Below are 144,179 nucleotides of genomic sequence, written 5' to 3'. Positions count from 1 at the left end.
TGGGCACAACTTTCCTGAAGAATGAAATTAGCAAAGATGAAAAACAAATGGAGAGAAAGTGGCAGGTGCTTTTGGGTCATCATTCTGGGCTTTGAGGCCATGGTTCTGAAGCTATTTTTTCTAGTTCTACAGCTACCCTAGGATTGTTTCAAGCTATGTAAACAAATTACTATTTTTTTTTCCCGTCTTAGCTTAGTCCAAGTTTAGACTTTGTCATATGAAGCAAAACGCCTCATCAAGTCTTACAAGGCCTGATACTATTGGGCTTCAGCCAATCTCTGCATTTTCATATCCCTTATGTTTTTAAATTCCTGGAACATACTTCAGCCATTTTGTTGCCCCAGAAAAGTCCAGCTCTACCTTCAATCAACCCTTTGCTGTTTTCTTTTCTGAGATGCTTCTCTGAGCTTCCAATGTGGATCAACCTTTGTCTGTCCACACTATGGCATCCCCGTCTCTAATACTAATCATGACTTATCTGCTTCCTTCTCTCTGTCCAACCCTAAACGTCAAAGTCCTTGAAGACAAGAAAGTCACCTGGATCATGGTTGCATCCCCAGCACTCAGTGTGATGTACAGCATTTGATGGGAGGTCAATGAATGGTGGGCTGAGTAGTTCCCATATACAGGAAAGAACATGTGTGGGAGAAAAAACAGGAGAGAACTGAACATTGATAGGACACCTGCTGTGTGTCTGGAATAACAGTAGATACTCAGCAATGAGCAGTTTCTTTTCTTTTCTCCTGTCATGTGCATCAGTTTATTAAACACAATACCATGTCGTAATAGGGATTAGTCCCTCCATTTTTTAAACAACAAAAAAGGGATACTCAAAGAAATGAAGTTCTTTGTCTGGGTGGGGTAGCTAGTGGGTTTAAGCGCATATCTGTGAACTCATATATGTAAAGCTCTATTGTCCAAGCTTTTTAGAAACCATGTAAGGAACAACAGATAAAAAAGGCTCAGGTCTTGTTTCCTAGGAGCTCAAAGTTTGCTGGAAGAAGCAAGCTTGGCAATATAAATTGGGTAGTGTAATATGAGATGACAGGAGGGACCTGAACCAATGACGTGTGAACCCAGTGATATAGGGACTCCGAGAGGCTTTCTATCTCAGCCTTGTATCTGTTCTGTGGCCCTGGTGGGAAACATATTTTAGGCTATTGTCGAGAACTGCCTAACAGATAGAAATCCCTCAAGCTGGAAGGGATACTCTGAACATGAAGAGTTACCCCTTCAAGACTAGACTGAACTTCATTCAGTCTAAAACAGCAACCTCTCCACCACTTCACACTTGGTGGAGAGGTCACTGAGAGAATGTAAGAGCTCTCTCAACCTTAATATTGGTGATAAATTAACTGTGGCTTGTTTGAGGCATTTCCTGGCTATTGGGCAAAAAAAAGAAAAGGCAGTGCCCAGGGCTCAGTGGGTAGGGCGCTGGACAAATTTACCCAGGCTGGTGGATTTGAACCCGGGCCAGATCAACAATGACAACTGCAACAACAAAAAATAGCCTGGCATTGTGGTGGGCACCTGTAGTCCCAGCTACTTGGGAGGCTGGGGCAAGAGAATTGCTGAAGCCCAGGACTTGGAGGTTGCTGTAAACTATCATGCCATGGCACTCTAACCCAGACAACAGCTTGAGACTCTATCTCAAAAACAACAACAACGACAGAAAAGAGAAGAAAAGAAAGAAAAAGAAAGGAAAAGGAAGAAAAATCAGGTTCAAGATATGGGCCAAAAGGTTCAAGAACCTTGGTTATGATCAACTCCAGGAAGCCCAAGAGGCCTTGATTCTATGTCCTGGAGGATTTGGCCACTGTGTGAGCCAGCCTTGAGCTGGCTGCTAGGGGTGGTCTTGTGGGAGAAGGCACTGGCCCTCAGCATGAAAAGCCTTCTGAGGAGAGACAAGCTGGAACATGGGGGTGGTGGCACGTTAATATGCTCTGCAGCCCTGTGCCAGGAACACCCATTTGCTGCTAATGGCACGGTGCTTAAGCCCCACTTAACTGCCCCGGAACTAATCTAGGATGTCTTGCTATTAGTGTGTGTGTGTGTTGAAGAGCATTACTGGCAGGAACGGGGAGAAATGGGGTGGCAAAGAGCCCCGTTGGAGTGGAGAAGAGGGTACTTACCTACAGAAAACAAAGCCCATCTGCTGAGCAAAGAGCAGCTTTCCAAAAATCTCATAGCATAAGGTTGAAATATCACCTAACCCCAGTGAGAATGGCCCACATACAAGGTCTCAAAACAGCAGATGCTGGTGTGGGTGCAGAGAGAAGGGAGCACTCCTACACTGTTGGTGGGACTGCAAACTAGTACAGCCTCTATGGAAAGAAGCATGGAGAGTCCTCATAGAACTGAAAGTAGGCCTACCATTTGGTCCTGCAATCCCATTACTAGGTATCTAACTCAAAGCAAAAAAGTCATTTTACCATAAGGACATATACACTTGAATGTTTACAGCAGCACAATTTGTAATCACAAACATGTGGGAACAACCCAAGTGCTCATCAACCCATGAATGCATTAATAAGCTGTGGTGTATGTATACCATGAGACACTACCTATCCAATAAAAAAGAGGGAGACTCTGTATCTTTCATATTTACCTGGAAGGATTTGGAGAGCATTCTCCTAAGTAAAGGTATCATAAGAATGGAAAAGCAAGCATCCCATATACTCAATACTAAGTTGAAACTAGTAGATAAACAACGACAGGCTCACATGAGAGAAAAACATGATTTAATTCAAAAAGAGGGAAGACAGAAAGGGGGTTTGGTAAGTTCCCACCTAATGGGTATAATATATGGGAACATGGCACACCTCCTGGCCAAAAAACTCAGCTACAACTTAGACTTTGCCTAACAAATGCAAACAATGAAACCGAATTATGTGTACCTTCATATTAATCAAAAAAATTTTTTTTGAGCTGAGAAGAAAAAGGGTGAGGTCTAGCTCCATTGCAAGATGCTTCCTGTGCTTCATCCTGTTTAATCCTCTATCTGTCTTAGCCATCATTATCTTTATTTTACAGGTGAGGAAACTGCAGCTTCAAGGGGCTAGGAAACGCACTCAAAGAGAGCAGCAAGAGGTAAGATCCGGTGAAATCATTCAAGAACATTTGGGCCAATTCAGGATTTTTGGATTTCCTGTTCAATGCAAGGAGGCACTGTTGATAAGTTATGAGCAGTGGGTTGGCAGAATGTGGCAATGAATCTGAGTGAGGGGAAAAAAATAGAGAGACCACTTAAAGAGCTATTTAGCATTCTACAGAGAAGGCAGGGGAGTGACTTGGGTTAGCATAATGGCAGCATAGTATTTTGAGGGTAGGCTGCTTGGGGAGGGACCCTCCAAGCAGAAGAGTACTCTGGAGTCATTTGTTGGGCAAATAAAATTGTGGACACAGGCACTTAGAAGGGTCAGCTTTTGATGGTTGGGTGAGAACTGTGGGTATATCTGGGACTCCTCCCCAACCCGAGTCTCCTGAGCAGATAGCACCCAGTCTTCATAATGCCTCTGCTTGGGAGATGCCTCTCTGCAAGGAACTTATAAAGAGCCTAAACTTTAAGGGTGGAAATTGGCTACAGCTGAATGTCAGATCACTTTTCTATAGCCCTTCAGACCCTAAGCCCTTTCTAGAGCAGGAAGAACAAGTTCAGAAGAGGCAGGGTGGTTTGGGAGAGCAGTGGGAGAAACTTAGCATTGATTGAGCTCTTGAGCCAGGCTACCTAACTGAGCTGGTCACTCACATACAGCTTCTCATGTAATCCACCCGTCCTGGGGTTTCGTGAGCCAGGAAGGTGAGATTCAGTGATTGTGAGACCTTGCCCGTGTCCAAATCTCAGGTAGTCACCAACCACTACATACACCAGAGGCTGAGGGCTCTGACGTGCCAACATGTGTGGGCTCCTGGAGAGGAGGTCTTTGGGGATCCCTGAGGACATTTTAACCTGAACCAACCTTCCATCGCTCCTGCACAAGGCCCAGGATTAGGTGACATTTACTGATGGAGACCCAGTGGTAAGTCAGAGCATCGACATGACATCAGGGTACATTAATACGGACAGAATAACTCTGGAGACTTATTAGTGGGGGACATAGAAAGGGGAAAAGAAGTAATTATACCAAGAGTTCTCTTGATTTCACGATTTCTTTCTTTTCTTTTTTTAAACATAGACTTGATTTTTATTATTTGCAGTGTCCACGTGCTACACAGTCACCATGAATAATAAGAGTTAATTAATAGTGAGAGGTTGTGCACACTGAGTATTAGTGAAAAACAGAACCTGGCTGCTAGGGAACATGTATTAGCTCCCTGTAAGCCTCCGGTCACATTATCACCAGCCAATCAGCACATAACTCTGTTTTATGTCTGTTTCTGTTTAAAGACATCTTATCTGATTTATATGGTTGATTCATTAATATTGAATTCACGGCAGTAGCACTGTAACTTGTGCCTGAGTGAGGCTCATTTCATGCATGTGCAGTAGACCCTCTGTAGGCGACCACCTCCCTACACTGACCACCCCCTAAGCTGACCTGATTGTCATGGACCAGACATGCACCACAGGTCCATATCCGTACAGTAGTCCATTTTCAGTACAGTACATACAGTCATTCCTTATGGTGACCACCTCCGTGTGCTGACCAACTGGTTACAGTACCTTGGGGGGTCACCTTACAGACATTCTACTCTATTTCTTTCTTTCTTTCTTTTTTTTTTTTTTTATTAAATCATAGCTGTGTACATCGATATGATCATGGGGCATCATTCACTAGCTTCACAGACCGTTTGACACACTTTCATCACACTGGTTAACATAGCCTTCCTGGCATGAGTTACTGTGCCAAGACACTTACATTCCACATTTACCAAGTTTCACATATACCCTTGTAAGATGCACCCTTCTACTCTATTTCTTCCAGAAACCACCTGGCTCTCTGGCCCTCAGGAACGTGGGACAGCCCTTCAGCAAGACACTTGAGAGCTCTTTTAAACAGTGATTTCAGAATTCCTTGGCAACAGCATTTGCTGATGCTTGAGGTCTTCCATGGGCCAAGGACAGCACTGAGGTTTCACTGGCCTTCAGACAGGTGTTGGAGGAAGATGCTCAGAGCAGGTGGGCATTGGCATAGGGAGCTGGCCTGCAGGGAGCAGAGCTCTCACCATCTCCTGTGCCGCTTGCAACCCCCCTTCCAGAACTACAGGTAATAAGGTAGAGCTGATGTTAATGGTTTATGACACGAATTCATTTTGAGAACTATATGCTTCACCCATCGCTTTTATTTTTCAATTTGGATCTGTTGGGTATTAATAGCTTTGGGGCCGTGTTTTCCATTTCAATCTTGCTTTTTCTCATTTCCAAGTAGATTCCTTCTTTCAATTTACACAAACATTAAGCCTCCATTTCCTGCACCCCCACACTCCCCCTGCCTCCTCCTCTCTGCTGACCTGTGATAAAACCTTTCTTTAATGTGTGACTTTTCCTCACGCCCAGGCTACCTGTGTATCCCCACTGGCCCAGGCTACCTGTGTATCCCCCCTGGCCACCCTTTCTTGGTCACAGTCTGTCCTTGACTTTATGGCACTTTGGGCTAAAAGGAAGAGCTAACTTAAACCACCAGAGGCTTAAGGCACACAGGTCTTTACTGTCTCCCATGATAAAATGTCCAGGGATGGACAGCTCTGGGGCTGGTTGACTTGGGGGCAACTACAATTTCAACAAGGATACAGATGCTTCCTGTCTTTCTGTCCTGCCATTCTCAAGGTATAGGTCCTTTTTTCCTCCCAGCATGTCCCTTGCTCATCATAAGAAATATGGACAGCTTCAGGCATCCTGTCCTCATAGCCAAGTCCACAGGAGGTGAGGGGACTTTGTTTCTTTTCATGGCCAGGATATAATACTTCCCTAGCTTTCCATCCATGCCATGGATTACAACTGGACCACACGCCTAAACTAATCACTGGACATACAACCTACATTGGTCTGGACAAGTCACAATTCATTTCCTAGGCACCATCTTGTCTGAGCACCTTGTTGGCCGATACCAGTACAAAATCTAACAGAACTCTGCTATCGGCAGCCCCAGAAGTGGCTGCACATGACTGCTTCTTCTCTTCTATGTGGCTTTGCTCATGTCGTGTGCTTTCCTGCCCCAGCTTCTTCTTCCATTGCTCCTTGATCTCAAACTTAGATAACACCTGGATGACCTAGTCAGACTCTACGATGCAGCACAGCTACCATCTTCTTCAGATCGTCCTGGCTTAGTGGCGTCTCACCTACAATCTCATGGTGCCCCAGGCTTATGTTGAATGTTGCATTTGCAATGCCATCTTTGTAATAATTTGTGTATCGCATTCATGGCCCCAAGGAAGGGGAAGCTGAGAGATGTCCTCACCTTACTCCTGCCACAAAATATGTCTCCCTTAATATCAGGTATCAGCAACTTAGAAATACTTGTAGTCCCCTAAATAAGTTATCGTCTTTTATGCCTCAGAGCCCTACAATTTTCTACCACCTGTACACCCTCACCTGGGCTTCCAGTCTGCTGCTCAACCACTGTCATGGCAGCCTCCTTCCATTTTTTCAAAGGAACTATCTTTAAGACGACCAGGTTTTTCCTAGAAATCCCTCCCAAATTGGGAAACCCTTTTCTTCATGCTCCTATTGTACTTTGAGGGTACTTGCATTAACTAAGGAAATTTTTTTTCTATTTTTTGGGAGTTTTTATCACAAATACATCTTGAATTTTCCCAAATGCCTTTATGCATTGATTGATATGATCACGTAACTTTTCCTCATTACCCTTTTAATAAGATGAACTACATCAATTAATTTTTAATATTAAACCAGCCTTGTATCTCTGTAGTAAACCTCACTTGGTCATAGTATATATAATTCTTTTTATGTTTTGCTAAATTCTGTTACTATTTTGTAAATGATTTTTGCATTTGTATTCAAGAGGCACATTGGTTTGTAATTTTTTTTTTTGTTTCTTTTTTTTCCACTGTCTTTCTTTTGTTGGCGACAGGGTAATATTAACTTCATAGAATGAATTGAGAAGTATTCTCTCCTTTTATATTTTCTGCAAGATTGTGTATATTGGTTTTAATTCTTTATTACCTATCTGGTAGAATTTTTCAGTGAAACCAATTGAAACTGGAGAGTTCTTTTTCGGGGGCATGGGGTTAATTACTCAGTTTCTTTAATAGTTATAGAAGTATTAGATCAGCTGATCCATTTCCTATTGGATGAGTTATGTTAACCAATACTTTTCAAGAAACTGAAATTGTTTAAGTTCATCTAAGTTTTCAAATTTACGTATGTAGAAAGATTCATCGTATTCACTTTATTATTCTTTTGATGTCTACACACCCTGTACTGATATCATCCGTGTCTTCATGACATTAGCAGTTTGTGTTTTCTCTTTTTTCTTTGTCAATCTTGTTAAAGGCTTGTCATTTATTTTTATTTTTTTTTATTAAATCATAGCTGTGTACAATAATGCAACCATGAGGTACAATGGGAGGGTAATTAGTGGGTCCACACCTGCAGTGTGTGTATCTTAGAAGGGTACAGGTGAAATTTCCTAAATGTAGAATATAAAAGTCTGAACACAATAATTAAGAAAATGCCATGAAGGCTATGTTAATCAGTTCGATGACTAAGGAAAATTTAAAAGTCCTTGTATATATTGGTTTTCCCGTCTGATAAAAGGGATGATATCTTTGTCAGTTTTGGCTGATATAACAGAATACCATAGACTGGGCGGCTTAAACAACAAATAATTATTTCTCATAGTTCTGGAGAAGGCTGTCTTCTCTGTTTCTAGATGGTTACTTTCTTGCTATGTCCTTACATGGCAGGGGTGAGGGGCAGAGAAAGAGAGAGAGAGGGAGTGACAGGGCAGCAGTTACAGGGCAGCAGTTCCATCCATCATGGGGCTCCACCCCGTGACCTCATCTGTACCCAATTACCTACCAAAGTTCCCACCCACAAATGGCATTACATTGGCGATTAAGGCTTCAACACATGAATTTGTGTGGGGAAGGGGACACAGACATTCAGTCCAAAACAAATGATAAACTCCTTTTTTCTGGTTTTGAGGAGTGAATGAGTTAAGCATGTTTATAACTCTTAGAACAGCACTTACGCAAACGAAGCGCTCAATGCATGCTGGTGGCTGGCTGCAGCACGCACCCCGCTGTACCAAGCATATCTGGTGTCTGCTCTTTCTTCCTCAATGTGCTATGGGAATCCTACAAGGAAAGACCAGATCTTGCCCATCACTGACTCCCCAGCCCCCAGTAGGAGATGGGGCACAAAGATGATACTCAGTTCACTGGGGTCTGAGCGAGTGAACCTGAAAGTTTTCTTCCCAGAGAAAAGGCACCAGTCACTTGCCACGTCTCTGGAAAGAGCATGAGGAGAACCACAGTGGGAGGCATGAAAATTGGACAGTTGGAAGCCATCCCAGAACCTTCCACTCCTCTTCCCCCAAATCACAAAAAGCAACACAGACCAGTGAGACTCTTTGGTAAGGTCGTCTCTCTCCTTGTTTCAGGTGGATAAAAAAATGAGGAGAAGAGATACCTGTAAATCACTGGATCCAGCCAGATTCTAATCTTGCTTCCTCCATAGACTCCAGGAATGGTTTAGGGTGAGCTCCTGAAACACAGGAGGATGAGTTGAGGGGTACCTCAGTTCTCAGCATCTCAGATATTTTAAACAAATAAATAAATGAGACATGCTGTGATTCTAAGGGCTTCATGATCTCCTTAGGACCAAAAGAAGTGAGATGGTACTCATAAAAAGTTGTAATTTATCTCCAGAAGGACAGGATTGACCCTAGACATGAGCCAAGTGGGGAGAGAGAGCTCGGGATCCAGACGTCTCAGAGTTTAGGCTTTACCCTGTCACTGGAGAACCACAAGTCCTTTAGCTATTGCAGCTCTCTACACTTCAATGTTCTCATCTTTAAAATGGGGAGAAAGACCCTTCCCATAGTGTAGTTATAACAGCCACATGTAGACCTGACACACAGCAGCCCCTGCCAACCCCTCTGTTATGGTTATTAATGAAGGGGTAATTAGAGATGGAACTTGAAGGATGGCTACTGATCAACTAGGCACAGACAGGTGACAAGGGAGACATCTGGAAGGCTAGGAAATAATGGTACGATGGTGCCATCAGTCTCATTTGATTCTCAGAACAACTCCGTGAAGCAAGTGCTATGATTTGTCTCCTTTTACACATGACCGCAAGGCTCAGAGAAGTTAAGTAACTTGCCCAATGTCTCCCAGCTAGTACGTGGCTGAGACCGAAATCTATGCAGTTCTGTCCCAGAGCTCATGTTCTTCACTCCTCTGTTCCTCTACCTCCCTAAGAGTCTGGGAAAAGCCTTAAATGCCAGGATAACATCTCCAAACAATTCCTGGTGTGACTTGGTAGCCTTTGAAGGAAGCAGGCATCATGCAAGACTAGAGCCAGAGTGCAGGAAGGGCGGCTCAGCCCTCCCTGCTCACTCTCCACTCCGACAGCCTCCGCAATGCCCAGGCCGCCTGGTGGCTGAGTCACAGCTCCCATGATCCTGGCTGGCAAATTGGAGACACCCTTAATTGGATACTGAAAAAACTCCGCCAGCCGCACAATGGGCTCCAACTGAAGAGTTATAGCTGTTTACTGTAACACACAGACAGTCCCATTAACAAGAATGATGGGAGGCTGCTCCCTGGCATTATTCTTAGCAAAAGACTTGACAAATATGCTTTGTAAATGAAGGCGCTCCAACAGAGAAAACATATAACACTCTCTCTCCCCGCCCCCACTCAGGCCCTCCCCTTTCTGGGAAGACTTTGCATGTTGAATCCTTTATACATTATTCAAGGCTCTATATTCTAAGGGCGTTCATCAATAGTGGTGCCTATGGCAGGGAGAAGCTTGTATCAACTGACAAATGTGGACAAAGGAGGCTGCTTAACCCAGGAACAGTGGGTCAGAGAATAAACAGGGAAATTGATTATGCCCACCATATTTCTGCTCTAACAGGGGTGTAAATGAACACCATACGTCATAGCTTATCACATACGCTAGGAGGGGACTGTGAATGGCACAGCGCGGCCTACTTAAGGAATGCTGATGGATCATTCATAGACTGCTTTTGTTCCAGGCTGGGGTTTGTCTTGTCTGCGAAGAGTCTGAAGCATCTTCAGGGTGACAGCCATAGGAAGTGTGGCATTAGCATCTTCAGCTCCAAGTATTGGCGGTGGGCTGAGTGGAGTCACAGGAATGTACCAGGCTCCCACAGATCCCTGTAGCAATGTAGGTTGGGTGACTCCTAAGAGGAAAGAGGGCATCGGGCTTTGGCATCAGTCATATTAGAATCTGTCCTTTCCTATATTAGCTTGTGGACAAGATAGTGACCTGAATCTCTAGTACCTCACCTGGGAAGCGGGAGAGTAATTGTACCTGCCTGATAGGATTGGCATCGGGACTGATGGGACTGATTGAGACAGGGTGGCATCTGGCGAGTGGGCACTCAACAAACACTAACTAATAAAATGTCCTGTGAATTAGAGAGTTTACTGGAGCTAATTAAGCAAACTGCCATCTTGGGGAAGTTCTGGGTGGCAGAAATGGAATGTTTAGAACATCTATTTTTTTTTTTCCTTTTTTGAGACCAAATCTTACTCTGTTGTACAAGCCAAAGTGCAATGGCATCAGTCTAGCTCACAGCAACCTTAAACTCCTGGGCTCAACAGATCCTCCTGCCTCAGCCTCCTGAGTAGCTGGGACTACAGGCACCAGCCACAACAGCCTGGTTAATTTTTCTGTCCTTTATAGAGATAGGATCTTGCTCTTGCTCAGGATGGCCTTGAATTCCTGGCCTGAAAGAGATCCTCCCATCTCAGCCTCCCAGAGTACTGGGATTACAGACATGAGTCACAGTGCCCAGCTTAGAGCACGTGTTTCTGAAAGTCCTAGTTCTGGATGCTGGTTAGTTATGAGACTTTGGCTGAGACTTATCTCCCCTGTCTGTCAAATGGAGAAATTAGTAAATAATGTCTATCAAGCACAGAATAGAGTGTTTGCACCAAAAAAGGTCCACTGGAGAGTGCTGGTCCTTGATATTTTTTGAATGTGGTGGGGTCTTTTTTTTTTTTTTTTCAGAGACAGAGTTTCACTTTATTGCCCTCGCCGTGGTGTAACAGAGCTCACGCCAACTCCTGGGTTTAGGTGATTCTCTTGCCTCAACCTCCCGAGTAGCTGGGACTATAAGGCTACGGCCACAACGCCCAGCTATTTTTTTTGTTGCTGTTTGGCTGGGGCCGGGTTTGAACCTGCCACCTTCGGTATGTGGGGCCAGTGCCCTACTCACTGAGCCACAGGCGCCGCTCAAATGCAGGGTTGGGGAAAAGCCCTCCAAGTTGCCCTCAGCTCTCAGAGTCCATGATCCCATGAGAAAGAATACTATTAATTCTGTTGGGAATTATGCTAACTCTTCAGATTGCTCAGAGATGGGTCTAGTCTTCCTCCAAAGTGAGAGGAGATGGAGGAGGTAGTGCTAAATTAAAATGAAAATATGCCGAGTACCTCCTGTGGGTGAGGCTCCTTTGAACATCTCATATAAAACTGTCAACAGTCCCATCCATTGTATTATCATCCCCATCTTGTGGACTGCCACAAACAGCAAAAGCTCTTGAGCAGAAAACCTGGTAGAAGTAATTCTGTATCCCCAGCAGAAGTCACCAAGGAGGGCCCATGTCCCTCACTCCCAGCCCTCTTGAAGAGGCATCCCCAAGTCTCTTCATGGGAACTGTTTTTTCTTCTTGTGTCAGCCAGTTCTCTTATCACAGCTGGACAGGTTTATTCAGCTGCCACTGAGGCATCGAATATGGCAGTAAAACTTCCCCAGTTTCTGTGAGGAAAACTGGCCTTTGGCTATTCCAGTGGGCTCACATCTATTGAGAACTTCAGTAGCTGGGAAAGGGTGCAACAGTGTCCAAGGAGGACAGAGTTAAGGTGCGGGAGACACTTGTGGGCTGAGGGTGAGACGGGCTGCAGACCATGGAAGACCAGCTGATTTTTTGCCTCCAAACTCTTTATAGGGCGAGGTGCATCACAGTGGAGAGGATCACCTACACGTCCACTCTTTACTCCGTTATTGCAGGGTAACGTGAGATGGAATCCTTCATGTAAACAAATGCAAATCTCATGCATTCCTTTATTTACTTATTTATTTTTTAATTAACAAGTAAAAATTGTATATATTTACGGTGTGCGCCATGACAGTACGATGTGGAATGGCTGAATCCAGCAGTTTAACATACACATCATGCATAACCTCGCACACTTACCTTTTTTTTTTTTTTGTGGTGAGAACATTAAAAATATATTCTTTTAGCAATTTTCAAGGATGCAATATATTGTTATTAACCGTGGTCTCGGCGGTGCACACTACATCTCTTGAACCTGCTCTTCCTGTCTGACTCAATTTTTTTGTGTCCTTCGATCAATATCTTCTGGATTCCCAGTCGACTCCCCACCCACCTCTGTATCTGGTGATCACCATTTTACTCTCTGTTTCTTTGGGTTTTGTTTTTTAGATTTACGTGTAAGTGAGGTCATGAAGTGTTTGTCTGTCTGTGCCTGGCTTGTTTTATTTAACATAATCATCTCCATGTTCAGCTGAGTTGCTGTGAATGACAGAATTTCCTCTATTAAAGGCTGGGTGGTGTTCCCTTGTTTATATAGGCTACATTTCCTTTACTCTTTCATGCACTGATAGACGCTTTGGTTCTTTTCATGTGTGAATGATACAGCAGTGACGATGGGAGTGCAGATGTCCCTTTAACATACTGATTTCACACCCTTTGAATATGAGAGGTCGGACAATGAAGTTCTTGAACTCATCCTAGAAAAGTGCTGCCTTCCTCACTGCTGAACATCACTATGGTCCCCAGATGGCCAAGGGTTATGCTTTGAAGGTGACCACAGTGATATTCAGCAATGAGGTACATAGCACTCTTTCTAGGATGAATTCAAGAATTTAATTATCTGAACTTGTATACCCAGAAATGGGATTGCTGGATACTCTGGTGGTTCTGTCTTTAGTTTTCTGAGGAACCCCCATACTGTTTCCCATTATAGCTTTACTAATTCACATTCCCATCAACAGTGTGTGATCCTCCCAACACTTACCTTTCTTCTTTATGATCACAAAGCCACTCTAACAGATATCTCACATGTTCCTTTCATGCTTTTCACTGCCAGGGGATGCTCTGAACCTCCCAGGTTCACACAGTTAATAAGCAGCAGACATGGGCACCCTCTGTTTCTCGAAGACTGTAAGCCTTTGCTTTTGCTGTTCTTTATGTTTGCAGCAATGCTGTCTGGTGAAAATATAACGTGCCCACCAATGTGTGAAATGTAGGCAATCTGAAATTTTATAGTAGCTGTATTTTTAAAAAACGAATTTTAGCCATATATTTTATTTCACCCAATTATCCAGGATAATGTCATCTCAACCGTTGGGCCAGTAATCAACATTCCTGATGAGATGTTTTGCATTCTTTTCTTCGTACTAGGTCTTAAAATCCAGTGTGGATTCTACAGCGACAGCAACTTCAATTTGGATTGACCATATTTCAAATGCTTAGTGGCCACACATGAATTGTGGTGATAGTATAGGTATCAAGGGTGACCCCTTAGCTCAAAAGTCACCCTCTCAGAAAGCCATCCCTGATCCTTCTAACCAGAGCTGCACCCAGCTCTCCAGCTCTCCTTGTCTGCGTCACATCACATATCATCATGCACAAATCACTACCTGCTTCTCCTGTTGTTGCTGTTTATTTTTATTTTAGTGTCTGTCTTTCTCAACAGAATGCCGGTTCCCAAAGGTGCTTCCTGCTATGACTTTGGCATGTAGAACTGACCCGGGACATGGAAGGAATTCAGAAAATCTAACTAGGTGGTGAACAGGTGAACAGATGGGCATCTGGATAGAGGGATGTCTGGACCCAACGCTGATAATAAGGCCGATGTCAGAGACATGTGGGGAGCAGAAGTCTCGCAGCCACCGCCCCTCTGAGGACCCACCCTGCCTCTCCCACAGCACCTCTGCACTGCAGGAGTCGGTGGTGTGCCTTCCTTCGTGGGTACTTAAAAAAGAAAGCAAGACCTAGGGTCTGTGTTCATCTATTCCTCATCTGTGCTAATTTGCATTTTGGTTCTTATGTCATTTGTAAGGTGGCCAAGCCCTGACACAGTATTGCAGTCTGGGAAGCGGGGCTGTTAATCAGTGTCTGCCTGATGCAGCCATTGAATGATTCTAGGTTGCCAGTGAACCACAATCCCCCCGATTCATTAAATCTGACATGTACAGCCGTTCACCACACACATGAACTTGCTACAGTATTCCAGCAGGTGGGATACTCCCCAATGGAATTTTGGAGCCCCTCTGTCCATGACAGGTTGGATACATTTCTGTAGGTAAATGGCGACCTTTGCTAGCCACGGCTCAGAGATCACTGAGCTAAGTCCTGTTGGTGTTACAAGGAGCCTGATGTATTGATCTGCATATAATGTGAATGCTCCTTGGGGGCTCCCTCTGGCCTACAGACTGTACGGCCATTGTCTGTCTCCTACATTGGACTGAACTCCATGTGGGATGAAAACATGTCTTGTTCATCTTTGTAGTCCCATTCCTTAGCCCAAGAAAGAATAAATGAACCATGTGAGTCTACAAATCAATTTTTTTTCTTTTTCTTTTGAGGCAGAGTCTCATATTGTCACCCTCAGTAGAGTCCCGCAGCATCACAGCTCACAGCAACCTCCAACTCTCCAACTCCTGGGCTTAGGCAATTCTCTTGCCTCAGCCTCCCAAGTAGCTGGGACTACAGGCGCCTGCCACAACACCCAGCTATATTTTGTTGCAGTTGTCACTGCTGTTTGAGCTGGCCGGGTCTGGGTTTGAACTTACCACACTCGGTGTATGGGACCGGCACTCAACCCACTGAGCCACAGGTGCCACCCTACAAATCAATTCTTCACTCAAAGTTTCTTACTGAGCATCTGCAAGGTGCTGAACTATATTCTAAACACCTGACAAGTGAGTGAACAAAACGGACAAAGAGCCACTCCTGGAGCTTACCTGCTGGCAGAGAGTTGAATTAATTTTTTGAACTTTTCCCCCTCTTTTCCAAAGAATGCCAAGAACATATTACTGTTCCTGTTATTGTTACTGACACCACCACAACTGTGTCAAGAATCTTGGGGCTAAACCCTTTCTCTGCCAGTTACCCTCTGGTGTGTTTTCCTATGCGTAAAGGAGATAAGAGTCTCTACTTCAAAGGGCAGTTGGTGGGACTAAAGGAGGCAGAGCTCGTACCTGGAGGGTGGAGTGTCCATCCTGGACATCACAGAGAGTCCTATGTTCAGTAGGGAAGGGACGGAACCAAAAGAACCATGGGCTGGCCCAGCTGGGATATTTTCAAAGACCAGAACCTCGGGATGGGTCTTGAAAGGGGCCAGGCAAGCCTGTGAGATGCTGTAGGCAACAGCCATAGAACTGGTGTTAAGTAGTCAAAACTTGGATGGCCTGGGGATGCAGATTGCCAAGAAACAGGCAGCAGCCCTGTGAGCCCCCCGAGAGACCCCCGTGAGTCCCAGGAAGAGCTGCCATCACCATCTCCTCGGGACAGCTACCAGATTTTGATGGAGAAAGGATGATTGTGGATTTCTAGAATTCTAGTGGGACTGAGAGGGCTGCCCAGAATGACAGGAAGAGCAAGGGTCTCCGAGTGAGAATGCAGTGTGGCTCAGAGACTTTTGGGACATTCTGGATCCTTCCGAGCTTGTGCACTGGGTCGGATGATCCATGCTCAGTTCCTGGCTTTGCCACTGATGGCCAAAGTGACTTTGGAAAGTCACTTCACCTCTAAGGCTGCATAATATTCCATGGTGTACATATACCACAATTTATTAATCCATTCGTGGATCGATGGGCACTCGGGCTTTATCCATGACTTAGCAATTATGAATTGGGCTGCAATAAACATTCTGGTACAAATATCTTTGTTATGATGTGATTTTTGGTCTTCTGGGTATATGCCTAGTAGAGGAATTATAAGATTGAATGGCAGATCTATTTTTAGATCTCTAAATGTTCTCCAAACATCTTTCCAAAAGGAATGTATTAATTTACATTCCCACCAGCAGTATAGAAGTGTTCCCTTTTCTCCACGTCCACGCCAACATCTCTGGTCTTGGGATTTTGTGATATAGGCTAATCTTACTGGAGTTAGATGATACCTCAAAGTAGTTTTGATTTGCATTTCTCTGATGATTAAAGATGATGAGCATTTTTTCATATGTCTGTAGGCCGTGTGCCTGTCTTCTTCAGAGAAGTTTGGAATATTATGCAGCCTTAAAGAAAGATGGAGAATTTACCTCTTTCATGTTTATATGGATGGAGCTGGAACATATTCTTCTTAGAAAAGTATCTCAAGAATGGAAGAAAAAGTATCCAATGTACTCAGCCCTACTATGAAACTAATTTATGGCTTTCACATGAAAGCTATAACCCAGTTACAATCTAAGAATAGGGGGAAGGGGGAAAAGGAGGGGAGGGAGGGGGGAGGTGGACAGAGGGAGGGAGATTGGTGGGATTACACCTGTGGTGCATCTTACAAGGGTATATGTGAAACTTAGTAAATGTGGAATATAAATGTCTTAGCATAATAACTAAGAAAATGCCAGGAAGGGTATGTTAACCAGTGTGATGAAAATGTGTCAAACGGTCTATAAAACCAGTGTATGGTGCCCCATGATCACATTAATGTACACAGCTATGATTTAATAAAAATAAATAAATAAAAAAGAAAGTCACTTCATCTCAATCAGCCTCAGTTTCTTCGTCTGTAAAATGGATATGCTATTAGCACCCAGGGTGTTTTTGCGAGGTTAGCATGGAATAACTTGTCTTAGGACAGTGCATGGTACATAAAGACTCTGCAGACATCTCCTTTACCCAGTTTTACCTCCCTTTTTTATATTCCCATCCCTCCAGGGTCCTCTAACTTTATACAGATACCATACCTTGGATTCACACTAGGGCTTCCACATCATTCAAGATTTTTTCAGGGAGGTATGAATACAGATGAATAAATCTTTATCTCGCTAATACTCATAACTACTTCCACAAAAGCTGTTTTATTGGGCTACAAGGTCCCTCTTCCCCCCTCAGGCATAAAAAAGGACAAAGGAGATGAAAGAAAAATCAGGGGGAAAAACTGAAAAACTGGATCCACTTTCTCAAATAAACTTAAGTGTGTGTGAGCCAAGGTTTTTAGGAAGGAGTTTCAACCAAAAAGAATGAAATGATGAATTTTTTTTTTTAATTAAGAGAAAACAGTAAAGTGAGCCTGGCACCTTAAAATAAAATGGGATGATAAACTCTTTGCTGGCAAAGTTGCAATTTCTCTGTTGGATTCTGGATCTGGCTTTTATTATTAACATTGGGGCTGAAAGCTGGCATTTTGACAGGAACATGGAGCGTTTGTCACTATCTGGGAAAGAGATAGATGTTGAATGACATTTTGGAAGAAATGTATACATTTTGGGTCTAAGTGTTCTTTCTCCTTACCAGGAAAATTCCACTAGCAAATAACTGATTAGTTATCTTGAGTTTCTAATTCTCATGGCTATTTAAATGAAAGCAGAATTACATTTTTTTTTTTCTTTAACCTTTGGGGAAAATAGAAAGAAGTCTCCTCCACAGGCTGTACCCTCTCCAGATAAGGGCATTATTGGCTTGAAAAACCCACTTGTGCCTTCTTTGTCCCTGGAGGTGAAGTGATTGGGGAAGCCCAGAATAAGTCCCTTGCAGAATTGCTGAAGTCCACCATTAGGGAAAATATTGTTCCTGCCTCTGAGCCCCACTTATTAAATGCAAGTAACTCAAGGGAGGAACGTGAAAAAGATGCAGAAGGCTCTCTTCTTCTTCTTCACCTTTTCCATGGACGATCCGGTTTCTCTCTCCTTCTGGCCTCCACTCACCAGCTGTGTGACCCAGGGCTAGTCACTTTCCACCACTGGGTTCTTCAATGAGAACAGGTGTCAAGGAGTAGATGTTCCCTCCTTTGCTGTGAGGATGAAGTGTGACGCAATGCTGGGAAATCTCTAGAATGCTCCCCAGCTATATGCTGCTTTAATCACAAAGCTGAGTTTGTGACCCTGAAGGGACAAACACCAGCGGAAGGAGGTCAGCCTGGGGATGCAGGTTGACCGGTGCAAGCTTCTGGCAAGCTGAGGAGTGGCTGTACGCCTGCTAGGTTTGGGTGTAGTTTTCTTCCTTGGATTTTACCTTCCCAATAGTTTAGACACTGTCCTCCTTGTCTAAATTGCTGAATAGTTATAAAAGGCGACTGGGCTTTCATAAACAGAAGGTCAGGGTCTGCCTGGAGGAGTCAGAGTCCAGGCTTGTAGCAGCTAACTTCAGAGGGCATTCGTGTTATGGCCACTTCTGGCCCTTTGTATGTGACTTCTCTCTCCCCGCCCTGGACTTATTTCCCTTTAGCCATGGTTTTCTATAGCTCCCAGTTGGCCCCTGAAGCAGCTGAAACTTGGGGAGTGTTATTTTACTCAGCAAGACTAGCATGTCCAGGGGAAAAAAAATCAAATGATAGACTCTTCTCCAAGGGGAGAGTTTGGACCCAGGTCCACATCCATACCGGAGACCACTTCTCCTCAATGTACAGCAGCAGAGCTTTAGATGTTCTAGTGACGCTATTTTCTGAATTGACTATCCATGGCAAAATCCCCTCAATGTTTTTTGTAAGCATTTCCAAATTTCTGGGGCTAATTTTCATAATTTTGCATTCTGTGTATAAAGATCCTGACAGTGCTGAATTTTATTTGAGCCCTGTGTTCCCTTGAAAATGGTGATTAGAAAAATAAGTACCCCCACCCTTCTGTTTTCCAGAGAAACAGCTAACCACAAAGGACCACTTTGCTCTTGCACACCAAGACAAGACCACCTCCACTTTTCCTCAATGACTCTGACAAGACTGTCTCTATCCCTTTTCACAATTCCTGTAAGACTTGTGAATGGCTTCTTTTTACCTGCTTCTGTGAAACCCCAGACCCCCTTCCTTCCCACTGAGACATTCTCATTAACGAAGTGTTCTCCCTATTGCAATAGACTGAATAGAATCATCTCCTTAATTATCTGGTGCATTTTGTCCTTGACGAGCCCAAGCTGAATAATTTTTTTCAGACTACAGAGAAATTCTGGTCCTCATGAAGGCTGTAAAGGACTAAATGCAAGAAGGGTACAGGGAATCAGCAGGAATGTCCTAAAAAATTAGCTAGACCTAGACAAAGAAAGGAACAAAAGGAGAATTTGTATGCAAATGAATGGATGTTCAAAGCATTCCTGCTTTAAGGCAAGCATCACATTTTCGGTAAAGAGGAGAGGAAGGATGTGGGGTAATATAAGATGTCCTTGTCGGCCCACAGGTTTTTCTCTATTTTATAATAATCTTTTTTTTGTTTTTCTTTTTTTTTTTATTAAATCATAACTGTATACATTGATATGATCATGGGGCATCATACACTCGCTTCATAGACCATTTGACACATTTTTATCACAGTGGTTAACATAGCCTTTCCGGCGTTATCTCAGTTACTGTGCCAAAACAATTTTATAATAATCTTAAATTCTATAACATGTCAACCTTTTGGGGACCCTTGATGCTAAAATGGACACATACAAAGGCTAGGACAAGAGCATCAGATTGGGAATTGGGGATGTCTCTAAATTTTTTAACTTTCCGAAGAATGCCCTTGAGTGTTAGAGTTTTCCAAGATTCTGAAACCCAGAAGGTCTGGGAGTTTCATCTGTCACTCTGACTGCTGCTGCCAACCAGTGACTGTGGGAAGGTACAGGAGTCTAGCGCCTTTGTCTCAGGGCCCAAGAAGTTGGGCATCATTTGGGGTCTAGAGATGATCAGGCTGAATCTGAACGTTCACCCCTCAACTTCCCCTTGGTTGGCCTCTTTCCCCTCCCTGTTGTCATTTCTCCAGCCCCCCACTGGCTTCTCCTGGCCCCTTCCTTAGTGAATAACTTGCACCTGAATCTTCAGTTCAGGGTTTGCTTCAGAGAAAACAGACCTATTGATCTTTCCTGATGAAGGTAGGGAGGGAGGAAGAGAGGAAGGGAGGGAAGCAGGGTGGGAGGGAGGAAAGAAGGAAGGAAGGGATGGAGGGAGGGAGGAAGGGAGGGAAGGAAAGTAAAGGAGGGAGGAAGGGCAGAAGGGCGTGAGGGGCAAAAGCTTTATTTGTAGAAACCACACTGAGGATAATGGAGGAGTCCTTGATCGGTGATGGATAGCCCTGCATTTGAAATCCAGCTCTGCCACTTCCTAGCTGTTTAATCTTGGATGTGTTTCTTGTGTGACTTGAGTCTCAACTTTTTCCTCAGTAAAGACTGTCACTGACTCAAGGCTGTTGCAGTAATTAAGCAAGGTAACACTCTTGGGTGGAGTCTGCACTCTGCCGGGCCAGCTCATTCACACATACCGTGATTTCACAAGTGAAGTCCATAAGAAAACCTGTCTTTCTCAGTATGAGTTGATCCCTACATATCCCCCCTTGTTCTGAAAAGAATTGTTTACCTACCTCATCCTCCTTCCCCAACTCTTGGCTGTGGGTCTAGGTGGCATATATTGAAGTAAAAAAAAAAAATAGTGTGGCCTTAGTCCAGTAGATACCAAATTCTCAGGGGTGCAGAAATCACGTGGGGACTTTGTTTAAAATGTAGATTCCCAGTTTCTCCCATTCTGGTTCAGTGGATGTGGGATTGTTCTAGGCATCAAAGGTGCTGCTATTTTAATGAGCTGTGTAAGCCTGAGGATGGTGATCCACAGACCTTAATTTTGGAGGCATCACCTAGGTCCAGAGATTAACAGTCTTGCTTTCTTTGCCTTTGTGCATTATGGTCCCTGCCAGGTCCCTCCAGCCCAGGCTGGACACATAGTGCCCTTCCCCAGACACCTGCTGCACTGCTGAGCACTCCACTCCAACGGCCTCCTGGTCTACCTTGCCCCACGGGGCTGACACTGAGGGGCACACATTGCTGAATTCATTCACCGGCATCCAGGAGCACCTGTCCATTTAGAGCAAAACAAATGTGCTGATGTTGCCATGAAATCCTGAGATGACACCAGCGATCAATCACCCTCCCGGCCCTGGAAGGCAACAGATCCATTACAGCCATTTAGGACCAAGATTGACAAGGAGCCAAGGCCCTGCCCCATCTGCAGCTCCGAGTGAGGCAGAGTTCAGCCGCTGACCTTGCCCGAGGGTTTTGCCTCTGCTGGTCAGCGTCCTCATGTTTCAGTCAATGCATTGGCTCCTGATATTATTCAGGGTTGACTGCAGCTTGGCCTAGAGTGTCCCCCTAGCCTGTCCAGCAGCTCCTCCTTTACCCCCCTCCCCCAGCACCTCAAGTTCCTGAATTTTCCTGAACACAGCCTCCTTCCCCATCTATGTCATCCTGGAAGACATAGGATGGATATGGGAGGGAATGCAATTATGGCCGTAAGACTCCTGTTCTCCTGCTAGCAGCTTTACCTCTTAAAAACACTGAAATCCAGCCCAGAAAACTTGTTCTGTAAAGGATCAGATAGTAACTATTTTAGGCTTTGCAGTCCAGATGGTCTCTGTGGCAATGAGTCTATAGCATTGAACAGTCACAGACAACAGGTAAACAAAAAGTAGGTGTGGCCATGTCCTCATAAACTTTATTTACAAACCCAACGGGTGGACCATGTATGGTCCACTGCAACACACCTGCTCTACTCCATCTTTGTCCATGTGTGTACTCAACAAATATTTACCGAGTATCTCTGTGTGACAGGTGGTGTGCTGTGCACAAGGGGCACAGCAAGGGGACAAGACAGATACAATCCCTTCCCTCACAGAGCTTGCAGTTTAATAGTGCAAAACAGGTAATAGACGACACACAATGGCTTGACAGTTAAGTCCATGAACTCATCCTAGAAAAAGTGCTACATGCCTCATTGCTGACTGTCACTACAATCACCTTCAAAGTACTCCCCTTAGGAAGCTATGCACAGATGCCAGTGCCTTGTTCACAATTCAAAGAAATTTTGGAACTGTTTTTCTGGAACGGCCATCAGAGCTGTCATTGTACAAGGTCTGACAATTAAGTTCTTGAACTTGCCACTGTGTGTTTATGTTGGCAACGATGAACAAACACCTCAGTGAGGTGTCATAACCTTGGTATATCAGCGTTTTGTAGCTATATTCATGTTGATGTGTGGAGGTGTCTTGCTGATTGGTGCTCATTATTGTTGTTGTGTGTTTTTGTGTGCTGTGCAATAACAGCTCTGGTGCTCATTCCAGAAAAATAAAGTTCCAAAATTTTTTTGAAGGGTAAACTAGGCACTGGCATTTATGCAGTGATGAGGTACATAGCACCTTTTCTATAATGAGTTTGTGAACTTAACTGTCAGACATCATATAAAGCAATGAAATGCTCCCTTGCCATTGTCAGCAGGGCTCTGAAGGAGGAAGGCCCAGCACAGTGGGTGTGAATAATAGTGGAATGGGGGCTCAGTGAGCGAAGGTAGAGAGGTGGGGGAAGAGGACGGTCAGTTACCAGGTAGAGGGAGCAACTGGGGGACAGTCCCCAGTGGAAAGGAACTTGGCAGAGCAAGACTCAGGATTGCTGTCACGCAGAGAAGGAGGAAGAGAGAGATGTCAGATCTGGAGCTTGGTGCTTGTAGGTATTTTATACTTCCTCCCAGGAGCAATGGAAAGTCGCCAAAGTTTTAAAGCAAGAGAGGGACGCAAGCACTGAGGTTTCAGAACAATTTCTCTGGCTACAGACTGGAGAATAGACAATACATGGGGGGTGGGGGTGGGCAATAATAAATCCAGGAAGACGAGCTAGAAGGTTCCTGCAGAACTTTGTCAGTCTGGGTACCAGGCAGACTCTCACTCTGCCTCTCTTTTTCTTGCCAGCCTCACCCATGAAGTCAGGGATCTGCCTAAATGCCCATGGGTGAGGGTGAGGTCACCATGTGGAGGCCAAGGCTGCCCACTCATTGTGGGTCCATGTCAACAGTCATGTTTCTGCTGGAGCACAGGATTCCCCCCGGGAAAGGTGGGTGCCATGTCTGAGACCTGCCCTTGGGGTCAGTTTGTATAGAGCCATTTAACAATAGGGTAGAGATATCTGCATACCGTCACCCTTGCCTCTTGCTGCCATGAGGCTCTGCCTTTCAAAGCCCCCTGGACCTTCTGAAACTTTCCTTAAAGCCGATTCAAGCAATGATCATTTTGCTGGTAGATTTTGAAGATGCTATAATGTTGCAGCGCGTCTGCATATTCTAAAGCATTCTACACCTCCACTCGGAATGCACCGATATGTTGATCATTAAGCAGGACAGATCTCGCTGAAGGGAGTAGCGATTGCACTTTCCAAATGCCATTTTCATTTGCTATTTGGCAGGAACACTGCGGTCACAGTCTTCCTGCTTCTATCAACCACAAGGGCTGGGACAAAGTCAACTTACCTTTCTGTAGGGAAGCCTTCATTACAGACTGTCAGCAGCGGAGCCCATCTACAGAATCATGCAGCAGCCTCTGAGGTAGCCTACCAGGGGTTGCACCTTCGTGGAGGTCCCCTGTGTTATACCAAGGTGTGAACGGTTGCACACAGCAGAAGGGATGCTGCGTCATGTCTGAGCTCTGGTCACATAAGACTACAGCTACCACCTTGGTCCCCCTCCTTTCTTGGATCACTCACTCAGGGAGAAACCGGCTTCTGTGTTGTAAGCAGCTTTCTGGGGAGGCCAAATGGCAGGGAACTGGAGCCTCTTGCTGATGCCCATGAAAGTGAGCTTTGACCTGGTTCCCAATCTCGGACAAGCTTTTAGACAGTTGTAACCCCACTCGACAGCTTACAGGTAAATGCATGAGAAAGCCCAAGACGAGGCTGCATCTTGATTCCTGAACCTCAGAAACTGTGAATGGCATGTTGGTTGGATTCATTCCTAAGTATTGGGGTAACTTGTCACGCAGCAATAGATAACAGGTACAGGACAGGAAAGCATTTGTCCTTCAAACAGTTTAATCGTGCATAAATTTCCATAGCAGTGTAACAAGAAAGGTTCATTATTTGGAAGGTGGAGACTGAGACAGGATGTGGCTGAGAGTTGGAAGGCCTTATTTTGGCCACTAAGAAGTTTTGTGGCTTAGGGCATGTCACGTTCCCTTTCTGGACCTTTTCCTTTGCTATAAAAGCAAGACATTAGACTAGAGAAATGTACAGACACAGGGTCCCTTCCCTGGTGCTCGGTGTTTGGAGATGGATATGGACACACACTGTTAAAATGTGAAACCCAGAGGGTAATAAATGGGTGTGGAACTCTAGGTCAGGTGCTGAATCACGGAGGAATTACCAGTTTATCCTCACGCCAGCCGATATACGTAGGTGCTTCTGCCATCACCATTTACTAGACGCGGAAATTCAGCCTCAAAGCTTAATACTGTTCAGGGATACCCTCTTAGTTTTCTGTTGCTCTATATCACGTTGCCACACACTTAGCAGCTTAAAACAACTCATATTTATTATCTCTCAGTTTCTGTGGATAAGGAGGCTAGGAAGATCTTGGCTGGGTCCTTTGCACAGGGCTTTACGATGCTGCAATCAAAGCATTATCCAGGCTTCATTCTTAGCTGTCACTCAGGGGCCACTTCTAAACTCCTTCAGGTTGTTGGGGAAATCTAGCTATTAGCTAATTGTAGAGCCCTCAGTTCCTAAACCCTTTTCACCAGCAGTTCACAATATGGTTCTCTGATTCTTTAAGGCCAGCAAAAGAGCACCCTCTCTCTCTAGAAAAGTTTCCATCCCTCTTCTAAGACCTTTCATCTGCTTAGGTCAGGTCTGCCAAGATAATATCTCTTTTGATTAATTCAAACCAAGGTCAAGTGCAATCGCTCAAGCCTATAATTTTAGCACTTTGGGAGGACGATTCAGGAGGATTGCTTGAGGCCAGGAGTTCAAGACCAGACAGAACACGTTAGTAAGAACCCCATCTCTATCAAAAAGAACAATAGAAAAATTAGCCAGCATGGTGGCACATGCCTGTAGTCCCAACTACTCAAGAGGCTGAGGCAGAAGGATTGTTTGAACCCAGGAGTTAGAAGTTTCAGTGAGCTATAATTTTGTCACTGCACTCCAGGCTGGGTGACAGAGAAAGATCCTCAAAACAAACAAACAGAAAATCTTGGGTAGATTTGATGGTTCACACCTGTAATCCTGAAGTGTGTGAGCTACACCTTGGGAGGCTGGAGCAGGAGCATCACTGAAGCCAGGAGTTTGAGACCAACCTGGACAACAACAAGACCCCCATCTCTACAAATAATAAATTAATCAATAAATACAACTAACAACTAACTTAGCCCTTAATTACATGTTGAAAATCCCTTCAGAGTTGTTATGTAAGGCAGCCTGATTGTGGAAGTGACATCCTGTCATGTTCACAGGTGCTGTCCCATGGTCCAGACAGTGTGTAGATTCAGCATTGTGTTTGTTGGGAGGATGGGGTTGGGATTCATCTTGGAATTCTGTCTGCCACAGACATACCATAGGAAATGGTGAACCTGGAATTCAAATTCAAGTCTGTTTGGCTCCAGGGTGGATGTTTGAAACCAGGAACCATAAACCCTCTCCTGAGAGCCCCGGGGGTGGGGGGGGAGATCAAGCTTTCATCTCTCTGTTGCTTAGCGCTTAGTAATGGCTCCAATATCAATCACTGCACCAGTCAAGATGCTTCTGATTGCCAGTGGCAGGAATCTACCTGGAACTTACTTAAGAAAACAAGAGAATTGGACCCAACTGGGAAATCTGGGGCTGGAAATTGGGGTTCCAGCAATATTCTTGGGCCGCTGTTTCTCACCTCTGTGTTCTGTGGCTTTATTTTTAGGCCTTTCCCCATATGGCGACAACAAAGGCCGCTGGAAGTGAAAAACTTACCTCCTCATGGCCCAAAATCTGAAAGGAAAGGAAAAACTGCCTCTCCCTATTATTCATCTATTAAAATTTAAGGAAGACTCTAATTGGCCCAAGTCATATTTCTTCCAGATCCAAACTCTATCTGGATTTGATTGGTCAGTCCGGGTCACAGGACCAACCTGTAGCTGGGAGGGGCAGAGAAGGACCCCATGATTAACATCTTCCCCAGGCAACATGGAATATCCAAAATGTGGTTCCTGAAAGAAGAGTTGGACACTGTTACCAGAAGGAGGAAGTGGTGCTGGACTGATAAAAACATTGGCTAATGAATGATTAGGATGATGAGTGTTTTTTCATGTGTTTCTTGGCCATTTCTCTGTCATCTTCAGAGAAGTTTCTGTTCAAGTCTCTTGCCCGCTTATAAATGGGGTTGTTTGCTCTTGCTGATTAATTTGAGTTCTCTGTAGATTCTAGTTATCAGCCCTTTGTCAGATTCGTAGCATACAAGTATTTTCTCCCACCCAAAGGCTGTCTGTTTGCTTTAGTTGTGGTACTTTTAGCTGTGCAGAAGCTTTTTAACTTGATCAAGTCCCGTTTATTTATTTTTGGTGTCCTGCAATTGCCAGGAGGGTCTTCCTAATAAAAGCTTTTCTCAGGTCAATATTGTCAAGCATTTTCTCTATACCCTCTTCTGGAATTTTTATTTTTGTGTGTCTTAAATTTAAATCTTTTTAAAGATTTAATGGTGAGAGACCATTTTTGCCAATGGTGAGGAAATGCAAATCAAAACCACTATGAGATATCAACTAACTCCAGTTAAGACTAGCTCACATCCCAAAGCCCCACATCTGCAGATGCTGGTGCGGGTGTGGACAGAAGGGAACACTTCTATACTGCTGGTGGGATTGCAAACTAATACAACCTCTGTGGAAAGAATTACAGAGCATGCTTAAAGAACTAAAAGTCAACCTTCCATTTGATCCTGCAATTCCATTACTAGTTATCTACCCAGAAGAACAAAAGTCATTTTACCACAAAGACGTTTGTACTAGAATGTTTATTGCAGCTCAATTCACAATTGCCAATCAACCCACGAATGGATTAACCAACTGTGGTATGTGTATACCATGGAATACTATTTAGCCACAAGAAAAAATGGAGAGTTTACATCTGTATTTACCTGAATTGAGTTAAAACACATTCTTCTTAGAAAAGTATCTCAAGAATGGGAAGAAATATTCAATGCACTCAATACTAATATGAAACCAATATATAAACAACTACATGCCCACACCAATTATAAAACACAAATATAGTCTAGCAAGGGGGAGGGGAGAGGAGGGAGCCGAGAGAGGCGGAAGGAGGGAGGGCAATTGGCAGGATCTCACCTAATGTGCACAATGTGAGGGTATTCAGCAAACCCCCTGGGTGAGGGGCTCGACTACAGTTTGAAGTTTACCTTAGCATCAAAAACAATGTAACCTAAAATTTTTTTATTTGGAATAAAAAGCACATCAGCTATATGCAAAGTCTAAAGAGAAAGTTGTTGAAACCTCTGCACTGGGCAAGATGGTTGTGTAAATGCTGTTGAATGTATGTGGAGACTTAGCCTTCCCTTGTGAAGAAATGAGAAAGTTCATCCAAATTCCTCTTTCTGTCTTTCAGTTCTCAAGCATCCAAATTACCGTGATGCAGAAGGGCTAGAGTCATCACGTTGAATGAACAAATGATGGTCTTCCCAGAGCTAATTATTTCTAAAACTTAGGAGGGGAGTGCATCGCTGAGATTTAGATTCGTTCACCTTATCCTAGCCCAGGGAACTCTCTCCACAGTATTCCAGATTTTAAATGAGCTTAACTTCAGGCGAGCTGCATTAGCATACATTCTTCCTGTTACCGTGGCTTCACCCCAAGGAGCTAATACAACTTAATGGTATGGTTTGGAAAAGGTAGAAGATATCCTTAGGATGGGACTAACCTTTATTTTATGAGCATTTCAATATAGCCATGAAGGAATCCGTCCTGGAGGGCTGGTGGCAGGTCAGGTACTAAATCCTCCCCTCACTGGAGGAGACATCCCTCTGGAAAGTTTCTGCCCCAAATTTCTGGAAAGCATTTCATTTCCGGCTGTTTGCTTAGGTGTCTCTCTGTATGCATATGTCTCTATTCCCAATTTGTGCAAATCTCTGGAATATTTTATCACTTTACTCTCCCAAGCTTTTAACCTCATTTCAGCTGCTTTTAAGACCTTGCATTTTGGAGCCTCTCTAAAGAAATGACTTGGGATCCTCTGAAATCTCGTCTAAAAATGATCCATAGATGTGACAAGTCAGAGATCTTTCCATCTTTTGCTGCCATAGGGAGAGGAAGTGCAGCCATGGCCAGCTTTCTATGAAATTTAATTTTCCAAGGTGGTGACTCCATCTTGCAGCTGTGCACAGAGAAAATATGCTGTGTGAAGTGCAGAGGTGCCATGAGGGCTTCCCTCTCCCTGTTAATCATCCAGAGCTCACTGCCCTTCCTCATTTCCAGCTGTGCACATTCTCCAAACCAACCTCACCTTCCCCACCCCAAAACAATAGGAAATTGAGCACAAGTGAAAAAAAAAAGTTAAATATGCAATTAAAATGGGAAGATGCCGAAGAACAAACCACCTAGACTGCCTCCTGCTGGCAGGTTTATCCAGGCGTATGATAGAGTAACAAATGCTTTTCCATATTCCCTAACACAGGGGTGGGTAGCTGTTCAGTTGCTTCCTAAGGATCTTTACCTCCTGGTATTCATGTACTCTTCTCCCCTTGAGTGTGGACGTGACCTAGTGGACTCACTTTGAACTAGTGGAATATTGGTTCTGAAGAGATGGGCAGTTACTTATAAGAGTAGGTTGCAAGGAGATGGTGGCTTCCATCCTGTGCACCTGTTCTCAGCTTCTCACTTGTCCACAGTGATGGAGGCAGCTGCCTGGTTGTAAACTGTCCTAGGGAGAGGCCTGAGTGGCTATAAACTGAAGGCAGGCTCTGACTGACAGCTGGTGGGACTTTCCTGGCTTCAGTCCAAATATTCTTTAATTGAATCCTGGCAATCACCATTTTAGGGAGCTTGGAAGTGGATCTGCCCTTCATTGAACTTTCAGATGAGACCACAGCCCAGGCCTCACTGAAGACTTGTTGAGAGGTCTTGAAGCTGAGACACTCAGCTAAACTGCACTCAGAAACAAAAACAACACATATTAGTTGTTTCAAACCACTACATTTTGGAGTAATCTGTCATGCATAAATAGATAGCAGCTATCTATCTATCTATCTATCCATCTATCTTCCCATAACCTACCAATCTATCCCTTTGCCAGGTACAGATACTTTCCACCTTATAGAACTTCCCACCTTATAGTAACTTACTCAGTATCACACAGCAGAAAAACTATTATAGCTGAGACTCTATTATTTGTCTGACATTCTATTCTGTATCTCCATTCTGTGCCTTTGTTAAATCTTCATTTCGTTCCTCTGAAATAGGCATTTTTAGCCTCCATTTAAAGTTAAGAAAACTGGAGATAAGAGAGGTTCAGGAAACTTCCTAAGGCCATGCAATTAGTGAATAGAGAAGCTAGGATTCACTGTATTTATTTAATTTGGGTGGAGGGAAAGGTGCTATCTCAATCTTAATTTTTTTTTGTCTTTTTCATAAAGACACTGTCTCGTTAACCATTTCTTTTCTGCTCTCTCTCCACTTCACACTGTGAGTCAGAATTGGGAAGTATATAAATCTCTCATTTTAGAAAATGCCAAGTGTTTTCTAAATGTCTTCTAATGTCTTAAATCCCAAATAACACCCTCTCCTCTAATAAAAAGTGAGACTAGCAGTTAAGCATGTGGTAGGTATTATGGTTATCCCCAATATATAGATGAGAAAACTGAGGCTCAGAAGTTATGTTGCTTTATAACATACAGTTAGTAAACAGCAGAGTCAGAAGTCAAGCTGGGCTTCAGAACCACCAGGCTGTTCTGTCTCTTTCCTCCCTCCCCTTCCCTCTCCTGAGCACCCCATGCCAGGTGTGCAAAGGTGGGTGCCACTCTAGAGAGGTTTCTCTGTGAGGAGCTTCACTATTTACCCCATTCCCTTGGTATGGGTAGGAATTGGACCTATGTCAGACATTTTTACTCAGGCAAGGACTAGGAGGCATACCATTTATGAGCATCCCTGTGAGGCATAATCACCTGATAGACTATGCTCCCTATGAAGATCATTATTCTACAAAGATGAACTTGCAAGAGGAATCCCAGGCTAACATCTCCCAGAAGGAAGCAAAATAACTTCAAACCCACAAGGTTTTTGCAGGCCAACTCAGAACCAATTACAGTTGACTAGACATGTGTGAACATGGCATCTGCAATGAATGTATTTCCAAATCGCAAAACACCTTGGGTCTGTTGCCTGCTATGTACATGGGGTGACATGAGGGGTGGACTGTGGGTTCTACTGTCTGGCAGAGGGAAACCAGCAAAGACATACATTCACAATTGAATACAACACATTTAAAAATGTGTATAAGCCAGAGCAATAAAGATAGGTGTGCAGAGAACAGGCCCCTCTCTCAAACTCACTGTACTTCTTGTCTTCCCCAGTGAGGCAACTGGAACACTATCTACTTCATTGCTGTAAACAGGAGCCAAAGATATTCTTGTTTAAATGTTTATTCACCCAGAAGCTTGGATTGTTTTCCATTTTTTTTTTTCTTTTCTTCCTAATTTTAGTTGGGATATCCCTAGATGGGATGCAATTAGGGCCAAGGCTTAACAGGTGATAACCTGTATCACAGGTATAATGATTTTCTGACGAAAGCATGGTAGTAACAAAGGCTAAGTCTCCTCTACTGATTTGATAGTGCCAACTTCTAGAAAGAACCCTAACAAAAAGAGACAATTCTAAAACATGTGTGTCCAACCTGTGGCCTTCAGGCCACATGCAGAGCATTTGAGGACTGTTTTGCTTATCTGTGGCCTCAGATATTGTGACAAGTACACATGGACCTTTTCTTCTGCTCATCAGCTTTTGTGAGAATTTGCATATTTACCATGTGGCCCAAGACCACTCCTATATTTCCAATGTGTGGCAGAAAAGAAAAAAAGGTTGTTTTAAAATACATCCATATTTTCCTGGCTTTATGATTTTATTTATTTATTTATTTCATGTATTTATTTATCCCACCTCACGGCTCTTTAGCAAAGACTCTGTATATATCTGCTGTCTTGGAACAAGTCATTCAAAGGCCTGGGGCAGAGGAACAGATATCAGCGTTATACCCCCCATAGTAAGGGGAGGCTGGAGGTTCTGCAGAGGGACAGAGTAGGGACACCTGAGCAGGCTGAGATGTTAATAAAACACCTCCGGGGGTTGAGGCGGTGATGGTGAGTCAAGTCTGAAAGAGATGTTTATGATTTCATAGAGAGCAGGAAGGGTGTCTGAGGAAGATGGGGCAGTGTTTTCAGAGGCTCAGGTGGGACAAGAGGATGCCACCTGATGGTTTAAAACAGTGGCTTTCCACGATCAGGTCTCACCTTGCAGAAAAACCATTGTGTTGTTTATTTAGGAACTGGCTTGAGGGGAGGCTGGACAGGGAAGAGAGGCTTCCATATTGCAGGGGTGAGATGATGCCAGCAAGTATAGAAACCGTGGGGGTGGGGAAGGTGGGGAGGTGCGAGACAGGTATTCTGATACAATCAACAAAACTGACATCACCCTGAGGTCAGAGGCTGTGGTTATCTGGTCGATCACTGCATTCCTTTTCTGCATCCAAGAAAAGTTCAACACCTGTAAAGTAAATCAATGAATGACTACGCGTTGAGGCCGTGAGCGGCTAGATCTTTAGACTGAAGGTGGAGATGTCAAGCTGCCATAGTTCAGTGACACAAGGAATTAATATGACTTTAAAAAACCTGCCCCTCTTATAATTCATATTTATTAAATAACTTGCTCATTTGTGATTTTACTTATTAGTTAGCCTTCAGGGCTGGGGTGTGGAAAGTTTTATTTATCCTTACACAGGAATATATGGACATCTCTTTTCTTACCCCAAGCCCTGTAGAGTCTGGTCTTTGGGAGACTGGGCATCTTTGAGTCTCACGGGTGAATGCTTTAACCTAAACAGTCAAAGCTCTGTCTAATGGGCTGGTTAGGCTGTCCATCCATTGTAACCTATCTCTGTCATTTCTGTGATAAATTCATATGGGACCAAGAATAGATACCCTTTGCAACTCTGAAGCAAAGAGCACATCAACCCAAGGAAGAACCACATTTGGGGAATCTATGAAAGATGGAGTTAAGAAATGACGGTGGTCAGAGGAGAGGGGCAGGCGCTGGAGAGGGTTCTGATTTATCTCAGCTCTATCTACCTGGGGCTATTTTGCCATCCCGACCCCAGGGACAATTGGAAATGTCAAGAGACACTTTTGCTTATCACAGCTGGGGAGGTGATGCTCCCCAGCTTCTAGCTCTTGTGTGTAGAGTCCAAGAATGCTGCTAAACAGCCTGAAACCTTTAGGGTAGCCCCCCACAACACAGGATTTCTGGCCCCCAATGTCAATGGTGCCAAGGTTGAGAAACCCAGATCTAGCAGACATCTGAGAAAGAGGGGACAGTGGATTCCAGCCCAACTCTGACATTTACTCACTGCGGAAGGGTAGCTACGTCTCTGAGCTTTGGTAGACCTTGGGGTTCTCACCTGTCATCTGGGAAAACTGAAACTAGAGGACTTCCAATTCTCTTCCTGTTCTAAAATGTTATGAATCTGTGATTGCCCTAAAGGTCTTCTCATCTTCTTTCGGAAATCTGTTTTCAGTCTTGCTAATAGATTGTTTTTGGGGAGAGCTCGCACCAGGTGTCTTCCTCATAGATAGCTTGACCCTCAAAATTATTTTGAGAAGTTTTCCATCCTGCAGGAGAACATTGAGTGCAGAGGTTATTGGTCCTTTTTTTGGAGAAGGCATTGTTTCACTTTTTTTTTTCTTCTAAAATTCAATAGCCTGAACTCAACCTCACCACCCAGGAGAAAATGAGAAAAAGAGACTAGAAGCCAGAATTAAAGTCTGAGAATCAAGTTTCAAGCACCTAAGTTCAGTTCCAGTTTTTATGTAAAATTGAGAATTAAAGATTTGTTCTGTCTACCACCTCCACTAAGTGACTATTAAGATTGTGAGTGCTATGTCCTAGGCATGGGCTGTTTCTATACAGGAAGCATTTTGTATAGTGCAAAATAGCGTATAAACATAGGAATCATTATGAACAGTTCTGAACGAGATATGCAAGGTGGATGAGGAAATGCCAGACGATGAGCAAATTAGTTAAAGTGCAATTTACAAAGTCTTCTCTTGTTCTCCCGGGTCACTTCACACTAGGATGTATGATCATTAAATATGACCCTCAGAGGCACTCTGTCTAATGTAGAGTAAATTACTCAATTTTAAGACAAGATTTTAAACAAGGGCCAAACTGTTTTATCTACTTGAATTTGGGTCACTAATTACACCTGCTGATCTTCAAGTAATGAATCTAACAACGACCTCATAAATCGCGCAATGACAACGGGTATCCTTTCCGTCCTTTTTCTTCATAAAATGAGACTGATGCCTCTTTCAATTAATGGTGGCAATTATGTGTCCAACAAAGAGATGAGACAGAGAGGGGAAGCAGTGAGGTGCTGTGAGGAAGGCTGGAATTAGAGTCTCAGTTGTCCTGGTGCTGGGGGTCCCTCAGCCTACCTCCTCCCTCTCTGATTCTGTTTTCTCACTTGAAAAAAGTATGATGCTCTATCAGATGATTTTTCTCAAGTCCTTTTTAACTTCCAAATTTCAGGACTCTAAGTAAAATTCATTTGTGACATTGGCAAAAAGATACTATGAAGATGGCCAAATCCTTCATTTCTCCCAAGGCAGGTTATCATTTTATTTTTGTAGAGATAGGGTCTTGCTGTGTTGCCCAGGTTGGTCTCAAACTCCTGGTCTGCCAATGTGCTGGGATTACAGGTGTGGGCTCCCATGTCCAGCCAGATTTTTTTTTTTATCTGTCCTGAAGTAAGGTAGTATATTTGAATTGCATGTAATTTGTGACTGTAATACATAGTAAAACAAGTTTAAATAATAGAGTGGGAAATTCAGAAGCAAGAAGAAAGATTGTGTGAATGGTAATCTTAACAGGCATTATGGCTTTGGATACCTTCCCCCAAATGTTGTGTGAGTTTTACTTGCTGAGTCATCGAAGGCAAGCCAGAGCTTTTTATTATATATCTATTTACATTCCTTTTTAGTTTTTTTTTTTTTTTTTTGTGATTTTTTTTTTTTTGGCCAGGGCTGGGTTTGAACCCGCCACCTCTGGCATATGGGACCGGTGCCCTACTCCTTGAGCCACAGGCACCGCCCTACATTCCTTTTTAGAAAGAAGATTGACCATAAAACAGAATGTGGAAACTTTTCAATGGTTCATCCCAGCCCAAGGATCATTAAATTAGCTCATATTATAGACTAAGTTGTATTTGAGAAGCAGACTCGGTTTGATATCTATGTGTTTTTATTTTCTCCAAAACCTTGACTCTTTGACATCAACATGTATTCCTCCCCTCCACCTTCTCTAGAGTTGTGCTTGTAGACTCAGGAGCTTACATTTCCATGATTTATGAATATAGTTCTTTTCATGTTTAATCCCCAGCATTGCAAGTGGAATTCCTGAACCAACCAAGGTACCATTGCACATTTGGTCACAGAAGAAGCTCAGAACTATCCTGGAGAAAAGGAAGGAGAAATTCCAGCTTTAGAATTTTCTGCACCATTATAAGCCTCTTTTGAAGATTTCTTTACCCCCATTTGGAAATTCCTTTTCAATTTCATGAAAACAAATTTACTGGCTGCTGATGAGGAAATAGACTCGCTCACAGATATTTTCTAGTCTGAAAATCTGGATCAAAAAAAAAAATTCTGAAGCTGGATATTTTTAGTTAGTAAAAATATTTCAAATTGTTACATTAGGTTATACTGGTGATTTATTGAAAGATAATCAGGAACGTTAATGGTCCAACATAATGATACGTCTCTTGATGGATTAGTTTAAATAGGGTCCATGGAGAAAGAAGAAAATAATGCAGGTAAACAGCTACATTTAATGACTCTTTTACCAACCTCACAGTTTCTCCCTGCCTCTCCCCTCCCCTTGCCTTCCTTCCCCTCCCTCCCCTCATCTCATCTTTAAGAGCATATGAAAGACATTTGGGTAAAAGATGATGGCAGTGTGGACTGGGGAGGGGGCAGCAGAGTTGCAGAGAAGTGGATGCATTTGAGCAATTTGAAGATGAAACCTGGAACACTTGGTGATGGAGGAGGTTTGGGGAGGGTGGTGTAAGAAACAGGTGTGCCAGGATCAAACTGCTACTGCCCCCCCCAGAGACTCAAGGTGCGCTCTTGATGCCAGGTGCCTGGACCAGGGAGGAATCTCGGGACCCCACCCCTCCCGCAGAGGGACCCTGCAGCATAGGGCTGCCTTGACAACTACCTTCAAGTGCTCCCCTCTTGAAATGAGGGGTTGTCTCACTTGCAGAGGTCCGACAACTAGTTCTCAAAGAGAGAGGGAGAAGACGAGGCTGAAGGCAGAAGGGGAAGGAAGGGAGGAGACACAGCAGTCCATTTGGACTGCCCTCCCCACCACGCATGCACATGCAGGAGTCATCGCAGAGGAAAACGTGCTTAAAACCTTTCCATAATTTCTTTGCTTGGCTGGTTTTGTTGTTGTTTTTTGAGATAGAATGTCGCTCTGTTGTCCCAGGCTAGAGTGCCCATGGATCAGCCTAACTCACAGCAACCTCAAGCTCCTGGGCTCAGGCCATCCTCCTGCCTCAGCCTCCTGAGTAGCTGGGACTACAGGTGCCCACCACAAAGCTCAGTTAATTTTTCTATTTTTAGTAGAGATGGGGTCTCGCTCTTGAACTCCTGAGCTCAAGGGATCCTCCGCCTCAGCCTCCTCCCAGAGTGCTAGGATTACAGGCAGGAGCCCCTGGGTCTGACCCCTTTTACTGAATTTTTGTAGAGTTTTCCTGGAGCCTATAAGATCTTGAGTTGAAAACTCAGAATTTGGTAGGTCTTTTGATAATATCCCAAGAGCAGTTTGATTCAGTGTGGATGTATGCAACGTCTGGTATGTCTTAGACGTTGGGGTTACATAGATGAACGGGGCACAAGACAACTGCCCGGTAGGAGTTCATAATCCAGTAGTGTGGACAGATATGAAAATGATACTTTATACTGGAGCATAACGCTTATTCATAAACAAACCGATAAGGTACTGAGGGGCTGAGTGGTGAGAGTGACCGATTCTGCCAATGGGGAAACCAAGAAGGACTTCATAGAGCAGCTGACATCTGAATGGGTGTCAGAGTTTGAATAAAGGTTTTTGTGTCAGTTAGAAGGTATGGTCTCTTTCCAAAAAATTTTGTTAAAAAAAATTGACCCTTTGACTCTGAAATGTATTTAGGAATTTTCCTCCATGAAATAAAGGTAAACAAGTGTGCAAACAGTCATCCAAAGATGTTCTTTGTAGAGTTGTTTAGAATGAGAGCTAAGAAACCAAGTACCCGTGAATAGGAGGCAGGAATGTATGTAAATTGTAACACATACAAAAATTAAATACCTACATTAAAATGAAATAAATCTCTAATTATTTCATCACTGTGATGAAAGGGGATCTCTGATCAATTTGGGGCTGAAAACAGAAGCAAGTCAGCAGTAATAGCCAGCTAACAGAAGAGCAGGAGTGGTGTGCTACCATGTATTAATATGTAACATTTTAGGCATTTCTTTAATGCTTTATGGTATTAAAGAGGATATCTGGGAAATAGTGACTGTCTCTGAGCAGTGTTGCTGGTCTGCTAAGGGCTCCAGAATCCCTGAAGGCAGCGGGGAAACACCTCGTCCATATGTGGGAAATTTAAGATGAAAGGATGGCAAACAGTTTGCAAAAAATGGATATAATCAAAACCAATTAACTGATTTTAGTTGTTCTTCAAGCCTGGAGCTGCCCGGGATTTCAGCTTGACAAAACACAACCTTGACTGTCTCAGCACTTAATCCCAGATGAAGTCCTTCAAAGTGGAAAATTTCACTGTGATTTATTTTTTTCCAGATGTAAATATATAGCAATAATGCAGTTATAAAACTGGCATTGTATTAAGCCATAAATTATATTTGACACATAATAATGTTGAATTACTATGGAAGTCCGTCAACATGCAGCGGAGTTGCCAGCACACAGGCCGCTGCTGACTGCACCAGTCCCATGGCTTGCTCTGCAATGAATAAAAGTTGTGGGGATCTTTGCTGTCGGGGCCAAAATGGAATGAACTCTAGCTGAGGAGAGATCTATCAGAGTCAAGCTGGGATGGAGAGCCAAGAGCCCTGCGGTTCATTGCTTTGCTTAGTCACTCAGCAGTTCTTTATAGAAGACCTACTTTGTGCAGTGCTAAGCTATGGTGGTGGATAAGAGAGACGTGGGTTTAAAAATTAAATGTGCAACCCATTTAATTAGTGTGAATTGAGGTAGAGTCTTAGAGGCCAGCCTCGGGGGACTGGGGGAATTTAACTAGAGTGGATAGAAATAGATATCAAGTCCTGAGACCCCCATCTTCAGGGCTGCAGATGCGTCTGGGTAAAGAACCCAAATTAACCAGGAGGTTCAAGGAGTCAGGGTAAGACTAGTTAAAAGACACTTTCAGACTAAGGACTGTAAACCAGTACATACCAGCAGAGGAGTTCATGACTCCACATTTTTTTTTTTTTAATTACTGATTCATTCTTGTCAATGTCAATGCCTTCCTTGGAGGAAGTACTCAATAAATAATTGTTGAAAGAAGGAATGAAGTAAAAATGCAATAACACGAGAATATTACGAGTATTATGCACTCTAAGTCACAGTGGGGGGGGTTTAATCTGCATGGGGAGGTCATCTGGACAAGTTCTCCAGAATCCTCTCACTAAGCCTCCCTGGGGGAAGGGTGATGGAACTTTGGAGCTGACATCTGGATTTCCTAGAGTGCTAAATTACTATCACTCTTAAAAAGAGAACCAAAGGCCTCCAGAATCCTGGGCTGAGTGAGGTGAAGGGATGAGATGGAACCTTGGGACAAGTCTAAGACCATTGGAGGTCAGTGGAGAGGTAGAGGGCAGGTTTTTGAGGGTTTTTGCTTTCTGGGGAAAACAATCCATGTTTCTTCTGAGAAAGAAAATTGTGACATAGAAGAATCCAGGCTGCCGTTTGGAGGAGAAAACAAATACAAATAATTTCTCCCTGGTCTTCTCTTTAGAAGCAGAGCACCGAAGTAGCATCTAAGGAACACAATCCCTCGAGCCCCTAACGTGTGAGAGGCAGTGCAGAGGCCCAGGTGGGTGTGGAAGCCTCGCCTTGGGCATCAGCACAGCACAGGGCGCTCGGGAAACAGCAGTGGGGAAGGCCGGGCCTGCCCTAGCGTCAGTGTGGTCTCACAGCATCACGCTGTACTCAACATGTTCTGGAACTGGAGGGGGAGGGTCCCTAGGTCAATATGTAGTGTGGTGTCTGAGGCTGGCAGGAGTCATGTTCAGGAAAAGCTGCCAAAGAAAGTGGTGGCTAGGGCTTGGCGCTCATAGCACAGTGGTTAGGACCACCGGCCACATGCACTGAGGCTGATGGGTTCAAATCCAGCCTGGGCCAGCTACACAACAATGACAACTACAACAAAAAAATAGCTGGGCATTGGGGCAGGCGCCTGCAGTCCCAGCTACTTGGGAGGCTGAGGCAAGACAATTGCTTAAGCCTAAGAGTTGGAGGTTGCTGTGAGCTGTGATACCACAGCATTCTAACGAGGGCAACATAATAAGACTCTGTCTCAAAAAAAAAAAAAAAATGGTGGCTAGGAATGAAAGAATTGCAGGTGCCAGCTGAAGAGGGGAAAGTAAGTTTAGGTAGGAAATTTAGACTTTTGAAAAAAGGGAAAGATGTTCATAGCAGCATTATTTGTAATTGGAAGCAACCCAAGTGTCCACGGACAATGAATGAATAAACAGAACATGGTCTCTCCATACCATAGAATATAACTCAACCTTAAAAAAGACAGAAATTCTGGCACATGCCATAACATGGGTGAGCCTCACGGACATTATGCTACGTGAAAGAAGCAAGACTCAAAATGCAAATCCTGTATGACCCCACTTCTGTGGGGTACTGAGAGCAGCCAGATTCCTGGAGACAGAAAGCAGAGCCATGGTTGCCAGGGCCTGGGGAAAGCCAGGAGGGGGAGTGAGTGTTTTCTAGATTCAGAGTTTCAATTTCACAAGAAGGGAAGAGTTAGGGTTCTGAAGATGGGTTGCACTGCAACACAAATGTATTGAAAATCACTGAACTGTGTGCTTAAAGGTGGTTAAGATGGTAAATTTTATGTTATGTGTATTTTAACACAGTGAGAAACTGGAAAAAATATGGAAAGAAAGAGGGGGAGTGAGTGAGAATCAGTACGGTTTGTGGGAGGGCTGACAAACAAGTGGTGCTTGCTGAGATTAAAATGGGAAGTGGAAAGAGAGAGGAGGTGAGGCGAGAACAGAGGCCGGCTCGTTCCACCTGCAAATGTTCCTTTGGGCCACGCACTGGTCTAGGAACTGGAGATAGCGCGCAGCTTCTAAGCCCGAGAGGCTGACCCTGTGGGTTTTCTCATGGAGGCGATAGGGAGCCATGGAAGCAGGAAAGCAGCAAGATTATATTTGCATTTTAGAGTTGTTCCTCTGGCTGCTGGATACAAATGGCTTGGGTGGGAGGCTTGGATGAGGGAGTCACAGTCACAAGTCGCCAAAAAGAGACACGGTGAGGGCTGGAAATAGGAGCAAGGTCCCCACACAGCCCTGTTTGCCCCTCTCCCCAGGCGGATGTGGCTCTGGGACTTGGCCGCCCTGGTGACTGTGGGTGGAGGCACAGACCCCCATCCTTCGGTTCTGCAGGAGCAGTAATCAGGTGCTGTGGAAAGGGGAAAACATTTATCTGCTCCATCTCCTCGGCAGAGCTTTCGTGCAGCGAAAATTGTGAAGTCGATAAGTGGGAGGTGTGATTGATTTCATCTGGTCCTCTCCAAACCGAGGGTGGCCAAGGCAGCTGGGCAGACAGCAAGCTGGCTGAGGGAGATGAGAAAACCAACCCCAATTTGGGAGGCAGACCGTTCCTAATTGAACTGTTGAGGGAATTTTGATAAATGACCCCGCCAAAGCAGTGAAATTAATAAATCATGCTTGAGGCTGAAAGACTGTTTCCTGAGGGACAGCAACCGTGCTCAAATTCCATTGATGCTGGTGGTTTGGAAGGCCTGGGCAGGGGGGCGGGAAACTCAGTCTCTCTGGGCTGTCCAGGAGGGCCAGAGGAGCCAAAACCCCAGTTAGCCAGGCCACCGTTCAGTTCTTTTCAAAAGCGGAAGAAAGTCATTATTCTGTGAGGGAGAAGGAAGGACCAAGATGTTGCCTAAAATGGAAAGTTCAAGGTACTTCCTTTTCAGACTTAGCGATGGGTGAGTGGATTCTGATAGGGAAGACAGCAGCCTGCATCGTTGCTCAAATCAAAGAGGGCCAGGTCGAGCTACTGTCTGCAACCATCTATCTTTCTTTTAAGGATAAGCACCCCAAGAACCACTGTCTTTTGCAATTTCCTCCCCCAGGGTTCTTAGGCTGTGGCTTGGCACACCTTGTCCTGCCAAGTCAAAGGCCTTTGCAAAGAAAAATTCAGGTCCAACTTGGCACAGTCATCTTTCACAGCACTCAGGGGCCATTCCCAGCTTCACACTTTCAGCATCTGTCTTTTTGTAAAGAATAGAATGAGGTCTCTGGGAAAAAGAAATGGAGTGCAATCCTCGTAAGGATGGCGTCACTGTTCCCTTTTGGCAAATGAGGAAACTGAGGCTAAGAGAGGTTAGTTAACGGTGTCCCAGTGGAGGGGGATGATAACTTCTGGCACATCAGTATCCATGCAGGGTTTGGAAGGCAAAGCCTTCTGTATACCTCTCACCAACCACTCTGGAGGTAGGACCATCTCTTTCACAAACCTGTAGGAATGTCTTTGCCCATTGCATTTTGGGAAAACAATCAAAACTCCAGGGCAAAGCAAACTCTGAAAGGAGTTTTTGACTTAACAAAAACTAATGAGCACTGTGTTTACATAGAAAAAATTTCCTGGATGACTATGGCTTGGAGGCAAAAAGGACCTGAGAGTTGGAAGAACTTCCCTCCTTGTAAGGGAAGAATTTCCGTTCATGCAAGTTGAGTGGGAGATGAACACAGGGTGTTTGCAAATGAGGTGACAGAGTGTCTGCTTAGTGTCATGAGCAGAAAGGATGAGTGTGCCTCCCACATCTCCCATAATTTACACGAGTGACTAGCATGGGGTGCTGGTCCTGTGCCAGCTGCTCATGTTAGCCACGGAAGAAGCTTTGATTTGTGCAGGATGGGTGTAGAGTAGGCTAGTTTGTGGGTTTTCAGGGTTGCCCATGGGAGAAACAGACAGAACCATGAAGAACTAAAGTCAGAAATTGAGGGAAAATTCTAGATTATGACACTGGGAAATCCATCCACAAATCCCTGAGGGGGCAGAGGGACTCCAATGGAGGCTAGAATGTTGGAATTATAGAAATCATTAGTGTCGACACTATTTTGAAGCGTGTTAGGCAGGGTGTGATGGTTAATTTGCATGTCAACTTGACCCCCTATGAGATACCCAGAAAGCTGGTAAAACATTATTTCCGGCTGTGTCTGTGTCAGTGGAGTGAATTAAGATCATCCACACCAATGTGAGTGGACATAATATATCCAACCTACCAAGACCCCCAAAAGAACAAAGGCCTGGAGGGAGGGTGAATTTACTCTCTCTCTTCATCACCCCACCTCTCCTGCTCATGGCCATGGGGCCTCTGGAAGCTAGCTTGATTGCACCGTCGGCTTCTCCAGTTTGCAGAGACTCATCAGTCTCCTGAGCCAATCCCTGTAGTAAATATCCTCTTACATATATCTGATTGGTTCTGTTTCTCTGGAGAACTCTGACTAACATAGCAAATTATGTATAATGAGGGATCTGACCCAGTCTGGTGCTGGAGCTCAGAGAACGTACTTTTGAAGACGTGAACTTCAGCTGAAATGCAGTGAAATGAGTTGGGTGAAGGGGAACAGGGTTTGGGGAGAGGTGATACAAGCAGAAAAGACCCAAGATAACTCCGGACATGGAGTGGGAGGAGAAGCCGTCCGTTCTAGAAAGTGAACACAAGCACAGAAACTCAGAGCTCGCCTTTCAGCCCACGCTCAACTCTCCCCAGTCTACAAATCAGGTTATAGTTAAGGGCAGATATGTTTGTGCTCATGACAGGGGAGGATGTCTGCCTTCAATTAGCTCCTCCACACGTAGGGAAAATAGGTAGATAATTTAGTGTAATTGTGTGGGCTAAAGCCAAGGTGCTTTTAGAGATGTGTGCATGTGTGTATAATAACAAGTCTATGAATATGTATGCATGATTTACACTTTCCAAATTGTCTGTAGCATTGGAAAGGAACAAATATAGCTGCAGATGAACAGCATTTATATTGTCATATTTAAGAACTAGTGCACATTTTGGTTTATAATTTCTGTTGCTTGGGTAGGAATTTTCAATTCTCAAATGGGCACTGGGATAAAACCATAATTCGCTGGTTACATCCATATAACAGTTCACAAAACATTATATTATAAGAGGATCTTTCCAGTCCTCTGAGGTAGGTAGTTCATTAATGCATGCGTGCATTCACTTAGTCGTTCAATAAGTATTCTTTAAGTACCTACCACAGTTCTTTTTTTTTCTTTTAATTTTCAGATTATTACGAGGGTACATATGATTAGTTTACATAGTTTGCTTTTGTAAGGTTAAAGTCTGAGTTTTAGTGTTAGGCCTAGTGGGCCTAGGTTAGAGCAGAAAAGTGTCAGGCCTAGATTATAATGGAAAAATACCAGTTAACTCCTGGCATATTTCCAGACTGCAAGTTTTCAAAAAAAGAAATGAAATAAGTCTAGTTCACCCCCAAGATAAAGGAGAAAGTACTAATTGATTTCTTGCTTCTAGTTCACTCCCAGTTTCTTGCTTGGGTAACTCCCTGGGAAATGAATTGGGAGGCACCAACTGTCCCTGGACTGACCTTTAAACAATATTAGGTGGGAAAAGTAGTGAAACTAAGATGTACAGGGGGGAAATATTAAAACAAAGATGTATGACGTATGACTAGCTAACTGCAAAATGCTGCTTCTGTACCATGCTTGCTTGCTACCCTACCCGGATGTACCTGGACAGCCTGGGAACCAACCAGGATACAGATCAAGCTTTAAAAACCTGACCCCCTTAAGCACTCGGGGCTGCTCTCAGAAACCTCTCGTTAGGACACTGAGGCAGTTGCTGGCCGGCTCCTATATAAAGAGACTCCCTTGCAAATTTGGCTTGTCTGGTTGTGTGGTCTCTGGAGAACTCCTAGGAAGTATACAACTACAACTATACCCAAGCAATATGCCCAGTTTTTAAGTTCTGGGATTGGGATGTATTTAATAGAAAGGCCCTTGTCCTTGTGGTGCTAAAAATCCAGGTGAGGGGAGGCTAGACGATTAAAACAAACAAGTAAATAAGGTAACCAGCAACAAGCGATGAAGTGGATGGTGTCAGATGATTGTCGGTGAGTGGGAGGTGGCTGGTTGTGAGAAGGGCAGGGAGGCCTGTCTCTGAGGAGGTGACATTTGAGCTGATCCTTGAAGGATAAGGAGGGGCAGCCATGGGGAGCTAAAAAGAGCTGGATTGTTCCAGACACAGAAGGGAAATCCCCAAGAGGTGGAGCGGCTTACCCAAGGTCACACAGCTGAGTGACGGGTCTGCTGGAGATTCCACAGTGAGTCTTTGATTCGAGCTAAGGGGCTCTTCCCAGTGCTCACTTCCCCATGCTGTCCGGACAAATTCTGTGCAGGATCGTAGGATGCTCTAATGCTTATTCCACCTTTCATTGTTTAAATTTCAGTAGTTGCTGCTTCTTGTAGTGCTACTGAGAGTTAAAACACATGACGTCTCTTGAACGTAGAGTTATGGGAAGTTGTGGAATTGGCATGTTGGAAAGGGGATAGCTGCTTTCTCCCAGAGGGGTTTACCACCTCCCAAAAGTCCTCTGCAGAGAATCCTGGCAGCATGAAAATCCTTTTCCTGTCTTTTCTTTTCTTTCTTTTTCTTTTTCTTTACTTTTCTTTTTGAGACAGAGTCTCACTATGTCACCCTCGGTAGAGTGCTGTGGCATCACAGCTCATAGCAACCTCAAACTCTTGGGCTTAAGTGATTCTCTTGCCTCGGCCTCCCAAGTGGCTGGGACTATAGGCACCCGCCACAATGCCTGGCTATTTCTTTTGTTGCAGTTGTCATTGTTGTTTAGCAGGCCTGAGCTGGGTTTGAACTTGCCAGCCTCTGTGTATGTGGCTGGCACCATAACCAGTGTGCTATAGGCACCGACCTGAAAATCCTTTTCCATTCTCAGAAAGTTTGCTTTTATCCTTCTTTCTGTTACCTCCCATCTAACTTTTTCTAGAACTTTTCTGACTTAAGAATCTCATGCAACAAAACCAGAATTCTGGAGTATTTGCTGAGAGACGACTTGCTATAAAGGTGATTTCTCACACTTTACATCACTGGTCAGAAAACTCTCTGTAAAGGAGTAAATTTAAAATATTTTCCTTCCTGCATGCCATTTGGTCTCTGTAGCAACCACTTGACCCTGACATGATAATGGGAAAACAGCTGTCCACAGTCTATGAATGAATGGGAGTACCTGTGTTCTAATAAAACTTTATTGACGAAACAGGTAGCAGGATGGTGGAGTTCAGGATGTAGTTGTTGACCATCACCCTTTGTAATACAACAATCCCACAGGACAGAAACGGATGAGGACACTAAGTCATTAGGGGCTTAAAACATGAGCAGAAGAACTGATCAGCAGTCTGTGATGTAAAGAACGGTGAATTAGGAACCAGAAGACCAGCCTCTGGAACCTGCTCTGCCATTAATTTATCACATGGCTTTGAATATGTCTTCTCACCTCTCTGGCTCAATTTTTGCCAGCAGCACCAGGAGAATGGATTGATTAGGTGGATTCTACTGACGGTAGTTAGCAACGCTTTACTGCATCCTTGAAATTTGTGGATCTTAAGTGTTCTCACTACACCCATTCTCCAAAATGGTAACCGTCAGAAATCATAAATGGGCTAATTCACTTTGTTGTGGTGATTATTTCACAATGTATGTGTCTATCAAATCATCAGACAGTACACCTTAAATATATAGCATTTTAAATCACCAAATATATACACCTGAAAAAAAAGAAAAAGAAATCTGTCTCTAAGGATGGCATCTTTTAGCCCATTTCAAACTGAAGGCTTTGGTGTTTTAGAAACATTTCCCTGAGTTCGTCTATTACTATTTCAGTGTTGTGTTAGTTCTAGGAAACATACCACGTGGATACGGTGTGCACAGATACTGCTGTGATTAGCAAATTGCAAAGTCATTTATACATTTGTGGAATTTGTAGTAGCTTTCTGGGACTGTGCATTTTCTCAGCTGACAGACAGTGAGAGTGCAAGGGTCCATCCCGTCTTTAGTGTGAAAGGCGGTACCCCCACTGCATGCGTGGGGCGGAGGGATACTGCGCTCGGAGTAGGGAATGCCTGGGTTGGAAACCCAGCTCTGTTGGAGGGTGGGTGGGGGGGTGGATACTGCACTCAGAGTAGGGCACACCTGGGTTGGAAACCCAGCTCTGTTGGGGGGTGGGGGGGGTGGATACTGCACTCAGAGTAGGGCACACCTGGGTTGGAAACCCAGCTCTGTTGGGGGGTGGGGGGGTGGATACTGCACTCAGAGTAGGGCACACCTGGGTTGGAAACCCAGCTCTGTTGGGGGGGGTGGATACTGCACTCAGAGTAGGGCACACCTGGGTTGGAAACCCAGCTCTGTTGGGGGGTGGGGGGGGTGGATACTGGGGGGGGTGGAGTAGGGAACGCCTGGGTTGGAAAACCAGCCCCTGTCAACCCTGTGGCCTGTGGTCAAGTTATCTACCCCTCTTCCCGTCTCCACTTTTCATCAGGGAAATGCGATTAAAGGCTAATAGCTCCTAATGCTATTCTGAGCATTCAGTGAAAGAACAGAGGCAAAGCCATCAGTGCGGTACCTGCCATGTAGAAAGCACGTATTATTGTTCGCTATTATTTTTGAGATGATGATGACGATTAATATTAATAGTTATAGCAGCATCAACAGTAGCAGGAATAGTAATAAAAACTGGCAATATCAAGAGCTACTCAAAGTAATGAGAGTGGTAAAGTGTCAGCCGTGATTTTCCTGACAACTGATGACTTGAAAGACATGCCACCAACTGACTGTAGCTTATCTGAAGACGCTTTTTCTTGAACACCTGCACACAGAGCCCTGTGTTCATAGGTTTTTCCCTCACAGTTCTTACTCATTATTTGAAATCCATGATTTTGGGAAGGAAAGTTGAGTGTAATTTACCTGTGAAGTACAGTTTTACTGGGTAAAAGCCACAACACGGAGCTTAGAGGGTGATCCCAAGCATGGCTTGTTGACTTCCTGAGGGTACAGAGAAAATAAATCATGAATGATGGAGATCCGTGAGTAGCAGAGGGGCATCCATCCTCCCTAGTGATTCAGAAGGTCTGCGTGTGGACGCTGGATTCAGAAGGACTCCCTGGAAGAGTAAAGGAGTAGATTCTGACCTTGGAAGATGCTCCTCATTAAGATTGCTTTTTTGTCTCTATAGAATGAAGTTCTTAGGACTTTATTATATATTTTAAATAAATAAAATGTCTAAATGAGTGGGGGTTGGAGTGAGCTGTATCTACACCCCCACAGAGCAGATGAGGAAGCTTTAAGGAGGCATTGAATTACAGGAATGGTAATTGTCAAAATCAAGGTTTGACTCACTCCAAAGCTCTCAACCTTTCCAGCATTCCTGTATTTCCTTCTTTTTTTTTTTTTAAAAAAAATTATTTTACTGCCCCAAGAACACTTAACCTGAGATCTGCCCTCTTAACCAATTTTCAAATATTTGTTGTTAAGTATTAAAAATGTTGACTGGAGGTGGAAAGTTGTCTAGCACATTTCCAGAGCTTTTACATGTTGATGGGCTGAAACTTGGTGCTTGTTAATTAGTTATCCCCCTATTTTGTCCTCCCCACCCCCAGCCCCTGCTCACTCCCTGTGTACTCTCGATTCTACAAGTTTTACTATTTTAGATGCCTCACGTAGGTGGTGTCATACAGCATTGGTCTTTCTGTCACTGGCTCGTTTCACTTAGTGATAATGTCCTCAAGCATCATCCACATTGTCACACGGATGTGACAATTGAAAGGCCGCACAATGTTGTGTTGTGTGTGACACGCATGCCTTACATTTTCTTTACCCATTCACTTGTTGATGGGCATCAGGTTGATCCTTCATCTCAGCTATTGTGTCCATCACAATGAACACAGGAGTGCAGATAGCTCTTCAAGATCTCGATTTCGCTTCTTTTGGATAAATACCCTGATGTGGGATTGCTGGGTCATATTGAAGTTCCATTTGTAGTTTTTTGAGGAGGCTCAATACCAGTGAGTTTTCAACCAGTGTGCTATGAGAGGATCTCAGGCGTGCCTCAAAAATTTTTAAAGATCATTAATTAAATTATTTTTGAAAGAAGTTAAAAGCACAGAAAGTATATATTTTTTTTACTCTTTTTTTTTTTTTTTGGCCGGGGATGGGTTTGAACCCGCCACCTCTGGCATATGGGACCGGCGCCCTACTCCTCGAGCCACAAGCACTGCCCTTTTTACTCTTTTTTTAAAAGTGTGCTGCAGAATTGTACTATAGGCTCAAGTGTGCTGTGAGATTAAAAAAGGTTAAAATACACGGCTCTGGACAATTTTCCATAGCAGCTGCAACATTTTGAATTCCTGCCAACAGGTGCACATGTTTTAATATGTCTACATCTTCACCAACCTTTGCTGTCTCTTGTTGTTTTGAAAATAGTCATCCTGATAGGAGATAGCTCATTGTGGTTTTTATTTTCATTTCCCTGATGATTGGTGATTTTGAACATTTTATGTGCTTGCTGAACATTTGTATGTTTTCTTGGGAGAAATGTCTATTCAAGTCCTTAGCCCATGTTTAAACTCAGTTATTAACTTTTCCACAACTGGCTTGTAGGAGTTCTTTAAATAGGATCAACAGATATGTAGTCTGGGGTGGCTCCTATAGCTCTGTGGGTAGGGCGCCAGCCACATGCACCAGGGCTGGTGGGTTCGAACCCAGCCAGGGCCTGCTAAAACAAAAAAATAGCTGGGCACTGTGGCAGGTGCCTATAGTCCCAACTACTTGGGCGGCTGAGGCAAGGGAATCGCTTAAGCCCAAGAGTTTGAACTTGCTGTGAACTGTGATACCACAGTACTCTACCAAGGGCCACAAACTGAGACTCTGTCTCAATAAAAACAAACAGACAAACAACAACAACAACAAAAAACCCAGATACGTAGTCTGCAAGTATTTTCTATAATTTTATAGGTTCCTCTTTTGCTCTGTTGATTCTGTATTTCTCAACATTTGCTTCGGTGAGCACCTGAGCTAAATCTCCTGGATTTCTAGTGAAAATGTAAATTATCACATCCTACTTTGGCTTTACTAAGAATGCCTACCATCAATCTACACTCTTAACGAACTCACAGGAGATTCTTGTACACATTCATGTCTGAGAATTACTGAGTGACACTTTCTTATCTGTAGAGATGTCTTCTACTCAGCATTCCAACCTTGTCCTCAAGCATCCAGAAACAGAAAGAATTTCTTAGGTTTACAGTTATGATGATTTTTCCTGCAATACTAGAAAAATGGAAAACAGGACAGCTTTTATTTTTTTCTACCCCAGAGGGTTGTTAATAATGTAATATTAGTGACTCTATTACGTAGCATGGGTGAAAATACTCCAAATATTTATATCTATGGGGCTATAGGGACACACTTATAAATCAATGAAAATATTATAACTTGGAAGTAAATTAAAAAAATTAGGGAGTTCTTTAGGATTGGCTTGAAGCAAAATTGTCGTATCAGTTGGATATCAAATTTTAGGGTTTACAAAGTTAAATGATTTCCTTAAAATACTATGCTTATCATTCAAATGAGTTGTTAGTAGGAGTCAGGGATGCCTTCTTTATCTATATATATTTTTTATGGTCAGATAAATAAGGTTTTTCTCCTGATAAGTCAAGATGGCTCAAGTGGCTAAGACACCAGCCACATACATTTGAGCTGGCGGGTTCGAATCCAGCCCAGGCCCACCAAACAACAATGACGGCTGGAACCAAAAATCATAGCCGGGCGTTGTGAGGGGTGCCTGTAGTCCCAGCTACTTGGGAGGCTGAGGCAGGAGAATTGCTTGAGTCCAGGAGTTGGAGATTGCTGTGAGCTGTGATACCACAGCACTCTACCCACGGTGACAGCTTGAGGCTCTGTCTCAAAAAAAAAAGAAAAGAAAAGTAGATTGGAATAATAGAATTGCAGCTGGTTAGAGGCTGATGGAGCCAAGGAATCAAGTCTGAGAGTTGGTGGAGATTTAGAAACAAGAAACAGTCAGCTGAACACCATTTAATGAGTCTCGAATAACACCATGAAATCTGTCACTTCAGTAGACAAGAGTGGGATCCCAACTAAGAGGGACTTTGAAATTTATTCAAAGATCCTCCTTCAGCTCTGCCTCTCCTCTGCCCTTCTTTGAGGGGTCCTATCTGCCTCTCTCAGTTTTTCCCGTATGTTTTCCTCGGTCCCTCAGTACCTGGTATGGGATGAATGTGTACTGCAAAATTTGTGTGCTGAAGTCCTAATGCTCAGTAGGTCTGAATGTAACTGAATTGCAGGTGGGGATTTTAGAGATGGGGATTTAATTTAATTAATTAATTTAATTTTCATTAATTTAATTGAATTTAATTTAAATGAAGTCACTGTGGGTGCTCATCCAATGTGACGGATGACCGCGAGAGAAGAGGATGTTTGGACACAGATGGTGGAGACGGTGGGGAAGCAGGCTGTCTACAAGCCAAGCGGAGGGGCCTCAGAGGAACACCCCCACAGATATCTACCCTCTACAGCTATGAAAAGACAAATTTCGGTTGTGGTGCTGTTTTACTGTACTTTGCAAACTAATTGAGTATTTCTGTGAATCTTTCCTCCGGATCTCTACCGTTCTTTGCTTCCGTCTATATCTCTGTTTTCCTTTCTCTGTCCCTTTCTCTCTCTGTATGTTTATCACACACTTTCCTTCTCTGTGTATCACTCTCCTATCCTCTTGCTTCCTTGGGTACAATACGCCAGGGGTCCTCAAACTGCGGCCCGCGGGCCACATGCCACGGTATTATTGTATTTGTTCCCGGTTTGTTTTTTTCCTTCAAAATAAGATATGTGCAGTGTGCATAGGAATTGGGGCATAGTTTTTTTTAAACTATAGTCCAGCCCTCCAACGGTCTGAGGGACAGTGAACTGGCCCCCTGTTTAAAAAGTTTGAGGACCTCTGCAAAATGCTAACCCATGCAAAATATTTAGAAGAGTGCTTGTAATTTCTGTCGCATAAAAATTACTCAGAAAAACTCATCTCTCTCTGATCTTTCTCTCTTTTTATTCTTTCTTTCTTCAGTATTTCCCCTCCATTCTCTTTCACTCACTCCCTAACTGGATGTAAAATAAAACTGGAATTTATTTTTCAGGATTTATTGTCTTTACTGAATAAAGTTTTATGGCCCCCAATTCTAATTTTAAAGCAACTCACTTGGCTGTTTTACATTCTTCAAAGGGGGGAGGAGGAGACGCTAAGTTGAATTGCCTTTTGCAAGTGACTCCTGTTAGCTTTTGTTTGTCTGTTTCTTTTGGGTAAAAATTCTTAGATCAGTTGACCTTAAACTATATGAGGTCTAGAATCACAGAGGGGGCTGGTTAAAAATGTACATCTTTCTTCTCCAACTCTAAGTTTTGAATCATTCCATATGTGTTGGGACTGGGAATTATATACTTCAAATTTTTTTTTCAGGTAATTCTGATGCAGAGAATTCTCCTAACATGTTCTGAGAATCACAGTCTGGGTAGAAAATAAAAGAGGACTTTCCCTCTGAGCCCTGCCTAACCTTTGAATGTTCCAAACAAAAAAATAAAATAAAGCCAAGCTTCATTTCTAGAAGAAGTGTTAAAATACTCCTTCTGAGCATCAGGTTGTGGGTCTACCCCCCACTCCCCCCATCAATTTTTTTTTTTCCTCTGAAGCTTCTAATGGGCTGAGCAGGAAGCTGACATTCATTTCTGAACAATTTAGATAAGCGAGAAGGAAAAGCAGGGCTTGAAAAATGAACAGTCATAGATTTACTTCTTTGGCACCTGTTTTGATTATTGAATTAAGAAAGTTCTGGCAGCTACAACTGGCTCTGCCAGATGTTGAAGAGCACATATCAGGGAGAACGTAAAGGGTTGTCAGAAGGCGTAAGGATCATTCATTTAAAGAATAAACTGTCCGGATCATGCTCTGTTTAGGCTGTCAGAGCTGATGGCGAGCGTAATGAAACCTTGAGAACAAAGGGGCAAGGAGACATTGATAAAGCCCAAACACATCGTGAGATATAAAAATCTGCAGATTTTTGAGTCAACACCCCTGAGTGTCAGTTTATCAGCTTGTAGAAACCACCGACACGTTGAGAGTAGCCCATTTTTTCCGCAGTTTGGTGCAGATTCATCCATTGCTTTCACAGATTGCAGAGAAAAATGTTCTTGGGAGACTTATCTGTCAGCATCAGGACAAAAGGAAGGCCACCACCCAGACAGAGCAAGTGGGGAGAAACCGCACCTTGTGCATAATGGGACTACTCAGCATTGATCTAGAATGACTGGACATCTGCAAAGCCTGAGCATGCGTGAAAACACACGTGTGAATACACATATGCATGAACCATGCGCAATACAGATGCATAAAGATAGATACCACGTGTGCACACATTCCTCCATCACACACTTGCACACACAGCTGCATTTACAAACAATACCAGATACAGCATTTACAAATTTTTTTCAGGTTACTATGAGGGTACAGACAATTAGGTTACATTACAATTAGGTCTTCACTGGTCAGGAGAAGTCCAAGTTGTAGTTAAGTCCTTTCCCCTGGGGTTGTACTGTATACTCTTACACTTTGTCCATTAGGTAAGAGCTGACCAATCCCCCTTCCTTCTTCCCTTCCCTCTTTCCTCCTTCCCCTCCCCACCACTTGAATTTAACTGTGTTTCTCATGTGGGCATGTAGTTGTTTATCTACTGGTTTCATATTAGCATTGAGTACATTGGATATTTGCTTTTTCATTCTTGTGATACTTTACTAAGGAGAATGTGCTTCAGCTCCACGCAGGTTAATACAAAAGATGTAAAGTTTCCATCTTTTTCTATGGCTGAATAGTATTCCATGGTGTACATATACCACAGCTTATTAAGGCATTCATGGGTTGAAGAGCACTTGGGTTGATCGCACATCTTGGTGATTGTGAATTGAACATGATAAACATTGTAGTGCAAATGTCCTAATGGTAGAATACTTTTTTTTTTTTTTCCCTTCTGGCTAGATATCTAGTAATAGGATTGCAGGATCAAATGAAAGGCCTATTTTGAGTTATTTGAGGAGTCTCCATACGTCTTTCCAAAGAGGCTGTATTTGTTTGAAGTTCCACCAACAGATACAGCATTGATCAAACACTTGCCCAGCCCAGGCCCAGCCTGCCAGCAAGATGTGAAAGTCTGGAAGGCCTGAACAGGGTCTAGTTAATGGGCATATCTTTTCCTGGAATTCTGAGGGATTATTACACACACACACACAAGCCTCACTAATACAGAGTTTGCTTCAACACCCATTTCTTGGTTTTATCTTTCAGGACAAGTAGGGGCTTGTTTCCACTGCGTCAGCTATAACCTGCACAGGTGGAGACCAGGAGACCTGTTTGGGGAACTTAGTGAGCGCTTAGCAAGGCTGAGGGAATAAAATTCCCCACGAACATCTTAACGTCATCACAATGATGAGTCTTTGTGTTCACGGAGGACAGTTGGTGGTTTATCCAAGATCATGCCAGACTCTGGAATAAGTTCAATCATCTTCCTAAAGCATTAGTAATTGTATATGGAATTGAATAACTTAAAACATCATTTTATATCTAATCAAACTGTTTAATCAGCTGTTTACATTAGGAAATGGAATGTGAAATTTACATGCATTTTTTAAGGGGAAAAGAATGGTGACTGGAATATTTGACAGGGCCTGGTGCTTAGTTTTATTTAAGAAGTGGGTCTTTGACAACAATTTAAATTTTATGCTGTGAATATTTGTATATCTTTCAGGGCTATTTTGATCACTAACAACTTTAAAACAGTGCTTTCATCTTTATTTCAAATTTGTTTCTGTGTATTTATTTATAGGGGTCTATCATTATTGCTTTCTTTTTCATGAATGTAGGGCCAGGTCCCTTTTCTTCTCCTCATAGTTAATTTAGTAATCTATCCCTCTATTTTTGAGCCACAGTCCAAATACTTGTCTAGTTTATTGGTCCTTTTAAAGAATCAACCTGTTTTTTTTAATCTTTGATCAAAAATGTTCTTTGTTTTCTACTTTACTAATTTCTGATTTTTTAATTTTTTTTAAATTAATTAATTATTTTTTTTTACTTTTTAAATTTTTTTTGCAGTTTCTGGCCGGAGCTGGGTTTGAACTCGCCACCTCTGGCACACGGGGCCGGCGCCCTACTCTTTTGAGCCACAGGCGCTGCCCAATTTCTGATTTTTTTAAATTGTAGTTTTACATTTCTTTAGAGATTCCTCCTTTTGGGCCTTTTTCTAGCTTCCTAAATTGGAAATTCATCATCTATTTTCAATCTTCTTTGTCATCTAAATAAATTTATTTAAGATTACATTTTTTTTCTTTTAATGTTTGGTTTGATTCTGTTTCATAGTTTTTTTTAATATGGGGTTTATATTTCTTTAATCCAATCATAAGTCAAGATGATCTTTTTTCCAAAAAAACTAAGTACATGGACTTCTTTTATTTTGCCTTGTTTTGGACTCTTGGTTTTCTTTTTTCTTTTGTTATTCTGGATAGTAATAATTTGTACTTTCTCTATTCTTGATGAGCCTTGCTAGGGGCTTATCAATACTTATTCATTTTTTTTTTAAGATTAATTTGGGGTTTTGTTGATTTTGTTTGTAAATGGTTTCGATTGTATTACTGCTTATTTATTTTTTTCCTTTTTTCCCCTTCATTTCTCCTGCTTATTTTGCATTTTATTTCTTTTTCTTGCTCTGGCTTCTTTATGTAGACGTGTGAACCATTGATTTTCTGACTTCTTCTAACGTGCTGAAAGTAATCCTGCAATGACCTGACCTGTGGTTCCCTCGGGAAGTGACCCTCACTGACTCCTGCCCTCAGGCCCCTTTCTCTGGAGACATAGGTGAGAGCCTGTCTTTGGGCTGCTGGCCTTGGCTTGGCAGCCTTAACCTGTTTTGCCTCTCGTCAGAGAGCCTCTGGCTGCCCATCATGAGCATTTGTTTTGTGTTACCATATTTAGTTTTTACAAGCTCACATGACAAGCATATTATCACCATTATTTATTTTAGGTTTAAAAAAGGAACAGTGATACTACGTTATTTGGTTAAGACCCAGGGCATAGCTGAGATTCAAATTCAGCTGTTTGACTCCTAAGTCCAGTGTAAATCGCTGCACACCTCTGCTTCCCCCTTTAATAGAGATCATTTACTGCCCTCTGCTAGGTGCTACACCACGCTATGTGAATTATAGGCATCATATCATTTAGTCTACACTGTTGTCTGTGAGGTAGCTGCTATTTATAACCATTCAAAAATAAGACAGTGAGATCAAGAAGTTGTTTTTTCCATGCCACATGTAATAAACCTAGGTCTTGATGTTAGGTGTTCTCTTTAAAATTCCAAATCTCCTTCTCTTGACCATTGCTGAAATGTTTATACTTTCCACACAAAGCACACATCTTTGATGTTGAGGACTTGTGAATTCATTGAGCAACTCATCTTTTCACAGATCCTCTTTAAAGGCAGAAAGAGATGGACTTTTACATTACATGGAATTGAGAGCTTGCATTTTACATAAATTCAAATTATTTCATTTCAACGTGACCCCCGTTGGTCTAGGTCTAGGAGTCTTACAAAGTCCCCATCTCTTTTATTACATACATATAGAACATGTTCATGTACCTCAGAAAGCTTAAGTAACTCACCTCTTTTTACCAGCTGATAAGTGACAAAGCTGGGATTTGAACCCTTATCCACCTGACTTCCATATGAAACAAGAAAGAAAACCAAACAATCAAAAAATACTATGGGGCTTATATTCCCCTCTCGTAGGAGACCAGAAAAAGGGGGGCATCTCTGAGACAAAGTAATCAGTTTCCAATTTTCTGAAAGTACTGACCACACATTCTCAGGAGAGACAGGAGAGGTGACAAGGGTGGTTGAACATCAGATTAGGTTCCTAAAGGAGTTTGTGCAATCATTGTGTCAGAGCAAATCAGATCTGGGAGAAAGGGGAAGCCATCTAGTTCAGAATCTTCTTTTCACAAGTGAAGAACCTGAGGCATTAAATAGAAGTTCTTCCCTCTGTCCCTGGGGCATGTGACGCGGGGGCAAATAATAATCATAGTCCCTCCTTAAATCCATGTGGACTGTCTTAGATGCATACGTGCTATTTCATTTTGGTTCTCACAAGAACTACATGGGATGAGTAGAGGAGGGCAGGTGTTTTTCCTCCTAGTTTATGGTGGAGGCACCAAGACCCTGGAAATGAAACTCAAGTTCATGTCCTGACTCAACAGAGGTGTCTGGACTTGAACTCAGGACATCTAAATCCGCTTTCACAGAGACTTTAGAACAGCACACAATCTGTTAAATGGAGGCAGAGAAGGGAGAGAATTGCTTTAGGAAGATGTCTGGAAACTTGATCAAGAGCAAACCAGGCGCGTTCAACCCCAACCCACACTGTTCCAGGCTTGTTTTCCACTTGAGAAAAAGCAGGCAAGACCACAGAACATCCTCACAGCTGTTTATATCTTCCAGTAACTTTTTCTAACCTTTTTCCCATCTGTTTTTGCAGTGGGAAAAGTCATTTTCTCCATGTGATGGGTCTTCATTCCCCTTCTTCCTACCTCCTTGCTACTGTACTTTAAGATACTCTACTAAATTACAGTGATTCATTATTCCTATTAAAACAAACAATATCTTCGAATTACCCAGCAAACGAAACAATTCTGAACAGTAAATTCAAACAGTAAAACATGGACACATCTTGGGTAAATGTTATTTTCCCGAACAAGAAAAGCTTTCGGCAAAGTGCTTAACTTGAATATACAACAAAAGGCAATTTAATTTAGTAATACAGCTGGGTGAAAAATGGAGACCTCGGGTTTAATAAGAAGGGGGGAAAGACACGCATATATCATCCAAAAGGATAATTATGAGAAACTATTTTGTATGATCCAGCTAAATCAAAGCTTCTAATGCTTTCTTACCGCTGTCAAAATCGGGAGATTTAAGGCCTTAAAAATGGGAATTTTGCAGACTTCACTGCCAGGAAAAAATGATTTGTCTCTTGATAAATTACTATTGGGCTTTATACTTGGGGGAAAAAAATACACTTGCATTGAAATAAATGCCAAGGAATGGCTAGAGAATTTATATTATTCGTTCATATCTGTCGCAGGATTGGTGGGAAGGCAGCAGTTCCATTTAAAACGTACCCTGGCTTGCCAACCACGGGCCCCAGAGGAAGATGAAACCCCCTGATGCGGGGGCGTGGGGGGTGGGCACCGACCCCCAAGAGGCTGAACAAATCTGGCAGTGTGCCGCTTTTCTTATTTTTCTCCCCTGGGAGACAAACTTTTTATCCTCTCTAGATTTTACAATTCAAGAACCCCTAAATGTCAACATTTGTCTTTTACTGACGCTGAATATTTCCACAGGTTTTTGTATATATCCTAGACAAATCTGCCTTCCAACACAGAAAGAAATTAGCAAAAGGAAAAGAAAAGCTTTGGCAACCACAGAGCCACTAACTGTGCACTGGAACAGGCCTGGCAATGGCTGTTCAAACAGAGACCTCACTGTTTTAACGGAGGCTTTGCCCAGTAGGCAAATGGTAATAGCTTTGGAGACAACTTTGGTCAAGAGGTGGGGACCCAGCAGCTTCACTTTTTTTTTCTTTTTTTGGATTTGGTAGAGTTGCTCAACCTTCTTTTGCCGGCCTGCCTGCCTGCCTGCCTGCCTTCCTTCCCTCCCTCCACCCCCCTCCTTCCTTCCTTCCTCCCCTCCCCTCCCCTCCCCTCCCCTTCCCTCCCTCCCTCTTTCTCCTTCCTTCCTTCCTCCCCTCCCCTCCCCTTCCTTCCTTCCTTCCTTTCTGGATTCATTAGGTTACACTGATTGCATTTGTTACGTAGTAAGTCTGTCTTATAATTGTGCCCCCCCCCAGAGGTATGCCATACACCGTGATCCCCTCCCCTCTCCCCACTTGCTCAGTCCCCTATCCATCCCTTGTATTAGCTCATCTACTGCCTTCATATTAGCATAGAGTACATTGGATTCTTGTTTCTCCATTCTTGTGATGTTTTACTAAGAAGAATATGTTTGTTCTACCTCCATCCAGGTTAATATGAAAAATGTAAAGTCTTCGTCTTTTTTAATGATTGAACAGCATTCCATGGTATACATATACCAGAAGAAAAAAAATCATTTTATCATAAGGACATTTGCACTAGACCAGTGGTTCACAACCTTCCTAATGCCGCGATGTATTTTCATTGTTATAAAGGGGTCGCAGCTCACAGGTTGAGAACCACTGCACTAGACTATTTATTGCAGCTCAATTTACAGTAGTGAAATCGTGAAAACAACCTAATGCCCACCAACCCAGGAATGTAGCTTCACTTTTTAAAACCTGTGTAACCCTTGGCAAAATCCTGTGTAACAACTCTGGGCCTCACTTTTCTCACCTGTAAAGTGGTTCTCTTTGGATGAGCAACTTTTACTTTTTGCAAGTATTTCCATGAAATACTTTATTTCAGGCATACTTGTATATACAATTGCATGATACAGCACACACACAAGAAAAATCACTCCAGTGAAAGTGGACTGTATTTCCTTTTTCACCTTTTCCTACCTTCTGAGGACCCCTAAGTCTCTCTATAGAACTCCAGGGCTTCAGGGAACATGCTTTGAAAATTACTGACCTGGGCGGTCATGTTCTAAGGATACTTTTGGTTTGAGCACCTTATGGTTCTGTGGCTGATCTGCTCCTGAAACAATTAACTGAGGCTGTGAAAATATTCTGACAGCCTTGCCTGGTGCTCTTTTCTTCTACGAGGGCAGTGTGTGGATCTTCATGGCAATGCCAGGTTCTAAGATATAATTGCTGAAGCTCACAGAAGGGTACATCCCTTGCTGGCTGAGACAAAAACAAAACAAAACAAAAAAAAAAACAACAAAATGGAGTCCTCAGAGTAGTTTCAAAAATCTAATGAGAATTATTATCCAACTATTTACCTTCAGATATTTGGAATGAAAAACTTGCAGGACTTGCTAAAAGCCTATTGATTAATGTTTATCAATTCCATATTCTGTTAAGTCCTAGAGCAGGCTCCTTTCCGGATGAAATAATGCAAAACCAACATCTGACTCTTCCAATGGCTGGGTGTGACTGGTACAGACTCATCTGCTACATAAATAAATGAATGGTTTGGGGGAAGGAAGGTTCTGGCTAATTAATTTTTTTCATCTTTCCTGGTGCTAAAAATAGAAGGGCACCTTTATTTTGAGTTGAAAATCTTTCTAAAACGCCTCGATCAATTTTCCAACTGAATAATACCCATCCTGAAGCACTTCCATCTTAAATATTTGTGCAATTTACAAAGTACTTCACATTAACAAAGCACTTAAGAGTTTATAAGCACAGTTTACAATAGATTTTATAGTTTAGAAGATACGGTACCCTGTTCAAGGCACTTAACAGTTTGCAAAGCCTTTTATGATTTGCACATTCCAAAGTGTATAAAGTCACTTTATCATTTTAAAAGTATTCAACATTTCATAAAACCCTCTTACCACTACAAAGCACTTTGTAGCTTACTGAATGCCTTGCAATTTGTAAGGTGATTCCTAGCCCATAATCATGTTAAGAGTTAGCAGACTGGAGTGATATAATTGTATCTTTCTTTGATGGCTGTAAGAAACCACTGGGCATGTGAGTCGTGACTGTGAACTTGCTTTTACTGAGCACAGACTAAGTGTCCTATAGATGCTCATTGGTACCAGACTGATTAAAAATATTATCTCTCTAAAGTGATCTAGAGTTTGCTCTTCCTCACTGGTTCTCCATGGGGGGGATATTTTATCCTCCAGAGACATTTCACAATATATGGAAAAATTAAAATAATTTTTGTTTTAGAATCCTCATAATCCGACGAGACATCTGGTGGGTGCAGGCCAGGGATGAGATTAAACACTCACCAGGGCATCTTATAACCCCCATGATAAATAAATAAATATCATGCCAAGACTGAGAAAGCTTGGTTTGAGGTCAAGCCATTCTCATGATTTCATGCTTGTTATCTGTTGCATTAGGAGGATGCTTTGAGCAGTAAGGAACAGGAAGGGACCTCAAACCGACTTGCATAGCCTTCATTTATCATCTCACCTTACTGGAAGTCAGGCTACAGGGCTGGTTGACGAAGACGCTGACCCATGCCGTGGAGGGCTGTGATTCTCTCTTACTCCACTCCCATGGCTGGTTCACAGGCACAAGCTGGCTGTCAGCAGCCACCAGGCAACCTGCCCTGTTCATATCCAAAGGCAGAAATGCTGGTTTTTCTTTCCATGAATCCCAGAAAGAGACCTTGTGTGTGAATAAACACCACCCACATTATAAGGTGACTGGCTTAATTGAAGGATGATGTACATAAAATACCAAGAACAGAGTCTTTTCTATGCACACACAGCTGATGTTCATTAAATGTTCTCCTCCTTCCTCCATCCTTTTTGCAGAGCTAACTTTTGGCTGATGACTGGGGTTTCTGAAAGAACAAAAACATCATAAAATCACCTGTTGGTCCCCCAGGAAACAGCTCCTGTGAAACCAGCTGAGTAGTTTTATGCATAGAAATTCACATTGTTTCCCAGCTTAGAATTCTGAACTGTAAATCCTTCCCCAACACATTACACATACGCGTACACACACACACACTACCTCTTGCAAATGAAAAGTCATATATATATTTCTTGCCAAAGCATTTCTGACATGTAGCTCCAGCTCTTAGAGCCTTAGGCAAGCTTTGCATCTACCACAGTGATGTATAACTGGCCTGGAAAGCTGCAAAGCCCAGATTCAATGACTAATCAACAGCTCTTCAGATATTCTGTGCCTGAAAAACCTCATCAGCAGGAGGTACCTTATTTAGGGATGAATGGCTGAGTCCAGTAGCCTACATTAAAGGCAAAGAAAATAATTTTTATTTCAGAATCCTCATAATCTAACCAGATGCTCTGGGTTTTTTTATTTAATTAGTTCTGGGTTTTCTTTGCTGAGTTGTAGGAGTTAGTCATCAGGCCATCTCTGTAATACTTCTTTGATGTGGAATATGGGATACTTATCTTCAAAGACCTTTAATGGTTCCCACTTAACATGTAGGACAAACTCAACCCCTTTAGCCTGACTTCTGCAGTATGGCCCCAAACATTCCTCTTTCCCATCGCCCATCTGATTACTATTTCCCTGCAAGTGCCCCTGCTCCATTTAGACTGCTCTCTCAGCTATATTTCAAATAAGTATTGATGTGCTTCTGAATCGCAGAACCTGGAATATAGCAGGGAGTGAAAAATGACAGACTTGGATCCTGATTATGATCCTACCACACATAGGACATACAAACCTGGGGATGAAATGCTTACTTAGTGAGACTCAGTTTACTTCTCTGGAAAATAATAATAATGTCAACTTGTGTAATAGATGTCAGGGTTAAGTAAAATGATTTTTCTTTTTCTTTCTTTCTTTCTTTTTTTTTTGAGACAGAGTTTCACTTTGTCGCCTTCGATAGAGTGCTGTGGTATCACAGCTCACAGCAACCTCAAACTCTTGGGCACAAGCGATTCTCTTGCTTCAGCCTCTCAAGTAGCTAGGACTACAGGCACCTGCCACAGTGCTCAGGTATTTTTACAGAGGAGGTCTCGCTCTGGCTCAGGCTGGTCTTGAACCTGTGAGCTCAGGCAATGCACCCGCCTCAGTCTCCCAGAGTGAGATACCATACCTGGCCCCAAAGATGATTTTTCAACATACTTTGCTCAGTGCCTGCCGTGTAGAAGGAGTTTAATAAAGTCCTTATTTTTCCTGCCTGCGCCTGGTTCCTTTTCTTCTGCATTTATATTTCTGCATTATTTTAAGGACAGTGCACTTTATTTCTGCTGTCAATCCCTCAAAGTCTTCAGTATATCCTACCCTATGTCTTCCTAGCCAATTGCATTTTTCTTTCCTTGTGTATCTGGGCCTTACCTTATGCTTTTTTTTAGAATTAATTGTGTAGTATTTATTACCCTAGGAAGATCAGGAATTGCCGATGAGTAGAGACATGGTCTGCCTTGCTCCCCTCTGTACTCCTTACATCTAGAACAGTTTCTCAACAGAGTAAGTGGGAGAGAAATATGAAATCAATGACGATTGAGCCGATCATGAAGATGAACTGAATATCCATGGTGCCCCACACTGTGCTTGCTTTTATATGCAAGAAAAAACTAGAAACAGAATAGCTCAGGCACTATGATGATCAGCTTAGGGAGATAAAGTAGCACAAGGAAGTCACACATCTAGCAAGAGCAGAGTCCGGATTTGAACTTTGTCATGTGACTCCAAGCCCCACCTCTTAACCATTTGAGTGACACCTGCGCTTCAAAGATGGCAGGCGGTGGAAGGTGATAGTGGATTCAGGGTTGGGGTAATTTAAGTATTGTATAACCCTGCTTTAAATCAGCGTGAGTCACTCAGACAGGACTCAAACAATGTGAATCTCTTTCTCTCTTTCAACAGCTTTCCCAGTCATGATGTCCTTTGATCGTCACATGAGACTTTGCTCCATTGATGAAAAAATGGGACGCTGAAGGGGTAAGTGATTTGCTCAAGGTCATTCTCTCTTTCAACAGCTTTCCCAGTCATGATGTCCTTTGATCTTCACATGAGACTTTGCTCCATTGATGAAAAAATGGGACGCTGAAGGGGTAAGTGATTTGCTCAAGGTCACTCAAGGAGTCACTGATGTGGAGACACACAGTGGAGATGCTTAGAACAATCAGTGGAGTAATCACGTCAGGTCGCTGCAGTCAGCAAAGCTCCCCCCAACCTCCCCCCAACCTCCTGCTATTTTGGAAGGAAGACAGTGTTGGTTCGATCCTTGGAGATAACTAAAAAATGAGCCTGGCATTATGGAAAAATCTGTGGACCTGGACCTGGGAGGCCTGGATTTTGGAGCAGCCACTGTGTGTGGATCTGAGCTTGTGGCTGATAGTCTCACAGCTTCTGCTTTTCTACCTGAACAGTGAGGTTAGAGCTGACATTTCCTTTCTCTCCCTTCCTCTCTTCTTCCCTCCCTCCCTCCCTGCCTTCCTTTCTTCCTTCTCTCTCTCTTTCTTTTTCTCTTTCTTTCTGACAGACTCTCACTTGCTCACACTGGGTAGAGTGCCGTGGCATCACAGCTCATAGCAATCTCAAACTCAAGCAATCCTCTTGCCTCAGCCTCCCTAGTAGCTGGGACTACAGGCACTCACCACTACCCCTGGTTAATTTTTCTACTTTTAGTACAAACATGATCTCACTCTTGTTCAGGCTGGTCTTGAACTCTTGAGCTCAACCAATCCACCTGTTTTGGCCTCCCAGAGCACTAGGATGACAGGCATGAGCCACTGCACCTGGCCTAGATGGGACATTTTCTAAAAACCTCAGAGTTTGTTGAGTGAGGGATGTACTCACAACAAATATGTGCTGAGGGTCTACTAAGTTCCTGTTTTTCGTACCATTATATTCCTTGTGCCTAGAATACGCTCTGGTACAGTCAGTGCTAAATAATTATTAGGTAAATGAATGACTGTGAACAGATGTGATGAGACAAAATAGAGAGTGACACGTGGCCCCTGCCCTTTAGTTGGTGGAGACAGATGAATCACTAATAACGATCCTGCACTTTGCTGAATATTTTAATGGAAATAAATGCAGAAGGCTTTGGAGCTCAATAGAGGTGCAATTCTCCCAGGTTTAGGACTGGATGGGAATTTAAGGAGACCTTCGTGAAGGAGGTAACATCGCAGCATTGAGGGCTGATTGTTTCAGACCTAAGGAAAGGTTATGGGAACCACATGGGGGTTTGTCGGCCCCCAGGGGGGTTAAACTTGGGAAGGGCTAGAGGAGGGTGTTGTGCCATGTCGATGGCCCATGGGGAATCATGGAAGGATTATAAATAGGGAGGCGTTTTAAAAGATCAATCTGGCTTCACTGTGTGAATTCCTTGGGGAAGGGTAGGTACAGAAGCAGGAAGACCCATTTGGATGTTATGGATGTGGTCCAGGAGAAAATATTTGTGGATGCTGGTAGGACTGGTGGGCATAATGAGGAAAGGAGTGAATGCAAGAACACAGTGGGCCTTTAGCCTTTCAGGCTCCCTTGCTCTATTCAAAGCTTACAAAGACCCAGGGAGAGGGCCAGAGGGCACTGGTTGGAGGCTGAGAGCAGAGTCAAAGCTCTGGATTCCTGGTGATTCTAGTCCTACCTCCTGCAGAGGACAGAGCGCCTGGAGAAACAGGTGGATTCTGCACAGCCCGCGGCCCCTATCCTCTCCCAGCCCACCAGCCCTAGGCCTTGGCTAGCAAGGCATCCCACCTACAGCTAGCAAGCCCCATTCTGCACTGCTATCTGATGACTCCAAGGCCCTCTCGCCTGCCCAGGGCTGAGCTGATATGCTCATCATATCTCTGACTCTGGGATCAGCCTGGCTGATCTCATCATTTTCATAAGTGGTGTCTTTGCTGTTTAATTTATTTCCTTGACCCCTCCAGTTCTAAGGAAAACTCTCTGTCAATAGAGAATCTTCCCAGGGATTAGCTTTGGCTCGTCTTCATTATCACTTTGGAAGCAAAAGGCCCCAAAGCTTTTTCAATATGGGAAAGACAGAGTGGTAAATGCATGAAAAATCCCTATGGTGGCAGGAGAGCCCCTCAGTGCACCTGTGGCCTTGAGAAAGTCACTCAAGCATTGTCCATTCTATGGGGGAGAAAAGGGAAGAGCATTTACTGATCCCTGCTCGCTCTCAGTGCACTGGGAGCACGTTCCAGTCATGGAGTTCCTTCCTTCCTTCCTTCATTCTTCATTCAATAGACATTTAAGATCAATTGCTCTGTGATTGCTTGACTATTCTATTATTCTGCAAGCACTTTGAGAATTAGAACCATTAAAAATATACGTATTGCATCCTTGACACAAAGGGTCACACATGCTGGGTGTTTAATGAGTTGTGAATACATAAATATGTTTGGAGTTGCTGTACTTTGGAGTCTAATAGCAGGCTCCGGTTCAGAGACTGTGTTAGTTTTTTAACTGTGGGACCCTGGACAAGTTCCCTAACCTCTCTGGGCCTCAGTTACCTCATCTGCAAAAAAGAAAGAAAAGAAAACAAATGGAGAGGATGCAAATGGTACCAACCTCTCTTATGACACTTAAAAAAGGGCTTAATTTCTGACAAGTTAACTGATGGGAAAGAGAAAGGATCTCTTCACATTCTAATGCATGAAGTCATGGTATGTGTGTGAGAGGTGGTCAGATTTGAAAACAGGAAACTTTGTTTGCTGGTAGAATCTTCACCATGAAGAATCTCAAAAACCCAACCTTTCTCCCTTTGCAAGAACCATCTCCCAGGAGTGAGGGTTTGAGCTCTGGGTATGCGGTGGTGAAGTAGCCAGCATCCTGGCTAGTAGTCTCCATCCATTGATGGAGAAAAGAATAGGAGGTAAACTAGACACTCCCAGAGGCTGATTTCCTGTGGGCTCAGTGGAGCTTGAAGAGAAAAGTGGAGATGTGTTGAGAGCAGAGAGAGAGAGGGAAGGAGGGAGGGGGGTCTCAGTGTGTGACACATCTTGTACCCTCAATCAATCCCCAATAAAAATACATACACACATACATACATAAAGTGGAGATGTGTTCATCAGCCATTGTTCATTTGTGCTCAATCAGCTTATTGGTTTGAAAGAGACATTTCCCCAACCCCCCTAGTGAGAAGATATTTGCATGCTATGAACCTGACAAAGGGCTGATAACTACAGTCAACTGAGAACTCAAATTAATCAACAAGAAAAGAGCAAACAACCCCATTTATAAGTGGGCAAGAAACTTTAACAGAAATTTCTCTGAAGATGACAGAGAATGGCCAACAAACACCTGCAGAAAGCCTCATCTCCCTGATCATCAGAGAAATGCAAATCAAAACCACTCTGAGACGTCACCTAACTCCAGTTAGATTAGCCCACACCACAATGTCCCAAATCTGCAGATGCTGGTGTGGATGTGGAGAGAAGGGAACATTTTGCACTGCTGGTAGGATTACAAACTCATACAACCTCTATGGAAAGAAGTATGGAGAATTCTCAAAGAACTAATCTCTCATTTGACAACCCAATCCCATTACTTCTACCCAGAAGAAGAAAAGCATTTCACCACAAGGACATTTGCACTGGAATGTTTATTGCAGCTAAATTCACAATTGTCAACATGTAGAAGCAACCCAAGTGCCCATCAACCCATGAATGAATTAACAAACTATGGTGTATATATAACACAGTATATTATTCAGCCATAACAAAAGATGCAGATTTTATATTCTTCTTAGTAAAGTATCTCAAGAATAGAAAAAATAATATCCAATGTACTCAATACTAATATGAAATCAATATACATACAACCACACACCCACATGAAAGAAAAAACACAAGTATAGTCCAGTGAGGGGAAGGTGGGGGGTGGTGATTGGAGGGATTTCACCTAATGTGCACAATGTGAGGGTGCTTAGCAGGCTTCCTGGGTGAAGGGCTCAACTATGACTTGAACTTTACCTTAGAAATGAAAATAATGTAACCTAAACATTTGTAGCCTCACATTAATCTGAAATTTTAAAAAGAGGAAGCCCTTAATTAAAAGGCTGTAGATACAAAACATTTAGGACCATGTCTGGCTCACAGAGTCATTACTATTGTTACTTGTTGAATATTTAACTATGGTATCTCACTGGGTTCTCTGCACAAATGTCCCTAAAGGCATCCCCTACCTTGGGATAACTTTGGATACTAAATCCTTCATAAGGAATACCATTAGGATTGTTTGCAGGAAAATAGACACTACCAAGTATTTTCAGAAACACCATTCTGCAAAGTGAATTCTGTTGTCAAATCAGGAGAGTTATCACGTAGTGAAGAAATGGAAACAGATTTTCCCCACTTTGCCTCTTGGAAGAAAGAACATTCAACTCCCCTCCCCTCCTGAAATATCTTCCATTGTTACCTTAAGTGACATACATACAGTAATGTCAAAGTAGAGAGAACATTCTTTGTAGCTGACACATTGCACAGGCAGAAATGGATTTTAAAACTGTTTTCAACTAACAAATGGATGGTCTTAGCCTTCTCTCTCACCTGGGACTCACTCCCTGGAGTGAAGTGTGGGGAGGGGTGGATCCGCCTGATAAAATCCAATCCACGGCCTTACAGTATTTGAGGCAGAGTTTTTCTAATCACCCACTAGAGAGTTTCCCCTCCTGACTCAATTTCCTCCTAAATCACATACTAGAGGTCAGGAAAAGGGGTGATAAGCCGCCCACCGTGGGCCAGGTTGGAAAGTCCCAATTCCATTTCATCAGAGCTCCATCAGAGTTTATAAATTATCACGTCTGTCTTTCTAAAAAGGAATAAAGTCTACAGTCTCACACACACAAAAATGCATGTTTTCTACTCACATTTATCATCTTCAATATGCTTGAAGAGTGGCAGAGAGACAGAGACAGAGGAAGGTGAGTGGTGGGGGGCGGAAGGGTGCTATGGGTAAGGACAGTTGACAGGTAAAAAAAACAAGGCCTGCTTTTCCTGGTGCACAGCAGAAATCGGAGACAGGGGAAAGAGGCAGTGAGGGAGAAGTACTGAGTTTCAGAGCGCACGTGGGATCAAACTCACGCTTTGCCACTGTGTGACTTTAGGTGAGTTACTTTAGCACTCCAAATTTCCTTGTCTTGGAAATGGGCGCAATGATAAGGCACAGTTTTGTAGAGTCATGTGAGCTAATGCCATCAGGCCTGGCCCATAGCAAGCACTTATTCAGGCTTGGTTGATTATACAAAACCCACTGAGTTTCAGTAAACAGAGCTTTGTCATAAAGAGTGAGGATGAAGAGTCTTCCATGGACATAGTTTAAGGGCAGAAAGGGCCACCAGGTTTTATAAAGACCTTACCCATTCTGTGGAAATCAATGCTGACTCTCTCCACCATCATCGCTTTCATATCTATTCCATCTGCTTTATTCTCCTCGCCTGGAAGATTAGCTGTTTCTGTTTCTGCCCCTTTATGATTGCCTTGATGCGGCACTCACTGTCACCTAACTAGGGTAAGATGTCCCATCTCAAATTCCCAGGGGAAATAATCTGATTGGCTTAGCTGAGGTCAGCGGTCCACCCCGACCTGATAAAAAATCCCAGAAAAAAAATATCGAGGGTTATGGTTAAGTGATAAGTGCTGGTGGCGGCTTAGAACTCTTAACACTTTAATAATCTGGATGGAGGTAGAGAGGCCTGGTAGCCAAGATCACCAGCACAAGACTCAGACTGGCTGGGTTTCAGTTCCAATTCTATCATTTTCCAAATGTGTGTGCTGGAGACAGTAACTTAATTTCTCTGTTCCTCAATTTCCTTGTGTATAACAGGCATATGATAACAATTTCTATTTCTTTGGGTTACTCTTCCAGTTAAATGGGATAGATGCAGATTATAAGCAATCAGTAACAAACGTTGAAGTATTCACCTTATTGTTATTATTTTTTTGTCACTATTAAAACAGTGTAGCTGGGAAAGGCAACTGTAGAATAACCTCCAACACGTTTTGGACTCTTATTGCAAAGAGATTCTTCATCAGCCTCAGAAACCATCTTGTCGGTCCTCCCAGGCAGGGTTTGGATTTATGGCTGTGCTAAATCTGAGTTTCCTGTTGATGTTCACCCAGAGAGCCTTTCCCCTCTGGGGACACGTGTAGAGCCGGGATCCATCCTCAATCTGCCTTAACCGCATGCAGCCTAATGCCACCCCCTCGTCCCAGCCCCCTTTCCTTCCCCTGCTGTGGTGGGTATGTCAGCAGTGGGTGGTGACGGGGAATCAGGAGAGGCAGAGCCCATTAGACAGAACTGCAGGCGGATAAGGTTTGCCAATTACATTTGGTTTCTTTCTGCTTTCCCTGTGACTTTAGGATATACAGATTCTCCCTGGTGCTCCCCCGGGTTCTGTGCCTATAAAATACGTTTAATGGCTGAATTTTCTTTAAGATAATCAGAGGCGGTATAATTTATGCATATGAATAGTTATTGTAGCCAGATGTAATTTTGCTCGAAGTTGTGGCATTACAGTTAGAAATGGCTCTGCTGGCTGTGTTTTGTAGAATTTGCAATTTATTTAACAGTTGACTGAGCACTGACCCCAGATAAAATAACCAAACTCAAATAGTAGTTTTTAAAAAAGATGTTGAAAAAAAGAAAAAAAGGTGGGGAGCGGGCTTTGGAGAAAGACTTGGATTCGGCGCTGACTGGGGGAGAAAAGTAGTTTTACTATGTTAAACTATTTTAAATTGCATAGGAATTTTATGTCCTGCCTGTATTTGTTAAATAACTACACACACACACACACACACACACAGGGGGTGCCAAAAAATGTATACACATTTTATGAAAGGAAGAAAACTGTATTAAATTTGCAGTACTCAAGTCACATTTTGACATCTGCGGTAACAAGAGGTTCTTACCCTTCTTACTGACTCCCTCCGTATCAGCACGTTCCTGATGTCCACACAGCATCCCTCCTGACGTTAACCTTCACCACCTGAGTAAGGCGGAATCTGCTTGTTTCCCGACTGTAGAGTTATTCTTTTCTTCTTTCCACACTTCAGTGTTTGCCAACCTTTTTTTTATCTCACGGCACACTTGAACCTATAGTTAAACTTCTGTGGCACGCTTAAATTATGCTGATAAAAGGAGGGAAAAAAAAGGATATACTTAACTGTGCTTTGAATGACTTTTGAAAAAAACTCAATTGATGATCTTTAAAATTTTTCACAGTCCACCTAAGGTCCTGGTTGAAGATTACTGCCATACTCTATTTTTTTTGGAAGCAAGTCCCTAAATCTAGCTCCTACTCAAGGGGTGGGAATTTAAAAATTCACCTGCTAGAGAGAGGAGTACCAATTAAATAGGATTCCTCTATAAGGCAGATTTGTTTGTTGTCTCTCATTTATTTATGTGTTCAATCCCTGATGTATACCAGTACAGAGTCGTGGATATTTATTTATACGTCAGGTTATAACCCCATACGATGTAATTGTGTTTTCTTGCCTGAATTATTCCAGCTTTGTCCCTGGGAGCTCTTTCGAGTTGACTCCTATGTCTCTTGGCCATTTTTTTTTTTTGTAGTAATTTATTTGTTTTCTAGCATTATAAGATACTCCACCTCATCTTGTATTTTCCTTGCCTCCCACCTAGAATCATTCATTTCTTCAAGGTTAATTTCTAAAAATGCTTTTCTTTATTGTGGTACAGTATACACAACATAAGATTTATAGCTTTAGCCATTTTTAAGCGTACCCTTTCAGTAGCATTAAGTGTCATCACACTGTTATGAAACGGTTGCTACCGCACAGAGTTAGTTCATTCCTTTTTCTTTTTTTTTTTTTTTTTTTGCAGTTTTTGGCCCGGGCTGGCTTTGAACCCACCACCTCTGGTATATGGGGCCGACGCCCTACTCCTTGAGCCAGAGGTGCCATCCAAGTGCATTCCTTTTGAGAGCCGTGTAGTACTCCATAGTTAGAATGTACCATGAGGTGTTTACTCATTCTTCAGTGGACCGATTGCTTCCCAATTCTCACAGTTTCAAATGATTTTAAAACTAGACTTTTTTTTTTACCTGACTCTAAATGTCCATGGTGACGGGCTTCTAAAAGCACGAGGTGCCAGGATGCAGAAAATGAACATCGTTGAATATTTCAGGCATTACCGAATTTGTCTCCACAGTGGTACATGGTTTATACTCCCACAATCTGCAGTGCTTGTCGTTTACACATTCTTGCCGACCCTTGGTGTTTTTTTTGCCACTCTGGTGGGCATAGATCTTATTGTTTTAATCTGCATTTTTCTGCTTACAAAGCAGGATGCACTCTTTATGCCACGTGACTGGCCACTCAGCATTCCTCCTCTGTGAGTTGCAGGCTCTCACGTTGGGCTGTTCATCTTTCCTTATTGATCTGTAGCCCTTCTTTCTATTCCGGGAATGAATCCACTCTTCGTTTTATGTGTTGCCAATATCTTCCCACAGATGTGGCTCTCACTTTTTTTTTGGTATTTTATTATTATTCTTTTTGTCATCTGAAATATTTTAAAGATTTTCCTTTTCACTGGTAGCCCTCAATCCATTCAGAATATAATTTTTTATGTGGTGGGAATGAGGGATCTGACTCTATCTGCCTTCTACAACTATTTTGACTGTTTGTCCTTAATTCTAAGATCTACTTTTATCACTTCACAACACCCCCACACACATTTTGCCATATCTGAAATTGTGATGCTTGTTACCATTGATGCAATATCATGGCGTTTACGGTATATAAAATAGTATTCATCTTACAATCAGTGACATCTTAGATTTCACAAAAAATGGAAATATTCTCTGTTTGTCCTAATTCTTGATACCTAGTAAGTTAAACCTCCAGTCTCCCCCATCTTGGTAGTTATTGGTCTTTAGTGCTTACTATGAGTTTTAGAATCACATTATCAAGTTCCGAGAATGACTCACAGTTCTTTTTTTTTTTTCCTGCTGTTGTTATTCCTTAAACATTGTAATGCCATTGACTCTATAGAACTAGATATTTTGGGAAAATAATCCTGGTTAAAACTTTTTGTCAGGGGTAATTTGTTGAAAAGTTTAAGATCCCAATTTAAATGGGTGGGTCAAGAGACAAGATGAACAGTTACAGACCGAGAGTTCTGTTTTGTTTCGTTTTGTTCGCAAAGTTCCCAATTTCTTCTGCCATGGAATATCCCAGTTGCTGGAATTAGCCATCTCTTGGGGAAGTGAGACCCTTATCCTTTGAGGTGCTCATTCTGTGGCTTGGTGGCCTCCTGTTTGAGATGACAGAGGCAAGTTTTCCAGGTGGCAGGTGGAAATGAACTCTCAGGTGCCTTCTGAGTGTCACACTCCACGAGCATCAGGGCAGAGTGATTTGGAAGGCTGGAACCTGAGACAGAATTGAGACACTACTGCTTTATCTCAGCTAAGAGAAGAACGAAATGTGCCCACCTTTTCACCCATTTCTTCAGGCTCCTGGGGACCCAGTTCTTTGTCAGCCTGGGTCTCCTCTGTTTCCATTTTCCCCTTCTCCTCTGTTCAGTTACGTACTGAACAAGTTGAAAGTAGAAGTTGGCAAATAACAGCCTGCTGTCCAGATCCGTATGTTCTTGTTTTTGAAAATAAAGTTTTATTAGAACACAGCCACATTCGTTCATGTACATTATCTGTGGCTTTCAGACTGGGAAGAGAGAACTGAGGAGTTGAGATAGACAGCTTATGGTCCATAAAGTCCAAATTATTTATTCTCTGACCATTTATGGGGTGAAAATGGCAAAGCCTGGTTTAAAGGTTTATGTTGACATAAAGCCTGTTTATTTTCTGGATTCTAAAATGTAGGATTGCGTTTATGGTTTGCTTCTGTCCATATTGTAGTTTATTTTTTCTCTGTAAAGGGTTAGATGGTCTATACACAGGTCTGAGTGGAAGTATGAAAACATAGCTTCAGGCACAAACCCATATAAGGAACATGCATTCCAGTAAAATGCAATTTCTTCTGGTTTGAGGCTGTCCTCAGGAAATCATCTTTGGAAGAAGCATCTGGAACAATGGCTCAAAATAGAATAGGGAGAGAGGATCTCAGGGAAATTTTCTGCAAGCGTTTATTTTCTCTTCCCCAAGCTCAGTATGGAGAGGATGGCAAAGAGGTGTTATTACAGTCCTTCATTAGAGAAGTCCTATACCAACTGGGCAATCAGGTGAAATGAAGCAATTCAAATTGTTTATGACCAAATTATCATTTTTCCATGACTCAGTAATTATGAATTGGGCTGCAGTAAACATTCTGGTGCAAAATGTCTTTGTTTAAAGTGATTTTTGATCATCTGAGTAAATACCTAGTAGGGGGATTGCAGTATCAAGTGATAGGTCCACTTTTAGTTCCTTGAATATTTTCCAAACTTCTTTCCAAAAAGGCTGTATTAGCTTGCATTCCCACCGGCAGTGTAGAAGTGTTCCCTTCTCTCATATGAAGGGTTTAACAAATTGTGGTATATGTACACCATGGAATACTATGCAGCAATAAAAAAGATGGAGACTTCACATCTTTTCTGTTTACCTGGATGGAGCTCAAAAATGTTCTTCTTGGTAAAGTATCTCAAGAATGGAAAAAAAAGTATCCAAATGTATTCAATGTATTCAATACTACTATGAAATCACCTACACATTCATAGGAATGGTAAAACATAACTATAGACCAGAAAGAAGGAGGGAAGAGGAAAGAGAGGGGAGGGGAGGGGGAAGCTCGGAGGAGGGAGGATATTTGGGGGATTCAATCTAATGTGCATAATGCAATGAGACATTTCTATACTATTAAGAATAGAGTATGAATGTTTTTGCCACAACAAATAAGTAAGCAAGCATTCCACATTGTATATCAAATCAGCACATAGTACCCCATAAATGCATTAATGTACACAGTTATGATTTAATAAAGACTTAAAAAAACACAAATTATTATTTTTCTCTGAAGTTCTTTTTGTGTTAGTCTACTTTATTTTCATCCCCTTAACAACCACCATTTTATATATCATTGACTCCACTTTCCTTTTTGGCGGGGTAGAGATAGGGTCTTGCTCTGTTGGTGAGGCTGGAGTATAGTGGTGTCATCAGAGCTCATTGCAGCCTTAAATTCCCGAGCTCAAGCAATCCACCTGCCTTAGCCTACTGAGAAATTTGGGCCACAGCCATGCACCACCATGCCTAGTCAATTTCTGTACGGATAGGGATCTTGCAATGTTGCCCAGGCTGGCCTAAACTTCCTGACCTCAAGCAATCTTCCTACTTTGGCCTCCCAAAGTACCAGTATGAGAGGTGTGAGCTGCTTCACCAAGCCAAGGGGAAACTCCTTCCTAATTTAAGAGTCTGAGCACCTTGGCTATAGACTATGGATACTTCTCTCCATTATGAATAGCAACAACTGATATGGAGATTCCCCCTAAATGTTGCACATGGATCAATCACAGAACAGAGGTCTGTATTAGGCGGCACAGCAATAGCCTAAAAATAACTACAGAGTCTAAATAAATAGTAACAGTATTTAAAAATAATATAAATTTCTCTCTCTCTCTTTTTTTTAATTAAATCATAGCTGTGTACATTAATGCAATCATGGGGTACAATGTGCTGGTTTTATATACAATTTGAAATATTTTCATCAAACAGGTTAACATAGACTTCACGGCATTTTCTTAGTTATTGTGTTAAGACATTTGTATTCTACATTTAGTAAATTTCACATGTACCCTTGTAAGATGTACCGTAGGTATAGTCCCACCAAAAATAATCCCAGCATAGTGAATCCAAATAGCTTGAGTAGTATTGCTGGGTAGGTCAACAGCCCAATAAAAACAATAATCGCTATAGTAGGCTGAGTAACGTCCCTTTCAAAGGTGTTCATGTCCTAACCTTCATATCTCAAAGGGAACTTTGCAGATGTGATTAGATTAAAGATCTTCATATGGGGACACTATCCTCGGTTATCTGCATGGGTCTAATGTGGTCATAGGGCCTTGTCACAAGGAGGTAGAAGGGTCAGAGTTAGAGGAAAGGAGAAGTGACGACAGAACTGATGGTGGGTGTGTGTGTGCAGGTAAGAGAGAAAGACCCTTGAAGATGCAGTGCTATTGCTTTGAAGACGGAGGAAGAGGCTGTGAGCCAAGGAATGTAGGCAGCCTCTGGAAGCTGTAAAAGGCAAAGAGATGGATTTTTCCCTACAGCCTCCTGAAGGGACACAGCTCTGCTTACACTTTGATTTTAGCCATTGTAAACTTCTGACCACCGAGACTGTCAGATGATAAATTTGTGCTCATTTGTTGCAGCTGTGGCAGGAAAACTCATACAACAGGCACCGAATAACAGGCATCTCCTGTGTTTCCGGCACTGTGCTAAGCACTCTGCCTGTGTTATCTGACTTTCCATGGATTGTCTCCTGGCAAGTCAAGAATTATCATTTCCATTTTGTGGATGAAGTGGCTGAGACTCAGAGAGGGAAGTTTCAGAGCTGTCGTTCAGTCTGAGATGGTCTGACTCCAAAGTTTATGTTCTTACCATATGGCTACACAGTGATAAGAAATCTCAGTCCTGAGGGGTTTTCTCAGAAACTGACATTTACCAAAGGGTGATCTCTCAATATTTCCTTTGCTGTTGACTTGTGGCATGGTGGAAAGATTGCAGAAATGGCCTGTGAGTAATCAGGTATCGTCCCTGATGGGATGACCTTTTACAAGTCCCTGTTTTCTTGGCCTGTCTCTTTATCTATTTGGGTAGAAGGGTAAGGATAAACTGACATTTACTTCTTCATTCATCTCGATGAGACTTTGGTATGATATTTCCAGTTCATCCAGATCTGTGGACACAACAGGAGACTGGGTTGCCACCTGTGTTCTGTCCCTTGGATTTTGAACGCCGAACATAGAAAAACAGCTTTAAATTTTCTGCCACAAGGTGTTCAATTTAGAAGCAAAGAGTGGATAGAAACCTTCACAAATAAACCCATGACTGCAAAACCTTGGTATCTCATGGAAATATATTTATCTTGTTAGTGTTACTGCAGAATATTTGCATAGCAGGAAAAAGAGCTTTTAACTCATTTCCTTATCTGGCCTTCTTACTGTAGAGAAGTTTTCCCCCCGAAGGTGTATCTCGCTATTGAATCTGGCGTTTAAAGGAAATGTCATCAGGACCTGCAATGAAAATTGAATTTTTCCAATGCCTAAGGATGATTTTCTATAACTAACTTAGCAGACTCCTAGCCTTAAATGGATGCAGACTTTCTGGTTGGCTTTGAACCTGCTGTTCTCTCCCAGCTTTCAACCTCTTTGACAGGCCTTGCCTTCCACCGTCTCCTCTGCTCCCAGGACTGTTTGGCAGTCCTTCCTTTATTCTGTGTTCATCTCTCTCTTTCTTGAATTGAAAAGTCCCTAATCTTTTTCCTCTTGTGGCTGCCTAGGTGCAGAGATTTCAGTCTGGGAGATGGGCGGTTCCTTTTCTCTTAAGGATGGTGTGGGTAGCTGTTTCATTCTAACACTTGGATTTTCCTAACTTTTAGGGGAGGATGGCACCTGCCTTCTGTGTAGGTTAAGGGACTAGGGTGGTATGTAAAAATGTGTAAAAATGGAAGAAGTGGCATTTTTTTTAACACTCAAGTAAACTAAACATTTGCTGAAAACCATTATTACGCCTATTTCTTTTTTAAAAATTAACTCATATATACATAGATCATGAATACATTAATGCATTTATGGGGTACAATGTACTTATTTTATATACAATTTGGAATGCTTAGATCAAATTAGTTAATATAGGGTTTTGTCTCATTTACTTAATGTGTTAAGACATTTATATTCTATACTTAGTAGATTTGACACGTACTCTTGCAATATGCTCCATAGGTGTGGTCCCAACGTTATGCCTATTTCAATAGTCACCTCTGATTCTGATCTGGGTAGCTGTCAGGTCATCCCATAGATGAATATTAGATGACATTTTGGATATATTTGGTTCATATCTAGGGCCCTGACAGCATTCTACCTCAGAGGCTGAACCCTGCACTGACTTGGTACCATGCAGCGTCTAGGAAGGGAAGATTTCAGAGACAAGGAGATGGGATGCAAGGTGAAGTCACCAGATTCTTTGCCCTAAAGGAGAAAACTAAAAATCTTTCCTGTGAGTTTTTGGTCCACCTGTAGGTCTCACACACAATAGGAGTTTCAGAATCATGAACATACTCATTTATGTAACTTGAATGCAAAACTCAGAGAATGCTCCGGCAGTGAGTTGGCAATGAGGGTGCGCAGATGCTAGAAGCTCTGCACAGCCCATGAGATAGAAAGTGGCAAAAATCTCCACCTCCGGACTGAAGAAACAGCTGGGAAGCATAACATCCTCTTAGGTTTTTGGCTGAAAGCAGACTCCCATAAACCAAGTGGCCATACAATTTATTGTCCAAGCCAGGGCACTTTTTATTAAGATAAAATTTCCACAGAGTCAATGCCCAAATTTTGATTTTATGTCTTAATACATTTTTGCATATGTATTTACCCATGTAACCAACCATCTAGATCACTACAGAACAAATTCTCATCACCCCGGAAAGCTCCACCAAGACCCTTCCCAGTCACTAGACAACTCCATCCCTGCCCCTTATTAAGGTAGGGGAATTACTTTTGTAATTTCTGTCACCATAAATTAATATGGCTTACTCCCTCTAAATAAAATTATGCACTATTTTTTTTGCAGTGTTTTTTTTTTTTTCCTTTGGCTAGGGCTGGGTTTGAATCTGCCACCTCCGGTATATGGGGCCGGCGCCCTACTCCTTTGAGCCACAGGTGCCGCCCAATGCACTATTTTTTTTAATGTCTACTCAGCAATTGCAAAGAATAAACTCCTTTCAATAATAAGGGCAAATCCCAGAAATATCCTATTGACTGACACAAAATGGGGCCCATTGGAGAATGAAAGGATCACTATTAACGTAGGTGGGGGCAGCAGACATAAAGGGGGGGTGTTCTGGGGTCAGAATTAATGCTCACCGTATCTTTAGAAAATTGAAATCTGGAGCCCGTTCCATACAAAGGTGTCTGGGAAACCCACCCCAGGATATAAGCCTTCCTTCTTTAACAGATAGCTCGAGCTCTGTTCCCACTGAAGACCACCTGCCTTTTCAGGGACTGCCTTCTCTTTGGAGACCCCCCTGTGTGGCCAGGGAGAGGCAGAGAGGAGGGGAAGAGAGTGGGCACCAGTGTGAGGCCCTTCCCATGCCTTTGAAATATCTCAGGGGGCCCATCCCTCACAGTCCAGCTCCTTCTTCTCCTTGTAAAACGTGCAGAATTAATCCAGACTCAGAAGTGCTCTCAGCTCCTGTGTGCCCTTCCGAAAGCCCCTGTTTCTCACCTGCTTCCACACCCCTAGCAGAATTCAGGAATCATTAGCGTTTGATGATCTTGTGTTTCAAGACTTCAATCTCTTGTACTTTGAAATTGAAATTCCTAAGCCTGCAAGGGACCTTATGCTGACAGCTGACGTACTGAACTCTCTCCAGCTTCAGCAGATCAGAAAGTCCATCTACCCACATTGCTTTACGCGGTGCACAATCTGACAGAAAGCTTGAGTCCAGGTGATGTTTGTGGAACTGTGAGCCATGTCCACTTCCTCTGTCTTTTCCCTGTGTCAGGGAATAAGGTGACAGTAACTTGCATGCTAGTTACTGCATCAAGAATCAGGCTGGTGAAATGCCTACAGGTTTCAGACTCTGCTGCTGAGAAACTGCAGGGGTACAGCTGTCCTTCCTGAAATTCATTTTCAAAATTCCAAATATTCCCTGCTGCCCAGAAAAACTCCATTCCACTCTCAGGACTAACTCTGGCCACCTTCCTCCTTAGAAAATATACATTTATTGCCTCTTCATGGCAGTGTCTCAGTCTGTGAAGTGGTCATGAGTACTTAACTTAGAGACTAATATGAAATAAAATAATGTAAGTGTGTGGCATAGTGCCTGCCATGTAGTATCATTGGAATGAACATTAGCAGTTCCCATTATGAAATGTGGAAAATCAAGATGCTTTACAGTGTGTCTTTAGCTGCATTATCACTGCTGTCTTCTGCCTCTCCTCCATTATCACTGCTGTTCATACTTACTAGAATTGTGCTTCCATTTGCCCAAAATGCCATTTTAGCTTTTCCTCTATGGCCAGTTTCTACTTTTCCCATGAGATTCTTGCAGCAGAATGATTCAGGGTTTTCAGGCAGAGAAGATCGGCCCCTCTTCTGGACTACAGTTTTGTATGTTTTTGCTTCTGATCTTATCAAACAATGATCCCATATTTCTGTTTACGGCTCTTCGCCTGATGTGCAGGCTCTGTGTGGACAAGGAATTCTGGCATTTTGGAGGAGAATTGTTAACTTGCATTATATAAATTAATCCCTGTTGTTACCCGGGGGCAACTGGAGTCGCCCTGGTTGGAAGCGATGCAATCATAAATCATTCTCATAGTTGAATCATCTTTCCTAGTACTTCTGATATGAGACTCATATTTGAAGTCAATTTATCTCTCTTTTTTTGTTGTTCATGGCTCCATCTTTTCACTGGAAGTCACAGCTCTCTCACAGCATCAACCGATGCTTTCCTCTGGGCCGTCAAAGTAAAATTCATATTGACCTAATAGCTTGTATTTTTATTTATAGTCTTTAAAATTTGGTGGAAATCCATTTGGAGGTTTTCTTCTGGTGAGGTAAGCATAACTTAATAATAACATAAATAATAAAAATGCTATAGTAATAGTAAACATGTAATTATATCCTGTAAAATAATTAAAATAATACAATTTCACTGAATACCACCATTTCTGATATATCTTCCAAACAGTATGTCAAGTGTAAACAATTCTACCGAGAGCTTGAGCACAAACACAAAAACAGTCAACAAACACCCTTTTTCCTCTGTTTGGTCTCTAGGCTATCATTTTTCCAGCCTGTGTTGGTTCTCTTGTTTACTGGATCCCATATATATCTCTTTCTTGGTTTATTACTTCATTTTGTTAAAGCTCATCTTCTAGTAATTTCCTGAGTGAGGGTGCATGAACAGGATCCGTTTTTCTTCCTTGCACATCTGAAAAATTTTTATTTTACCTTTTCACTGGATTGATAGTTTGGCTAGGTATAGAAAGTTAAGTAGAAAATTATTCTTACATCTTTATATATAACATATTGCTCCTTTTCCCTCTTTTGTCACATTCCTAAAATCTTTCAGTGACTTCCCTGTGTCTTGGATATTCTGAAATTCCATAATAATGCACCTCAGTGTGGAATCCTTCCTCCCTAACGCCCTCCATCTCTCCTTTTCCATCTTCTTTCCTTAGCTGAAGATGAGCATACTTGATGTGAAACACACACATCTTTCAGTTCTAGAAAGTGTGTTTGTTATTTTTGGACAATTCCTTTCCTTTCCTATTTCTGATTTCTTTTTATATTTCTGAAACATCTATTATTTGAATACAAGGAGTCCCCAAACATCTGACTTATATACAACTCACAGTTACAAACAGAGGCTATTATAGTAAATCCCTGAGTTGCAAACATCTGATTGATGTATGACTTGCACCTACAAATGGAGGGTATTAATAGGTAATAGGTAAATGTACCTGTTCCAATTTACATACGAATTTAACTTAAGAACAAACTTACAGAACCTGTCCAATTCATAACCTGGGGCTGCCTGTATTAGATTTCCTTCTATTCTTTAAAACATATTTAACTCAAATTGTGTATTTCTTTGTCTTTTTGTTTTATATTCAGGAAGTTTACATGAATTTCTTTTCTAAACATCTGGATTTCTAAAAATATTTTGTTATAATTGTGGGGGGTTTTTTGAGACAGAGTGTCACTTTGTCACCCCTGATAGAGTGTCATGGTGTCCTAGCTTACAGCAACCTCATACTCTTAGGCTCAAGCAATTCTCCTGCCTCAGCCTCCCGAGTAGCTGGGATTACAGGTGCTCGCCACAATGCCTCACTATTTTTTTTTAAAGGTTCAGTTTTACTCTACCTCAGGATGGTCTTGAACTTGTGAGATCAGGTGATCCTCCCACCTTGGCCTCCCAGAATGCTGGGATTACAGGTGTGAACCACTGCACCTGGCCTGTTATAATATTTTCAAAATGTTCAACTTATTTGTAGTCTTTGATTCATCTGCCCTCCCCTCATTATTTTTTCTTGCATTTGTAAAGCAAGAAAAAACATTACAGATGCAATGGCTTGTCTCTTATCTTTTAGAGATGATTTATTTGTAATTGTCCGCTTCTCCCTGGATTACTTGTTCTTATTTTTCTCTCTCTGGATGCCTTTATAAGGGTCCACCTCTTTCATCCCGAAAGCTTCCCTTTACTGTCTGGTGGTCCTGGAAGGGCAGGCAGTTCATCTATTGAGGCATACAGTAAAAATCTTTGTGTGTAGAATTCAGAGAGGGTAGCCATTATTAAGTATATTTGTTCCACTTTAACCATCCACTGTTGCATCCTTTTCATCAAAGGACCCACAATGTCAGTAATGGAGGTCATGAACTTAGTTCTCTGGGATTCCCCAGAAAGAAATGTTCCACTTCTCTTTTTTGGAAGCTAAGTGCTTTTGTTACTGTCGAGGGGCAGAGAGACTCAGCTCTCACCTGTGCCTGATGTCTCTGCATCTGGAGGCCAGCTGGCAACACTTCTTCAGCAAATGAATCTCCGTGTTCTTGTAGAGGTGAAAGGGATATACGGGGGTGTGGGTGGGGAAGGGAAGAGGGTGTCTAATGGCCTATAAAAGCTTTATCCTTTCAACCTTGATCCTGACTGCTACCAGGAGTAAGGAAGTTGATTACCTAGGTTAGGTAGGAGATTTTTTCCCAGCGGGAAGACCTCAAGGGTTTTATGGGAGGAATTATTCTCTCTCTAAACTTTAAGGTTGTAACTTCCTCCGCCTTTTTTCCCATCCTCCTGTGTCTTCTAGCTCATGTTCTCTGTCCCTTTGGTTGCAACCTTGTCAACTTTTACTGTTATTTTTTTCTGGCTTCTAAGTGGAAAGGAGAAGTGTGTGTGGTCAATAGCTTTCCCCCCCCATGAATAACTTTTAAGAATTCATCTTTCATCTTAGGAGACCTCCTTTGTGGTGCCCTTGTGGATGGCATGAGTTGATGTTTGAAATGCTGGGCTGAGGGTCAGGTGGGGCCTTCTCTGGGTGTTGGATCGTTTTTATGCTGACATGGAATCTTCTTCCACAAAATCTTTTCTCCCCAAACAGGACACAAACCCAGAATATTAAGTATAGGAGTGAGAGAAAGGCTTAATTATGCAGTCTTTATTGTGCTTTTTCTTCCTGAATAGCATGATAAATGTCTGTTGAAGGGATGAATGGGCTATTGAATAAAGGTCTTGCCTGTCTGAAATGGTAGCTAAAGCACAGACAGTGATGAGGACCTTGCTTGATAAAAGTGATATGAAGAGTTGATCTGTTAAAAAATAATGGAGACTTAAGTGTCTCCTTGATGCAATAATGATAGACATTTACTGGGTAATCTACAAATTCCAAGACTATATTAAGAACTCAAGTTATCAAATAATAATCAATGAATAACAATCTTACCGATAAATAAGATAAATATGCTGATAATTTCAATATGGCTAATTATAGTAAGCTAATTATAATAAGCTAATAATAATCTTATCAACCAATAAGATGAATAAGCTGATAATTTCAATATAGTTTAGTATGCAATGTAGGAGTATATATTGGCAGAAATTTTTCTTTTGTGTACATACAATATATTTATATTATTTAAATACACAGAGATAGACACATATAATTACAAAGTTAAATAAGCAAAAACCTATAATCCTCTCATTTAAGTAAGGCCCACTATTACTATTTTTTAAACAAAAGTAAGAAGTAACTAGAAATATTTTAATGAAAAACAAAGACTCCTTTCAACCTCTTTTCACAGTCCCTTTCAAAGTAATTACTGCCAATAGGTTTTATGCATGGGTGTATGTGTATCTTCCTATATACAAATGGAAATATAGTATAAATAGTGTTTTGAATTTATTTTCCAGTAAATAAATCTTAGAGATCTACTTCTTTTTTTTTTTTAAACTTATATACATTTTATTCTCATATATATGTAACACATAGTAATCAATCTTTCTCAGATAGGTTTCTTCCAAATTTTTACAAATATAAAATCCTTGCAGAGCTCATCCTATCATGTTTTGCATCAGGTAGAAACCCAACATGAGTTAAGAAAATCACTTCAGGCTGCGTGCTGCAGCTCACACCTGTAATCCCAGCACTCTGGGAGGCCGAGGTGGATGGCTTGCATGAGCCGAGAAGTTCAAGACCAGCCTGAGCAAGAGAGATACCTCATCTCTAAGAAAAAGAACATAGCTGGGTGTTGTGGTGGGCACCTATAGTCCCAGCTACTTGGGAGGCTGAGGCAGGAGAAACTCTTGAGCTCAGAGTTTGAGGTTGCTGTAAGCTGTGATGCCATGGCACTCAACCCAGGGTGACACAGCGATATTCTGCCTTGAAAGAAAGAAAAAGAAAAAGAAGGAAGGAAGGAAGGAAAGAAGGGAAGGAAGGAAGGAAGGAAGGAAAGAAGGAAGGAAGGAAGGAAAGAAAGAAAGAAAGCAAGAGAGAAAGAAAGAAAATCACTTGAATGATCTCTTGAATTTGGCTCCTGTTTGGTGTCCAGTTTCCTCTGTGCCTCGCTCCTGCATGGTATCTGAGTATAAGGCAGAAGTGAAAAAGTCTTGGAGAACCTTGTTCTTGAGAACTGTGAATGCCCAGGATGCAAATCCATTAACTTTCAAAGAAAAACTTCAACCTCATCTCCCCCAAATTCACCTTCAGCTTGGATGCAGCCAAGCCTCTTTTTGGCTAATAAAATGAATGATCATCCTCACTCTCTCTGCTTCCTTGCTAGGGTTGTTTTTGGTTGTGGTGGCTCAGTGAGGGGTAATGGCTTTGTCCACACCTGGGTAAGCCGCTCCTCCTTTGTGCTCCCTTCCTGTCTTACAGGCCAAGGCTGCTCTGGGGTGTCTTCCACTCATCACACTGGGGCTGGAGAGCACAGTGGTTAAACATTCCTCTGCACTGACTGGGACTGAGCAAGGCTATAGAGCAGGTATTTCCAAACTGCAGCAAAGGAAGAACCCACGGTCAGATCTGTGGAATCAGGTGAGGGGCGAGACAAAACACAAAGAGAAAAGTAAGTCATGAACATGGGAGCTGAATGGACTGGCGATTAGGTGGAAGAAGCAAAACATAAATGTATCATCTTTTTGTACAGCCCAACATGTATTATTGGCATAATAAAGCTGGGTAAGCTCAGATGATACCTTCTCATGTGTCTCCATAGTTCTGCAGCCGAGTCTTCATCTTTCTAACTGATCTGTGAGATCCTTGAGGTCAGGGGCTGCATTTCATTTATCTTTCTCTTAGCACGCAGTGGGAGGATCTGCTCACGGCAGATTCTCAGGCTGTGTTTGGTAAATGAAAATGGGACATTTTGTTAGTGGTCTCCAGACTTGGCTCTGCATCAGAACATGAGAATCACTGTGTTAAAATAAAACCCTACATCTCTGGGCTTGACTCCAGATGTTTTAAATCAGAATCTGTAGGGACAAGCCCTGAGAAGAGTCAGCTTTGCAGATGAGATAACTGATTGTTTCTTATGCATCCAGCCTGCTTCATGGTCCAGGGTATGGAAGCCAGCTCTTTATACATAATCTATCATTAGTAACCCCCAGTGTCCTGGGAGTGGCAAATGGGACATATTCCTTATGGAAGATCCCTACCTTCCGACAGTTCAGCCAGTTTCCCCTTGTCAAGGACTGCAGAGGGATTTTATAACATGTTGCTATGTGAAGCCAGAAAAGATATATTTTTTTATTTTCTCAGGGATCTAGGTCATGGACAGGCCGCAGTCTGAGTGTGCTTGGTTATTCTTCCCAGAAAATCACATTCTTTCCGAGATATTTACAATGGCAGAGATAATGGGTTATTGATGGACCAATCAGCTGGGATGGCCCCTGGTGAATTAGCTGTTGGCCACTAGACTGCTTGGGATAAGAAACTATTGCTGAGCTCAGCAGTGTCTGGGAAAGGTCTAAATCACACCCATCACTTCCTGCAAAGCCAGTAATCTCTCTTAAAGGTGCTACCACAGCCAATGCCTCATATAGGGAAGCAACTTATTTAATTTATAGTTAATTGAAGGCTTGGAGCTTTGGAATCAGACACTGACTATTTTACTCCTGGCTTCTCCTTTCTTTCTTTGCTGTGTAACAAAAGATAAGTTACTTAATGTCCCCAAGTTTCAGCTTCCTTGTGTATGAAATGATAATCCCGATACTAACTCTGCACAATGGTTGTGAATAGTACAAAAAATGATGACTACAGAGAATTTCACCATTTATGGGCATGTTCACATTTGTTATTTCATTTAAATCTGATAATAATCTTGTGAGATACATGTATGTAAATGTATGTATATACATATGTCTTTACATGTGTGTATGTGTATATATATGTATATATGTAATTAGTTGATTTTTTTTTAAGAGACAATGTCTCCTGTCATCCGTCATGCAGGCTAGCATGCAATTGCCTGATCATAGCTCACTACAACTGCAAATTCCTGGGCTCAAATGAACCTCTTGCCTCAGCCTATTGATTATCTGGGACTACAGGTGCATGCTATCATGCTTGGTTAGTTTTTTTAAAATTATTATTATTTTCTAGAGACTGGTGTTTCAATGTGTTGTCCAGGCTGATCTGGAACCCGTGGTCTTAAGAGATACTCCTGCCTTGGCCTTCCAAAATCCTGGGATTATAGGCAGGAGCTACAGTTCCTTTTTTTACACATAAATATTACAAGGTCAAAGTGTTTGAGTACCTTTCTCAAGAATCAGTCTTCCCCTCAACACAAATACATTTGTATTTTATAGGTGAGGAGACAAATATTCAAGAGCACAAGTGATTTGCCCAAGGTCACATGGTCAAAAAATGCCAGCTTAATAACATCCTATAGTACTTAACAACAAAATCTAAGTTGCGGGAGGTAGGCAGAGGGAGGGGGATTAGTGGGGGTGCCCTATGATCACATTAATGTACACAGCTATGATTTAATAAAAAAAAAATCTAAGTTGCATATTTTGGCTTTCAAGGACTTAATTGAACTGGTTTGCAGCTATCTGTCTCTCTAATCATTAGAGGTTGCCAGAGAGGCCCAGTTCCCCACCCTTCCTGGTCTGCAGGCTCTTTGCTGTGTAAATACACAGTTCCCTCCCACTCTGAGTCAGCTCAGGCATGTGGCTTGCTTTGGCTAATAGAACGAAGGTGTGTAGTTCTGAGCCCAACCCTCAGTGGGCCTGGTATGCTTTTTGGCATCCCTGGGCCTTTGCCATTAAAATGAGAACATGACTGGGCTAGGCTGCTGGAGGATGAGAGATATGTGGCTCTCTTAGAGCCATTCTCGAGCTGGCCCCAGATGCATAAACAATAGACATACTGTCATATACTACTAAAGTTTGTTGTGTGTTATGCAGTATTGCTGTGCCAAAGGCAGCTGAGTCACTCACTTCTGTGGTGCTGTCTCCTTCATGTAGTTTGTTATATCCACACTGGCTTTCCTTCAGTCCCTGAAACAAGACGAGCTTTCTCTCCTTAGTCCATTTGCAAATGTGCTGCTCCACCCAGAATATACCGCTCACCACTCTTTCTGCAGAGCTGTTCTTTCCCTCTCTTTCTTTGTCATCCTTGAAATCTCAGCTTAGGTCTCCTCCTCAGAGATAACTTCTTTGACTAGTCTGTCTGTGCTAGGACATATTCTCTATTACTGTGTCTTGTTCTTTTCTGTCACAGCTTATTATAATTTATAATCATACAATAATTCTTTAGCTCGATAAACTTCACCACGACAGGGCTGGTGCTTGGATGTTTTATTCACCACTCACTTCTTAGCATACAACACAGTGCCTGGTACTGAGCATGTTCTGGGCACATATAGCTATTTGGTGAGTAAATGCACACAGAATGAGCAAATTGGCAGGGCTAGAAGTTCAACCCTTCACTCTTCCTCTCTTTCTCCTGTGCCACCGTTATGGCTTTGTTGAAGGTTTAGGACTTATCTGTCTTTGAAGTACTGTGTGTAAAATGCACAAATCCCTGATAATGTTTACTCTTTTTAGCTAGCATGTTTTTTTTAAACCAGTTTACATTCAAGTGAATAACTTAACACTTTTCGAGATTATCTGACAGTCAGCTGAGAGAAGACACAGGAAAATGACTTAGTATAGATCAGAATATAGAGAGCTAAGATCTTCAGGAGGGAAATAAAATGAAATTTGAGGCTATAGCAAGAACATTTTTTGTGTTCAACTATGTCCCCATACGCAAGGGACCAGGTACTCCTGTAGCTACTTAGGGGGTTTCCAGGTTTATTATAGAGGAGAGACATCTAGATACAGAAATTCATTTCATCCTGGGCCATTAGTCAATGTCTTCTAGTGCTTAAATCTAGACACCCTTGGATTCTTGCTGCCTAACGTTTTCAGTCAGTGTTACTCTGGACCAACATCCAGAGGACCATAGCCTTGGAGACTCAGCTATTTCAAGTTTTATTACATTTCACAAGGACAGAGACCAGGAAGGTGGATGTTTCCTACACTCCAGTCAGAATATTGAGTAAACTGTCTATTTATCATTGAGAGCCTTGTAGTGGGGGTGGAGGAGTGTGACAGGGAAGATCAGTTGCAGAGAACACACAAATCAAAGATAAAATTCAGAATTTCTGCAGTAGGGCTGGGGAACATCTAACAAAAACAGGTTATTTGGTGGTCCCAAAATTTAGATGGCTTTTATAGGACTTACCGTAGAGAAAGAGAATGAAATAATTCACAGAATAGATTCTACCTACTGCTCTGGTTGTGTGGAATGTTGCCTCCAATGAGCAGAAATTTCTAGCGGAGAATGACTTATTGGGCTGTGATAATCCCATAGCAATGATTTCTAAAGTATGTCCCCTAATGCAGTATTTTGTAATACATTAATATGAATTCTAGAAAGAAAAGAAAATTCTCTGTTGAACTAAATCATGAAAGCATTGCATACTTTATCTTTCTTTTGGAGAGTCACATACTTATTTGCTTATGAAAGATTCTGAGAAATCCTGCAATAAGAATACCTTTCTTAAAATTTTTTTCTTCCATATTTTCACCTTTTTCCTGTGAAACCAACCATCTTCCTTCCTTCCCTTCTTTCCTTTTTCCCTCTTGCCCTTTTCTTCCTTCCTTTCTTGAAGTATGTTTTTTACAGCTCCATCACATGGCCATTCTAACCTCAGGAAAGCTATGTAACTTCTCCAAGCCTCTGTTTTTTTTATCTGTCCAATAAGTAAATTGTTGGGATTAAATAAGTAAGGAAACACCAAATATCCAGCAGTAATGTCAGCTTCCTTCTCTAACCCATTGTTGGCTCAGTGGCTATAGAATCCTGCTCCCCTCCCAGGTAGCCTCTGGAGAGGTGTTCAACAGAGGAAAGAACCAGAACACTGGAAATGGGAGTTTTATCTTCTTGATTTGCTACATAATTTTGTGCATTTTTCCCTTGTTCTATGAAACTCTGTTTACTTATCTGTAAATTAGAAGGTTAAAAGAGCTAGCAAAATTTTCTCATATTTTTCCGTGCCAATTCTGAATAGTTGATTGTAGATCTCTGGAGCTTTGTCTTGAGAAAGATTTCAAGGGTGTAGGAAAGTCGGAATTTGGTTCCTACAGGCTCATGAGAGCTGACCATATACATTACTTACCAACTCTGGATTTGGTGATGACCCATATCAGCCATGATGGAAGTATTTACACTATGGGTATTTGCAAATGCTGAAAACCAGGGCTCTGGGCTCCCCTCAACCCCTGCCCCAAAAAGCAGATTGTTAATCATTTACGCTGCACCACTCATTTCAAAGCTCTGTGAGAAAGAGGACAGTCATTTACTACAATACCCGTCCTGTTAAAGCCCCAGGAAGAAGACACGGAGGAAGAAGTGACTAATGTGTATTAGCCATCTCTGGTTAGTTGATTTCTGTCATCTGCCCTTCACTGGCACTCTTGGAATGCCTGTATTTTCAGGAAGAAAAATTGCTCACACAGGGAAAAGATTGTTAGCATAGGTGCTGTCTTTGAAATAAAAAGCACTCTCATGCCTCATTTACCATCTTCTGACCATGTTCTTTTGCTTCTGTGTCTTAAAATTGTCCAAGAAGCTAATAGTTAACTGATGCCCAGATAGCCTTGTTGAAAACGTTGGGCTACCTCTCTGTTTCTCTGAACAGGTAGACTGCAAGCATTTAAAATAATATGAATTCTTTGACCTTAGGAATGTGTGCGGCTGAGTGCCTGGTTCTTCTCAACCACCTTATGTGGTAGGCAGGGAAGAGACTGTTGCTCATGTTGCCCCATCTCTCCCACCCCCTGAAAGTTGAAGATCAGAGATTTCTGAATTAAAGAGTTTTACCAGAGGCCACACAGTAATAAATGCTTAAGCTGAAGTAGTACCCAGGTTTGCTTACTATAACCTTTACTCTTGAAGCATTTCACCAGGGTGGTAAAACCTGGGGCCTGGCAGGGAACAAGGGGGAGAGAAGTATTCATCTATCTTGGCCTTTCCTTCATGCAAATCTGATGGTCTTCAAAGCAGAGAAATATGGCACAATCATCATATATTAACCAGAAAGGAGCTAATGGCATAATCATGGACCCTCTACAGTCAATTATTGCAATTACTGGAAGCCACTCTCCTGTCATATTTCATTTAGCATAAAACAGCACAAGGGGGATAAGTGGCACAGAGGGTCCTGGGCCCACTGTGGCTGCCCTCGCTGGACCAGGCATCTAAGGAGAATGCCAACCACAATAAACTGTTCTTGCAGAAGCCATTAGGCTGGGTGCCATGTTCACTTAGGATGACGTATATTGATCATGTAAAACACGCGCACTGTATAATATGATTAAACAAACTCAACCAGTTCCAGAGAGAGCCAGCTGAGCCTTGTGCAAAGCCTGGCGCTATAGCAAGAGCTTCCACAGTCTTGGTTGAAACCTCCTGGCTCAGGGTAGGAATTATAACATGTTTCTGTCATTGATTATACATCTGGTCATTCATTCAGTCATTTATTCACTCAAAAGTTATTAATGAGTCATGCTTTGTAAGGGGCACTGTGGTCAGTGCTACAATTGCCCCTGGTATCAAGAAACTTGTAGTCTGGTGCAGGGCACAGATATTATCAAAGAGAACTGTGTTCATCAAAAATGGAAATAAATGCTCTTAAAGGAAAGGATCATGGTTCAATGGTATATGATGAAGGTGAAGGGGTCAGAGAAGAATTGTAGCCGGTAATATTCATTGTACATGTGTTGTATGTGGGTTTTGCAGTGTCCCCCCAAAAGTCATGTCCACCTGGAATCTCAGCACATGCCTTGTTTGGAAATAATGAATTACTTAAAGATTTCAAGATGACAATGTACCCGATTGAGTGTGGACCTTATGTCTGACGATTACAATGGCTAGTGCCCTCATAAGAAGAGGAGAGATCAGAGACACACACCAAGATAGAGGGAAGACGGTCATGTGAAGACACAGAGAGAGATTGGAGAGATGCTTCTACATGCCAAAGAGTGCCAGGAGCCACCAGGCCCAGGACAAGGAGAGGAAGTAGTCGTTCCAATGGCACTCGGATGAAGAGAGCACAGCCTGGCTGACATGGTGATTTTAGACAACAAGACTTCAGAATTATGAGAGAAAAAAGTTTATGTTGTTTTGAATCATCCAGTATGTGCTAACTTGTTATGGCAGCCACAGAAGACTAATGTAACCATGAAATGACAAGCATTAGAAACCGTGCCAGGATGTACTGATGCAGGGAAACATTGGACACAGCTCCTGCCCTCAAGTTGCTGAGTCTAGTTGGGAAAACAGGCAAGTAAACAGATACTGAAAATCCTCTCTATCAAGTGCTCCAATTAGGGTAAGCCCCCGGGCTGTGGGGGCCCAAGGTGAGAGCCCAAACTCTGGTTCCCCCATCAGCAGTGTGTAGAGATGAGGCTGACAGTGGCAGCACTCCGTGAAATGATGTAACATTGGAGTTTCTCTCCATCATTCTTAGTTGATGCCCAGCAAGGAAGAACCTTCATGTTGCCATTTCCTTGGTGTTTGGGGCATCCCATTTCTGCTGCTCCCTTTCCTATTAAATTTTTTATTTTGCAATCTAGAACTTCCACCCCCATGGTAAAGAAACCCTTCTTGACCCTTAACCCATACACTCCAGGTCTTGAGCCACTAGGGAGATGAACTTAATCAGACTTGGGTGTTCAAAGGTCTCTGATGCAGGGCATGGGGTGGATGGTACTGATTCTTTATGGAGATGATACAGGAGCTTGGTCAGACTGGCAGAGAGAGGTGGGGAACTCAGACTAGGTTTGCCAAATTTGAATTATCCGTGGAATATTCAGCTAGCAATATACAATAAGCTGTTGGCAGCGTGAGACTGGAGTTGAGGAAGATGTCTCCCCATCTTCCTGTTTTGAGTTCTCTTGTGATTGTCTTAGATGACTTCCTCTGTTTCAAACCCAACCAGCCATTAAAATTCAACTGGCCAAGAAACTAATCGTTAAGCAATTTATAAAAATGCTTTATAAATTTATAAAAATGCTGGTCCATCTTTCCCTTTCTCTGAACGAGTAGACTGCAAGCATTTAAAATAATACAAATTCTATGACCTTAGTAATGCACATGGCTCAGTACCTGAATCTTCTCAACCGTCTTATGTTGGAGGCAGGGAAGAGACTGTTGCCCACACCCCCACAATGAAAAGGTGGGGCTCAGACTTCCAATGTTGTGCCGTACTTTCCAGAGGCTTCACAAGAAGCAGAAAAGTAAGGGGTCTTAACAAGCCCTGGTGTGCATCGCCCTGGCTCTTGGAGGATGTTTCATTAGGGCAAATGTAGACTGGAACGTACAGCACAGGAAGGCTTGTTCCTGTGTTTCTATCAGCTGCTTCTCTACCTATCTGTGAGACTGGCCACTAGCCTAGCATAAAGAGGCTGCCCCAAGGAACCCCTTAAGCCATGCAAGTTCATTTACCTCTGTGGAAGCAACTAGTTCCCAAATTATAGATTTAATTGTTTACTTATAAATTATCCTTATGGGGAACCTTGTGAGCCTGTTTGTAAGTATAGAACACTGCCCTTTGGGTTGTTCATAACCTGGGGACTGCCTGTGATCACAATGATCACCATGATAATCATGCACTGAGCACTTGCTATTTGCCAGGGAGCACTCAGGGAACCCAGCTGTATGCTGTACTTATATTACTTCATTTAATTCTGATGGCAATACTGTGGGGTTGATGATATCTTTTTTCCCCATTTTCAGTTTTGAAAGGAGGTGGGGGGAGAGAAGCAAACATGGAGTAAAACCTGGCTAGAAGAAGTATCAGAGGCAGGGTTTGAATCTGAGTCTAACTCCAGATCCTTCATACTTAACCAGGATTCCTTAATGTCTTAATATGAGAAGGAGGGAGGGTGAGGTGGAATAGGAGTGGGACAGGAGAGAGAGACAGAGAGATAGAGAGAGAGATTAACAGTCTCATTTATCTTGGTATCCCCAGTGCCTAGAATAATCACCAGCTAAGTGGAACTCCATGACGGTTGTTGAATCAGTGATTGAATGAATAAATCAACATATTGGGTAGATGAAGATAAATAACCCACAGGCCCCTAAACCCCTGGTAGGCTTGACTCCTTAGTCACTGTGGCCCTGCACGTTAAGCCAGCAGGCGCCTGGGCATTTCTAGAACATTCCTTGGGTTTTTCTTCCCCTCCAAGAGCTGAGCCAGGGCTTTACTGCACCATCTTCTTTCTTTGTGGCTCTAATTACCTGCTCATTGGCATGCAAGGACCTCCCCAGTCTGTTCCTGAGATGGAGTAGAAATTCTCCGAGAATCATACCCATTAAGGCCTTTTATGATCACCATTATGTAATAAAGAGCATCTGGAGCCTGAGAAATTATTGCAAGCTTTTATTTTGTTTTAAGTATAACTATCTCCTCACACCCTTCTTCCCTTGGGTGATCACAAATCATAGCCATCGCTGTGCACTCTCTCTCAGGACAGAGCTTAGAGTGGCAGCATCTACCCTGGTCCCCTTACTTAACAGCAACTAAAGGCTGCTCCCGTCTCTACCCCTCCCTGCCAGGTGGCGGGCATCTTCTGGTAAGCTGACCAGAAGATGGTCAGTCTTAGACGGGCATGAGTTGTCTAAAGGCCTCTTCTCTACCCCTTTATGAATGAACAGTTAGGGACAACCAGGTGGTCTAATTCTAGCTGATCAATGCCCCGGAAGTATGCTGGGGGACCTTTGGGTCTACTTTCCTTTCTTTTAAGAAAGAACCACGGTAAGAGAAGGCCATTTCTTCTTATGGGTGCTACTTTGTCTGGATGCAAGGCCTGGACTGGCTCAGCCATCTCTCCACTAGCTGGTGCAGAAGTGAACCCTGAGGATGGTAGAGCAGAGATGTGACATCCTTGAGCTGCTCATCCACGCCCCTGTTTTACCTCTGGACTTCCTTTTATGGTAGATAATATATCTCTGCATTGTTTAAGTCAGATACACTGAGTTCCTAATATTTGCAGCTAAAAGCACACCCACTTTTAAAGAACTCCCAGAGCACAGGCATCCCAGAATGAGGACCAAACTCCGAAGTACAACCCATTTTCCAGATCAACAGAGTAGATGTGGCCTTCCTTGAGTAGGTAGGTTATTTTTCAAAGTGTCCAAAAGCCTTTTACCTTAGGCAAGTTTTGAATCCAAGACTCTCTAGTTGAGAGAGGACATCAGAGATAACTCCACAGAGTGGTGCCCAAACTCAAAGTGCTGGGTGGGTGACATCAGTATCACTTGGAAAAATTAAAAACTAAACAAAGCAAAACCAACAACATTTCCTGTGCAATGCTCTGGAGGTTCTAATTTCAGAGGAGTGGGTGTAGCATGTTTATATATATACTTGGTGATTCATTGAGGGTACAAGAAACCAGGTTATACTGAATGCATTTGTTAGGTAAAGTCCCTCTTACAATCGTGTCTTGCCCCCAAGAGGTGTGTCACACACCCACCCCCTCCCTCCTTCCCTCTCTCTGCTCTTCCTTTCCCTCACCCCCCCTCCCTCTTTCCCTCTCTCTCTGCTCTCCCCTTACCCCACCCTCCACTGTGTACTAGGTCATTAATTGTCCATATCAAAATTGAATACATAGGATTTATGCTTCTCCATTCTTGTGATGCTTTGCTATGAATAATGTGTTCCACTTCCATCCAGGTTAATACAAAGGATGTAAAGTCTCCATCTTTTTTAATGGCTGAATAGTATTCCACGGTATACATATACCACAGCTTGTTAATCCATTCCCGGGTTGGTGGGCATTTAGGCTGTTTCCACATTTTGGCAATTGTAAATTGAGCTGCGAAAAACAGTCTAGTGCAAGTGTCCTTGTGGTAAAAAGATTTTTTTTCTTTCTGGGTAGATGCCCAGTAATGGGATTGCAGAATTCACTAGCTTGAGTTCTTTGAGGGTTTTCCATACTTCCTTCTAAAATGGTTGTATTAGTTTGCAGTCCCACCAGCAATTTACAAGTGTTCCTTTCTCTCCACATCCACACCAGCATCTGCAGTTTTGAGGATATTAGCAAATGGAAGAACATACCATGCTCATGGCTGGGAAGAATCAACATTGTTAAAATGTCTATACTTCCCAAAGCAATCTACAGATTCAATGCCTTCCCCATTAAAATACCAACATTGTACTTTCAAGATTTGGAAAAAATAATTCTTCATTTTGTATGGAACCAGAAATAAACTCTGTATAGCTAAGGCAGCTCTTAGTAATAAAAACAAAGCTTAAGGGCATCAGCATACCAGATTTTAGGCTTTACTACAATTGGTCAAAATAGCATTGTACTGGCACAAAAATAAAGACATAGACATTTGGAATTGAATACAAAACCAGGAAATGAAACTAACTCCTTATAGCCACCTAATCTTCAATAAACCAAACAAGAACGTACACTGGAGGAAAGACTCCCTATTCAATAAATGGTGCTGGGAGAATTGGATATCCACCAAGGTGGAAATAGGTGCCTGATCCACCAGCACCTTTCTCCACTCACAAAAATTGATTCAAGATGGATAACAGATCTAAATTTAAGGCATGAAATGATAAAAATCCTCAAAGAAAGCATAGGAAAAACACTGGAAGATATTGGCCTGGGGAAAGATTTTATGAAGAAGACTTCCCTGGCAATTGCAACAACAACGAAAATAAACAAGTGGGACTTCATTAAAATGAAAAGTTTCTGCACAGCTAAGGAGATAACAACCAAAGCAAATAGACAACTTACACTATGGGAAAGAATATTTGCATATTTTGAATCAGACAAAAGTTTGATACCTAGGATCAATAGAGAACTCAAATTAATCCACATGAAAAAGCCAACAATCCCATATATCAAAGGGCAAGAGAGATGAATAGAACCTTCTCTGAAGAAGACAGACAAATGGCTAACAAATATATGAAAAAAATGCTCATTGTCCTTAATTACTAGAGAAATTCTAATCAAAACCATCCTGATAGATCATCTAACTCCAGTGAGAATGGCCCACATCAGGAAATCTATATTTTTAAAAGACTTCTTAAGTGAGTCTGATAATAGCCCAAGAATCATTCATCTAAACCTATGCTTTACATCTCCTCTAAATCCTCATTCACAGAGCCCCCCCCCCGCAAATAGAATGTGAAATAGGATATCACTGTATACAGCAGACAAAATATGGCTGGATTGATGCAAGAGGACTCTGACATCTGCTTTGATTCACCCTGCAGGTGACAGAGGAGGTCTCACAAGACTGCATGGCTGAGGAAAGCACCTCTGAGAAAGTAACATTATGACTGGGACCTGGAAGAGGTGGGGTTAGGAGAGAAAGAACATTCCAGGAATTTTGGACGCAAAAGCACTGAGACCTGAAAGAGAAAAGAGAGAAGAGCAGTGTTATGGACTGAAGCCCTAACCCACAATGTAACTGTACCTGGAGAGAGTGCTTTGAGGAGGTAATTAAGGTCAAATTAAGTTGTAAGGGGGGGGGCCCTAATCCAGTGGAATTGGTGGCCATCTAAGAAGAGGAAGAGAGAGAGATCTCTTTCTCTCAGAGCCCACCCTGAGCAAAAGCCCACCAGGAAGAGATCCCTCATTAAACCTGATCATGTCAGCACCCTGATCTTGAACTTCTAGCCTACAGAACTGTGAGGGAACAGATTTTTATTGCTTAAGCCACTCTATCTATGGTATTTTGTTATGGCATTCCATCATGCCTAAGGCAAACAATGTGGCTAAAATGTCATGGGAGAGGAAAAGAGTGGTGTGAGTTGAATTTAGGAAGGTGAAGGGGATTAGATCAGTTGTGTTTAAAGGTCATGGTAAGAGGTTCATATTTTACTTGAATCCCATAAGTAGCCAGTGAAGAGGAAGAAGAGGAGCCCAATTTAGACAGTAAGACGAGATCTCTGACTTCCTGACATGTCTTCTCCTCTCGCCACCTACCTAACCCTTCAGCCTCTGTATGGCGTCTTATAAAGAATAGATTCTTCAAGTAGTGACCACCTCAGGTTGAAGAATTCTCTCTCTTTTTATTCAGACTCTTATTATATACATGGAGTCAGGATGTCTGGCTCATGATTTCAATGCTTTCCAGTTATTTTGGTTGTTGGGTTTTGCTCCCCAAGTAGACTGTGAACTCCACAAGGACAGAGACATTTGCTTGTGGCATATATGCAGCCTGGGAAATACGCAAAGATTCTGACTTTGCAAATGACAGGGGAGCTGACCTTAATTTCATGTGTTATGAGACCAACTGGGACTCATTGTCAGGATTACCTGTGATGAGAAGCTTAATACCATAGTGTAGAATCAAGACGGAGCAAAGGTGTCAGAGTCTGGCTGTCGTGCACCAGCCATTTCTTGTTTCCTCCTGGACACAAAGCTGGGGTTCCTTTCCTAGTCTCCCTTGCAGTCAGGTAGGTCCTGTCCACTGATTTATGGCCAAAAAAATGTGGGCAGGAGGGAGGTATGCATTTTAATGCTTGGTCTATAAACTCCTCCCTGTGTACCTCCCTGTGTTTTATTTCTCCATATGAAAGCCACATGCAGAACACTCCAATGACCTGGAGGGCAGCAGAACAAAAGGATGGAAAGTTTGCCTACCTGGGTCACCGCATAGAGGAGAGTGACCCAGTCAGAAATGCTCTTTGGAGGGGCAGAGACAAGATGGATGACTGAAGCTAGCTTTCCACAGAGGCTCCTCTCCAGAAGGAGAGTTAAAGGACAGAAATTTAGCATGTAACCTGGTGGATTTGAGCTGCACCAAGGGAGAAGGTTGAAGAACGCACATCAACCCTGCTGAGGCGAGCTGCCACCCCAAGGATACAAACAAAAGGTACAAAATCCAATACCAAGAACATGGAGGTCCCTTCCCCCATGAGAATGGCTTGGAGTTCCCCACAAACAAATGAGCAGAGTTCAAAGGTCCTCCCACTACACTCCATGGGAGAGAACCTCTGAAAATTTGACCTACCTCCCCTACAAGGGTGCCATGGCATTCTCATGTCAGGCATAAAATTGTGTAAAACTGTATATATTCTCTACCTGCAACTCTGAGCTCCCAGCACTCCCCTCCACTCTCACTCTGAGGTCTGAAGGCCTGTCCCCCAGGAGTCCAGATTCTTGGGTGATTTCTTGAGGGGTGTAGACAGTGCCTAAACTGCAGATGTTCAGTCCTTACTCCGGGGCATGGGAGCGAGGAGAGGATGGTTGGCTGAGAGGGAAACACATGGGAGCAGCAGTGCCTTGAGGTACAGAGCAGCAGCTGTCTTCTAGCAATAATATGGCTCACTCCCAGATATTCTGAAGCCACACTTCCTGTCTCCCTGGGCAACCAGAGGAGGCTGGGTATCTACTCAGGTGGCAACCACCATGGAACAGATCTGGGAGGGAAACGCAGGCCCTGTGAGTAAAGGGTTGCCTGAGGCGGTACTGACCTGGGTAGAGTGCAGGGACTAGAAACACATTCACAGACCTGGGAAGTTCCCAGGGTGGGACTGACTCAGAGGACCGCTTTACTGAGCCTAAGACGCAGCCAGACCTCAGGGAATCATCATCCTATAGACAAAGGAAGGCAGTAGGCTAGAACTCACAGGGAACCAAATACAAACCTACAGGAGCGAAGACAGGGCCTGAGGCGCAGGCTCTGGGAACTCAAAACAGCTTCTCTTCTGCACGGGAATTTAGCAGAAACAGAAACAAATTCCTGCAAAGTTGTTCTGTTCTGTTCTCTCAGTAACATCAATCAGGGGCGGGGCTAGAACTGAGTGAACACCCCCTAGCCTCCATCAAGTGCCCAAAGTTGTCAGGCCTCACCTCTTCCTGCTAGATAGAGGCAGAGCGCTGCGGCCTGGCTGACCAGAAATAGATTTCCTTGTGATTCAGGCAGGTGCAAACCCTGGGGTATCTGTTCACTACAGGCAACTGGGTCAGCCAACTGTGGGGCTATCAGTGACTGGGTGTGACAGAAGTGCAAGGTGGGGAAGGAGGCATCAACCTTGCCAGACTGATCTATTTGCTGGGTGGCTCCTCCTGACTCCACGCAGCACTGGAGCAAGCCATATCAGAGTAGTCAGCAGTCCTCGGTGATCCAGTTGCCAGAGACCATTTAAACTCTCCCACCTGAGACAGGTGATGACTGAGACAATTTATTTGGACCTTTTGAACTGAGGCAATCGCCGGAGGATTATTCAGGTGGTGCCCTGGGTGCATGGTTGTAGGAACGTTTGATTTTCCTTTTCCAATTGTTGCCTGTGTCAGGTGGGGTGACTTAATTGCTGGTATTTCTCCACAGCTGAGACTTCAACCCAGAGTAACTGTTTCACTAGGGTTGAACAGAAACCAGATGAAAACAACACGGAACAACTTAGCCCCACCACACCAAACAGGTTCCCAGTTTCTCAGGCCATAGCACTGTACAGTTCCTCAACAAAGCTCCAGGGGAAAAATCAAACAGTGTAAAACAATCATGGGGCAGAATCAGCGGAAAAACTCTGGTAACATGAATAACCAGAATAGATCAACCCCCCCAAGGAAGGATATGGCAGATGTAACTGAAGATCCCATTCATAAACAGCTAGCCGAGATGTCAGAAATCGAATTCAGAATTTGAATTGCAAACAAGATTAATAAAATGGAGAAAAATTTGGAATTAGAAATTCGAGAAGCAATTCTAAAGTTGGAATTAGAAATTCGAGGAAAATTCAAAAGTTGTCTCAAGAATTTAATGAATTTAAAGATAAAACCACCAAAGATTTTGATGCACTGAAGCAAGAATTTGCAGCCCTCAAAGATCTGAAAAATACAGTAGAATCCCTCAGTAACAGAGTGGAACAAGCAGAAGAAAGGATTTCTGACATTGAAGACAAAGCCTTTGAACGCTCCCAAACTCTCGAAGAGGAAGAGAAATGGAGAGCAAAAATGGATCATTCTCTCAGAGAGTTCTGGGATAATTCAAAGAAGGTTAATATCTGCCTCACTGGAATTCCTGAAACGGATGAAGTGGCCTCGCTAGGCACAGAGGCCCTTCTCCATGAAATTATGAAAGAAAATTTTCCAGACATGCCAAGAGATTCTGAAATTCAGATAGCAGACAGTTTCAGAACCCCAGCAAGACTCAATCCCAATAAGACATCCCCCAGGCATATCATAATTAACTTCACTAAAGTTAATATGAAGGAGAAAATTCTCAAAGCAGCCAGATGTAAGAAATCCATTGCCTAGAAAGGGAAGAATATTAGAATGACTGCAGATCTCTTTGCTGAAACTTTTCAAGCCAGAAGAGGGTGGTCATCGAATTTTAACCGCCTAAAGCAAAATAACTTTCAACCCCAGATCCTGTATCCAGCTAAACTGAGTTTCATTTATGATGGAGAAATTAAATACTTTAATGACATTCATATGTTGAAGAAATTAGCCATAACCAAACCAGCTCTTCAGGGTATTACCAGACGTATCCTCCATAATTACCAGCCCAATCCTCTACCACAAAAGTAAACTCACTCAGAAACTTCTGATCAAACTCCAATTTCCACAGTGGTGAAAGGATTAAAAATGTCCACTGGACTTTCGAAAAACTTGATACCCGAAATTTTACCAGACTTATCAATATTCTCCATTAATGTGAATGGCTTAAACTGTCCTCTAAAGAGGCATAGGTTAGCTGACTGGATACAAAAACTCAGGCCAGATATTTGCTGCATACAAGAGTCACATCTTACCTTAAAAGACAAATATAGACTCGGGGTGAAAGGATGGTCATCCATATTTCAGGCAAATGGTAATCAGAAAAAAGCAGATACAACAGGCTTTAAACCAACAAAAGTAAGGAAGGACAAGAATGGTCACTTCATATTTGTTAAGGGTTAATACACAATATGATGAGATTTCAATTCTTAATATCCATGCAGCCAATCAGAATGCACCTCAATTTATAAGAGATACTCTAACAGATATGAGCAACTTGATTTCCTCCAGCTCCATAATAGTTGGAGATTTCAACCCTCCTTTGGCAGTGTTGGATCGATCCTCTACTAAGAAGCTGAACAAAGAAATTTTAGATTTAAACCTAACCATCCAACATTTGGATTTAGCAGACATCTACAGAACATTTCATACCAACAAAACTGAATACACATACATCTCATCAGACCATGGAACATACTCCAAAATCGATCACATCTTAGGTCACAAGTCTAACCTCAGTAAATTTAAAGCAATAGAAATTATTCCTTGCATCTTCTCCGGCCACCATAGAATAAAAGTTGAGCTCAGTAACCACAGGAATCTGCATACTCATACAAAAACATGGAAGTTAAATAACTTTATGCTGAATGATAGCTGGGTCAGAGATGAGATTAAGAAGGAAATTGCCAAATTTTTGGAATAAAACGACAATGAAAACATGAATTACCAGAACATCTAGGATACTGCAAAGGCAGTTCTAAGAGGGAAATTTATAGCACTACAAGCCTTCCTCAAGAGAACAGAAAGAGAGGAGGTTAACAACTTAATGGGACATCTCAAGCAACTGGAAAAGGAAGAACATTCCAACCCCAAACCCAGTAGAGGAAAAGAAGTAACCAGAATTAGAGCAGAATTAAATGAAATTGAAAACAAAAGAATTATACAACAGATCAATAAATCAAAATGTTGGTTTTTTGAAAAGGTCAATAAAATAGATAAACCTTTGGCTAACTTAACAAGGAAAAAAAGAGTAAAATCTCTAATCTCATCCATCAGAAACAACAAAGATGAAATAAGAACAGACTCCTCAGAAATTCAAAAAATCCTTAATGAATATTACAAGAAACTTTATTCTCAGAAATATGAAAATCTGAAGGAAATTGACCAATACTTGGAAGCACGTCACCTTCCAAGACTTAGCCAGAATCAAGTGGAAATGTTGAACAGGCCCATATCAAGTTCGGAAATAGCATCAACCATAAAAAATCTCCCTAAAAAGAAAAGTCCGGGACCTGATGGCTTCACGTCAGAATTCTACCTAACCTTTAAAGAGGAATTAGTACCTATATTACTCAACCTGTTCCAAAATGTAGAATAAAAAGGAAGACTACCCAACATGTTCTATGAAGCAAACATCACCCTGATCCCATAACCAGGAAAAGGGACCCAACAAGAAAAGAAAATTATAGACCAATATCACTAATGAATATAGATGCAAAAATATTCAACAAGATCCTAACAAACAGAATCCAGCAACACCTCAAACAAATTATACATCATGACCAAGTCGGTTTTATCCCAGGGTCTCAAGGCTGGTTCAATATACGTAAAGCTATAAGTATAATTCAGCACATGAACAAATTAAAAAACAAAGACCATATGATTGTCTCAATTGATGCAGAAAAAGCTTTTGATAATATCCAGCATCCCTTCATGATCAGAACACTCAAGAAAATTGGTATAGAAGGGACATTTCTTAAACTGATAGAGGCCATCTACAGCAAATCCACAGCTAATATCATATTGAATGGAGTTAAATTGAAATAATTTCCACTCAGATCAGGAACAAGACAAGGCTGCCCATTGTCTCCACTGCTCTTTAACATTGTAATGGAAGTTTTAGCCACCGCAATTAGGGAAGAAAAGGCGATCAAGGGTATCCATATAAGATCAGAAGAGATCAAACTTTTGCTCTTCATAGATGATATGATTGTATATCTGGAAAACACCAGGGATTATACTACAAAACTCTTAGAAGTGATTAAGGAATATAGCAGCATCTCAGGTTACAAAATCAACATTCATAAACCGGTAGCCTTTATATATATCAACAATAATCAAGCTGAAAAAACAGTTAAGGACTCTATTCCATTCACAGTAGTGCCAAAGAAGATGAAATATTTGGGAGTTTATCTAACAAACGATGTGAAAGATCTCTATAAAGAGAACTGTGAAACTCTAAGAAAAGAAATAACTGAAAATGTTAACAAATGTAAAAACATACCATGCTCATGGTGGGAAGAATCAACATTGTTAAAATGTCCATACTACCCAAAGCAATATATAATTTTAATGCAATCCCTATTAAAGCTCCACTGTCATACTTTAAAGATCTTGAAAAAACAATACTTCGTTTTATATGGAATCAGAAAAAACCTCGAATAGCGAAGACATTACTCAGAAATAAAAATGAAGCAGGAGGAATCATGCTACCAGACCTCAGACTATACTACAAATCAGTAGTGATCAAAACAGCATGGTACTGGCACAAAAACAAAGAAGTAGATGTTTGGAACAGAATAGAGAACCAAGAGATGAATCCAGCTACTTACCGTTATTTGATCTTTGACAAGCCAATTAAAAACATTCAGTGGGGAAAAGATTCCCTATTTAACAAATGGTGCTGGGTGAACTGGCTGGCAACCTGTAGAAGACTGAAACTGGACCCACACCTTTGACCATTAACTAAGATGGACTCTCACTGGATTAAAGATTTAAACTTAAGACATGAAACTATAAAAATACTAGAAGAGAGTGCAGGGAAAACCCTTGAAGAAATCAGTCTGGGCGAGTATTTTATGAGGAGGACCTCCCCGGGCAATTGAAGCAGATTCAAAAATACACTACTGGGACCTGATCAAACCAAAAAGCTTCTGCACAGTCAAGAACACAGTAAGTAAAACAAGCAAACAGCCCTCAGAATGGGAGAAGATATTTGCAGGTTATGTCTCCAACAAAAGTTTAATAACCAGAATCCACAGAGAACTCAAGCGTATAAGCAAGAAAAGAACAAGTGATCCCATGGCAGGTGGGCAAGGGATTTGAAGAGAAACTTCTCTGAAGAAGACAGGCGTGTGGCCTACAGACATATGAAAAAATGCTCATCATCTTTAATCATCAGGGAAATGCAAATCAAAACTACTTTGAGATATCATCTAACCCCAGTAAGATTAGCCTATATCACAAAATCCCAAGACCAGAGATGTTGGCATGGATGTGGAGAAAAGGGAACACTTCCACACTGCTGGTTGGAATGCAAATTAATACATTCTTTTTGGAAAGATGTTTGGAGAACACTTAGCGATCTAAAAATAGACCTGCCATTCAATCCTATAATTCCTCTACTAGGCATATACCCAGAAGACCAAAAATCACATCATAACAATGATATTGGTACCAGAATGTTTATTGTAGCCCAATTCATAATTGCTAAGTCATGGAAAAAGCCCAAGTGCCCATTGATCCACAAATGGATTAATAAATTGTGGTATATGTACACCATGGAATACTATGCAGCCTTAAAGAAAGATGGAGACCTTACCTCTTTCTTGTTTACATTGATGGAGCTGGAACATATTCTTCTTAGTAAAGTATCTCAAGAATGGAAGAAAAAGTATCCAATGTACTCAGCCCTACTATGAAACTAATTTATGGCTTTCACATGAAAGCTATAACCCAGTTATAACCTAAGAATAGTGGGAAGGGGGAAAGGGAGGGGAGGGAGAGGGGAGGGAGGGTGATTGGTGGGATTACATCTGCAGTTCATCTTACAAGGGTATATGTGAAACTTAGTAAATGTAGAATGTAAATGTCTTAACACAAAAACTATGAAAATGACAGGAAGGCTATGTTAACCAGTGTGATGAAAATGTGTCAAACGGTCCATAAAACCAGTGTATGGTGCCCCATGATTGCATTAATGTACACAGCTATGATTGAATTAAAAAAAATTTAAGAAAAAGAAATGCTCTTTGGCTGTGGTGTAAAGAAATATTCCATTTTTACTGTGCTAAAGCCTAGCCTCCTTTGACTAATTTAGCTACTAATTATTGATGTAGCATAATTCTAGATACTTTACAACATTTGGGTCTTCATGCTCACAACACTGTAGTTTATTTCCATTTTAGAGATAAATAGGAAGATCTTGTTCAACTTGCCTAAGGAATTATAGCTGGTAAGTGACAAAGCTGAGATTTGATCTTCTAAGAAAACAAACAAAATTCAAACCATTTCTGCAGCACCAAGCTATTTTTTTTTCATGGCCATAGGAGCCAAAGATTTTTAGAAGGGGGGAAAGAACAAAAGCTAATGAATGGGGCATGACTAGTTTCTTCATCTATTTGAAAGTGAATTACATAGAAGATAGAGTGACATAGTGGGGTTTTTTGGTGTTCCCCAAGGGTGCAACTGAAAACAAAAATTAAACACTCTGAGAAGGTAACTCCTTCTGCTTTGTCTTCCCTTTTAACCTTACTCAGAAAAACAGGAGAAGGAAAAACATTAAAGGTGTAGAGCAAATCTATTTCAAGAGAATGGAATGGTTGGCCTAGGTAGGCAGTCCCCAGGCTTTTGGTGTGGATCTCAAAGAGGAGGAGCCTCAAATATGTTTCTCTCCTGACAAACACAGGAAAAGCTTGGATACAATTTAAGCCATCCAGAAATAGGATTTCTATTTCTGTGTAGGATATTCCTAAGAGTTCTTTTCTATGAACAAACAAAAAAAAATAAGCAAACTATTAATATATTAATACCAATTCCATCAGGCCACGCTCAGTACCTTTTGACAACTTTCTTGAAATGTTTGGGCTTTGTATGAATACCCATCTCTTCTTTCACACCTGAAAATCCCATACCCTTTTGGAGAGCAACTGAAAACAGGACCAAAGGCCCTGTGATTTTCTGTTTAATTTTCTAGGTGGTTTCTATATTAGAATTTTCACAATGAGGAAAAAGGTCCCAAATGAATAACATCCAGGAAAGGGACCATGTTAGTCAGTCTATGGATCATTCAGCAAGGCAGACTATAAAAAAGCTATGGTGTTTTGAGATACTGCGAGAGCATTGAAACCACTGCTGGTGCATAAACCAGGGGCTGTAAATCAGCTATTCATCACTGTGCACGTCTCCTATTAAAATATAGAGACAGCAAAGGTCAAAGCAGAGTTTCTGAATATTAAAGCCTGGAGTTGGACAGACTAGTGCTGGAACAAAAATGACCCCACTATTGCCTTGAGATGGCCAATAGCGATGTCCCCAGTTGCCCCTCCCTCAACAAGGACTGGCCAAGCCACTGTCCCAAGGGTATTCATTTGGCAAAAGCCAAAGATAAGAGTCAGACTCGTTTTTTCTGATTCTGAGTTTTGCACATTTTACCATTCCATTTCTCTTATCCTTTCTGGAGTTGACTCTGATGAACCTACAAAGAAATTGGCCGAGGGTATATGTGTGCAGATTTATGTTATAGATAAGTCACTTGCTAACTATATTGGTGCATAAATATTGCTTCTAGTGTGGTGAGTATGGTTGTTTTAGTGTCTGTCATAGTTAGAGATGCTTCCCAATTTGGGGAATTGATTATACTTTAATTTTTTCCAAGTATACTGATACAGCAATTGTAGAACACTGACAGAGGCAAATTAAGGGGCGCTAATCTTTCCTTATTCCCAATCAGAGACGAGGCTGAGTATGAATGACCAGTCCCACTTTCAGCTATCTGTGGACAGGCCTAGTCTTTGATAGTCCATGAAACCCCAGCCCCTGAGTCTTGTGTAGCTAACTTGGCACTAGGAAAGAATATGGCAAAAGAGGCTTTGCCCACAATCCAGAGTTAAACCGTTATTTTAAAAAACCTAGCATCTGCTTTGGTAAATGCGTGGGTGTTTTTATCCTGTTTACTACCTAGGATAGAAATTGTGAGCTCAGGCTGACAGGCAGTCACAAGTTTTCTTCACCTTATTTGGGAAGCGAATGGTGAGTCTCTAGCTCCTCTGAAACAAAAAAAGTAGGCATTTATTTATTTATTTATTTTCCTGGATTCAATTCCTTGTATTTAGATGCTATGTGTCCATAAGCAAATTTCTTTATCCATCAAAGCCTTCATTTTGAGACTTTACCTTTTTAAAGACCCTCTCTGCAAACAATGATATTTTAAAGATGTAGTAGGCATTTAAATATGAAAGAGCAAGCAAGCATGATTTCCAACCACAAGGTTCTTAATCAGAGGATTTACAGGTTTTTCCCTTAACTTTATATTTTGTGTGATAACTTCTTTATGTGCAAATGTGCAGCTTATCTTTCTAGAAGCAATACAGTGTTTTAGTCCGCTCTGTCTTAGAGCAATATACCTGCTATAGTTGGTAATCCTGTTTTCAACAAGAGGGGGAAGAAAACAGTATGCTGATGGTGCCACAGGATTTCAGATCCTTTTAAAATTGGTCCCCAAGTCTCATCGTAAGTATAGGTTAAGAAACTAAGTTTTGGGATAGAACAAGCTCACTTGAATCTGGGCACTGCCAGTTCAAGGCATGAAATTAAATAGCTTATTTATTTTCTTTAAATTACCATGTTCTTTTCTATAAAACGGAACAATAATTGTTTCTCTTGGTTTTCTTGTGAGTCCTATGTGAGATGAAGTTTGTGACATTCTTATCGCTTCTATGAAAAGCCCAATAAATGTTAGTTTTCATTAATTTTGTTCATCTCCCCTTTCCTAGGCCCCCTGGGAGGCTGGCATATCCCCCCAACCATGGTTCTCTACCATTCCTCAAGCTCTCGTCTTGAACTTATTGGTCAATGACAGATTAACTTGGGAACTCTTTTCTTCCAAGAAGGGAGATGAGAAACTTAAAAGGTTAAAGTAGGAGCTGCATTTCAGAGAAAGCATGTAATACAACTTGAGCCAGAGAGGGGCAGCACACAGCCACCTGTTCTGAGGATTCGGCCATTGCTGACCAGAACGCTGTTCAGTAGGGCTTGGGAGTCCAACGAGCAGGCTGGAGCCTCAAGAAACCTCATTAAGAAATCACAGTAAAATGGAAGCCAAAATGGTAATGACAGAAGAACCAGGGCAGACAAAGATGCCAGGGAATGAAGCTGCTGTTTGTGGAGTATTGAACCTGGTATAGCTGGGCCGCTGCCTACTAGCTCTTGCACACAGACATGTGCTCCTTCCCCGACACTCACTCCATCACTCCCGTTCATGCTAGCATTCAGTCTCTAACGCATCCATTCACTCACTAACCAGGGCAGAGTAACCAGCCTTTAGTAGGAACTGTGAATCTGACAACAAAGGGGTTTGGGTTTTTAGGAGAAAAATCACAGTCAACTGCATTTGAAGTTCAGTCCTGCACTGAAAGGTGAATGAGATGTCAGGGACTGGGGTATCACACGCTTTGTGGCACATGCTGGGGAGCGATGGGGAACATCTCTTTCCTCTGCTGGTGCAATGTGAGACCACCATCCCTGTCCCACCGGAAGGAGGTCCAGGAAGACCTCAGGACTGTGTGCTTCTGGTTGGACAAATTAAGTACAGCTCAAAAGCAGGGGTCCAGTTCCCCTGATTGTGGTTATGGATTTGTGTAGTTATTACATTTATCCAGGAGAAGGTAGTCAGGAGTATGAGGGATAGGGCACCATTTTGGAATTTGTGTCAGGACAGGAACTTAGAGGAAGCAGCTGGACCCTGACAGGGAAACTGTCTGCCATGACTTCAACATTGTGGTCCCTAATACATCACTCTGGTCTCTGAGAGGAAGGACCCAACCACCAGTAAAACTGGGCCTGACAGGAGGAAGTGAGGAGGCTTCTAGGACACTTCAACTAACCAAAGGAAAACCTGGTGTGTTCACGTTTCTACTCATTCCCTAGCTACGTGCCTCCAATGGAGCTCACAGAGATGAATCTTATTTTCAAATTTAATATTAGTATTCAAATGTTGAACACCGTAAGAGTCATAAGCTAGTTAAGGGCAACGTAGTTTTATCTACTATTAAAACTTCTTGTGTAGTTTCAAAGTGAGTTTTCTTTTGTAATCTTCAAAGTGAGTTTTCTATTCCCTGTTTGACTAAGCTTGATTGGATAAAGAGTGGTAGACTCTGCTTGAAATAAATCGTTTTGAAGTAAAGGAGGAGTAGAAAATTTCCAGGAAAGATCAAATGCAAAAGATTTTTGTTTTTCTTTGGTTCCTTTCTTTTCTTACAGCAAGTAATTTTTAAGGAAAAATAAACAATCTGCTGTTGTTTCTGCCATTATTATTGTGATCATTTTAGAGAGGACAAGTTTTCCCTAATTTTTCCCTTTCAAAAGAAATTTTGAGATAGACTCTCACCCTATTACCTAGGCTGGGATGCAGTGGCACCCTCAGTCATCATAGCTCACTGCAACCTCAAATTCCTGGGACCAAGGGATCCTCCTGACTTAGCCTCTTGAGTAGCTGGGACTACAGGGGTGTGCCACCACACACAGGTAATTTTTTTATATTTTGTAGAGACAGTCTGTCCAGGCTGATCTTGAACTACTTACTTTAATCAATCCTCCCCTCCTTGTCTCCCCAAAGTGATATGATTACACGGCACGAGCCACTGCACCTGGCTGCTTCTTTTTCATAATGAACCATGACCACAAAATGCTTGTGTGTTGTCATGGTTGAAATAATGGTTGTCAAAAAGCTCTAATAATGTGATGGATTTGTATGTTGTTAATAAACTCATACTGTCAGCATGAATACAACTGAAAGGGAAGGCAGAATTATCTCAGTGGAGAGTGATTCAAATCAGCATACCTTGGATACATGGGCCTATTGCAATGTCTCTCCCTCACATGCAAATATACCTACAGACACACCATAATTATCTCCTGACGTGTGATGCTTGCATTGATGTATCATTTTACTAGTTGTCTTCTTGCAGTGGACTGTCTTTATTTGCCTGTGCTAGTTGTGGGTGCTGTTCTTCAAAATATTTCCAGTATTCATCCATTTCAGACACATGGTAGGATGAACTTTCCTTACTCCATGAGGTAAGATTTGATCATGGGACTTGCTTTGAAAAGAGAATCGAAGTGAGTAATACATTTGGGAAAGTAGAAGCTTTTAACACAGTGTGAAAGGCACCACACCTATTTCTCCTAGTTCAGTGACCTTGGGACTTTGAGGATGCCTTCTCCTTCAGCTCAAGTGAGGATGAGGCAAAGCAGACACCCCTACCCTCGCCCCCAAACACAATGCATATATAGTGTGATGAGAAATTAACCTGGGCTGTTTCAAGCCACGTAGGTGTTGGGATTATTTCTTACGACAGCATATCCCATTTTATCTGACTGATACACTTCATCTATTTCCTTTTTATAGAACCATCCTTCCCCTCTACTCCCTTTCTATGTGATTTGGGGGGAGCAGTGAATGGCTTATTACCTCTTGTTTCCTGTTTCAGAGGTGATTGCTTGGTCCCATCATTGCCAAACAAAACATTCCATTCTCTTGTCTTCTATTTCTGGTTCCAAAATAGAAAAATAATTCAAGCCAGGGAATGGGAATCAATATCCAGTTAAGAAAGAGGCTCTCTCTTTACACAGGGGAATTAATTAAGTAGGTTGAAGGTGAGCCTAGAAGTGCCAGTGGCCATTTGGCAGCAAGAAATGAAATACGAAGGATGGATTCAGGATGATTTGTCTGACAATTCAGGATACTCTTGCTTCCCAATGATACTAATCAGTAACTTCCTTTTTTTTTTTTTTGCTAAATTTCTTGTCATTTGCAATAGAAAAATAGTAATTAATATATTTCCTAAACACAGGACAAGAAACACCTCAGCTCTTCGAGCAAATACACCTGCAGAATAAAGTTGAAACCTCTCAGCCTGACCCTCAGTGCCTTTCGGGTTTCAGGCCCGAAATATATTTCCATCTTCGCATGTGAGTCGCATCCTCCACCCCTCTTTCCTGCCTCTGTCCCCCAATGTCAAAATGGACCACATACTCACCATTGTTCAAGAGCAGCCTGGACTCTCCCTCAGTCACATCCATGCCACCTTGGGCTATGGTGACTCATGCGCTTGACCGGGAGCTCCATTAAATAGGAGCTCATTTCACTTTTGTTTTCCTCATTGTTCCAAACACCAACTCCTGCATAATGATAGGTGCTACGCAAATAGTTGTAGAAATGAACCAAATTCTGCATCCGAAGAAGTCTTCTTATTACGCCGTGAACATGCTCAAACCCCTGGTGAGTAAACCCCACATTTTATGGAGCTTTTGTGAAAGCCATGTTTGCCTCTGTCTTTATTTGCTCAGACATTATACTTCAAGGATCCAGTGTTGTTGTTTAGGGTGGACCTTCAAAGGCTACTTACCCTTCCAGAAGTCAAAAAGCTCTTGATTAATTACAAGGAGTAGTTGTAAAAAAATAATTATTCACTGTATACTGTGTTGTATCAAAAATGAGCATTGAACACCTAGGACAATCCTAAGCGGATGCTTTTGTTACTTCTATTTTACAAACAGGAAATGAAATTCAGAGAAGTTAAGTAACTTGCATAAAGTCACACAGCAGTACTCAGAGTAGAAACCAGTCATTGGACGGTTGCACTCTTATCTTCATGTGCCTTCAACATGGAAGAACTCATAGCAACTGATTTTAGTTCTTGCTAAAAAGAGGTCCTGTTTTTCCAGTGTTTTGACATCGTCTTCACATGCCAAGAAGACATGTAAAGGTCTCTACCTCAAGGAAGGAGCATCCCACTGGGGAGCAGAGCTTCAAATTGTGCCCATGTCCTTTTTTTTGCTCTGGGACCTTTGTGAAGCCACCTAAGCATCCGAGTCTTAGGTTAGTCATTTGCAAAATGGAGATAAGAACCAGCACATAAAGTTGGGAGGATTAAGAATGAAAATGGATCAAAAGTTCTTAAGGTAGGACAAAGTAGTGCTGTGTAAAGAGAAACTACAAGTAACATGGTGCGTATTTCTGATTTTAGCGATGCCCGTCTTGTACCATCACAGCCGTTACGCTTTGGGGAGCCTGTCTTGCCCGCAGCACCTGGCATGGAGGAGATGCTTAGCAACCTTTAGCAAAGTCTTTTAATCTATGAATTTTTATTTTCCTGATTTTTAAAGTGGGGCAGTATCTGTCATGTGGGGTTCTGAAGATAAAATGTGGTTTTAAGTACACGATGATATGTATTGGGCTGCCACCTGCTAAGTCAGTTTTAATAAATTGAATTCTAGATGTCTGTCTGTCCACAGACCACTAGAGAAGATTCCCAAATATTTTTGGAAAACCCCAGTCCTTACCACCTTTTATTCTTACCTCCTCCTTGCGCTTGAATCCGCCAAGGAGATTCTGAACTTGGACCCATGCCTGCACCCCGGTGTGGACACAGCCCCTGGGGAACGGCAGACCCAGGCATGTGCCCATAGGTAGGGCCCGGGCAGAGCTCGGGGAGGGGCCCTGGGAGAGACGCAGTGGGGAGAAGGCCCTTCTTATTAAATGCCAGCTTCCATTCTGCAAAGTGGTGGTGAGATGTTTAATTTCCTAGTCCCTTACCAAAGGAGAGATCCAGGTTGTCACTGTTTGTAGCATATGCACAGAAACTCTGGTCATAAAGAGGACGTTTTATGAGGACATATGCTACTTGCCCAGAGGCACTGCCAGGCCTGAATGCTATTCCTTGGCGACACCGTGATTATATCTCCATCGAGTCCAGGGAAGCCTCTCAGGCCTGCAAGGCTGCAATTTTGAAATGGATTTCACAGCTGCAAACTATAAGATGACCCAATTTGTCTTTTCCATTTCTGCCTGTGCTCCTATAACTATGGAAATCTGCATCCATGTCTCCGTGATGGGTTGCATAAAATATGCAACAAGACTCAGTGCTCGCATTTGAGAGCTGCAAAATTTAAGGACAGCTGCTAAAATGATCTTGGGATGGGTGGGAGATGTGAGCAAGCCCATGGAGGGACATCTGCGGATTTCTGCTCCCTGAGACACAAGGGCTGCTTTTTCTAAAATGCTTGTCCCAAAGGCAAGAAAAGGAGAGGATATATATACCCCCTTATCTTTCCCAAGAAACCCGGGGCTACCCATCCTCCAAAGAATATCCCAGATGGTAAACGGAACTGAAGTTTGCACATAAATTCTCCCCAGGGAATTGGTGGTTGGTGATAGCAGGCCTAATGAAATTTTTTATTGTGGTTATTACATACAATTTGTACAGTATATCATGCACAGAAATTTCTTCTATTCCTATAAATCTGGAATTGCCAGCGTAAATGCCCAAGCTTACGAACTGCTTCAGAACACAATTACCTCTAGATACAAACTCTCTTTAGGACATAAAAATCGTTGCTACTGAGAAGGCTGAATTGCACCGGCAATTTTGTAAATATTTGAGTGATATATTTCCTTTTGGATAAGTTTTCATAGCCTTAGAAAGCTGTCTCGTTTCTTAATGCTTTTGTTGTTGTATTTTTTTCTCCCCTGAATATCACTTGTGGCTTGATTGTTGTTTTCAATCATGCTTAGTAAATCAGACTATCGGACAAATGTCATTTATAAAAGGCTCAGAACTGTACGGCCTTCTGCTGGCATTAAGAGGACTGTCTTGACGGCAGGTTTCTTAAAGATGGGAGAGGAAAGGGAAAAACAAAAACAAGAGGGGGCACATCCTTTACGTCCCCCCTACCCTGCTCACGTGGCCAGTTGGCTTTTTGCGTTAGAAGGCACAGACCAGTCTTCCATTTTTTTTTTTTTTTTTTTAGTTTTTTTAAAAATATGGAACGCTTCACGAATTTGCGTGTCATCCTTGTGCAGGGGTCGTGCTAATCTCTGTATCGTTCCAATTTTAGTATACGTGCTGCCGAAGCGAGCACCAGTTTCCATTTTTAATGAGGGCTGATACGTAGCCCTCGATCAATGAGGAGAATCACTCTTGGATATAACTGGGTTGCTTTTCACACTGGCAAAACGCACCAGATGCAGAAAGTTTCTGCACATTTTCTAGTTAGGCTTTATTACCAAGTATGATGGTGAAGGATGTTATACCCTTGTATCGATTTTCTACAAGTTCTAATATTGGAGATAAGGAGAGTTCTTCCATCAGCTTCCAGCAAACAGAACAGAGACTGTTAAAACTCCTCATAACAGCTTCCAAGGGAAGACAGCAGTGATTGATGATAGACTGCTGAGGAAGTGAGGAAACACACTCATGGAACAAACAGAAAGTGTTCAAATACCAGCCACACTAATGGAAAGGGAAATAAGCTCCCTTCCCTCCCTCCCTCCCTTCCTTCCTTCTTTTCTTCTTTCTTCCTTTCTGTCCCTTTTCTTATCTCAGTTAATCCTCAGAACAACCTACAAATTTCCTGCTATTATTCTGCATTTTCCAAATGAGAAAAGTAAAATCTAGACAGACTGAGTCCCTTGTGTAAGTCACGCAGCTTGTGAAAGGGTGGCTGGCGTTTGCAGCCAGCTTAAATAGAAGTCTCATACAGAAGAGCCAGATTCAGTCAACCAATTTCTGCCAGTCTTTTTTTCTTTTTCATGTTCATCTCAAGAGTTCGACACCTACAGATTATGGAGTGCCACCCGAATGTATTCCTAGAGAATGCTCTGGTTCCCTGAATTAGATGTTTGAGAAACAAAAACACTGATACAATTCCCTGTGAGATACTATGTCCGCATCCCGTGCACAGGGACCTAGTGGAAGAATTTTCTTAAAGGCAGGTGTAAGTGCCAGGGAGAGCTTAGGGTCCACCCAAGATAGAGATATTCAGTAAATATGGGTCAAGTTTGCATTAAATAAATTAGGCAAAGAGCCAAAATAAGTTGGGCAAAAGAACATGAATCACAGGATTATTACTGAGTTAATATCTTCGTTATCCTTGTCTGTGTCTCCCCAAATTCCTGCAATGAACCTGTATGAGTTCATTATAAAGAAAATAATTTTTAAATGGGCAATTGATTTGATTCTTGAGTAGATGTTCGACAAGTGGCAGCAGGTGTATATGAATAAATGTAAAAACACGTGATGGGGCCCCCTTGGTGGAGTGTTGCTTTTGTTCTGGAAGACTTAGCATTTTCTCTTTTGGATTTGAGCTGTTGGTACACCTTTGCTATCTGATTGCGAGCCACTCTCTCCCGTGCATGGGAAAGAATTGAGGTTGGCAGCTAACACTGGCAGCATTACCTGTTTAATTAATTTAATTAACAATAAAAAAAATGCTGACTATTTGCTAGGCACGGTTGTAATTGCCCCACTAATATTATTTTCTTCATCTGTCATAAACAGCCTACCAGGTTGGAAAATGGTGGGACTGCTGTGGAAATGGCTTGGCAATCCTTCAGAATGTGCACATTGGATAACCACGTGGCCCAGCAATTGATTCCTAGGTACAGCTGATCCTTCATATGCACCGATTCTGCATTTGCAAATCTACCTGTTTGCTAACATTTATCTGTGACATCCGAGTCCATACTGTGGTGTTTTTAGGGTCCTTTGTGCAGACGTGTGCACAGTGGCAAAATGTCTGAGCTGCCTGCCACACGTCCCCAGATGGTGTTGAATGGATGGTACTCTGTTTTTCTGCTTCTGCTGTCGTACAGAGGTGACCAAAGGGAAGATCCAGTAGGAGGTGACCCAGAGTAGCACAGGAAACTCTGACTCTGGGGCCTGCTAGGTGGGGTCTGAATCCCAGCTCTGGCACCTGTTGCTGGGGTGGTCTCAGGAAAATCACTCAAGTATTTCTAAACCTTATTTTCTCTTCTGCAAAATAAAGTGAAGTCTACTAGGATGAGTTGTTTTTAGGGTTTAAGATTATAATCTGTGATATGTGTGTCTATTTGTTTATATTTTTCCTAGAAGCTAGTGTTTAGTATCTGCAATTTAGTATTTGTTGCAACTTTATAGAACATAACTACTGGCAATAATGAGCTTTAGCTGTATATACTCCAAAGATTTGAAAAGAGATATTCAAATACTTGTGCACGAAGTGTTCATAGCAGCACTATTTACGGCATCTCAGAGGTGGAAAAACAAAATCTAATATCTATAAGTGGATGAATAGATTTTAAAAAGTAGTATATTCAAATAATGGAGTATTAGCCATCAAAAGAAATCAAGTTCTGATATACGGGCTACCATACGTGTAAAGGAGCCTACAAATCATTATGCTGAGTGAGAGAAGCCTGTCCCAACAGGCGGCATACCGTAGGATTCCACTTAGGTGCAATACTTGGAAGGAGCAAATCCTTGCAGGCAGAAAGTAGATCGGCAGGGGATGGGGCAAGGGAAGTGCGGAGTGACTCTTGAATGTACAGGATTTGCTTCTGTAGTGATGAAAATGTCTTGGAACTAAATACAGTTGATGGGTGCGCAAGATTCTGAATGTTGTCAATTTCATTTAATCATAAATCACATGTTGTGTGAATTTCCTCTAAATGCCAAAAACACCCCTAGGAGGCAGGGATTAGTAGTATGCCCATTCCACAGGTGAGGAAATCAAGTCATTTGCTCAAGGCACTCGAATGCAAGAGGAGGACCTGGGGCTTGAATCCAAGCATGGGACTTGCGGTGTATACGACTTTGGCATGTACCCTGTTTCCCCGAAAATAAGACAATGTCTTATTTTAAGGTGTGCTCCCAAAGATGCACTAGGTCTTATTTTCAGGGGACATCTTATCTTTCCTGGAAGCAGGTCTTATTTTCGGAGGATGTCTTATTTTCCGGGAAACAGGGTAGCATATTCTTAAAAGATCCTTTAAGTTCCTTTTCCTTCTGCCTTTTTTTGCAAGAAGGATGTGTACATGACTCACTGACTTTCACACTGCCTTTGTAGAAAGAACAAACGCCATGTATTTGTCTCATTCTGCTTAAGGTTGCTGTTCTCTCGTCCAGACAGATTTTCAAAACATACACAGTTGTGAACATTGAGCATGTGGAAAGACATGTGGCATGGACCTAAGGAGAAATAAAATCCATGATTAAAAAAATTAAAAGAAAACAAAAGATTCAGATCTGCACTTTTCTAAATGATGTAGGAGAAAAATAACCGGTCAGAGGAGAGAAACATGATATGCTCCCTTGGGGCGCCAAGATTTATCATCTACACACGCAGGATGCTACATAAAAGAGATCTGGTGACCACAGCAATAACTCACAAGCCAGCCATGCAGCCTGCTGCTCGCTGATAGCACCTGCAGCCCAAGGCCCCCATCATCTGGGACCGTTGGCTCTGGGAAGGGGGGTTGCTCACGTCTAACAATCTCAGCTCTGCTTCACTTCAGACTCACCGTTTGCCTGTAACAGTGGTCCAGCCCGTTGGGAACTGTGGAGGAGAGAGTTTCTGTTGTAGATTTTACCGTGGTTGGCAAAATGCATTCTCTTTCACAACAGTGAGTGGAGAGGGGAGACAAAAGAAAACTAACAAACCAGCCCGAACCGTTAACCTTATATTTGGGGAAATATTTCACTCTGCTCTGGGGGAAGAAAAGCTCAAATAATTAGAGAGTTTTAGGGCTGGGATATCCTTTAAAGAACTGGCACGGTATTTGCAGGCATTTTAAATGTGTGTTTTTTTTTTAAAGTACCTAAAATAAACTTCATCTAAGATGTCCAAATTATGGGAGGATTACAGAGAATCAAACCGATATGAAATAATGATTTGATTTTAGTAGTGGGAGGAAATTTGTGTTGTTGCACCACGAAAATAATTGCGTGAACACAAACAAAACATTTTCATTATGAATGCAATTAAGAAATAATTCTGAACATGTGGATGATGAAACGTATTCTTCTTGCTTTCTTTCTTTCCCCCTAAAAGTCCTTGTAAAATGAGACTAATTTCTTCTATATCTGTTTCTTGCATATCAGCAAATGTGGTAGTTCAATTTGCGACCTGTTTCCTGATGCCTTTTAATATTTTCTGCAATAATTCATTCATTCGTTCGGTATTTACCATGTATTAACAAGGTTGCAGGAGCTCACGATTTAATGAGGGAGACGAATAACCACTGGGAACAAGATTTAATATCTGCCAGGCTCACCTGTGTGGATTTTTTTGTTCCTCTCATTAGGAGGTTCTGTTTCCTGGTCACAGAGGACTTGATTAGGGAGTGGGTGTATATTCTAGGACCTCCGCCTTCTGGGAACTGTGACTATTACATGCACCAGTGGGGCTTCTGGAGTGTTCAGGGAAAGGATGAAATGTTATGGTGAGAATGTGTTGAAAATACTCTTTGCCTTACAACAGCCATCTTCTGATGCAGTTTGAAGATTCTGCATAACTCCTACAGCCTAAGATGAGTAAGTTCTATCCTAATGGTCCAGCAAAGTCCCTCTACCACTACCTCTGTGGTGTGAGCTGAAGAGTCCAGGAAAGCTGCTCTTCCCAAATCTGATGACCAATGTCTGAAATTCCCCCCAAAGAGACAGATTTCTTTGGAATACTTATTGCCTTTTTTCCTGAGGTTCTTTCTCCATCCAAGAGAAAACAAGGATGTGAAAAATACTCACTTCTGTTTGTTTATTTCTTATTGTCTTGCACTAGAACCAAAGTAAACTAGACCAGGGCCTTTGCAGTGGACCTGGACAGGCCAGATCTGAACTCTGGTCCCATCATTTAGTGTGGGCGTGACGCTGGGTAGGTTCCCTAACTCCTCAAAGTTGATGTCTCCTGCAGGACCTGCTTCAGAGAGTCGTGATGTGGATTGCAATAGCTACTGGGGTTATGAACTTAAAGCAGTATAGTGGAATATGTAAGAGAAGAGGAGCTGTTCTCGGGTAGACCTCTCAGCCCTGTCACTTAATAGCTGGATGGTTAACCTTTCCGCACCTGAGTTCAGTGATGTGCCAGAACTACCTTGCACAGGCTCCAGAGGGCTGATCGTGAATGTGCATGAATTTTGTCAGCAGGTTGTTAAATTGTTGGGAGCTGATAACTGACCATGGTGGGAGTTTTTCCAGAAATCAGGAAGCACTACAAACCAGGGCTCTGGTCCCCCCACTTCTGCTCCAGCGAACTGATTTACCATCACATTGCTGCTCAGTTCCTTTGACAATTTCTTGCAAGAATTATAATCTGATAATTTACATAAAGGTGTCAGCACAGTGCTTGACATTTAAGAAGCTTCTCATTAAAAGATAGGTGGAGATCATTGCTACTATTGCTGTTGTCTTACTACTACAACCCATAGTAATTAAACAATTAGTAATAATGCTATAGCACTTTAAACATAGTGGGCACTTGAAAAAAAATCTTAATCACTTCCTGGGCATTCATTGTTACAGTTTCTACAAAAACTGAAAGTGAATCACACAAAATTAGACTCCACTGGGAGAATTTGTCTCCAAGAGGCACTGTTGACGCTTAAACAAAGTAGAAATTTTGTTTCTTGTCCTTGGCCACAGCTCAGGGTAAATGTCTGGGTGTCTCTGTGGCACATGAACAGGAGCCAAATACGGCCTCCATCCTCACCATCTCCAGCCAATTAAGTGTTTGTCTTTGTCCACCACTACAGCTGAATGACTGGGGGTCCTCTTCTTACCGTCATGAAGCTGTCAACACCCTTGGTGAACCCTGCAAAGTAAAAAGAACAGTTTATCCACAGAGCGGTGGCAGCATCATTGTTTATGAAACGATAAGTGCTTCAGGTAGCAGCAAGCCCCAACATTAGCACAACAAAAGCTTTGAGCTGGACCATCTGTTGCCACGTGGACAGTCTGGTGGGTTTGCCAGAGCCATTTATCCACGTCGAGTGCATATCCACACCAGCCAGTCCTCACGCTGAGCGGAAAGGAAATTTAAAGAAAGGCCCATCATTTATCATTGTAGACAGCTGGGCTGGAGTGAGAGTAGAGAGTCCTTTTTTTTTTTTCTTGAGAAAAACAAAGACCCTGAAGATGGGCAACACTTGCTCAGCTCCGAGCTTCTTGCTAACTGCACCTGCTCCAGCATCCTCCTTTCTTCCTGGGTTTCTTCCAGACCCTACAGAGAAGTTGCAGTCATGGGTGCTTGCTTCTCTGCCCCCAAATGTCATGACCAGGCGGCACCTGGAATTCTTTGGTTTCGAGCTGGAGCAAGCATGTTTATTCATGTCCCCGAAGGGGAGATCCAAATAGACCCTTTCTGCCACGTCCCCAGAAGCATCTGCAGTAAAGACTGCTGACTTGGGGGCCCCCAGACCCCATGGTGCACAGGCTTGTCTGCTGCGTCCTGAGTGAACTGGGTCACATGACCTCCCTGCCCCTCATTCTTCAACTTCTACCTTGGGGTGCTTTGCACACGTGCAAGATCCTACCTTGACTTTCACAGATTCCATTTCCATAAAAAATATTAAACAGCATATCTCATTTGGTATAAAGATGAAGATACTGGTGTGATGTATTAAGATATTTTCTTGAACCCAGTGGTTCTCAACTTTCCTAATGCTGCAGCCCATTAATATAGTTCCTGTGGGTCATGACCCACAGGTTGAGAACCACTGCTTTAACTTAAAGTTTATTCTTTCCTTCTGTTTAAAAAAAAAAATGAGGAGGCGGAGCAAGATGGCAGCCGAGTAACAGCTTCCTTGCATCTGGGCACCGTGAGTCTGGGGAGATAGGACTCCAGGCATCTCTGGCTGGTGGGATCTGCCTATCATCACCCCTGAGAGGATACAGGGAGTCAGCGAGAGACTTCTGGACCCCAAGAGGAGGACTAAAACAGTGGAAAATCGGCAAGTGGTCGTGTGTGTTCAATCTGTCTAAACCCGCCCGCAACTGGAAGTTCAGTAGCAGCGAGACTGCAAACCAGAAAGGCCTTACCTGTGAACTGTTTTGATGTCTTTCGACTTGGCACTCAGCTGAACTGCCTTGGGGAGAGCCTGAGCAGGAGTGCGGAGAACTTTGGCCTTTGTCTAGGGCCCCAGTCTGAGCCGCTGAGCCAGACGGAGCTAATAGTGTTTGGCTCTGGGTCACAGGCAGCCATTGTGAGAGATCTGCCCTGGCAAGCTCCACCCTCAGGGTCGCAGAGCTAGAACTGCGTGGGAGCTGGTAACCCAGCGACCAAGTAGCCTAAGGGTGGGGTCTGAGCCGCCTTGCAGCCCTAACCCTTGGGGGCAGAGGGAGACCAGTTTTGGCACACAGGGTAAGTGGACAGCCACTTCAGCAGTGATTCCAGCGACAAGCACTACCCTGGGAAAGCTTCTGCTCAGCAAGTGAACAAGTTCAAAGTGCCTTTTAAGTGGGCTGAAAAGAGATTTAGGGTGTTGACCTGCTGGGGTTTGAGAAACTAGCAGCCTCCAGTCGTATCAGAACTGTGATTAACATCTCATACCCCCAGAAGACCACGTGTTGCCCAGACAATATTAAACAACATATACATACTGCTTTGTTTTTGGTTGTGTGTGTTTTTTCTTTTTTGTTTGTTTGGTTGGTTTTTTTTTGTTTGTTTTGATGTTGTTGATTGTTGTTTTGTTTTTTAAGTTCAACCTTTTCCATACAGATCCTTTTTCTTTCTCAATTTTTCTAGTTTAATTATAATTTCCCATTGCTGCCTATTTCAATAATTAGAACTTCATTTTTGTTAGTGTTTCTACCACTATTATTTGGTTTTTCCAGCCAATTTTATCCCGTAAAGTTTTCTGTTTGCTTGTTTTGGTTTGATTTATAGCATTTTTGTCTTTCCTCTCTACTTGATGGAGGTGGGGTACTGTGTCTGATCAGGTTAGCAAAGAGCTGCTGACCTCAAGGGAACCACCCAACTGGGCACCCCCAGAAGGTGGTTTTTTTTAAGGTTGTATCAAAGTACCCTACTGTACACCTATATTGCTCTGTCTCCCTCTTTCTGTGCCTCTCTTCTTTTTGTCAATATTCCTTTTACCCACCCTCTCTCCTTTCTCTATTTTTCTTTTTTTTTCCTTATCACTCGGTCCTCCTTTCTTTCATCCCTTTTTTGTTCTTCAACCTTCTCACCCTTCTGGTCCTGTAACCCTTAGTCCACAGGCACGAGAACTTAAAGAGCAAGAGGAAGTGAAAGGAAAATTAGGGCAAGGAAACAGATAAAAGAAATCACTCATGAGGAAGAATCAGCAGAAAACTCCAGGCAACATGAAGAACCACTCCAGAACAACCCCGCCAAGGGACCATGAGGTAGCTACTGCAGAGGATTCCACCTATACAGAAATGTTAGGAATGACAGAAAGGGAATTTAGAATACATATGTTGAAAACAATGAAAGAAATGATGGAAACAATGAAGGAAACTGTTAATAAAGTGGAAAATAACAAAAAGGAAATCCAAAAACAGAATCAAATCAGAGATGAACGATATGAAGAATATAAAAAGGATATAGCAGAGCTGAAGGAACTGAAACAGTCAATTAGGGAACTTAAAGATGCAATGGAAAGTATCAGCAACAGGTTAGACCATGCAGAAGAAAGAATTTCAGAGGTAGAAGAAAAAGTTTTTGAGATAACTCAGATAGTAAAAGAGGCAGAAATGAAGACAGAGAAAGCAGAACGTTCACTGTCAGAACTATGGGACTTTATGAAGCGTTCCAACATACGAGTTATAGGAATCCCAGAAGGGGAAGAAGAATGCCCCAGAGGAATGGAAGCCATACTAGAGAATATTATAAAAGAAAATTTCACAAATATCACCAAAGATTCTGACACACTGCTTTCAGAGGGCTATCGGACCCCAGGTCGCCTCAACTCTAACCGAGCTTCTCCAAGACACATTGTGATGAACCTGTCCAAAGTCAAGACAAAAGAAAAGATTCTGCAAGTTGCCAGGAGTAAGCGCCAGTTGACCTACAGGGGCAAATCCATCAGAGTGACCGCAGACTTCTCTAATGAAACTTTCCAAGCAAGAAGACAATGGTCATCTACCTTTAATCTACTTAAACACAACAATTTCTAGTCCAGAATTCTGTACCCTGCTAAGCTAAGCTTCAAAATTGACAGAGAAATCAAATCATTTACGGATATACAAACATTGAGGAAATTCGCCACAACAAGACCAGCTCTACAGGAAATACTTCAACCTGTTCTGCACACTGACCACCACAATGGATCAGCAGCAAAGAAAGAACTCAGAAATTAAAGGACAGAACCTAACCTCCACACTGATGCAAAAGATAAAACTAAGCAATGGACTCTCACAAAATAAGACGAATAGAATACTACCACACTTATCAATTATCTCCATAAATGTTAATGGCTTGAATTCCCCACTGAAGAGATATACATTGGTTGACTGGATTAAAAAACACAAGCCATCCATTTGCTGTCTGCAAGAAACACACCTGGCTTCAAAAGACAAATTAAAGCTCCGAGTCAAGGGTTGGAAGACAATTTTTCAGGCAAATGGAACTCAGAAGAAAAGAGGAGTTGCAATCTTATTTTCAGATACATGTGGATTTAAAGCAACTAAAGTCAAAAAAGACAAAGATGGTCACTTTATATTGGTCAATGGAAAAATACAAGAAGACATTTCAATTCTAAATATTTAGGCACCCAATTTAAATGCTCCCAGATTCTTGAAGCAGACCTTACTCAGTCTGAGCAATATGATATCTGATAATACCATAATAACAGGGGACCTTAACACTCCTCTTACAGAGCTGGACAGATCCTCTAAACAGAAATTAAACAAGGATATAAGAGACTTAAATGAGACCCTAGAACAACTGTGCTTGATCGACGCATATAGAACACTCCATCCCAAAGATAAAGAATATACATTCTTCTCATCACCCCATGGAACATTCTCCAAAATTAATCATATCCTGGGACACAAAACAAATATCAACAGAATCAAAAGAATTGAAATTTTACCTTGTATCTTCTCAGACCATAAGGCACTAAAGGTGGAACTCAACTCTAACAAAAATGTTCGACCCCACCCAAAGGCATGGAAATTAAACAATCTTCTGTTGAATAACAGATGGGTGCAGGAAGAAATAAAACAGGAAATCATTAACTTCCTTGAACATAACAACAATGAAGACACAAGCTACCAAAACCTCTGGGATACTGCAAAAGCAGTTTTGAGAGGAAGATTCATTGCTTTAGATGCCTACATTCGAAAAACAGAAAGAGAGCACATAAACAATCTCACAAGAGATCTTATGGAGTTGGAAAAAGAAGAAGAATCTAAGCCTAAACTCAGTAGAAGAAAAGAAATATCCAAAATCAAATCAGAGATCAATGAAATTGAAAACAAAAGAATCATTCAGAGAATTAATGAAACAAGGAGTTGGTTTTTTTAAAAAATAAATAAAATAGATAAAACATTGGCCAGACTAACGAGGAATAGAAAAGTAAATTCTCTAGTAACCTCAATCAGAAATGATAAAGGGGAAATAACAACTGATCCCACAGAGATACAAGAGATCATCTCTGAATACTATCAGAAACTCTATGCCCAGAAATTTGACAATGTGAAAGAAATGGATCAATATTTGGAATCACACCCTCTCCCTAGACTCAGCCAGGAAGAAATAGAGCTCCTGAACAGACCAATTTCAAGCACTGAGATCAAAGAAACAATAAAAAATCTTCCAACCAAAAAATGCCCTGGTCCAGATGGCTTCACTCCAGAATTCTATCAAACCTTCAAGGAATAGCTTATTCCTGTACTGCAGAAATTATTCCAAAAAATTGAGGAAGAAGGAATCTTCCCCAACACATTCTATGAAGCAAACACCACCCTGATACGAAAACCAGGAAAAGACCAAAACAAAAAGGAGAATTTCAGACCAATCTCACATGAATATAGATGCAAAAATTCTCAACAAAATCCTAGCCAATAGATTACAGCTTATCATCAAAAAAGTCATTCATCATGATCAAGTAGGCTTCATCCCAGGGATGCAAGGCTGGTTTAACATACGCAAGTCTATAAACGTTATCCACCATATTAACAGAGGCAAAAATAAAGATCACATGATCCTCTCAACAGATGCAGAAAAAGCTTTTGATAAAATCCAGCATCCTTTTCTAATTAGAACACTGAAGAGTATAGGCATAGGAGGCACATTTCTAAAACTGATTGAAGCTATCTATGACAAACCCACAGCCAATATTTTACTGAATGGAGTAAAACTGAAAGCTTTTCCTCTTAGAAGTGGAACCAGACAAGGTTGTCCTCTGTCACCTTTACTATTCAACGTAGTGCTGGAAGTTCTAGCCAATACAATTAGGCAAGACAAGGAAATAAAGGGAATCCAAATGGGAGCAGAGGAGGTCAAACTCTCCCTCTTTGCTGACGACATGATCTTATACTTAGAGAACCCCAAAGACTCAACCACAGGACTCCTAGAAGTCATCAAAAAATACAGTAATGTTTCAGGATATAAAATCAATGTCCACAAGTCAGTAGCCTTTGTGTACACCAATAACAGTCAAGATGAGAAGCTAATTAAGGACACAACTCCCTTCACCATAGTTTCAAAGAAAATGAAATACCTAGGAATATACCTAACGAAGGAGGTGAAGGACCTGTATAAAGAAAACTATGAAATCCTCAGAAAGGAAATAGCAGAGGATATTAACAAATGGAAGAACATACCATGCTCATGGATGGGAAGAATCAACATTGTTAAAATGTCTATACTTCCCAAAGCAATCTACGTATTCAATGCCATTCCTGTCAAAATACCAACATCGTACTTTCAAGATTTGGAAAAAATGATTCTGCATTTTGTATGGAACTGGAAAAAACCCCGTATAGCTGAGGCAGTTCTCTGTAACAAAAATAAAGCTGGGGGCATCAGCATACCAGATTTTAGTCTGTACTACAAAGCCGTAGTGCTCAAGACAGCATGGTACTGGCACAAAAACAGAGACATAGACACTTGGAATCGAATTGAAAACCAAGAAATGAAACTAACATTTTACAACCACCTAATCTTTGATAAACCAAACAAGAACATACCTTGGGGGAAAGACTCCCTATTCAATAAATGGTGTTGGGAGAACTGGATGTCTACATGTAAAAGACTGAAACTGGACCCACACCTTTCCCCACTCACAAAAATTGATTCAAGATGGATAAAGGACTTAAATTTAAGGCATGAAACAATAAAAATCCTCCAAGAAACCATAGGAAAAACACTGGAAGATATTGGCCTGGGGAAAGACTTCATGAAGAAGACTGCCATCGCAATTGCAACAACAACAAAAATAAACAAATGGGACTTCATTAAACTGAAAAGCTTCTGTACAGCTAAGGAGACAATAACCAAAGCAAAGAGACAACCTACACAATGGGAAAGGATATTTGCATATTTTCCATCAGACAAAAGCTTGATAACTAGGATCTATAGACAACTCAAATTAATCCACATGAAAAAAGCCAACAATCCCATATATCAATGGGCAAGAGACATGAATAGAACTTTCTCTAAAGATGACAGACGAATGGCTAACAAACACATGAAAAAATGTTCATCATCTCTATATATTAGAGAAATGCAAATCAAAACAACCCTGAGATATCATCTAACCCCAGTGAGAATGGCCCACATCACAAAATCTGAAAACTGCAGATGCTGGCGTGGATGTGGAGAGAAGGGAACACTTTTACACTGCTGGTGGGATTGCAAACTAGTACAACCTTTCTGGAAGGAAGTATGGAGAAACCTCAAAGCACTCAAGCTAGACCTCCCATTTGATCCTGCAATCCCATTACTGGGCATCTACCCAGAAGGAAAGAAATCCTTTTATCATAAGGACACTTGTACTAGACTGTTTATTGCAGCTCAATTTACAATCGCCAAAATGTGGAAACAGCCTAAATGCCCACCAACCCAGGAATGGATTAACAAGCTGTGGTATATGTATACCATGGAATACTATTCAGCCATTAAAAAAAGTGGAGACTTTACATCCTTCGTATTAACCTGGATGGACGTGGAAGACATTATTCTTAGTAAAGCATCACAAGAATGGAGAAGCATGAATCCTATGTACTCAATTTTGATATGAGGACAATTAATGACAATTATGGTTATGGGGGGGAAATAGAAAGAGGGAAGGAGGGAGGTGGGTGGGGCCTTGGTGTGTGTCACACTTTATGGGGGCAAGACATGATTGCAAGAGGGACTTTGCCTAACAATTGCAATCAGTGTAACCTGGCTTATTGTACCCTCAATGAATCCCCAACAATAAAAAAAAAAAAAAGAAAACTTTTTTTCATGGATCCTGAAAATTACTGGGAGCCCTAGGCTCTGTGTGTAATGGATAATTTGGCTCTGTGTGTGTTTTTTGTGTGTGTGGGTTTGAGATGAAATACCATGGATGGTCTGTACCTGGAGCGATTGTTAGCAACAGTGTAGCAAGGTGGTGGGTAAAGTCAGTCTAGAAATGGGAATTTCTGACTTCTAGTCCTGCCTCTGTGTTAGCTATGTACAAGCTACTTCATACATACTCACTTACATGTGGTTGTGTGTTTTTTTGGTGTGTGTATATACACACACATGTACACACAGTTGTTCCTCGGCTGACAATGGTGATACGTTAATGCAAACCCATTGTAAGTTGAAATTACTGAAGTAGAAAAAGCATTTAACATACTAATATGCCAAACATCATAACTTAGTCTAGCCTACCTTAAACATACTCAGAACACTTACTGTAGTCCAAAGTGAGCAAAATTATCTAACACAAAGCCTATTTTGTATCAAAGGGTTGAATATTGCATATAACTTAGGGAATACTGTACTGAAAGTGAAAAACAGAATGGTTGTATAGGTACCCAAAGTACCGTAGTTGTCTAGGCTGTTTCTACCAAATGTGTATCACACTTATGTCATTGTAAAGGAGAAAGCCTGTAAGTGGAACCATAGTTCTGAGTTTTTATAAGTTGGGACTCTCCGTATGTGTATTCGCATAGATATATGTTGACAGAGATGTATATAAATATGTATTTCTGAAATACAAATATATATGAAATGGTTAAAATACAGCTACTATTCCCTTCCTACTTTAAAGGGTGGTCGTGAAGGCTGTATGAATTAATTAATATAAAACTCATAAGGTGGTTGCCTGGGATCAAATAATTCTGTGCTAAATGTTAGCTCCTTCTTGGCTCACTTTGCAAACTACCTTATTTATGAGACAGCAAGCACATTGAGAAGCAGCAGACATAGTGGTTGGGAGCAGAACATCTGGAGCCAGGAGGGCTTCATGAATAAGAAATAAACACCCGAGAAAACACCACTGCAGCCCTGAGGTCCAAGCCTCTCTGCTCCTCAGCACCTTGGGTTTTATTTTTATTTTTTAAAACCAACTCCCATTTGAATGACCAGTGGCATACATATACAAAATTGAAGTGGCGGCTAATGATGCGTGAGCACATTTTATAGGAATCCACTTGACCTGCAAGGGATCAATTCCATGATTTGATTAAAGGCTTAACCTTTTAGAGTCTGGCTTTGACCCTATGTTCCCAGATTAATCTCCAAAGCCGATAGATCTTGACATTTAAGAATCTGGTTCAAGGAAAGGTGAGACTCCAGTTTCCATTTTGCTAATAGAGATGAAATAGACCCAGCCATGCCATTAATTTGGCTTCAGCCTTTTGTATAATTCTTAGAGGTTCTTGTGGCCTCAGTTTCCCCATTGGTAAGATGATAGAGTTGGGCTTAGAAAGCATGTTTTACAACTTGGCTGCTCAGATTGTAGGGGTGGCTTGGGGGACAATTTAATGGGCAAGACCCTCACTTCTTTCAGAGAGCTCCACTGTCATCTCTGATACTTCTGGATTCACGTAAGATAGGAATTGAACAAAAAGTTCTATGGCTAAAAAAAATATGCTAAACACTACAGTACCTATTTAATACTAATGATATTTGGAAGCGGTAGGACAAGTCTGAGATAAAACTAAATAGTAATACACGTTACATTCCCCCAAGATAGTCATCCAAGGAGAGGGTGTGGGGATGAGCTTGTGAACACTATGTAGGTATCACGGCTGGGGAAAAGCTCAGGATGAAGGAAGATCACTATGTTGTCACAAGACAACAAGCAAAAGCAATGACCAGCCACCACAGTGACCACCACCACCATCATCACAAACCAACTTCAGGGCTAAATGAACAGAAAAGACATCTTTAGAACCAGAAAGGTGAATTTCTCTCTGTGGAGTACTACTCAGCCATAAAAAAGGAGAACCAATATCTCTTGTATTAATTTGGATCCTGCTGGTCATGCCACACTCTATGCCTTCTTGATTTTCAGGGATGTGTACCTGGGAGGTATTTCACGGGCTTTGATTAGAAGGGTCCAGTAATATCCATATTCATCTCAATCAAATGCCCGTTCTCAAAGTTCCCTGGGAAATTATAAGCCAATGGACATATATTACAATAAAAATCATCATATGCATTGACTTCTTTTTTTTTTAATTGTTGGGGAGTCATTGAGGGTACAAGATACCAGGTTACACAGATTGCATTTGTTAGGTAAAGTCCCTCTTATACTTGTGTCTTGCCCCCAAAAGGTGTGTCACACACTGAGACCCCACCCTCTCCCTCCTTCCCTCTCTCTGCTCTCTTCTTCCCCCCTTCACCCCCAAACCATGTACTAAGTCATTATTGTCCTCAAATCAGAATTGAGTACATAGGGTTCTTGCTTCTCCATTCTTGTGATGCTTTACTAAGAAGAATGTGTTCCACTTCATCCAGGTTAATATAAAAGATGTAAAGTCTCCATCTTTTTTAATGGCTGAATAGTATTCCATGGTGTACATATACATAAGCATTTACTTCTAAGTGTGTTGTGTGTATTATATTGTTTTTTTTTTTTTTTTTTTTTTTTTTTTTTGTGGTATTTGGCCAGGGCTGGGATTGAACCCGCCACCTCCGGCATATGGGACCGGCGCCCTACTCCTTGAGCCACAGGCGCTGCCCGTGTGTATTATATTGTTAAATCTCATTTCATCTTCATAACTACATATGAAGTCAATTCTACTATCTCCATTAATTTATTTATTTTTCCCTCTATTTTCTTTTTACATTTCAAATTAATATGAGGGTACAAATTTTTAGACTATATTGTTCTCATTTTCAGGGTAAAGTTTCTATTGTAAAAGAGCCCCTCACCCAGGGACCTCCCTCTTTTTGCCAATCGTCCTTCCCCCTCCCTGTTCTCCCGTCCCTGTATGAGACTATATTTGTATTTTATTGTTCATATGAGCATGTAATTGTTTATATATTGTTTTCATATTAGTATGGAGTACATTGGATGTTTTTCCATTCTTGTGATACCTTACTAAGAAGAATGTGTTTCAACTCCATCCAGGTAAATGTAAAACATGTAAAATCTCTCTTTTTTAATGGCTGAATAGCATTCCATGGTATACCTATACCATAGTTTTGTTGACCAACCCATTTATGGGTTGATGGGCATTTGGGTTACTTCCCTGACTTGGCAATTATGAACTGAGCTGTGATAAACATTCTGATGCAAATACCTTTGTGGTAAAATGATTTTTGCTCATTCATTTTTTTTTCTCCTGAGGAAGAAACTAAGGCTCAGGGATATTATGTAATTAGAGCTACATCACACAGCAAGAAATTACAAGCAAATGAAATTCCAACCACGAATTTGCAACTATCTGAGTCCAAGCCAAAGACTCTCCCTGAAGGAGCTATAAAGAGCTGCCTTGGATGAGGCAAAGTCTTCACCTGCTCCTTTAAACATGAGTGTGAGATCTTGCCAATTCTGGATAGAATGGTAGATCTTGCCATTTGTGGCCAGCCAAATGACACAGGAACTTAAAGAGGTGCCTTTTAAGTTTCTGCAAGTCACGGGAGTAACCATCCTGAACACCCACGCGACTTCAAGCAGCCCTCAATCTTTTGTTTTCTATCAGCATGATGAACATAAAGCAAATTAAGAGAATGATTCCTGAGGGCATAACCCTGAACTCCAAAGTAACTGAGAGTGCTACAAACATGGCCAGACAGCATCTACATCCAGAACCCACACATCACTCTTCTCTCCTCTTCTGAAGACATCAGAAATGGGGTGACAGAGAGGCATGTCAATGGGACGGAAGCTTCCATTATTATCTCATGCTGCAGTTCATCCCGACTACCTCTCTGAGTGGACTACCGCTAACTCAAGAGTGTGGGGCCAGGAGAGGAGAAGTCAGAACTAGAGTTATCCTCAAGTATCTGAAAAGATGGAAGAATGAGAGAGATGGAAGAATGAGAGATGGAAGAATGAGAGATGAGTGTTGTTGAAGGTGGGGACAGAGATACAACCACAGCCAACCAGCACAGCAGAACAGACTTAGGTTTCTTGCCATCAAATCAGTCCAGCAACAGAACTGGAAGTGGCCAGTCCCTGTCACAGAAGACGTTCAGAGACTGGATGACACTTGGCAAGGATCCAACAGAACAGCTCTACTCTAAATGTGTACCAGCCTACACATTGACACTGGTCTGCAGCTAAGTAAATTCAGAAATTGAGAGCAAATACCTTGGGCTTGTGCATTGTACACTTAATTTCATTCTCCTAATAACTCATTATTGTCTGAAGATGCATTAAAAATTTAAAAAGCAAAACCACCACAGATAGTTTGAGAAGCCCCAGTGTAGAGGGTTTTCTGTCACCAAGTAGAAAAGTAGTAACATTGAGGTCTCTAATAATACTGAGTTATACACATTTTAGCAAATAACATATGAAAATTGCTTAGCGTTGTTCCAGGAATATAACAGGTACTCAATACACTCTTTCTTGTTATAATCACATGACTGTTACAGTCCATGACTTGAGGTCAACCAGTTGTGAGCAAACATTAAAATATCACATTTTCAAGGGAAGAAAGTTGGAAACTCTCAGCTGCAAAGTCTTTGCATCTGTGATACTTTGCAGATGCCTGCAAAGGTGCATGTTCATATGAATGCATGCTCACGCTTTTCTCTACATTGTGGACCTCTGAAAATAACCTTTTCCTTTCCCTTCCCCCTATGAGCTTTGCTTTTTATTTTTTGAAGCCAGTCAAATTTAGCAGTGGGGTGGTTGAACACCAACTTTAATGACACTAATGTTAATAAGTGTCTGATAACCCACCACCATCGGACCAGCCAGATATCCCAAGTTTAAAGAGTTATGCAACCGTTTGTTTGGGATTTATTGGATGTCTACATCTAAGAACAAATTTCCTTTATTGCAAGGTGTATGCCACTTAATTTCGTTCATTGTTCTTGGGCTACATCATCTGAGTGATGATATGAGTCTTCACATCCAATTGTTGCCAGTTTAATTGGTGTAGAATGGCACTTCCTCATTGTTGTCATTTATCTGATTACTTATGACTTTGAGCATTTTTTCACTTACTTAGTAGCCCTAAATATTAGTCTTCCTATTTTGTAATTTTTCTACTCCTATTGTTTATTTTTTGGTTTTGATCTTGCTCAGTTTTTTTTCTTTAAACATTGCTATTTGAATGGGACTTTGGACACAAACATTGATGTTTGAGCCCTGGTATTATAATGACTCAGGAAGGGTTTGCATTGCGACCCTCAGTCTGGGACAACAAAATATGAAAAAATGCTCATCATCTTTAATCATCAGAGAAATGCAAATCAAAACTACTTTGAGATACCATCTAACTCCAGTGAGACTAGCCTATATCACAAAATCCCAAGAACAGAGATGTTGGCGCGGATGTGGAGAAAAGGGAACACTTTTGCACTGCTGGTGGGAATGCAAATTAATACATTCCTTTTGGAAAGAGCTATGGAGAACACTTAGAGATCTAAAAATAGATCTGCCATTTAATCCTGTAATCCCTCTACTGGGCATATACCCAGAAGACCAAAAATCACATCGTAACAAAGATATTTGTACCAGAATGTTTATTGCAGCCCAATTCATAATTGCTGAGTCATGGAAAAAGCCCAAGTGCCCATTGATCCATGAATGGATTAATAAATTGTGGTATATGTACACCAAGGAATATTATGCAGTCTTAAAGAAAGATGGAGTCTTTACCTCTTTCATGTTTACATGGATGGAGCTGGAACATACTCTTCTTAGTAAAGTATCTCAAGAATGGAAGAAAAAGTACCCAATGTACTCAGCCCTACTATGAAACTAATTTAGGGTTTTCACATGAAAGCTATAACCCAGTTACAACCTAAGAATAGGGGGAAGGGGGAAAGGGAGGGGAGGGAGGGAGGAGGTGGGTAGAGGGAAGGGTATTGGTGGTATTACACCAGCCGTGCATCTTACAAGGGTATATGTGAAACTTGGTAAACGGTCTGTGAAGCTAGTGAATGATGCCCCATGAATATATCAATGTACACAGCTATGATTTAATAAAAATAAAATAAAATAAAATAAAATACTAAAAAAAAAAAAAAAAAAAATGGAAGCCGGGACAGCTGTCTCTATGACCACTAGGTGGCAGTCACCGTAAGACACTGTTCAAACACTGGCCAGGATCAGTCAGCGCAGAGCGCACAGGAGGTGATGACAAAGTACTGACTGGAGACGTTGGAGCAAATTCTCCTGACCACAGCTGACCAGGAAGCTTGCCATTCCCTTAGTGGGGAGTGTTGGAAATGGTGCTGGAGCTAACTCCACAGTAAATTATTTCTGCTTTTCATTGGACAGTGTGGGTTTCATTATGCTTAGCTAAGCCTGTTTTCCCCTTTTTTGTAAATTTGTGCAAAATACGAAATCAGAGAGCCTTGTCAGATACTCCTACCTACGTATGTATTTCACTAATGAGTTTAGCCACCACTCGCGTGGTCACTGTGGGAGAACCAAGTGTCAGGCTACCTTACAGAACACTGCTTTAATTAACAAGTTTTGCTTCTGTTGTTTTGCTCAGGTGTGTGAGATATTGAATATTCAGCCAGTGGCTCAGACACAATCAAAATGAATGTGTGTGCTGTGTTTGGGCAGATGAGACCCCAACCTGCCATGCTGTTGTAGAGTGATGACTTTTACATTCAAAGGGAGCCATTTCCCACCATAAAGTTGGAAGGTGGCGCTGAGCCTATCCACTTTTGGCAGGTTTGAGGAGTCCAGATGTGCATTGTGAAATGAGTTATTTAATGTATCTGTGGGCAGTTTGCAAAATGGGAATGCCTCCATTCTTGTAAACACCAAGTGGGCAAATGCCAAATGTGTTTGCCATCAACACCAGTGTGTACATGGGTATTAAGTGCACATAAAGGGTCCTTTCTATTCAATTCCATGCAAATCAAACATTTGCATTTCAATCCATATCCAGTTAATTCTATTTCCTAGACAGACTGAGGTCTATTAGGTCACCCTGCCCAACTGTGGTGTCTTGTGAACCTCGTTCCTACGGGGCAATTGTCAACCTCATCTCTGTCTAGGTTCCATTTGGATGTGGAATGAGGCTGATCCTCACTCACCTTCATCATAAATCATCATCAAATTCAATTTACCTGAAAAGAACCTGAAAAAAATAATAACCTGGGCTTAATAATTAATAATATTTAATATTATTAACAATTAATAATGATTATTAATAATTAACCAAGGCTAATAGGCTGCCACATCAAATGCCTTACTCAAGCCCATCTTCCTGAATCCAGGATTTTACCTTTCGTGTGTTTGTGTGTGTGTGTGTGAATACATGTGCTCAGGTGCGTGAGAATATATTTTTAAAAACGTGTCTAAAGCAATGGATTCATTCCCTGGGAGGTGGGAGGCTGTGCTTGTGTACATGTACTCAAAATACTAAAAAATTTTAGGGAGCTCATGGCCCTTCTAGGTATCTATGAATTAAGAACCTATACTATATATTAAGTGTATGTCTCAAATCACAGAACTCCATTAAAATTTAAAAAAAAAGATGACAGCCATCTGAATACCCTTGTTCAATATGGCAGACTGGATTTCATTAATCACACCTGTGTAATTTAGATCAAATATGATGACTGAAAGACACTTTCTCTAGAGGTCCTGATGGAATAGACAGATAAATTGAATGAGTTGAACAGTCAGCGTGGAACAGGAAGATTATTTGTATTAAATGCAATGAGTCAGCATGTGACCCTTCTGTTGGGTCTTCTGTGCTCAAACAAACCCTTAGACCACTTAGGAAATTCATCTCTCCAGGAACCCAGACTATTTGGGAATGCTATTTCCATATGACTAATGATACAACCCATCCTGGAGTCAGTCCCTGCCAGGAAGCCTTCGTCCCAGAAGACAAGGATCCGGCATTTCACAGACTATGTTGTCTTGATTAATATACAGTCTAACCAATGTAAAAACTGTCCCTATCCACATTCTACTGCATCCACTTTTGCTGGTCATTTTCACCTGCTGTTACCCTCTTCCAAGCCTGCAGAATGTACCATCCACATCAATTATAATTGCAGTATTTGGGCTACTGTTTTCCCAGTTTCTTTTTTGTGTTGATCCAGGAAAATGCATTTCCTCTCTGCCCTCTATTCCTCAAATACCTGGTGTTACTCTCATCTCAGTAACCAAGCCAATTTTTGGATGAGGCTAGAAATTTATAAAAGCTTCATTTCTACCATCTTGTGGGGGGACTTTGAATCTGTCCCTCTCTTTTTATTCCTCCAACCCTAACCCTATTCTCACAAGAGACAGCTAAGACATCACTGCCTCCAGGAAGCCTTTTTTGACTTCCCTTCGCTGGTTAGCACAGCCCTTCCGCTGTGTTCTCACGGCCTTCTTGCTCCTGTTCACAGCACAGTGCTTGTTCTACCTACTGCATTATGGTTATCTGTGTATCAGGCACAGTCTCCGTCCCTCTACTAGACTGTGATGGCTGAATCATGCTGCATCAAGGCAGAGACCATGTCTTATTTTCTCTGAAACCGCAAGCACACAGCACAGTGCCTGGCGTATAGCTAGCTGCTCTGCAGCGACCAGGGAACTCACGGGTGAAGCTTCTTGCTGGTTTTTCTGCACCGCAGCACCTCTCATTGCCTGCTTTCTAATCACACCATTCTCTATATCTGTCTTCCTGCCTCCAGCAGGACCCTGCAGTGAGTTAGCCTGAACCGGTTACTGACATGCCTGGGTTGACTGGATAAACGTCTTTCTCCTGAGGCCCTGGGCCATTTCCATGTCTGGGAGACTTTCCCAAGTCCTTTCTTCCTAACTCAATCACCTTTTCTTTCTCCAGTCCACCAGTTTCAAACTTAAGATGCCACTATTTTAAGTCAAGAGACTGATTCTTGTGAGTTGCACACACTGACATCTTCTTGGACCACTTACCTTTGTTTCCGTAATTCGGTACTGGGGACTTTTTGGAATACATTCATCCATACTCTGGAGTTTTTCTCCTTTCTCCCCAGTACTGCCTCTTCTAGAAGAGTCTGTTGAGAAAGGGAATCTTCCTTTTCCTGCAGAGGATGTGCAGGGTTCATGAACAGCCCACCTTAGAAGCGTCTCTGAAAACCAGCTTAGACCTAAACAGAGGTCCTCAAAGGTCAGCATGAACGGGCAGCCCCTGGAGGTGCTCAGTGCGGCCAGGTCCTCATCATCTTATTCAGAAATTAAAATTAGATGCTTCTCGGTTGGGGTTCAGGCATCTGTGTGCTTGATAAACATTCTCGAATAATTCTGATGACTGTGTTTTGTGGCTGTAGGTTTACAAATGGCACGATAGAACTGGGTTGGCGGTACTTCTGGAGAAGACTGGGCAATGGAGCAAGTCCCTATAGAAGCCCCATCTCAGTGGGTTAGAGGATGATTCATCTTGAAAATTTATATTTCACCCAGGAGATGTCATGGTTTCTGGAGACAGACAGACCTTGGTGACAATCCCGCCTGGACTACATACAGGCTGTGTTAGTCAGAGACTGCCATTTAACCTTTTTTAACATCAGTTTCCTGATATGTAAGCTGGGATTTCCTTTTCAGGGTTTTTGAGGGACTTGGAGGTAACATAATTGAGTGGTTACCATGGTGCCTAGCATGTAGCAGGCACTCGGTTAAGTGGTGACTTATTTTCTTATTATTATGGTTAATATCCCTTTAAATTCCAATGATCAGATCTTAGTTACAAATGAATCAGAACAAGGAAGATCTTCCAGAATGCCATCCCTCCCCCTCCATTTTCTGCTTCTCTTTCCTGGCTTCAAATTCCCTTTAAGTGGTAAGGCTGGTTTCAGATGAGATGTTCGCTTCCTTGTATTTTAAATACCGAAAGAAGTCAGATTTTGACAGTTCTCGTCTGCACAAACGTGCTGCCGGGAGAAGGGATGTGGAGGAGCGCAGAGGCTCTGTTTCTGCCCATGTGGAGGTGTGCAAAGTGGCTGATTAGCTGGATATTTTTAAAGTTTCATGGGTGCAAGGCAGCCTCCGCTAATGAGAGTTTTAGGGGATTTCTCAAATCTAAAGTGAAGGGTGCCAAGAGTGGAACATGACCTTGGGGCTTTCCTATACATGTTAACTAATATTACAAAGAACTCTCAGAAAGCCCTCTGAAGTCAACTTCTGCAGGAAGAGCAGGGGGCGGGGGTGGGGGGACAGGTGAGGCTCTGTGGACCAGGAAGGGAGAATTAATGATGGCTGCTATAAATAGATCCCTTCCAAAGAAGGCTGAGCCAAAATATCACGCGTAGTTTGCTAAGAGCAGGAGATGGAGCGCTCTGAGCCAGAAATTGGGTTGAGGGGCCTCATGACAGTTTTATTTGGAGGCAAAAGTGAAAAACAACCATGTACCAAAGCACAACCTAACAGTGGCTCTGGCAGGGCCCCCTCATTGATCCCATACACCCCCTTAATAGCTCTGTCTTTTTCATTAGAGACAGAGTCTGTCTCTCAGGTTAGGGTGGGAGTGGTATCACCAGAGCCAGCAGCAGCCTCATACTCCCGAGCTCAAATAATCCTCCTGTCTCAGCCTCTCCAGTAGCTGGGAATACAAGTGTGTGCCACCAGCCTTGATTTTTATTGTGCTTTGTAGAGATGAGGCCTCAAATTCATGGCCTTAAGTAATCCTCTTGCCTCAATTTCCCAAAGAGCTGGGATTACAGAAATGAGCCATCATGCAACAGCCTTAGTAGCTCTCTGAAGAAGTCGACTCTGTCATAAGTGATGACCTCAGCTTTCAGCTCCCTGGGAACCAAGGTGTCCTGCTCACCTATTATGTGCTGACCTTTGTACTTGGCAGTTCACAAAGGTTAGGTCGCTCCTCCTGTGGAGATTGTGGAGTCCGCACCCTATTCCTATTTATCGGTGCCTAACTGATGTCTTGGAAAGGGTGACCAAATTTCATACAAAGACTAAGTGTGGGGCAAGTAGGATTCAGACTCAGATCAACTCCCTTACTGGTAGCTACTGACTTACTAGGACATGGGGTACAAACTATGAGACTTAAATGAGCTGCTATGATAGCCCCCGGTGAAAGAAAAGAAGGACACCCAGAGGCAAAGCCAAGGTTCCTACATAGGTCAGCTTCCTCTCAATAGGATGGAGAGAGAAGCAGACAAGCAGACAAGCAGACACTCTGCATTGCAATCGGAGACCCAGGCAGCCGGTGAAGGAAGGGGAAGTGGTTCTCACAGAATATGTTGTTGGAGTGATAGAATTTTTCCCTCTAGCAAAGACTCCTGCCCAAGCAAAGCAAGTGGTTATGGTTGGGCATAAACTTGAGTGGTGGGAAATTCTGTGGGTGGGCAGAAACTAAGGTGAATAGACTGGATCCTTACTGGCTTGGGGAGAAGAGTGTCAATAAACCCTGAGACTCAAGATCACCTGGGGATGCAGCCAGCCCAATGCTAGGCATTTTTCAGGCCCAGCAGATGTTGAGCCAGAGAGTTTTTAAAAAGATGCTTCTGCACCCTGTCTTAATCACCATCATATCGCTCAGTACACTTCCCTGGACCATAGTAGTGCTTGGGCTTCATCCTTGCCCCTCCCTCACCTGGAGTCTCCTCTGCCTACACACAGCTCGGGGGAGCGAGAAATCTTCAATGTAAGGGCTCCTTCTGCAGCTTAGTTCTGGGTTAATGTGGAGCAAGCCCACTCACTTCTTGCAGCATTTCTTCATCTGCAGAATTTTTAAAAAATTCCTTCCAGGACTGTGCAGCAAAGACATAAGCATGCTCCTCCCATCCTAACCAACTGGGGCACAGCCCAACGTAACGGATCTCCAACTTGAAATAACTTTGAAGTCTCAAATTTTATCGTAAAACACACACACATTCTGTATTCTGCTCAGTAATATATTCAAGTTTGCTTTAACATAAAATAATGTTATTACCCCCCTGCCCCCACCCGCATTGAGTACAGTTGATACTCTAGGAAGATGCCTTTCTTCCCCACGTCTTCATGTGCCTCCTGGTACACTGTGTGCCCCAGTTTAAAAGCCCTTTGAAAAGAATAAAGCAAAAATAAAAGAAAACTATAAAGCACTGAACAAGTGCAAGGCATTCTTAGAGTTCTTGTTTATTAATAAATAATCGTTTTTAATAATTAATGGCAATCAAGTCTACTTAAGTGGCCCAAGTCCTTCTGGAATTAGAGACAGCCTCAGTCACAGCTAAAGAAAAACACAGTTGAAAAGAGAATCTCTCCCCTCCTGACTCAGCTCTGGTGAACACTTTTTTTTCCTCCAGTGTTCCTGGCTTCTGGGTTGAGCTTCATTTTCAACCACACTTGACAGGGATACTAAAGACAACAGCAGCAGCAATAGGTAAACAACGCCCCGGTTTATTACCTATGAAGCACTGTCCTAAAGGTTATGCAAGCATCACCTCATTTCTTCCTTGTAATGGAGCTACACAGTAGGTACTAAATGCAACTTTCAGAAAAGGGCACACAAGCTAAGGGAAGTAAGTAATTCTTCCGAGGGCTCAGGAACTTGGTAAGTCCCCACCTATCGGGTACAATGCAGGGGTATACGGCACACCTCCTGGATGAAGGACTCAACTACAACCCGACTCAGTTAGGGAGAAGTGGAAGCAGGATTGAAGTATACTTCCAAAGCAGAGGCCTGCAAATGACAAAGTATACCCCGTCCCATGGGGGAAAGCCTGGCCTATCATCTGTTTGTGTAAATTAAGTTTTTATTAGAATATAACCATAGTCATCCACGTTTGTACTGTCTGTGTCTATCTTTGTGCTATAAAGGCACAGCTTAATTATTGCAGTAAGGATGTATTGCCTGCAAAGTCTAAAATATTTACTATTTGGACTCTTCTAGAAAAAGCTGGCTGAAGATACACATGAAAAAATGCTCATGGTCCCTAATCCTCAGAGAAATGCAAATCAAAACCACTTTGAGATACCACCTAAAACCAATGAGAATAGCCCACATCACAAGGTCCCAGAGCTGCACTTGCAGGGGTGGGTGTGGGCAGAGGGGTACACTTATACACTGTTGGTAGGATTGCAATCTAGGGCAGCCTTTTTGGAAAGAAGCATCAAAAATCCTCAAAGAACCAAAAGTAGACCTCCCATTTGATCCCTCGATCCCGTTACCAGGTATCTATTCAGAAGAAAAAAAGAATCATTTTACCATAAGGACATTTGCATTTGAATGTTTATAGCAATTTCAAAGATGTGGAAACAATGCAAGTGCCCCTCAACCCACGAATAGATTAATAAACTGTGGTATGTGTATATTATGGAATACTAATCAGCCACAAAAAGATGGAGACTTCACATCTTTTGCATATAATGGGTGGATTTGGAGAACATTCGCCTAAGTAATGTATCTCAAGAATGGAAAATCAAGTTTTGCCTGTATTCAGTACTAATCTGAAAATAGTAGACCAACAGCTATAAGCCCACACAAGAGAAAAACACAATTAAATACAAGGAGGGCAAGGGGTGAGGAGGCTCAGTAAGTCCCCACCTGTCGTATACAATTCATGGGCATACGGCACGCCTCCTGGGTGAAGCACTCAACTGCAACTCAGACTTCAGACTTTACCTTACAAACACAGATAATGTAACCTAATTGTATGTACCCTCATATTAACCTGAAATTAAAAAAAAGTAATGTGACATGTCAAAAAAAAACCCAAGAAATAAAAAAGTTGGCTGACCTAAACTAGACCTGTCACTAGTTGTCAAAATTCTCATTTTTAACAGAGCTCTTGTCTTTGTGTGAGTCTGACCCTGAAGCCCCATAGAACGCAGAACAACCTGAGATCTGAGGGCAACACTTGATTCAGAAGAGGAAAGGCCCAGTCATGTCTGCTTTGCTTCCAAACTGGGAACAGGCAAGACTCTGCCCAAATTATGTCTTCTAGCTCATTATTCTTTTTTTTCTTTTTTTTTTTTTGAGACAGAGTCTCACTTTATTGCCCTTGGTAGAGTGCCATGGCATCACATTCTTGCCCATTCTTTACACTGCTGCTCCTGCAGCCTTTTTAACAACTCATCACTGACTCCTCCCACTTGCAAAAACCTCCTCCATGTCTCCTATATCCTTGTGCTCACATTCAAATTCCTTGACATGACACCAGAAGGTTTTTCATGACTGCATCTATTTGCATCTCTTTGGCCTCCATGTTTTTTTTTTTTTTTTGAAGGAAATTCGGTCTCTCTCCCACATTTCCACATGTCTCAGGTCCTTCTATAATATTTCTCTTTTGCCTAAGAGGTGGGTTACTGACAGGACTAGCTGGAGCTTGGGTTCACATGTAGTGGTAAGTAGGGTTGCTGCACCCTTGGGGACCCTGTGTGGTCCACATCTTTGCAAATACTGCTCCGAGGGGATAGGAACAGATACCTGCCTGGTCTTCCCCTGCTCCCTTTCCCTTCCTCTTCACTGGTGGGTGAGTTACGGCAGCTTCCCTGCTGAAGTTACAAATTCCATAGATTCAAAGGGGAAGGGGGCTGTTGTTCCTTCACCTGGGATAAACCACCATCAAAGGCATGTGGCTGCTGGACATAGAGACTGCTGTTAGGAAACACACAGAAGAAGCTGTAGATGGCAGGATTTTTCTAGTACCATGTTCCAGGACACAAAGCATCAACCTCACTCGGAAGTCTAACCGTCTTCATCGTCATGCCTGGTTCATGGGGGCTAGCTCAGTTCCCCTTGGTTATGAGATGCGCCCCTCTCTTTCTCTCACTGACTACCTCCTACTTATTTTCCAAAACTCAGTGCAGGATTTGCCTTTCTCTAGGGAGGGTCTTCTATGATGCCCAATTAGATTTGTTCCCTCTACCCCCCGCAGGTTCCAACAGCTCCCTGCACCTGCTCCTTTTCTGGCCCTGATGGTGTCTTTTTGCAACTGTGCATTTACTTCTCATGCTCCAGGGTGGGTAGTCTGTCTTACTTCCTCATTCCCCGAAGTAGCACAACGTCTGGCATAAGTGGGTGCACTGCTTAGGGTAGATCTGGATACAAACAACAGAATTCTTGAGCAATGGTGGCTTAGACCAAAAGAACCTCTCCTGTTTACTTAAATGGAAGTTCAGAAGTTGATGGCCCCAGGGTTAGTCCAGGCTTTCAGCAATTCTTTCACTTCTTCCAGACTTGTCCACTTCTTCCATTTTGCCACATTCTATGCTGGGTGGCTTCCTTTCACAATTACAAGATGGGTATCAGCTCAAGATACCACATCCCCCCAGGGCAACTTCCAGAGAGGTAGCAACAGGGTTCCAGTGGGTATCACAGAACATTTTCTGCATGTATGATATTTACTCTTATTTTTCTGGGAGGACGTAGTTAAAGGAAAGGACCCCTGGCTAATTTTTTGCATGTCTCACTGGCCAAAATTGGGTAATGTGCCTTCTGCAAACCAGTCCCTGGCAAAGGAGAACTTTGCAGTGGTGACTGGTTTATAATAGTGATTGTTTATCAGCTGAGTCTAGGCTCTTACGAGGCATTTTCAAACAACCACCACCTCAACCCAAGATGTCTGTTCATCCCACATATTCTGTATATGTGGGCAATTTATTCTCAAAGAGTCATTGTCACTCGTAAAAGATGAGGACTTCCCTGGCTCACTTTTATAAAGGGGTAATTTTCTAGTCAAAGGAAGGTGGGAAAGCTACACTATTCAAAACTCATCCTGTCTCACCAAGCCAGATGGAGAGTAAGGGAGTACTCTGGAACAAAACTGCTAGAGCTACCGTGGACCACACAGACGACCTGATATTTTTAGACAATTTGCACGTTTTAGTCCTTGTCAGTTCAATAGCCATTTATGGAGTATCTAAGTGCTATTCCCAGTTTCAGCCACAAGCAGAACAGAGCACCACTCTTCATGGAGTTTACATCAAGGAGAGATTCACCATGGACAAAGAAGATGAAGAAACTTACTGGTCCTTGAGGTTTCGGTTCTGTGCTTCTGATTCATTTGTCCATCCATTCAACAAATACCTATTATGTGCTAATCACTATTACCTACATTATAGATCCAGCAGTGAATAAGACAGGTAGGAGTCCTGCTTCCATAAAATTTGTGTCCCAGTGATGAAAACAGATGATAAAGGCTGGGCGAGGTGGCTCACGCTTATAATCCTAGCACTCTGGGCAGCCAACAGAGGTGAGTTTGTTGAGCTCAGGACTTTGAGACTAACCTAAGCAAGAGTGAGACCCTGTCTCTAATAAAATAGAAAAACTAGCCAAGTGTTGTGGCAGGTGCCTGTAATCCCAGCTACTCAGGAGACTGAGGCAGGAGGATTGCCTGGGCCCAGGAGTTTGAGGTTATTGTGAGCTATGATTCCACCACACTCTACAGTGGCAACAGAGTGAGAGTGAGACTGTGTCTCCAAAAAAAAGGGAAAAGAAAACAGATGATAAAAGATGACAAAAATGTAAAGAGATAAATAAGAAAATAATATATAGAAATAAGTGCCTCTTGCAATCATGTCTTGCCCCCATAAAGTGATTGCAAGAGGGACTTTACCTAACAGTTGCAATCGGTGTAACTGGCTTATTGTACCCTCAATGAATCCCCAACAATAAAAAAATAAAAATAAAAATAAAAATAAAAATAAAAAAAAAAAAGAAATAAGTGCCACTAATAAGCAGAGTAAGGGATGGAAAGTGAATGGGAGAAGTGCCTACTTTTGCATGGGTGGTCAAAGAAATGCTCTCTAAGGGGTGTGCTTGTCCTGAGACTAGAAATGTATGGGAGATCCAGTTACATGAAGGTATGTGAGTGTGTGTGTGTATACGTGTGCATGCAGAGGGAACTGCAAGGGTAAAAGACTGGAGATAGAATATAATTTTGTCTATTCAAGAGCTGTCCAAAGTGTGTGAGGTGGAGCAAGTGAGGGGAAAGTCCCAGATGCCAGGCAAGGTTGCGCAGGAAAGAAGGCCCCTTTCTGCAGAGCTCTGTAGGCCAAGCCATGGGACTTCTTTAAAATGTGTTTTCCTGCCTACTCTTGTGCCAGCATGAGCTACATGGATACGAAATGCATGAAATACTTCAAATAGCAGCTGTGGGGCTTCCTTGAGCACATTATTTGTTGTTATGTTATTTGAATTGTAGGATGCAGCTCTCATGAATACTGCTGTTTGCATAGCCTTATTTGCTTGGTATATCGTGGTCCTGGTTGATGCCGGCATCTGCGCAATCTTCCCGTGTTCTGTGGCTTCCCAAGAGGAGCCCCATCGTGGATTCAATAAAGCTAGCAATAAAGCCCATATTAATAATGTATGCAGAGCTATATATGTCTATTTATAAGGTGCAGAATTGCAATTCAAATGTATCCCTTCTCGCTCTTCAGATGAATGTAAGTGGCCTGAACTATGTTAGATGAGGTTTCTCTCCAACACCCCTTTTTGCCACACTGCATATTAAGAGCTGAGATAAGTGCCATTCCAGCCATGGGACCATTGCCTACACATTGCCCCTTGGATCTGGGACCAGTATTTAAGTAGGAAATAGGAAATAAAGCATGCCTAGAAACATGGTATGATTCACAACAGAAAACAGGAAGAGGTAATAACTGGGGGAAAGTACATGAATAAAGAGATGGATAAGCTGTCTTAGAAGACATTTATATCAGAAGAGTTCAGTAAGGCAGCAGAATACAAGAAAATAAGGCACGTAATGTGCAATGTGCACCTAGCATGTGTCAGAGGATATGCCTGAAGATGTGTGTGGTGTGTGTGTGAGTATGCAAGCACACCTTGGAGATGTTGTAGGTTTTGGTTCCAAACCTTTATAATAAAGCAAATATTACATTAAAATGAGTCACATAATTTTTTTTGTTACTCAGTGCATATAAAAGTTATGTTTACATCCTATTATAGTCTATTGAGTATACAATAGTATTATGCCTAAAAAATGTACAGACCTCAATTAAAAGTACTTTATTGCTAAAAGATGCTAACAATCATCTGAGCCTTCAGTGAGTTGTGTAATCTTTTTCTAGTGGAGGATGTTGCCTTGATAATAATGGCTTCATGACTGATCATGGTGTTGATTA

General features: G+C 42.1%; 1 non-coding gene across 1 annotated transcript; it reads right to left on the bottom strand.

Annotated features, from left to right (window-relative positions):
- Positions 1 to 112,589: 112,589 nt before the first annotated feature.
- Positions 112,590 to 112,693, bottom strand: LOC128562878 (U6 spliceosomal RNA). Its single transcript, XR_008373577.1, has one exon. It is a non-coding gene; the product is annotated as a U6 spliceosomal RNA (small nuclear RNA).
- Between the last annotated feature and the right edge of the window lie 31,486 nt (positions 112,694 to 144,179).

The sequence above is a fragment of the Nycticebus coucang genome, chromosome 12, assembly GCF_027406575.1.
Source record: "Nycticebus coucang isolate mNycCou1 chromosome 12, mNycCou1.pri, whole genome shotgun sequence".
Taxonomy (NCBI): Eukaryota; Metazoa; Chordata; class Mammalia; order Primates; family Lorisidae; genus Nycticebus; species Nycticebus coucang.
Note: the sequence above shows the minus strand (reverse complement) of the source record. Positions and strands in the feature narration are given on the sequence as shown.